This window comes from Mercenaria mercenaria, chromosome 15 (genome assembly GCF_021730395.1).
Source record: "Mercenaria mercenaria strain notata chromosome 15, MADL_Memer_1, whole genome shotgun sequence".
NCBI lineage: Eukaryota > Metazoa > Mollusca > Bivalvia > Venerida > Veneridae > Mercenaria > Mercenaria mercenaria.
This window is the reverse complement of record NC_069375.1, coordinates 23,378,171-23,522,349: the sequence shown is the minus strand read 5'-3', so window position 1 is coordinate 23,522,349 and position 144,179 is coordinate 23,378,171. Positions and strand designations below refer to the sequence as shown.

At 34.1% G+C, this 144,179-nt stretch overlaps 4 protein-coding genes across 6 annotated transcripts in view; 3 read left to right on the top strand and 1 right to left on the bottom strand.

The window, feature by feature from the left end:
• The window catches only part of LOC123560352 (uncharacterized), an 11,347-nt gene extending 9,984 nt beyond the window's left edge, over positions 1–1,363 (bottom strand). Inside the window, exon 1 of the mRNA XM_045352557.2 lies at positions 1,203–1,363. The gene's annotated coding sequence lies outside the window, so the exon portion shown is untranslated. The remainder of the gene's footprint in view (positions 1–1,202) is intronic.
• A 5,112-nt stretch (positions 1,364–6,475) lies between these two features.
• Positions 6,476–10,805, top strand: LOC123548465 (uncharacterized). The gene is made up of 3 exons (XM_045335765.2): positions 6,476–7,610; positions 8,392–8,459; positions 10,438–10,805. The coding sequence occupies exons 1-3, from the start codon at positions 6,584–6,586 to the stop codon at positions 10,570–10,572; spliced, it is 1,230 nt and encodes a 409-aa protein (XP_045191700.2). The 5' UTR covers positions 6,476–6,583; the 3' UTR covers positions 10,573–10,805.
• A 37,314-nt stretch (positions 10,806–48,119) lies between these two features.
• On the top strand, positions 48,120–59,411 carry LOC123548448 (low-density lipoprotein receptor-related protein 1B-like). 3 transcript variants are annotated; one of them, XM_053524776.1, is made up of 7 exons: positions 48,120–48,357; positions 50,405–50,884; positions 51,327–51,422; positions 51,745–51,834; positions 54,849–54,965; positions 55,373–55,489; positions 59,116–59,411. In XM_053524776.1, the coding sequence occupies exons 1-7, from the start codon at positions 48,138–48,140 to the stop codon at positions 59,238–59,240; spliced, it is 1,245 nt and encodes a 414-aa protein (XP_053380751.1). In that variant the 5' UTR covers positions 48,120–48,137; the 3' UTR covers positions 59,241–59,411. The 3 variants fall into 3 exon arrangements, with proteins under 3 accessions (XP_053380751.1, XP_053380750.1, XP_053380753.1); XM_053524775.1 differs by having other exon boundaries at positions 48,121–48,357; positions 51,745–51,843; XM_053524778.1 differs by lacking the exons at positions 54,849–54,965; positions 55,373–55,489; positions 59,116–59,411 and adding an exon at positions 58,710–59,109 and having other exon boundaries at positions 48,121–48,357; positions 51,745–51,843.
• A 16,425-nt stretch (positions 59,412–75,836) lies between these two features.
• On the top strand, positions 75,837–141,207 carry LOC123548437 (uncharacterized). The gene is made up of 12 exons (XM_053524774.1): positions 75,837–79,696; positions 80,922–81,080; positions 81,704–81,768; positions 85,476–85,587; positions 86,201–86,265; positions 86,828–86,990; positions 123,732–123,890; positions 124,799–124,851; positions 126,046–126,111; positions 133,266–133,313; positions 134,414–134,608; positions 139,565–141,207. The coding sequence occupies exons 1-12, from the start codon at positions 79,536–79,538 to the stop codon at positions 139,711–139,713; spliced, it is 1,395 nt and encodes a 464-aa protein (XP_053380749.1). The 5' UTR covers positions 75,837–79,535; the 3' UTR covers positions 139,714–141,207.
• Positions 141,208–144,179: the final 2,972 nt, after the last annotated feature.

Genomic DNA, 144,179 nt, shown 5'->3' with positions numbered 1-144,179 from the left:
TCGGAATGGAATTTCTTAGCCCGATTTCTGAGGATTTTTATGGAGCGGGGTTACGAAGGGCTATTAACATAGTTAAATGGTAAAAAGCGTTATAGGAGCTCATGGAAACTTTGTCAGATTTTGTGCGAGAGTAGCAACCCAGAAAAAATGTATATTTTATATTTTTCACCCAAAACAAATAAGAAATTACGTATGCGAGCGTAGCGAGCTAGAAAAATTGCATATTTTATATTTTTTATCCAGAACAATCCATTACCTATGCGAGTGCATCGAGCGAGAAAAACATGCATTTTTTTCACCCAGAACAAGAGATAAATTACGTGTGCGAGCGTAGCCAGCGAGAATAAAAATGCATATTTTTTAAAACTTTTTTCACCCAGAACAAAAGACAAATTACCTGGGTGCGCCCCCACCCCTGGAACCGCCCTTGATATGTTTTTCATTTTTGTCGTGTTTTACGACCTGTAATGCTTCTACTTTTTCTATTTTAACACTAATCTTGCTGTGCCATTTGAAGCGTGATAAAATGCTGGTAGCCGATACCCGATATTGTCTTAAAGATCTGCTCCAGTCCTGCCTTTTAACCTTAAATTGTCACTGAAAAAGCATGAAAATCCTGACTATGAACAGTGACGACTGTCAAAATAGAATCTATCTTATATAAAATTCTATATAAAATACCTGTGGTTTTGCGTGCTCAAGTGTGACGCGCGGCCGTTAACTGTTACCTATTGTAATCATGGGTTGCATACAATCAATAGAATTTGAATAGCCGCGGAGCAGGGCTTTAATCTAAACTGAAACTGAAACTGAATAATTTGATTAAACGCCTATATACAGTGACACATTCAATGGCGTTGTACATAATAATGATAACAGTAATAAAAACGGCAATATTAATAATAACAATCATACGGCCTAATAAGAACGTCTTCATGTAAAAAAAAATTCTCAGTTTGAAAACAATCAATGCATAATAACAGTTTAGAGACGATTCGACTTCTGCTTCAGTCATGGATTCTGGGTTGTTGTTAAATATTCGTTGTTATAACAAAATTATAATATGACAGTTTTTTTATCTTATATAGTGATACAAAAATTCACAAGTCTTCTGCTATCATTAACGTAATTTCAACCTTAATAAAGTAATAAACATATCTGCGATAGGTGTGGTATATAATTACATTAATCTTTAGTCTTACCTGTGTCCGCGTTCGAATTCGATGGCATTCAATAATTTTATTCCTGATTACTACACACATTTGTTCTATGATCTGATCCTGCAGAAATTCCAGTCACGTGAATTATATATCATATGACTTAGATTTCAAACGGAAATAATGTATTTATTTTTAAATCTCGATCGAATAACGACCATTGACTGAGTTGCCGATAAAATACGGTTTAAGTATACCGCTTTAAAACATATTTAACTTCTGTCTATTAAACGGGTAGCCAATGCGGGTTTTTGTTTTTAAGATTATATTGCAATTTGCCCCTTGTTTTGCAATGTTCAAACTGCCATGAAAAAGGATGCTACCCAGATATTTCGATTTAACGTCTTCGTGAGCATAAGCAAGATTGTTGTACATTGTATTATGTTCATATAGTTTGTTGGTGATGCATTTAATAAATATCATGATGGTGGCACTATATAGTAAAATTTTAATTGAAATAGAAAAAGTGAAAAACCTCCGTTGCATTCTCTATTTGGTTGAGCCTATTCATGGACGGTAAGTGCATACTACCGTCAACGCACTATAGCCCCGGGGCGTGCAGAATTCAACATGCTACAAGTACAATCATAGACTTTAGAGACATCCACATATGTTGTCATACAGCAGTGTACATCGTTAATGATACACATAATGAAATCGTTAATGATACACAGCTTGCAATTCCATGAAAACTGGCGTATGGTCCCAAGCTACTTAAGTACCTGAAAACAGTGGGCAAAACTAAACAAACTGTGATTTAGAGAGTGGATCTGACGCTGTGGATCTTGCATATCGCAGAAACTGCCAACAGCATGCACCATATCCAAAGCAGGGGCATAGTTACCTGCAAGTAAAATACACAGCTGCGTATATATGGTCCTAATTTTGTAAAAATGTTTCCAGACTGCACTACACACGTTCTAGAAACCCTAAAACTTCCAAGGGAGCACCCCTAAAGAAGACAAATTCACGAAATCCTTGCTATGCCCTTCCAAAGGGTAATCAAACAATATCCAGTTCTATTAAAGCGGAAATATTATATCCACCCAAGCCGAAATGTTCAAGCTGAAAATTTAAACACGGTTCATTTACATTGATCACATTCGTATTTCGTCCCTTGAAAGAAATGAGTTTAGTTTAATTGTCTCATTTGATACTTTTCCGTCCCGCAGAATTAAAATATTCAAGTTTTTCTGACTCCACAACATAGATAATAAATGATGGTAATCTCTTTTGAAGTCTTTACAATGACAATATTTAATTTTTCCAATTTGTGAAAATTAAAATGCACTCTTCAATATTCCTAAAATTCTTTTCAAAAAATATTTTTTAACGAAACTTTTGTCTTGATTTGACAAACAAATAAGGGGAAGTAAAATCTTAAATCAATCTCTGATGATATGTTATTAGAATACTTGTGACTGTTTACAATGTCAAAAGTTTAAGCGTTGCCCATTCTCCTTAGGTATGTCATCTTGAACAATTACAATAGATAACGATGTCTTCATTGGATTAAAGTAATAAATATTAAACTTTTATTCATTTTTGTATGTAGTTATATTGCTGTAGTAAACTAAAGTGCTAGTATTGACATAGTGGTGGCAGTACCTGAGATAACTTAAAGAGTTGCTCTAAACGGGATATTAATTGGGGGATCAATAATATAAATAATAAACATATTTTCTGTTTAAAACCAAGATAGAACGTCACTTTATTACCCGGAAAATTTGTGTCTAAAGCAAAAAGAAACATATTTCATTATTTTACATGTTATGTGTGTTTTACGTAAAATACTTTTGGGATGCTGTTAAAAAATGTGGAATAAAATTGTTTTAAAGTCCTGACCATTAACAATGATGTGACACAATGCGACAGAACATTCATGCATACAAGTAGTGACAGTGTTGAATTACGGTTACTGTACGTTGTCCAGGTTTAAATAAGGTAGAAAGTATGGTTTTCATGATTGGCATTTCTAATGTAATAATAAATAACAAATAAATTAAATGTACTCAAAATTGGCCACATGACCACAAAACCACAAGTCATGACAATCTTCTAATACTACAGCCAGCCCGGCAACACCGTTCAAAAGCAGATGTTCACCGACGTTTGGACCAGCAGAATTACCTTTCCATTCATAGACACCTGAAACATGAAAATAGAGAGCCACCTGGCAGAAGAGATTTTAAATAAAGACATGTTAATAAAGATATGTTAAATTTATTTGAAGAATACAAAACATCTGAGAAAAGGAGGGTAATTTATACGGTCAGTATAAAGGGCCATATATCTTGCCGTCCTCAAGCAATCCAATTAAATCTTACAGGGCCGCGTAAAAGCAGTTTAAATTTCTACTATGTTTAATGGAAGTCCTACAAACAGTTCTGAGATATGACACCAAAACGGACAAGAACTTGAATAATGCTTTATATATACTTGCAATCTGACCCAAACTTGGCATTTCCCTATTGCAGTTAACATTTCTGTCGTGTTTCAAAAACTTTTTAAGATATTCAATACCGTGTCATATATATGGTTTCGGACGGATGGACTGACAACGCCAAAACTATATCTTAATTTCCGGCTCCGGCGAAGGATAATAACAGCGGCGGAAATTATTTTGTTTTACACCCACATACACTCAGTTCAGTACAAAAGTATCTTTTCTATTTCATAAATTATGTCTCTCAGTAAACTATTGAGCGGGGTAAAACAAAATAATTTCCGCCCATTTTATTATCCCCCGCAAAATGATGTGTTATTACATCTCTATTCCCTAATAACAATGCATTGACTTTGTTTCATTATTAGCCGCCAGTTTCAGAAACCGAGTGAAAAGACGTTTTAAATAGAGCAAAACCCACCAGCAAAACGTGGTCTCTATGAGATTAATCTGAACCACTTAAAGAAAGTAAGGACAGTCTGTGAAGGGGCTGGACCGTAAGTTGATTTTTAATTACTCCTTATGAAATTGGCTCTCTCAAATGCAATTCTACAGTTATAATAAAGACAGAAGAAAAAGAGAGACGGTATTTTCAAAATATCGTTTGTATGTGAAGAGGAATGGATGGACAATTTTGTACAACTTCGACCTAATATAAAAGTAGTGATAAGAAATATTGTATCCTATGTAATTACATGTATATATGATGTGATAAAGAGGGAGTTCGTTCAATAGAATGTGCGTGTGTAATTCTGCTATATATTGTAAGGTTAAATCAAATATGCTGCAGCAGACAGCCATGATTACTACATGTATTTGTTCAGTACCCTAAGAAACAAATGACACGTTTTTGATTGTTTGTAATGATAAAGGACGATTGCAAATTCTAGTGATAAACAGGTTTATGTATATAAAAGGCAGACAAAAAAGCATTTACTTGAAATCTTGTTACTATCATTAATTTGAAATATTTTTATTATCATATTGAATTTTGCAGCTGTATGAGTTTTTATATTTGAAGGTATTTCATAGAAGGTTTAGTAAATCTGTTCAGTTTTATCGAACGTTTGCTGAGTATGAGAATGGTTTTTGTGAAAAGAAAGGAAACTTCTTGTTAGAAAGGTTGACCACTTATTATTATATCATTATTACATGCTATAGGTATATTTGATATAAATTCTTATATATTTCAGCCATAAAGATATTTACAACTAATTAACATGCATTCAAATTGACTTGTTTCCAAATATAAATAAGAACTAATGCATTGCACAATTCAGATTGAATGAAAGCAACTGGGACAACGAGCTGTAGATTCTTAACTCAAACAGAAATAGTGTAAACCTGTGTAAAGAGTGTGTGTAACCATGTTGCATCGAAGCGGATGTATGTGTAAAATACTCATTAGATTGCTACGTAATTCAAAAGCTTTGGAGATATCAACTCGATACTTGAGTTATTATAATTTGTACACGATTGTTTTTTCCTGCTTATATGTGTGCTTGTGTGTCTAAAGCGGTGACATACAGGGTTGTTGTATCTTACTTGTCTGTTTATCTATGTTAGTTAGTTGATTGTGGTTGTGGGTATTTATCTTTGGTGTACATGAATGTCTGCGCTATTGTGGTTTACGTTGTAGTGTAGCTGTGATTAAGGAACGTAGCATTCCCTTGATATATTCATCCTTGTTCTATTTTCCCCTTTAACCTCCTCCCCAATCCCCCTTTCTACCCCTTACCCCTTCCTCCCCTTGCATAAAATTCAAATGCACTTGTTGGATTTTTGAAGCAACCCGTCAGTAATATTTTTCCGTTACAGCTTCTTTTTGTTGAGGGCCTTAACATTGCAAATGCGTGGCTCTGAGGCTGTGTTTTAGTGCTCTGTGCTTCCGAGAAATCTACCCTTACCTATTATCTTTTGTAAGTGATGGGTGTTTAGTAGAAATAACATTGTATTAGTATAACGTTGTTTCAGCGAGTTGGCTTTGCTATTGCTACATTTAATTCTTTAGATATGCCCTTTTCGAACTGTAAAAGAATAAAAGCGTGTTCAAAAGTCAACCAACAGTACTTCTATCATTTTCATTTCTTGATATTTATTCACGTTATTTATCGTGCTTTATATTTCGATATGATTTAGGATATTATGCTGTTGAATATGCATAATTGTTAGAAATTAGCTAGTCGCTTTTTGCCGTCATCACCTAAAATTAAAACATCGCAAGTCCTTTCGAATATACATTAGGTAAACCAATTAGATAGAAAAGAAAACTGGAGAAATCGTTAGGATTATTATATAGGAAGATCCCAGTATTTCATCATGCATCAGCGTATATTAACATGCTTTATTTCATTTTAACATGATCTGATACAAGTTAACATAAGTGATTAAATCTGGAACGACGGTTTAAGTGCGGACAGGTTACACAGCATTTTAATTCCAACTGCTGATAAATTACTAGTTCTTCATAATTATTATCATAATATTTCGATTAATTTGTAAGAATGAAAATATACAGGGTATTTGTGGTTGATTGTCTGATTTACCGTATTTCGTATTGTAATAAATGTCCCAAATTCTGTTTTACATGCATCTTTTAAAGGTGTACGTTTAAATTCCGAAAAGGATTTAAGTAGAATGAATCGTTATATTCCATTTTTATTGAAGATTTATAGTCATACACTTGCTCAAAACGAAAAATGCATGACATATCTTTTGTCGTCTGCATTGGCTCAGAGTATGCATACAGAGTATAAACACACTGCTTTATCTTTAGCTAAATGTTGCGTTTAAAATACATAACAGCAATGAGTGTATACATGTACTAACGATTAAAAGTGTACTTTATGTTTCTATTTATAACATAATATGATACTATGAATCTAAGCGTTTAAACTAGTCGTTAACATAATCGTCTGAAATGGATGATTTTGGAATTAAGACTGAGCCAGTAGAAAAGGAAAGTGTCTTGAAAATAAAAGCTGAACCAGATGAGAAGGAAATAACTTCAAATGAAAATGATTTATGTGAACCTTGTAGAAGTGAAAATAATGTGGCAAAAGCGGATGGAATATGTAAAGAATGTGATGATTTAATGTGTAACACGTGTTTCCGGCATCACCTTAAGGCAAAACAGTGCAGACATCACGAGTTGATTTATGCAAACATGCAGACCATTTCAACAGAAAAAGAAAAGGTGGAGAAATGCAAATATCATGGCGGTGAGACAATTAAATTTTATTGCAAGAAACATGAAACGGTTGGGTGTGGTGATTGTATGGTTCTTGGTCACAGTACATGCGATCCGGAATATATAAATGCTTTATCAACAGATTTCAAAGAAAACGAAACCTTCAAGTGTTTACTGTCGAAGCTTGCAATACTAGCTGATACAGTCAAAGAAAGTGAAACCTTTCTTCACGATGACAAGGCAAGTAATGAACTATGGCATGAAAAAGCTCTGGAAGAAATAAGAAAATTTAGAAAGGACATTGATGACTATCTTGACACAGCAGAAACAGTCATTATGTCAGAAGTAGATCAGTTACGAAACAACAACTGCAAATATTTGATAAAGCTTGAGGAAAATTGCAAGGCTCTTTTGTCAAAAACTGAACGATTGAAAGAGAAATTAGACACGGATCTGTACGACGGAAATGCACTTTTTATTCACGCAGTTAAATGCAAGCTATATATCCCGTCGTTAGAAAAGGCAGTTTCCAAATTACAGTCCAAAGAAGAAATAAAAAAGTTTGAATTTGTCTCTGACAGACACCTTTCAACTGTAATTGCATCTGCCAAAAAGCTGGGACATTTCAACCTTTCAAAACGCACGACATCTGAACATCAAACGCCCTCTGCGCTGTCTGGTGATATCAGTATACAACCAGAAGACAATTTGGAATGCATGTATGAAGAAATGGAAGGCAGGAAAAGGAGGAAACGAGGTAAAGCATCATAAAATTTACAGTATTTTCCTTTCTTTTTAGCAAACGTAATCCATCACATAAAACGAAAATATATAGGTTATTTTATCTTATTCATTATATATGTAAAATAGGAACATATTTTTCAAGGAATCATAAAAATAATTATAATATATTCGGTTTGATGTGTCTGTTTATGATAATTTGTAAAAAGATTGCTGTTCATTTTGATTATTTATATTTTATAAAATGGCTACTATAAATCCAACAGTCTGACAGTAATAAAATACAAAATAACTTTTAATTGAAATAAATCGTGATTTTGTAGTTTTAATTTTAATATGGATTTCATGGTCACGTTTCACTTGAATACGAAATACATGGACTTGTTTTAGATTCTGTATACTAGGTTAAATAAAATCTGAAAAAAAAGATCCTTTGGAAGCAAACAATGCAACCAAATGCCAACAAATAAACTTTGCACAACAATATATTTATTCTTAAATACAATATACTCACACATTATACTTAACATTTTGTTTTCTCTCAAAATTACGTTGGTTCAGTTGAGGTTTGCAGAGTTTTTTTTTCTGTTATCTCTACACCGACTTAATCGTCTTATAAGCAAGCACGGGCTTAAAGATTTCGGAAATGCTTCATATTTTGGGTCTATGTTTTTGAATACTTGAAAGATTGCAGTTGTGTAGATGAAAGTGGACACATTTTGACCGTAAATATACTGTACTTTCTGTAATATTTTTAAAGCATGTATTGTGTTGCCATTACTGTTATTGTCTTTCAGGTACTGGCGTTGACAGTGCACGAGTTGGTGCTCGTGTTCGCCCAGGACCTTGCTTTACCTACGACTGGGTAAGAGAATAGATGATAATTACACTGTGGCGTGTATATGTACATTATTACGCATCATTACAATTGAAAGCGTCAGATGTACAGTATCTCGGATTAAAAGAGATCGAGCATTTAATTTTGATGTAAAAATGATATTTTAAGACGGGAAAATGTCTTCGAGATAGCCGGAGTTTGAGACAAGTGAGTTCGAAATATCGGTGTTCAAAAAATAAATAAAAACGAAAGGTTAAATCCACAGTAAGTTATTGGCAAATGAACTTTGTTCGAAAGATAATTTTAAAAGTAAAACACTTCTAAATAATAAAGTGTTTCATATAAAGTATCCTGGTAATTGTTGAAGTGTAAGTGTCCGGTCACAGAGAATGCATTTTAGTCTAAGTTTAATTCAATACGCTCGTTTATATTACATATAATTACTTCCTGCTTTTCTGACAAACAGTTTTAGAAATTTAGAAATTGACTAAGGGTTTCAAGTATTACATTTACTGTAATTAATATATCATAATTACTGGTAATTACCTCCACGTAGAGTGAGTACACAAAACACGTCCCTGGGCTTATTCTGATCCGCGATGTTAATAGGTTCTAGGCTCAGCTTATATTAAGTTCTCACACATTTATCTATATGATATGTGCATCATAATTGTTTCCAAACTATCAAGCACTGATTGGGATTCGATTTTATCCGTTGTTGAAACTAGGAATAAGTATGGTGACTCATTTCTGCCAAGTTCTGTTGTCATGTTGGCGCTAATACCAGTATGATAATGAGACAGCGCAGTAAATTTTTTTTGTTGTGTTGGCGTCCCCGTTAGCACGTAGATAAGACAAAACTAGGGCGACGACACGACGCACTTTTATGTCATGGAAGCGCTCTAGTTGATCATGTCCTCACACTCACGGTTCGCCACGCTACAACACGGTGATACGACAAAGTAGCATTCTGACGTGTTATATACTGTCGTGCTAGCGGGAGCCACTTGACAACAAGGCAAATTATGTTTTTCGTTGTTTCAACCTCCGGTAGACATTCGCAAAAGGGCCTATATGACCGTTTCAATGCTGCCTCGATAACAACAGGAAATAACTTTGTTTATCTACCTAACATAGGTACTGAGCGCATGTACTCACTCTTATTAACCTCCATTATTTGGAACTGCATAATTATATGTAATCTGACTCCGCATCTTAACGGAAAGTTAAACAACGTCAAAACAACGGCAAGATAAGTTTGCGTGCCATTGTGTTTTTCTTTTGCGCCTCCGCCAGCACAACAAAACGACAAAATGTGCTTTTGTTATGTATTCGTGTCCTTGTGCTGCACCAACACGATTGTTTCTGTCGTGTCTTTGTCCTATTTTGTGGTGTCTACGTATTTCGTGTCCATGTGCTGCCATCCTGGCGAGGGCACAAATATAACAACACGACAAAAATTATTAATCGTCCTGTCGTGCTCTCGTTCTGGCGGGAGCATAAACACGAGCTACCATAAATATCTCTACCAAACAGTAACTGTTTACTGGATGTAGAGTATGTTCGTTTATATCTGTAACGTTTTGTCGTTGTTGAATAGATTTATATTTATTACATGTTTTCAGTGAATTGTCTAAATATGACAGTGAATATATCTGGTATTTTTCACAGTGAAATATATCAAATTAATCTTTACTTGTAAGAAACTAAACAATGGTTAAATCAAGTAAAAACATGAAATAAAAAGATGTTTTGTTTGTTTTACATGTAAGATCAAAATGCCTTTCACTCATGAACACCATATCTTAATTTTTACTCTTGGTTATGCCCCTCGAGAAAATATTGCATCTGGTGTTCACTCGTGAGAGATTATTTCAATCTTACTCCGAAATAAACAAATATCCCCTATATCTTAATAAATAGTGCAAGCCATTTTATCTTGCACGAATAAATTACATACTATATCATCAATGGACTTACTGTGTCTACATTCATTATATTACAGGATCATCGCAATAAGCCTGGTACTGTGACGTCAGTTGAACCAGATGGCACTGTCACTGTGAAGTGGGATGCTACGGGAAAGTCTTGGTCAGGCTACCGTGTAGGGGCAGTGTGGAATGGAGTCGAACTCATCTAAATTCTTATAGATTGTTGATTACAGGTCTTCTGCTTCTCTTGTAATCGCCATTGGCTACATGGTTGTTAAATACAAAACACCATCAAACAGTTTAATCTTTTTTCTTGACAGTATTGTTTTGTTTTTGCACTTCAAACTGCATTAACTGTTGATGCGAAACATTTGATTGACAGTCAATACATTCTTTTATGACAGTATTTTGAGTTGAAAACACTTTGATAATACAACTATCCATAAATATATGTGTGTTTTTATCAATACATAGCATATGCTTGATAATTCATTTTACTATTATAGACATATATCTATGTCTTGAAGTCTTTCTCACAGAAACAAAATGGCAGTTATCAGAATGTTTCTCTACGTCACCCTCGTGACAGGTGCCAGTTATGGACAGGGTTCGCAAGACTAGACACCGATGAACAGGAATTTCGATGAAATCTTGATAACAAGGAAAAATAGTTAACTTAATAATTAACAGATCAGTCTGTTCGGATTTCCTTCTCCCTTCCTTTTCAGAACATTTGAAATGATAAAGAATTATAAGCTTTATAATATAAAATAACTTCTTTGTTTCTCGACTTGACATTTTTTCAAAAAGTAGAGCTATTGTAATCCAGTCTTGGGCGATACTGCTGGAAAAAGTACAAATCACCCAGAACTGAACACTAGTCGGGATATCAGTAGCTACCGGAAATTGAACCTGCTTTACACTGCGCCACTCACTCTCTGGAAAGTCACTCAGCTTTAAGCTAAATTGAATAACTCCACTGTTAGCTTCTAGCAATGAACGGCTTTCTGTTATATAACAAGACGCTGCTGTGTCCCGAGTACGGCTGGTAACCAACGCCTCCAGAACATTGCTCCCATGTCGTTTAAATAAGTTCATAAATGTATTATAAATATAGATACACTCTTTCTATTTATTATTTCTGATAAATTTTAAAACATACAATGCACCATTTATCTTCCCTCTTTCTATATATAAGATGTTTAATGCGAAGGAGAGACACATTAAATGTTACATAAATAAATGGTGAATAGATCTGTAACAAAGTCCCCATATTATCCAATGCAAGGAGAGTATAAAATAGTTTTGAAAGGAAACATACGTGGTCTATTACGTCGTTTTAATGTAAACTCTCATTAAACATAACAACTTGATGGCTTTCAATATCCAAATCACTGGCATCATAGTCACAGAAACATTTTCAATTTTCAATCTTAGCCAGAAACATTTTCAGTCTTAGCCGAGATTGATAATGAAACTTAATGTGATTTTTATCTAAATTGGATATTTACAATTAAATATTAAGATAATTTATTTTTAAGTGACTATTCATTACTGATGGTCAGTCATAAAAGGATTTCTAGTAAAATTTCCTGGTAAAATTCCAATCTCAAACTCAGCTGAGACCGAAACATATTTTGTAAACACGGGGCCAGAAAATATAAAAAAGTTGCGTTCAGTTACTTGAAAACAAGGTCCGTGTCAAGGACCAGGATCCTAAGATTATGCAAGATCCAAGCACGCAGTCTCAACGAAATAAGGTTTAAATAAGAAAATTAAGTAGTCAGTAGCAAAAATACCACTGGAAGAGAGATTAAAATCGGTTCCTAGTGCCTCATACTTAACACCATCATGTTCCAACCGGCTTTTGCCATCGTAATCATTAATTAAGCGATCGGTATTTTTTACTTTGTTTTCTTATCATACTTATATCAGTCTATTACATCTAGCTATTCAGCCTCCGACATCAGTTGTCGCTTAAAACTTCATCTACACATTTATATATTGAAACTCTATATAGCAGACCCGCTTATCTCAAACTTCCGTCTATCTCAAAGACATTTTCCGATTCCGAAAACACGTGCACAAATATCATTTTCAGTCTAATTTCTGATATCTCGAAGTAAAATGCTTGACCCCTTGACATTCGAGATACCGAGTTTCAGCTGTATATTATTATTTGTATATATAATATGTCATGTCTCAGTAGACCTCTATAAAATCCTTACCATCCATATCTCGCATTCAGCTGTCATCTCTATATACTAATTATTGTCCATTTCTTCATATCAGCTCTCGTATCAGAGTACACCTCTTTATAATTCTTACCACCCAAAACCTCGCCATACATCTACATATTTCCGTTTATCCTCCATCATCAGTCTTCGTATTACGGTTCATATTTACTAATCTACATGTTACCATCTATCCTCTGTCACCAGTTCTATTACGTCTCACCATGTCGAATCTATATCTTACCATCTATCCTCCACAATCACTTGTCATATTACGGTTCCGATTTACAAATCTTCACCTTACCATCTATCCTCTTTCACCAGTTGTCATACTCCAGTTCAACTTTACAGATATTTCCCAGTTTCAGTGGTCATATTACGGTTCAAATCTACATCTTAACATCTATCCTCCTTCATCAGTTGTCATATTACGGTTCAGCTTTACAAATCTACATATTACCATCTATCTTCCATAAAACAGTTGTCATATTACAGTTCACCAAAATAAATCTGCATGTTAACATGTGTAATTTCACAGTAAACGTTTATACTCGTCTTACCGTCCAATCGCCGTCATCAATTGACTGTCATATCACAGTACACATCTATCGTCTTCTTAGACCTCCACTTCGTATACACCATCCCTTGTCTCATTTGCTTGAGGTGTAAGGAACAAGCAGTCAGTTACAGTAACTAATGGCGATGTCAAACAAAAGACAATGAAATAGCAATTTACACAAATACACAAAATACAATATATAATCTATAACTTTTTTCGAAAACAGAGTAAAACCAAAGAAATATTTACATCTGTGTAATGATTTGTTGCAGACTGATTGAAAATGATGAATGATATTTTAATCTGATTTCTTTCAATTCAGATACCATATTAATTGCATGTTTGATCTGTATATGACCTATACGAGTAATAAAACGAATGATAACTCAATATTTATTTCGTGAAACACATTAAAACTTAAAATAATCATAATAATAATGTGATTATTAATAAATGTTTTTGATTTGAAAATTATTTTGAAATATCAAGAAATAATAAAAGATTCTTTAAAGTCACATTTATTAACCCTCAGCATATATTTACAGTGAAAACCCCCAAACATGATATACATTGATTTAAAAGAGTACGAAATATTCGACATACTTTAGTGGCTGATTTTTGCCATCTGGTCCTGGCGTGTTGGCACCAAAAATCTAGCGCGCCAATACGACCAAAACCGTATTGGTCGGTCGTATCGGCGAGCTAATTTGTCATGTTGGCCTGTTGGCACCTTTTAAACGCACCAATACACCAGAACTAAATGGCAGAAAATAGACATCGTAAGAAACCTTATTATAAAATGTTCTTTTTCTTCTGTATAAATTGTATTTCACGCACGTATAAAACCATCATCATATATTTGAACATTGACAATGAACACACGGACTGGAGGAACGCGGATCTGAAACAGAGTACTGAGAGTACTGAGGCAACACTTATGTACAATCCCTATATATTTTTCATGCATATTACAATGGAGTTTGATGCCTTGAAGTTTTAAAGTGTATAAAAACTTGTGACTTAACCATAATGCAATATGATTTTGTAATATAAACAATTGCATTACAACGTTTATATCTTAAAGGTAGTTCTCATTATCGTCGCTGCGCGTTCTTAGCAATAAGATTTTTTGTTCTAGACAAATTGTATACTGCAAAATCTCTCTCTAGTCAGATTGCTCTGTGTCGGCACAGCAGAGGATTAATTTGAGTGTATGTCTTTTCTTCTGTAAAAAGCACGACGTGTTTAGCATGAAATTGGTGCTATAAAAATTTTGTATATACTATACTTGTAATTTTGCCTTTATGTGTATTGTAATAGTCACTTTCAATGCCATAACTCTGTTTTCGTTAGAATATTCAGAATATAAAGATACAGGATAAATATTTTGGAAATTTTGCACTAAACTCTAATATATAATACTTAAGAAATTATATTTGTTACTAAATCACTTATTCTGTTCCGTTATTAACGCAAGCACATATAAATGTTTCTCTGTTAAAAGCATCTAAAATGACATAGCCGCTATGTCTTATAAACTCATTCCACATCTTTATATCTTCTTCAAAATGCGATGTAGTACCGTAGTTAATTTTCCTAGAATAATATGACAAGAGACAAAACCCACAGTAATTATTTTTCCACGGCCAAGAAAACAACACGATCGTTAAGTAGGTATCCTTGACTCTTATCATTATGACTGTTCATGTAATGACCATTTTACGTGACCATCTAAAAGTGCAAATAGTATCAGATGTAGCCGAAGTAAACGACCGCTAAGTCATTTTCTGACTTGTTTGTATTAATAAGAGGATGGACTTTCTTAATGTCGAATTACATGCAAAACAACACCGTGCTTTAGCTAATGTAACGATATGCCATATATGATGTAGAGGTGTGGCTACGCCTGTATATCACGAACTATCTTAGACAAGCTGACTTTGTGGAATACCTTTTGTCAGGGCTTGGGAGTCTTTTAATTTTCAGCAGTGGAATTTTTCTTAGACAACCTTTTATTAATCGATCGTATACTAAGATATATGTTCGTTGTAAAAATGCTCCTTATTGAAGTAGTATAAATGCAATAATAACTCTGAATGCTGTCTTAAGAAAATTATAGCATCTATTATATAAATTTATATTCTTGTACAGCTGAGGAATAAAAAGTGAAATCATTCATTCTAACATGGCTGAATTTGACTGCCAATTAAACAAAAAAGAAAGTCAAACTCTGTATATTCTGCGATAAACAACGGTTGACGCGCGGACCGGTCAGGGAGCATTGTGACGTCAATTATGACGACAAATCGCCCCATGACGTCTGGTACTTTTCTACTCAGATAAATGAAGCCTAGCATAATTTTTATCAAAATATTTCAGCGAACATGTAAAAATGAAAACAATCAAGACCTTTTTGTGGTTTGCCGTCTACTTTACCGCAGTTTATCATTCAGAAGCTTAGATATTATACATTACGGGCTAACGCCCTCGTGGTTCAATTCCTGCGCATCTGAACTCTGAACCGTGATAAATTAGACAACAAACCACTCGAAGGCCTTGATTATTTGTTTAATTAAACATAACAAATACTATAAAATCGATAACGATGCAACCAACCATAATAAAAGCAGACTTTGTTTGACCGAGATTGTTGATGACAGGTAATGAAATGAGCAGCACCCCTCACGATACCTAGCATCGGCATAAGCAAATTTATATTATACATATAAGAGAGGCGTTCTCGGTACGACTTAAATCTAAAAACAGTATTTTCTGTTGATGTTGCAAATTATTTCAATTATTTTTTAACAAAGTTATAAAGCTATAGTATCATACCTTTTCAGAACACGCTCGTGTCATTAACCGAATATATATCAGCACTGAGTCAAAGACAATTTACATATTCCGTTACATATACTCATGTCTGATAATTGTTTCTGCTTGGTTGCGCGCTTTTAATGTGTTTCCTTTAATGCTCTATTTTCTGAAAAGGCATTGTGTTTGTTAGGCGTTCTTAAAGGTTCATAATGCCTTGATTTGAAATATGGCTGCGGCATATTCCGCCATGACAATGTGTATTTCCCTGCTTTTTCACTGATATCCTTATAAATTTGTTAAATTTTTATCACTAAATATTTGATCAAAATGTATAAAGATTGGTTTTCAAGGCATCTAGTAGTTTGAAATGTCACAGATGTAAAAGTGTTTAAATTCTAATGAAATAAATCGTGGCCTCAACGCGAAACTAGTCTATGTGTATATAGAAATAGAAGCAGATAGACTAGTTTCGCATTAAGACCACGAAATGCTGTTTGCAGATACACTTAGCACACTTCAGATAGTATTTAGTTAAGTCCAGTGAAAAGGAGTGGTTTCATGACATTTATAGGAAAAAGTATTACCGCCATGCTCGGTGAAATGGTCTGAATTTTGCATTTTTGAATTATTTTGTTGCTTGCTTTAAATGCCACTTTTTGTAAGGTTATGTCTCAATGTCTCAATGCCAGTGTGTATTGAGCAAAACCCTTCACAATGGGGAAAAAGGAAACAGGGAACACATTTTCTTTTATTTTCATTGCACCTTTAAAAGATACTAGTTTAGGTAAACGACTCGATAATATATCTGAAGACGTTTTGTTATCTTCTCGTTTTGCCTGCAAGGAGCAAAATGTGTTATCGCAGTAACTTTTTAGATTGAAGAATTGTGGTTTGATATCTACCAAAGGTTTCCTCCCTGATTTAAGTCACAAAAGAATGGTTTGTGAAGAAAGGGCAATATTGCAGTAGGTAACAATAAGCCTTTGGATTTGTTTATTCAGTGTTCATAAACTTGATATAAACACTCAATACTGTTTGTTTCTAAATCCTTTTTAAATCATATTTGCATTGTGCCTAGTTATAAATGAAACCAAAAAAAAAGAGAAGATTTTTCATTCCAATGGCAGTGGTTGCATGTTTATATTTTAAAAGTATTGTACATAAAATATAAACGTAAGATCACTTTCACTGGTATAATTTGTTTTCATTTATATGATATTGGCAGATTTTGTTTGTCAATAGAGCCAAATAATCAAAATTTTAACTATTATGCGATGTCACGAGATAACAATTCTTCATTGAAGGGTTTCGTAATCTGGTCGGATAGAAAATATAGTTAAAGTAAATCTTTTAACATTATTGTCCACAAAGTGTCAAAGTTTGCATCAAGCACAGTTTGGTTTGGTTAGTAGGAAAATGTATATACCTACGTTAGTGATCATATCTTTGTAGGGAATATCTTATTTAGTAATAACATTTCCCATGAAACGCAACGGAAAGCTTCAAACCATGTATGCTAAAACCATTCATGATTATAACACTATTTTTAGTAACAACGTTAACCTGATGTGACTTGCAGTAACATAAATAAAAATGATAAATTATATTTGATAGACGCATCGCATATTTAAGCACAGGTGTTATTATTTGTACACCTCCGCACTTTAAAAACGCACCACTTAATAAATATACAAATTACACTTTCTGAGTGGACCAATTTATTCATTCTTGTATTATATAGTAATCTCAATATCTCTTTCATAAGATGTGCAAAAATGAAAAAGATCTATAAATAAAAACTACCTATTTAAGATGTTTATATCTGGTACCCCTCAGTTTCAAAATTCACAAAATAGAATTTTTAGATTTTTTATTACTTATTTCACGCATAAAGTCTTCCAATATTAATTTAAATGATAACAAATGTCTTTTTCCGATACACTAGTCACTTGTCGCTTAATTAAAATTATATTTATTCAAAACCACTCATCCGTGACTTATTATGCACAGGTAAGACGTTTAGCACGTTTTGCATGTGCACTGTACATGTGAGTTGTCAAATAATATAAAATTGATAAATTCGTGATCTCTAATAAAAACGTAACTACAAGATCAACAATTGTTGATCGCCGCGATCATATTGAATAGGTAAAGTATATGCGCGCTGGGGAAAATATTTCATGATGGACCTGTGAATTCTTTACTTATGGGTGAAACAGGTCTCATAAGCGTAAATACGACTACTTCTACTGATTATAAAACATACTGTACGATTTGTTGTGAATTAACTGTTGTTGTACTTTTAGTAGTTCACCCGCCACCCTTGTTTAAGAGCAACATTTAAAAAACACGTTTTTTTTTCATCCTCAAGTAATAAGTAAGTAGACTCGCCCAGTTTAATCAATAACCCACAATTGACCGACCCCTCTGGTACGGTATCTAGACGCATAATCTAACTCTATACATAGAGCGCCTACTTCACCCGATTTACATTCGGAACATTTTCACGCGTTTCGGGCTTTATCGTATGTTTAACATGGGATTTTTGAACGGCCCAAAGATGTTGGAAATGTTTGTCTCATTGTTTATTTTTTTTTAATAAAAATGTTACTGCTTTCATTGTCTATCACTTTTTTTCCACCCTTGCCTGAAAAAACAGTAATGAGTTTGTACACTGTTCAGACAATTGTGCTCTCTTGAAATTTGACCAAACACAAGTTTATCTGCATAAACAGAAAGCATGATATGTCACCATGCGCGGATCCAGAGGGGGGGGGGGGGGGGACCGGGTGTCCGGACCCCCTCTGGATAATCTTTAAAAAAGGAAAGAAGACAAGAAGGAAAGAAAATGTTTTTCGAAAAAGGCAACATTAGGACTGCATGTAAAGTATATGCGGCTGCTGCTACATACGACCCCGACATAATTCATATTATTTATCTAAAAGAAACTAAGAATTTTACCTTCAAGAAAGCTTGATTTTATCATTTTCCCAAATTTAACAGGTTAGTCCATAAAACTGTCCCAGAATGCAAAAAATGAAGTGCTAAATTTCAAAATTTCCAGGATTGGGGGGCAGGGGATCGGACCCCCCTCTGAGAAAATTGGCTGTGTCCGTGCATGGTCACTATACCTGTCCAGTACTGGACATTATGGTAAACGCTTCTTTCCTGCACAAATGACAATTTCGCAACTTCTGTCCGGTTTGTAAAAATTTCTGGCCGCGATAAACCATTTGACTTGTTTCATTTTGTATAAATAACAAGTTCACAATATGTCCCGACTTCCGGATAATACTCGGGAACGCGCCATTGGAATGACGCAGGCTGGTACGAGTGCGCGAAGGATTGCTATTCTTTTACATTGTCATCATACAACCATTACAAGACTGCACGATCGATTTGTTGCTACTGGTCGTCTGTGAATTTTGACTTGGAGGGTGGTGTCGTTTAATAGGACGAAATGAACAGTTTTTGTTAACCGATTTTTGTTAAATTTTCCTTGTTTGTGTACCAGATAATGAATTTATGTAATCACATAAAAATAATGGAATTGTCATATAAAATAAAATTTTATGACCCATTTTCTGAGTGGTGCGTTTTTAAAGTGCGGAGGTGTACGATGAGTATTTGTCCTGTAGAAACAACTGCGATATAATTCATTTTTGTAGTGGTTTGTTTTTATTCTGCTTTAACAAGAGATATTTGAAAATGTAATAAAATACACTGGCTTCTGACAAGAATTGTGTTCTGTCAAATAAAATTTTAGCCGCAGAAATATAAAATAAAAAAACAAGATCACTAATGTGCTTGACGTTGATAATATGGTCGTGAAAAAAACGACCTTGATCAAATGGGGGTAATGACATATTTCTAGACCAATTTTAAACTAAATGTTAAGAGAAGATTAATTACCACATGCAATACAAGGCATCAGCGATAACATAATATTTCATGATAGACAGTATGCAATTTCTCTTTACCATTCTACAGCCAATAAATCATCAGTTTTGATATTTCGGATCCATTAATCACTTTGGCCGTATCGTAACAAACGCAATTGTATTGAGCGAGTTTGTCGGCGTTACTTATTGTTTTTCTCTTCCTTATCTTGCCTTATTATATAAGATGTATTATTCATTCTGATTTAATATCATTACACTGTCTGGATCAAATTATGTATTGACGATTCCGATATTTTTAGACAATTTCATCACGCACTAAATTGGACAACTCCATGGATATCTGCTTGCAATCTTTAATTTATCCTACATATTACTAGATATGTTGTCATGTAAGTAATAATGAGTATCAAAGATATTCCTTTTCCTATCCGGAAAGTTTATAGCGATATTTGATCTAAATATTCATGGAAATCAAAGTAGCCTTATTTCCATCCAAAGACTGGGTGTATTCCATTTGAAAAAAAAAACAACTTTTGTTACCTGGTTAATTATATTTTGTCAATCTAAATGATGTAAACAACTTCGACGACAATAAAATAAAATGAATGGGTTTTGCGTTCTCATATCAATCATATGAATTATTCCATTTTAGCATTTGGCAATAGGATACAAAACAATGATCTTGACCGGAAAACATTTAATTGTTTTAGCTTGAAAGACGATTATTTATTCCCGTCACTTACGCGGTATGACGCAATGTCATACTTTGGAGGTTACACACGGGGCTAAATGACCAGTCGCCGCCTGTCAATCAAACTTATCTATGATCCAATCAGATAACGATGTTTAACACACACGTGTGTAGCACTTATCGCCGCCATTTTCCTTCGACAGCCTGGTTGTCGAGGTTTGTAGATAACACTGTGGGGAATCACATGATCAAAATAATCTCTAAACCAAAGTTATATTTTGAAGAACATGAATAAAATTTCCTGTCATGATAAGATATAAAATATAAACATAGCCTATCATGTGACTAATGAAAATTGTTAAATTATCATGTAGTTGACAATAATGATAGATATCCTGTAATTACAAACACTAAGGAAAATAATAAGTATCAGTTTCTTGAAGTGTTCCAGATAATCAGAAGATGATTGTGATTGAAATCGTTGTAGTTTTAGGATACATGTATATTGGCATATGATAGGCTATATTTTAGATTTTCAGCAAAAGATTCTTCAATATTATCCCATATTATTCATAAATTTATTTTGGTTTAGAGATTTTTTGATCATGTTATTCCCCGCAGTGAGATAAGTTAAGCATCTATTTTTAAAATCTTGTTAAATTTCTGTTTTATTGCTAAATGTGGAAGTGAAGTTCGAGTTGTGCAAGTTATTTCTTTCCTTTACCAAAACGAGTCTCCAGACACATGCAAACCTTGGCCTTTTTACAATAAAAAGCACCTAGTATGTCGGCTGAAGATGAATAAACTCGAGACTTTAAATCTTACATTTTAAAAGTTATTAAAATGTTGCACCACATTCAATTTATTTATACCATATTATATAATAAGAAGTGAACTGTACATTCGAAGTAATGTTTGTCAAAGGTTTCGCATTTTCATACCACGTGACCTAAGAGGCGGAGCGATCGGACGTTTGGTGACTGGTCAATTAATAACCCATGAGCTCATTTGTAAACATTGCACCATGAAATACATCAGTGTGTGAAAACTATTGTTTGATTCAGGTGAAATACAAAATCTTATTAATTCTCATGAAATCAGACACTAAAGGTTCAAAATAGCTGTGTCGCTCTTAATAACAATTACAAAAATATATAGCTGTCAGTCTATCAAATAAATTTTGATCTTTATCTGAAACAAAAAAATAAATTTAAACGTACATCATATCAGGTGTAACAGCTGATAGACAGTTTCAGGCGCGGATCCAGGATTGTAGAGAAACATTCGGCAAATATATCAAGTGTTGTAATCCGATGTGTATTTGACTGAGTTTGAAAATGAACATTTGGCACTATTTTTGTCTTGATAAACATAGCCTTATTGCGATAACGTTTTGCGAGCGATGCCAGCCGAAATTATGACTAAATGACTGATCTCAATTTTATGCCATCAAAAATAAATGTATGCTTACGAAATTGTACGTGGGAGAGGGGGTGGGGAGGGGGGTCGAGTGTTGGGTTCTCACTGTGCCCCAACCCCATCTGAATGTGCACCAAGTTAATGGTTGCCAAGAAGCATTTGACGAGATCCACAAATCATTGAATATGGTTTAAGAAATAATATATCTCATTTAGTGATACGTCTTTGAATAAAGTCATTGTTTGGAGTTCAGATACGAACAAATTGTATCAATAAACAATGATTTTATTCAAGGTCACATCACTTTTTAAAGATATATTGTTTCGATTAAAATACATGTTCAAGGATTATTATCTACATTTAAAGATAATCAACAAATATTTATCTGTTTTGTGTATTTTATTTTTGACTGAGTTTGAAAATGAACATTTGGCACTATTTTTGTCTTGATAAACATAGCCTTATTGCAATCAGACACTAAATATTCAAAAAGCTGTGTCGCTCTTAATAACAATTACAAAAATATATAGCTGTCACTCTATCAAATAAATTTTGATCTTTATCTGAAACAAACAAATAAATTTAAACGTACATCATACCAAGTGTAACATCTGATAGACAGTTTTAAGCGCGGATCCAGGATTGTAGGGAAACATTCGGCAAATATATCAAGTGTTGTAATACGATGTGTATTTGACTGAGTTTGAAAATGAACATTTGGCACTATTTTTGTCTTGATAAACATAGCCCTATTGCGATAACGTTTTGCGAGCGATGCCAGCCGAAATTATGACTAAATGACTGATCTCAATTTTATGCCATCAAAAATACATGTATGCTTACGAACTTGTACGTGGGAGAGGGGGAGGGGGAGGGGGGTCGAGTGTTGGGTTCCCACTGTGCCCCAACACCATCTGAATGTGCACCAAGTTAATGGTTGCCAAGAAGCATTTGACGAGATCCACAAATCATTGAATATGGTTTAAGAAATAATATATCTCATTTAGTGATACGTCTTTGAATAAAGTCATTGTTTGGAGTTCAGATACGAACAAATTATATCAATAAACAATGATTTTATTCAAGGTCACATCACTTTTTAAAGATATATTGTTTCGATTAAAATACGTGTTCAAGGATTATTATCTACATTTAAAGATAATCAACAAATATTTATCTGTTTTGTGTGGTTTTATTTTTGACTGAGTTTGAAAATGAACATTTGGCACTATTTTTGTCTTCATAAACATAGCCTTATTGCAATCAGACACTAAATGTTCAAAAAGCTGTGTCGCTCTTATTAACAATTACAAAAATATATAGCTGTCACTCTATCAAATAAATTTTGATCTTTATCTGAAACAAACAAATAAATTTAAACGTACATCATACCAGGTGTAACAGCTGATAGACAGTTTTAAGCGCGGATCCAGGATTGTAGGGAAACATTCGGCAAATATATCAAGTGTTGTAATCCGATGTGTATTTGACTGAGTTTGAAAATGAACATTTGGCACTATTTTTGTCTTGATAAACATAGCCTTATTGCGATAACGTTTTGCGAGCGATGCCAGCCGAAATTATGGCTAAATGACTGATCTCAATTTTATGCCATCAAAAATAAATGTATGCTTACAAAATTGTACGTGGGAGAGGGGGTGGGGAGGGGGGTCGAGTGTTGGGTTCCCACTGTGCCCCAACACCATCTGAATGTGCACCAAGTTAATGGTTGCCAAGAAGCATTTGACGAGATCCACAAATCATTGAATATGGTTTAAGAAATAATATATCTCATTTAGTGATATGTCTTTGAATAAAGTCATTGTTTGGAGTTCAGATACGAACAAATTATATCAATAAACAATGATTTTATTCAAGGTCACATCACTTTTTAAAGATATATTGTTTCGATTAAAATACGTGTTCAAGGATTATTATCTACATTTAAAGATAATCAACAAATATTTATTTGTTTTGTCTGGTTTTATTTTCCAGCGCGCCGCTATGACGTTTGACGCTTTGGCGTAATAATAGTGGCGTACAAACTGTGTGTGTTGCATAAGTACAAACAGTTTCAATCTTCTTTGTTTAATATAGGTAAATTAATCGGACCGTGTTAGAATATGCTATAAATTATTTGTTATATTTGTTTCTGTTCAAAGTGCATTCTTGTCTGTGCATCTCGGAATTATTTGCGCTCTGAGCAGGTCAGTATCCGAGTTTGAAAGCTGCTATTATACTGATAGGTCAAATAAATATTTTTATCATGGACAAAGTAGGCCTGGTAACTGAAACAGGGTTTCACTTGTATCATTCACAATGGTCACTTTTATTTCAATTTAAGTATGAATACAAAATTTGATTTGATTAATTTAAGGGTGGGGAAATAATGTTCGTTGATTTCGTGCTTGGGTCATTCTATGTAATTTAGTTCCATTAAATTCATACTCCACCGAAATAACTGTTTTGGTCCAAAACAAAAAATGCAAATCAAAACGATATCAAATAGATCTATTATAGTTTTAATCTATTTCAGAAGTTTAGATGTAATCAGAATCCGTTTTAACCTGTATTAACCTTCCTAACAACAGGAAGCATGTGAAATGGCGAAACGTGCTTTTCTCTTAACAAACAAGTCAAAAATAGAAACATAATTATATGAAAGGACCCCACTTTGCGATGTTAATTGAAGAAATTTCTAAAGAAACATGCTAATTGTGTCCTAAACTTTTACAGGCTTCGATGCTGATTAGCTGGTAAATTGGGACGCTCTGTGAAAGGTTTCTCTTAATGGAAAAAAATCTTAAAATAAATCAGGGAAAATGTTCAACGACACGATCCTGCATGCAACAGAAACGATTTAGCTATATGTTTGTCGCTAATAACATTTCTGTGATCACAGCTGTATACATTCAAATATCTAGATACCATACCTTCTTCATATACGTACACATAAGATAATTTCCCGTAAAATTGTTCTGTGTGATTTATTTTTACAGGAGTTTAAGGTAGGAGTGTGCTTATGTCAGGGAAATAATGTAAGTAAATGTTCATCCTTGTTTCACAAAACAATAATACGTATTTTCTCTAATAAATTACACTTACAGACAGAATTTACTATGTATACACTTTTTTGGATATTTTTTCTTGTCTGGCACCATTTGTTTGTATCAAATAAAATCAACTACGCAGAAGCATGATAAAATTACTTCCAGAGTCCATACAATATATTTAAGGAATAAAATAAATAATGCGGAAATATAGTACCAATATTAATTTTGAAACCACCTTTTTGCTTCCACATTTTTAGTTGGGAGCGAGATTTAGTGCATAACAATATCCGGTCTGAGTTCTTCAGATGTTTCAAGCCGGTGCTAGGGGGGCTAAAGGGGTGTTGATTTTTCCATTACCTCTCATGAACAGACTCAATCAAACCGAGTCTGCTGTTTCTTTGCTTGGTTGCATTCTATGGCTCCAAATGATCTCTGTTGTTTGAGTTTCAAGACGTCGCTGTAACAGTATAGAATTATATTTCCCATCACGAGTAATAATTTACTACATAAAATGGTCGCGTAGAAGTGAGCAGTAAACCCCACACTCTGTTTTTTATGAAAATAAGGAAATCCTATTCTACTGGTTGAGATATGGCCAAACATCAACGGAACCTCGTTTTCTGTATTAATCTCAACCTCAAATCGGATTTCTTTATCTGTGGCATAATTACTTTGTTTGTCTGAATTATCTAACCTTGAATGTGATCAACATCTCAACTACCCTACTGCGCTTAAACTCTCTTGTATGATTTCGATTGTTCAGAAGGCTAACGCCCGGTCCACTGTAACCAATGTGTGCCGACCGTAACTAGTAATAAACAACGTCAACACCTGGCCGCCGCATAGTTCAAACCAACCTCCTACACAGTGGTATCCAGTCACAGTAAAGAGACCAATGCCTTCACACAAAATATTATCAAGATTTTTATAATTCGATTTTTCTCTTTTTTATCCAAAACATTAACTACTAACATCTTTGATATATTATCAGATAAAATTAATTTTGTTCGGCAATTCCTTAAAGGAAGCGACATAACTGCCAATTTACCAGTAGGCTATAGCATTAATTATACGTGGGCCATAAAGGAGTCATGTGTGCCGGTCCGTCCATCGAGTCAACTTTTATAGGTTCTTAGCCGATGGAAAGATTTTCAAAAATGACATCGATTTTAATCCTATTCAAGAAGACGTGCATAGCGCAAGCCTTAGTCACTATGCCAAGGTCAATGTCACACTTGGGAGTTCAAATGTCAAAAGCCAAATTAAGACCGCCTTCTCATCTTCTAAACTGGCGGGAAGATGTTTATAAAACTAGCATCCATTATTTACCTCATCACGATAAAGTGCAAAGCGCTCAAAATCGAGTCACTAGGTCCAAAGTCATGGTCAAACTTTAAGGTCAAAGTACAAGTTGGTTAAATTTGTTTCCGCTCCGTATTAATATGATTAAAACCACCTCCTATTAATGCTACACATAGGATCTGCAGCCAACCGATAGAGGGACACGTTTAGACGACCTTTCCTAGCAAATAGTTTAAATTTATGTTCACTCCATATCCTGTAACCACCAGGGTGAATTTCACAAAATTAGCATCAGTCGTTAACTTCGTTTTCACTAGACAATCCTGAAGGTTTAAACTCGTGATCACAACATTTTACTCAATCTATATCAAAGCGGCATGTTGAGGTATTATAGCTCTAGTTATGTAAATAAAATATTGGATAAGGTATGCATATGTAGTTGCTACTTTACAAAAATATACTTGTCTGTAAGTTTTATAAGTATGTTATCAAATAGAAACCTTAGAGCTTCCCAAACCTGATCACAACTCCATAGGGTGTACCTCTTAAATTTACTGTTCGAAAAGGATGCCCATGTTTCTTTACATGCCAGATAATTAACGTTTTCTAGTATAGAGTAGGAAAGTCATAAGTACTTATAGTCGTACATTTGAAGTCTTTGTTTATTAGCTTTTTGATAACATTTCCAGAGTTCTTGATAGATTAAAACAGATTAACCCCTGAGTTCTCATATACCTTAGAGCAAAACTTTTGCACGTGGCGTTTTATTGCAGTAAGACAAGAAGTCAAAAGTAGAGAAATATTTTTGTAGTGCATAAGGTTGAATTTGCAATGAATCGAGCTGTACATGGAGTTTTGTGTAGTTTAGGGCTCCAATAAAGAGTAGGGAGCTTCATCTGATTGTCGTCAAGGGCGACTTTAAAATCTATACATTGGTATACATGATGTTTTATAATATTATTCTCATCTATTCGTATGTTTCAGTACATTTTGTAATATTTCTGTTTAGTAAATGCGTCATATAATAATAATAATATTTGAAGCTTTGTCTGCAGGAGTTAAAGCAAACTTCTTGTGTAACTAAGATAAAGCTTTCTGGTAATTTCGAAGTGAAAACTTGGGAGGAAGGGTTTGATTCATAAAATTTTACTCTGTACACAGTACAAAAGAGAGAAAAATTGTACATTGAATACAATATGATAAAACATTGCAGTTTTCAATATCCAGGAAACCTGTTTCTAAATTTTGGAATTTATATTGATTTATGATTTGTTTAATCAATTACTTACGGGTTAATACACGACGTAGCCGTGCCGGGAGCTGATAATCGGCCCGGAAAGTGAATAAAAGGCTCTGGCGTGTATTAATGTCTTTAATACGTATGTTTGGTTGCACTACTCAAAGAAAGTAATTACAACTCCTGAAGTTAGTTTTCAATTGCTAAATAGTTTGGGGTACTTTTGTCTCAAAATCAGTGTTTAGGCAGTAAGCAATATGTTGTCAATATAGGGAAAATATAAGCGAGTGCACTAAACTTATTCTTGCATATTTAGACAAATTATAGACTTTCTTGACAGTAAGGAGCGAAATAAATTCGTATTTATATATCTATCAAATTATCAAATGGTTCGCTATTCTAAAAATATGGAACAACACATTATTTGCGCCATTCCATGAAATAAGTGCAGTTTTCTTAGCAGTAGATATATGTTTATGAAAAGCAGTCATAAGATTTTTACTGAGAAGAAACCTGCAACCTGTGAATCGTGCTGTTTTACAACGCATATCCGAATAATGTTGAAACTCGGAATTCTAGCTCCAGCGTAAATATGTGTATGTCCTGTTTTATTACTAAAACCAAGCATTCTAATTCTGCGATAAACAACAGTCTAACGTGAAGACCAGTGACAGACCATTATGACATCCAATTTTGCTGCATGACGTCCGGTTCATTTCTAATCTGCAGATGAGGTCACAAGGCCATCATTAAAAAATGTTTGTTTGCAGTGCTCCTACCGACCCACAAAATTTGCCGCGACTCGATTTTTTGGGGAATTCTTGCTGTCAACAAAATTATATGTCTCCTTTTCGGACATGCTTATACCAGCATCCAAGTCTAACAAACGGTTTGCTAACGATTCCAACGTCCGCTCGCCTGCCATGTTGAAAGCGCACTGGTCAAGATGACGTTTTTTGGTTTCACGCGCACGTGTTTATCGGGCGGATTATGATTATGAGTTTTCGGGCGGAAATACATTCATTTTTGTTACTACACTGCTCCCTCTCTACAGCGGCCCTCTGAACAACAATGTCCTCCTTGCAACAACACTTGCTACTGACTCCAAAATATGCTATTTTTTCTTTATTTTATCTCTCTACAAAAAATCCCTCCGAACAACAACCAAATTTTCCGTCTTCCAAAGGGTGTTGTTGTAGAGAGGACGCACTGTATATATAGTAACATATGTATTAAGTAATAATTTATGTATTGAAGTGTCAATATTAGAACATTTTACCAGTTTTTCACGAACATCAGTTTAGTTTGCCTTGGTTTTAGTATTTGAAAACCAATTTCGAACTGTTCATGTGCGTATCCCGTCCATACCTTCGGGACTGGTCACATACTAAATGTCTTTAATGATCGCTGAATTTGACAGCGAATATATCGAAGTAGATATAATTATGTAAAATTCAAAAAGAGATTCTGTCCAAAGAAAAACAATGTAGGAAAAGTCTTTAATAGAAACCCTTTCATCGTTGGTTTGCATGGCAGAGTGGTATTGTTTTGGTATTGCTCACTTAAAATGATAGATCTAGTTTTGTCTTTTATTTTGTTTATTGCAATTTATTAATCTGCGAACTTAGTTAATGTGCTTAAACTAACATGTCATCAGTCTGATACAAAGCACATTGAGAAGGTTGATAGGGTCAATGGTACCAAATTACCAAATAATTGTGTAAACGCAATGTCTGGGAAAATGTGTATTGTGATTTAACTTTGAAAACATATTGTATGTAAATATTCAAAAGCCTCAAGTTCAACGGTAAATGGATGGATATCCTCATTTTTTCTTTTGAGTAGTGCTAAGAGATTTCGGGTATTGTGCTCCCACAAGACACACTCTTGGTACTGCTTTCCTCGACTAGGAACTTTATATCTGTTGGGATTTTAAATGTTTTAAGAATAAGAAGTTCTTGATTTTATATACAAAAGTAGAAAATCGTTAACTAGCTGATGTTGCTTGAAATCATTCACATTTCGATTGGCGTAAAATTATTACTTTTATATTTTAACCTTCAGCTAGTTCGAGGACTTCAATATAGGACAGTAAATACTGGAAAATAAATAGTTACATGATCAGTGTAAACCAAACTTTATTATAACTTTACGTTAAATATAAAACATTAATCAATTTATAATCGAAATGCTTACGGAAAGAGATTTGAACCTTGTAGTAAAATACTGAACACTATTTTCAAAGATGTCCTGATCCATCGGTTGATCAAAATGCTGTACTTTCCATCTAAGAAACATAACAGGAACAAGTTTCTGGAAATAACAAAAACAATTGTAATAACATCAAAATTAGACAAAAGCATAATTATATTTGAAACATTGAAAATAGTTTTACCATATCTTCTTACATTTAAAGAAGGTTTATTTCGTAACAAAGTCAACAAGAATATCTGTTTGAAGTACAGAACGCACGGTATTAAGGTAAAGAATCTACCCTAAGAATTTCTTCGCTGTAGCAGATATATTAAAATGAAAGTCATTCTGTTAACTCAAATTGTTTTGCCATAGTTTTTAAGAAAACAATCTTGCGTAAATATATATATGCGTCTGCGCTTTTAATTCAATGGTTTTTAACGAATTACACAGAGCAACCAGAAACCATGAAACTAACCAAATGTGTTTGTAAATATATCGCTATGAACATATTCAATACTGTCTAGAATGTCCACACAATCCTCGTGCTTGGCATTTTCATGACTTTTGGCAGATGGAACACTGTTGGCTCTTGACTTGTTTGCAGTTGGTATAGGTCATGAATGTTTGATGGAAGCACACATTTTTAGTTTTGAAAGTGGCTTTAAATCACGTAGAATACACCTAAAACAATTGTTTATAATAAAATGTTACATATTTACCTCAAAATATTGTTTTGAATATATACAGTTATTACGTTGTCATAATTTAATAGAGGCACGAAAATGTTAATAGATTTTCGAACTCAGTGCTTAACATCATGTAAAAAATCAGTAGCTTTTTTGCACTGACATTTACCTTAGTAACAGACATTATTCTAAAAGGGTCCGCATTTTGTCAAATAAACAGATGGAAGTTAATCGATATTATATATTCTGCGATAAACAACGTTTGACCCGCATACCCGTGAGAGAAGATGTTAATATCCTAGCATTTGAAAGATGAACAATGGTAATTCAGAATATTCAAACATGCATAAACAAACACGAAAATGAAAAGTATGCAGCACTTCATTCGTCCGAGTAGAAATGAGCTTTATCTTGCGTCTAAATAACATCATGATTCTTTTATGGTTCAATTCCAGCACATATGAACAGTTGAGAATAAGTATTGTGAAACGCAAAGGCCATGAAGGCATTGATTATTAAATAAACATAATTATACCGAAAACATCTGGTAAGTAACAAACTTCTGGTTGTAATATATAGACTTTAGTTAAAAACAAGTTGAATGATCTTCTAGAACATAGACTGAAAACAATACATCTATCATTTTGTAAGACACATGATTTTGTATGTGGCGAAGTGAAAAAGTGTACCATCAAAAAAAACTGTAAACGTTGAGATACTAAGCTGTTTCTTTAAACTTGAACATAGAGAAATGAAATATGTTCCATTCTTACTAAAACGTAAAGGTCTTTTGTCTAAACTAATTTTGACTTATTTGTTTGCAAATGACAGTATATGTGGACACTAAATATACTGAATAGTGGAAGAGCTGTTTCAATTGTATAAGTCAAGATAATCCATTATCATATCGTATAAACATTTCACTAATTCAGGAAACTGCGACTGGCTGTTTGCTAAGGGAATCCTGTGGGAAACAGTTTTATTGCAAAATGATGATCCATAAATAATACCGAAAGGCTGCAAAAGTTTCTGTTTACATCATTCGTCCTTGAATTTAACTACGTATTACTTAGAAAGACATTATACTCAATTATACATCTTTATTCAGCGTTGTTAAACGAATAATCAAGACCTTCGAGAGGTTTATCGTCTAATTTATCACGGTTCAGAGTTCAGCGTAGGAAATGAACCACGAGGGCGTTACCCGAGTGGTTAAATACTGAAGCATTTGAAAGATGAACCGTGGTAAATAAGTCGATAAATCACAATAAGGCCTTGATTGTTTTCATTCTGACATGCTTATTGACATATTTTAATAAATATTATGATGAACTTCATTTACCCAAGAAGTAATGTATCGGACGTCATGCGGCAATATGACGTCATAATTGATGTCATAATGCTCTCTTACCGGTCCGCACATCAACCGTTGTTTATCGCAGAATACACAGAGCTTGATTTCCTTCATTGTTTAACTGGAAATTCAAATCGAGTCATGATAGAATTTATTTTAAACGTATGACAACTTCTTACTAGATTTCTTAAAAAATAAACTGTGTGACAATAGTTCTGAATTATTGTATTTGCTCTAGAAAACTAACGAGTGTCCAGCAAGTAATGATGACAATAATTCTAGATCTGCCACAGCTTGGTCTATAATCATCTGCAAATTAATTCTATAAATAACTCTCCTGTCCATTTTGTCTGGCTAGTGACACTTTTAAATGGAATGTCACGGATAAAGCTGAATCTATGGTCGGTATATAACATCGATTAGAAAACAGCTTTTTCCATCACGATAGTTTATTGTTCCGATTAGACGCATTTAATGTACGTTTTGTCAACGGTGGTAATGATAAAGATAGTGCGGCTGTTTTGACCTAAAACTCGGCTAGTTCAGTAAGTACAAGTCATATGACGATTTTCAAAGTTTTATTGTTAAAGGACGACGTAAGGTGTTCCTCCGCAGCATTAGGTAAAGTTCGGACAGGCACGTTAGAAAAATCACTATCTTTGTAAAGGGGAAAAGAAGAAAAAGAAAATAAAAGTAATTAAGGCTTTTAGTTTGCTTCAGTTTTACCAACACATCATTTGCAGAAAAATCGTTGTTTACTCGGTCTTAAGTAATTATAAGTATTTTGTTGAGGGGCCACTTGGCTTTGGAGGAAAACATAGATGAATTTTGTTTTTCCTAGTAATTTACTGTACGTTTACATAATATGCAGCGCACGAATATCTGCAACGTAACTAGTAACATTAAGATAAGCATAAATTAACTTCTTTCTCAATCTTTCAATAATCCCTTTATTGTAACAAATCATTTAATCATTTATTGTATAGGTTTTTAAATGGCATTGCCTACTACTGTATAGACTGGAACATGTAAAAATGCATTTGAACGTTACTAGCTTGCTATGACTGGGAGCAAGAATCTCTTGTACTAGATCACGAGATATTGTTCATTTTACAAGCTATGGTTGTGGATTTGGAACAGCGCTAGTCCATTAATGGTAGCTAACATTACGCATCGTTGAAACATTTAGGAATTCATTATATTATTAGGAATTTATTGATTAAAGAAATGTAAAATAATCATTTGCATACATGTATGTTGCGTGTCTGTGAAAATACAGAGATATTTTAACATTCTATGTATGTTACTCTCATCATATAAAATATTTTGTAATAAACTTTTACACTTTTAAAGAGATGTTATAATCATTGGTATTTTAGAAATAGTAAAGCATTTTCTTTCGCATCTGGAACATCTGATAGATATGTTCGTAAATGGTAGATGTGAGGTGACCAATTTGAAATTTTGCTCAGTGTATTAACAACATACTCAAGTAGGAGAGAAAGACATCTAAAAAGACACAGAAAATAACAAACAAACATACCAAATCAGAAAGTGTAGCTACTTATCCTATTTGTTTAACTTTATAGTGTCGATGTAGAAATACGCCCGATGGTATCAAAGAGCCTTGTGTTTAGATTTCAATGTAATTTGCATGGTGTCCTTTGTCTTATAATTGTGTTGGTGTGATGTTGCCCAACAACACATTTCTTTCATACTACCTTCGCGTGTGACGTGATCTCATCTGATGACAATATTTGTAGTAAATGGCAATTGTCCAAAACATTTTTTGAACACATCATTTCTAAATCAGAAGTACAAAAGTGTTTACCTAAGTGTATCACTAACGATTCTACGGGGAATTGCAGTCATTATTGAGTCTTCAACATCCATCACATGACACATAAAGTGGCTTTAATTTTGATGAAATTGTAGCATATCTCCAAAAAGTACTTATCACTCTCTGAACCACTTTTATACAAACTGAGAGTACTCGCCGTACTCGTACTTTTAAAGGACTCATCAATCAGATATAATGACAATGGATCATTTTGTCTATTTCAGGAAATATTTATATGTCTACGGCCTTCGAAAGATCTCTTACAATTGCTTAAGTACACCGCCAAGGTTTTGACATCTAGTTGGATACAGTCGCGCAATAGGTACTACTATTTGTGTAAAACATAATAGTAAGCCTTAGGGTAGATTTCCCAGAAGCACAGAGCGCCCAAAGCACAGCCATAAATCCATATATCGCAAGGTTGGTTCCTAACAAAATTAAATTGTAACGGAAAAGTATAACAAATGGGTTGCTTTAAAAATCCAACAGCAAGTACATTTTGATTTTATGCAATAAACAAAAATAGGAAAGGTGTGCATAAAAGGATGAGGTTTGGGGGAAAGTCGAAAGAGGGAAAGCCACGTTCTTAAAATGCAGTCTCCCTACACCGCACACCACAGCAGTGGCACAAGACAAACACTTACAAATACACAGACACACAACAAACAAACCCAGACAAATAAGATGGGCACCTAATGTCACTCATTAACTGCACTCAATGACTGCTGTTGTAAAACTGACTATAAACATGCTAAAAGAAACTAAACTTCGAAATTTTGAATGCATTACTTGTTTGGCTTCGCACATATCAAGGACTTCTAGAGAATATGTGACTATTTACTTAAAGCAGTTTAACCGTAAGTGTAACAGTATCTGTTAAATTTAGTTCCTCCTTGTTTTGAAGATACTTTGATGAAATGATCACACCTTACTTTCGGTTCATTTTGCTATACTTGTTGATTACATTATTGAAAGTCTAGCATACCTTTTCTGTAAGAATACACTTATATTTTAAATAAATGACGTTTATTTGAGCTTACACATTTTTTTATGATTTCATTATTTATAACTTAATATGTTTAACAGTTTCATTACTAGTATAATAAGATATACAGGACATATTTGACTAAATCAAACTTACATTTAATTTAACTCTCTTCATTAGATGGTCTAAACAAAAGTTAAATTATACATAATGGTATTGTTATTTTTTGTATCCTAAATAAATAGGAATGAAATGTTTTCAACTTCTGTTGAACGTGTCACCATGGTAACAAAAAAGACGCCTGAAAATTGTCCCTCATATTTTAATACCAGATTCAAATTTGTTTTGCACTTATTTTGTCAATACCTTCAAAACAGGCATGGTGACATACCCTGATGCTCGCTGAAATTGATCAATTATATATCTGTAAGACAGAGTGTACACTTAAACAAATGTATGCTCAATGCATATTCAAGGTAATTAAAACTTTATTTATTTGACGAACAAATTTTGAGTTCTAGCTAAATTAGAAAAAAAAATCCATTAGTAGACGGCAACGGAAGTATTAAACCCATGTCAAATTCTCTTGATGTTTTTATTGATTGCGTATGCCTCTTGGTAGGTTTTCTTTAGTTTAAAATAAGTTACCCTTACAATGCTTACATTTCAATAACTAAAAAGTCTTCTTAATTCACCTTGTGTTTTGCGTTGTTGACATTCTAACAGTATGATAAAAGCACGTGTCACCATTTGTAAATATCATAATTTCGTCTAAATAGACTTTAACTGCATGTATTCTTAATTCATGCATATAAATTTCACCAGTATGTTTTCTATAATGGCACATAATTTGTGCTTTTATATAATAAGGTTGTTACTGCAGTAACAGGAATTCTATCAATTTACTTTGTTTTCAAATGCGGAATAATATGATAAAACAATGTCATGTATTATGTGTATTGGTTACTAATTTAACGTAACCAATGTCTAAACGTTCTTAAAAACACACGAGATATCAAGACAGTGTCATTTATGTAAAAAGTGTAGACTTAGGAAGAGTCATGTCATTCTTAAAATCTGGCGGCTGGCTGGTAGAGGAATTATTTTACTTATTTTTTATAACGTTCCATGACAGTAAGGTAAATTGAAATTCATGTTTATGACATTAGATATATAATAACTGTGTTTTTGAGTATTTAACCAAACAAAAACAGTGTGGACGGCGCCTTGGAAAGGTCGCTGGCAAAACAACACTGGGGTCTTATAACCAGGTAAATGTCGCACAATAAACCAGCCGTAACCCAAAAAGTAATTTCAATTCCTTATAAAATATTTCCGCAAAAGTTCTTTGATTCTGTAAGTATGACAGCTACACGAAATCTCGAAATGGTTATGGCCTCTAGAATTAAACACAGCATGATTTAGCTTTCTTATTTTATTTCATACAAATCATTGTCGCCAGATGAAAACAATCAATGTGTCATAAATTGTCTTTATTTGTTGTATATTAGAGAAAAATTGAACACCTTATATATCTGGGAACAGACTGTAGAAGAAATGAGGATTTACTGTTTCACTTAATTCTCCTTGAATTTGTCTAAGACACAAGAACATGTCGATATATGCACATATCGCACGAATGAAAAGCTGATTATGATATAATTTGGCAACTGTATCTAAACATTCTTATGCAGGAGTAACACTATACGTTCCTATTTTAATGGCCACGGCATAAGGTCAAGCACTGCGACTGATTCTCCTATATGCTTCCTTTATAAGAAATGCCTGTCACATACCCCAGATTTGAGATATGACAATCTAAATGTGATTTCTGTTAAGATAACATGTAAGACACAAAAAATAGTGATTTTATTAGTCTTAACCTATCCATTTTTTACAATTTCTGTTCAAACACTACTACCCCCCTTTGGTGAATGGCATACAGAGGACAACTCCTAACTGACAACTGCTATTCTAAAGTGAAAATTAAAAAGTCATGCATTCAGTCAGACACTTGTAAAAGATTCAAAATTACACAGAAAACACGGTATTGCTTTGTTTTGACATTTTTTTTATTACTGTAAACGTTACCTTTTTATTCAATCAGCTTATTTCTCATTGGCTCTTTCGGGTTTCCCTACATTTCTTTTAACCAATCCAAAGCCGCGTTTCAATAACAATATCTGACAATATAACAAATTCTAGTACATTTCTTGGTAAGTTTATCAAGGTTGGAATCATTTTTACCGGCGTATACATTTTCTGACAAAATGCCATATTAGATTTGTAAATAAAAGAGGATATATGGCAGCACGTAAAATACTGTTCTGCTTGGTTGGATAAGATCATTTGAAAACTGTTAGTTTTTCGTACAACAAAATATAGCATTTTGTGAAATTTTCAGAAGCCACAACTTTCGAACCGAGCATGGTTTACACGTATTTATATGCACAAGTTCACTTCATAGTGACACATGCATTTTGCAAACTGTCAAAGAACCATAAATCTGAAACCGGGCATGGTTCACATATGTCATGACAATACGCACACATTTTATTTGTAGTGATACAATTTGGTAAGTGTGGACCAGAGTCGTTGAAACTTCTAAGAAGGGTTATCCAAACAAAGCGTGTATCAGTACTGGTGAGTATATAGCTTTCTGTAACATTTTAAATGGCATAACTATTAAATTTATGTTCTCACATTTCTGTAAGTTTAGACCAAATCCATGGAAAACTGTAGGAAGAGTTATCCAGACAAATAATTCGAGAAGGAAGGACAATAAGGCATCTATTATGTCCTACAGAGTTTTTCTGTCAGTATGAAAAGGAGAAAAAATGATGTTATTTTTTTGTCATATTGTATAAGTACATCTTATAGAATTGTCTTGACAGAATATGCATTAGCAGGACTGCAACATTCATTTTGAAAAGTGCTAACCCATTTCCGTAGGATCTGAAATTACTGTTATAATACCACAATTTTCCTTGGAATGTATTGCGTATGACGAGAAAATGACAGTGTTTTTTTCGGACTTCAGCACTAATCATTACGCAAATAATGAGTACTGCGGTGCTTGGGCTAAATTACTAGTTACTATAAAAAATCACATCAGCTATAATGATCGCCTTGAGTGTGAACTTTGAAGGGGAAAGAAATTAAAACAAAACAGCTTTAAAGTTTAGCGTCTAAAATTACTGAAAGAATTACAAAAAAGTATTCCCAAGTTGGAAAAAAGGTTTTAGATAAGGCAGCCATCGTCTTGTGTGTGTTTCAAGACTCGCCTATTAATATAATTGTGTTAACGATTGCTAGTAATTTTTGTATAGGAAGAATAATTATTGCTATTACATATCCCGTATCCCTGTCTAGTGATTCCGTAATGTAAATGTCATGAGCAAAACTTTTATGACTACTTGGAGCTAAAACACTGATTTTATAAAAACAAATAGTGCATGATTAAAAAGATAAACTTAGTAAACGGCAATGGTGGGCCTGGTGAGTTTATTAGCACGACTAACGACTAAACCTATAACCTACGCCAGTATGGGTTTAGGAGTTCTAATAACCACGTTGCCGCTTAAAAAATTGTTTATGATACAAATGTGTACCTAAACACAATAACGATTATATTAAATATCGACATTCATCCCTGGCGGGCAAATAACGGTTATGGTGCTCGCTTCCGGTTATAATGCTCGTTTCCAGTAAATTAATCTTGGTTACAGGATCTTGTTACTATCTACTATCTATAGTAAGGTATGCAATAATAAAAAACAAGAATGCTCTCATTTGAAATACATGTAGCAAGTCTATGACAATTTTGAGCAATTAATGAAACTTGGTGTAAACGTTTTATGCAAAGTTACTGGTAAAATATCCACATTTTAAGCAAGAAATTTACCATATTTCTGTCACGTTCTATAATAAGCACAAATAAGGATCAGCCTATTCTACTTCGATTATGTTTTGAAAACAAAACATAAGTTGCTGTTTAAGTATTGGAGTGGCCTTCCCACATAAATTTAAGTGAAATATCGTTATATCACTTAATATTTAAGTGAAAAATGACATTTCCTACAAAAATATATGTAAGGAAACATTTTAATCATAATATCGTACATTCATTTTAACTTATCCGATAGTAAAACCAAGACTTTGGCCATTGGCAGTCTTCCAGTGAATGGTATTAGCCTTTATTGTTTTCTTTTACATCTCAGTAAAATAATATGGCCATTTGCATTAGCGGAACGAACTTCCTTTACACCCTTTACATGACTTTTTTCAATATTATTCTCATCTTGTGGCGATAATGCATACGTTTTCGTATGTTTCGATTCACTTTGTAATGATTCTGTGTAGTAAATGCGTCTAGTCATGATAATAGTAGTATTTGAAGCTTTGTCTGCAGGAGGAGTTAAAAGAAAATTCTTACAAAACTTACATATAGCTTTTCTAAAAATTCCAAAGTGAGAATTTTGGTTTAGGAGGAGGTACAAAGGAAGGGTTTGATTCATAGAATTATGCGTACTTTTATAGTTTTAAAAATATTCTTTCTTCATTCAGTAAGAGCGTTACGCCTTGACCTGGCTGAAACTGAGCGCTCAGTCCGAAACATGTGGTAACGGAACGCCTTCAGCGTTTACGCCGTTGAATCGACCTTGTCGTGTATCTTGAAAAATATTGATAAACACAGATATTTCAAAGGCGGTTTTAACATACTCGTATTTTTTTAACCAGTTTTTGGCCAGAACCCTGAGCCATTTCTACCTTGTGAGAACGCGTATGTTATTCAAGAATATTATATTGAAAACCTTAAGAATTCCTGTTTAATCCATTTTAAGTCTTTATGATATCATATTTTAATATTAAACAGGAAGTTGACATAAACGTATTACAGTATAGAAGTATCAAAAAGTAACTGCTAGATAAGTGAAATATGATAATTCTCCGCGTCCATAGGCGCGGGGTACTTGTGATGGCTTTTTGTGAATGCATAGTGCAGTGTTTGTCGTCAATGATGATTTTTTCCTTTCGATTTGCAAAATTTCAAATTTTTATTTTTAATGACTGATCTGGCCCATAATAATGGCATCAGATTAAACAACACAAACGAAAAATAGAAACAGGAAAGGAATCAAAGAGCATAAAAGAAAGCAATTTTGTATCGGACATCACTTTGAAAATTCCTTTCGTTTTCAGTTTAATGAATGCGCCAGAAAGAAGGTTACCTTTTTCGTGTGTAATAATTTTATTTTTTATTTTATTTTAAATATTGATTGTTTATATTGTATGCATTGTTATTTGCCAAATTTATTTCATATGATATAGGGTATAGGCCTTTTATTACAAACGAAATTCCAAATACTGCTTTGAAAGTTAATTTATACTAATTTTTAAACCTTTTCATTGTGTAACTGTTATTGGTACAGTATATAAGTAAGTTTTATACAACTATTTCTGTATAAGCATTTGTTAAGGAGTGTTGTGCATTTGTTTAGGATTGTTGTATGTTGTGTATGCCGTTGTTTCTATGTATTAAATTTATAACTCCTTCTGCAACTCTGTAAAGGTATAAAGCTCTGTCATCTTAATGTAGGAATGGCTTTTCCCATTCCTCTTTCGGTCATCAACACTAAACTTACAACACAGTACCAAACATCCATAAACAGTGTCTTTTATTTTTAGTTTTATACTTTATTTATCTTTATTTATGTGTTTAATGTTTGATATGCATAATTACAGTCAAATCTTTTACAAATGTCACCTAACAATATCTTTGAACCAAAGTGACTTGCATTTTAAAGTATCCTTGCTCTAATATCTCATTGTAGGTTTCTTACAGGCTGACCTTTAGCAATATTAGAACAATGGGCTTTCTTGAGAGGTGGCTGATTGCACAACATTGCTCGTTTGTCCTTCGAAAATACCAGTTGATCAGTATGTGACTGTATGTTGTGGTAAAGGTGTTAGAGTAATGAAAAGTTTAGTTAATATTCATGGATGCATATTCATAAACTGTTTTCCTAAGGAGGAGGTGAAGAAAACAACAACAACAATAAATATACCAACGTAATCGTCAACATATAACACTGCGTTATAATTTTCTTGTTCCTTTTAAACTGTGAATTTCACGCCACTAGGCGGGATAAAATGATGTTTGTTTTGTTTCATTCATTGTACATCTTAGTCCTTCCTCAACCTTTAAATTGAAATTATCATTCTTGATTAGACTTTTATCAGAATAATGGTCTTGATAACATCTGAGCTAAGTTTAAAACTCAGCCATTTCGGATGAATAACTGCGTATGTCTGAATTTAAGCACAACCTTGTGTGTACAATACATTTTATTCCAAATACCGAAACTTAGAGGTCAATTTCGCATATGGGTCATTTTTGCAGGTCGCGGGGCATCACCTTCAGGTGTCCTTTATGTCGAGAAGAGTATGTTTTTGAAACATTTGAATGTGTTAGACAAGCAACATGGGGCAGAACTTCTTCTGAGTTTGTTCCACTTCTGGCCCAACCTACTGAAATGGTCGAGCAGGTACCGACACTTATCAAGTTTAAACGCTGCTAAAACTGCGAAACGTAATTTTTAACTGCAAGTTGTTAAAGAAGAAATGATTTAATAGAAACATATCAGGAAAAGGTGATACTATCTTTTTACCCTTTACTGCATTACGTTGTCCGAAGATATCTAGATTGTTCCTACGTGAGTTCTCCGTACCTCAAACTAAAGTTACTGGCACAGCGGAAAAAGGCCCATGTATGAAGAACCAGAGGAGCTTCTGGAATTCGATTCAGTATCGTCTATTATCCTCCAGGTTTAAATATTCATGCAGACCATTTTTATAGATCAAGGTAAATTCTAAAGAAGGACATTTATAAAGTTGTTGCTTCTAAAACTATGAAAATGTTGAAAGACAATATTTACTTAAGGCATGTATTTCATGCAAATGTGGAAATTAGTGTTCTATTTCAGACATAAAGACCACAACGTGTGACGGAAATTGTCACATTTTAGGAAACTCTCAAAAAAGGCCATTTTTCGCAAAAGGTAACTAGAGCTGATTCATATCTTTTCACCCTAAATTCTTCACATATGAGTTGAATACTAAAAAGGGTGCAAGTAATTCAGAGACTATGACCTCTTCTTTACACCCTTTACATGACTTTTTTCAATATTATTCTCATCTTGTGGCGATAATGCATACGTTTTCGTATGTTTCGATTCACTTTGTAATGATTCTGTGTAGTAAATGCGTCTAGTCATGATAATAGTAGTATTTGAAGCTTTGTCTGCAGGAGGAGTTAAAAGAAAATTCTTACAAAACTTACATATAGCTTTTCTAAAAATTCCAAAGTGAGAATTTTGGTTTAGGAGGAGGTACAAAGGAAGGGTTTGATTCATAGAATTATGCGTACTTTTATAGTTTTAAAAATATTCTTTCTTCATTCAGTAAGAGCGTTACGCCTTGACCTGGCTGAAACTGAGCGCTCAGTCCGAAACATGTGGTAACGGAACGCCTTCAGCGTTTACGCCGTTGAATCGACCTTGTCGTGTATCTTGAAAAATATTGATAAACACAGATATTTCAAAGGCGGTTTTAACATACTCGTATTTTTTTAACCAGTTTTTGGCCAGAGCCCTGAGCCATTTCTACCTTGTGAGAACGCGTATGTTATTCAAGAATATTATATTGAAAACCTTAAGAATTCCTGTTTAATCCATTTTAAGTCTTTATGATATCATATTTTAATATTAAACAGGAAGTTGACATAAACGTATTACAGTATAGAAGTATCAAACAGTAACTGCTAGATAAGTGAAATATGATAATTCTCCGCGTCCATAGGCGCGGAGTACTTGTGATGGCTTTTTGTGAATGCATAGTGCAGTGTTTGTCGTCAATGATGATTTTTTCCTTTCGATTTGCAAAATTTCAAATTTTTATTTTTAATGATTGATCTGGCCCATAATAATGGCATCAAATTAAACAACACAAACGAAAAATAGAAACAGGAAAGGAATCAAAGAGCATAAAAGAAAGCAATTTTGGAAATTAGTGCTCTATTTCAGACATAAAGACCACAACGTGTGACGGAAATTGTCACATTTTAGGAAACTCTCAAAAAAGGCCATTTTTCGCAAAAAGGTAACTAGAGCTGATTCATATCTTTTCACCCTAAATTCTTCACATATGAGTTGAATACTAAAAAGGGTGCAAGTAATTCAGAGACTATGACCTCTTCTTTATTTTAATCTATGAGTTTTTAGGAGGAGTACCAGTGGCGACTGCAATAAGCTTACAAAACAAGTTTTAGATTTCAGACCTAGTTGTTTTACTATAGAAAAACCTTACATTGAACAATTCAGATATGCTCATGTTACAATATATAAATCAAAACGTCAAGGAATTCTCATTGACTTTACAGACGACAAAACGCCAAAAGGGGCCGTCAATGCAGGACAGGAGGCATTTTCAAAGTTAAAGGTCACTCATTCATATCCTTATAAAAAGCGACCAGATAAGATCTGATTTAAGTACATTTATAGAACATTCATTTTTCCTACACCTAGTTTCTATCATAATTGGAACAAAATAGAAAGAAAACAAAGGGTTGAGTAAATTCTATTAAAATGCCAGTCAGTGGTGGTCTAACACTCTTAAAACGACACATATTTGTTCTTGTCTGCACAATATACCCTACACCGGGTGCCGATCTGCAAAAACTGACTGTTCAAAACCGTCCAGAAAGCATTCTAGTATTAGAGCACTCGCTCTACATAAAATGCACAAAAAAGGGAAAATTAAGATCAATTTGTGATGGACTTATTTCCACTACAAGCGTGGTTTTGACCGAATTACTGAACCATTCCATCGCTTTGGGGTATTTAAGGGTTTATTGTAATGGATTACCAAATCTGTCTCGTCATCTCTGAATCAAAGAGTGAAAAGCATTGTGACAAACTGTTAAAGGGCTGAACACTAATCATACCTTGTGTCGTAACTGTCGCATTCTCTTCTAGTAAAACGTTTGAAAATAACGGTTGGTAATGGGTAGACACGAAATAAATTGCGAAGTCTGTAAATCATATTTCTATGTGATACACCTTTCAGAAATGTCGTAAGACTACTTGTAAATTTCATTAACTAATTTACAGATACGGTTATAAAGTGTAGCAAAATAAGACGATATACAGCTTGTTAAGATGCAACTGTTTTGATCATGTTTATCACATGTATGATGGTTGATTTTGGACATTTCTTTAAGACGCGATGGCGTGTTTGTGGTTTTGTTGTGTTGTCCTTTAAAATACAAAATCACATTTAAATTTATTGACATGATTAAAGTCGAATGTCAAGTATTTTTGCGACCCAACGTTTTCGTCTTCTCGGACAATTGTAGTTGTGGTGACAATCCTGAAATAAAAACTTATTAAGTGTAAATGAAAGTTTAAAACTTTGAAAAATGTTTGATAATTTCTGCAAGGTCTGTCAAGAATTTTATGTAGGTCTATATCAGGTAAACTATAGTATACTATGTCTACAAATTCATTTCTACAGCCAGTCAGCGGTTGCCTAATGGAATTAAAAGTTTTCCATTCCTAAAAAAAATCTTGAAAAAGCCCTGGTGTATTTATCATTAAAACGATCCTGCAAATACAGGGTGTATGATTGAAAAGATTTAAATGGATTTTGAACCATGCGGCTTAGTCGGTACTAGGACATTTGACTTATAAGCATAGGATGATGGTTTGAGCCAAGCTCAATTTTTAAGGTGGTATAGTTATTTCTCGTCGCATATATATCATATCTCACATTGAACAAACAAAATTTAAGGTTGGTAAATATAAATCAAAATCCCTGTTTACAAACGTGTTTGATCAATACTTGTACATCCAGCAAATTGCTGGTACCTATTTTCAGCTGGATCGACAGGCATATATAAAGAACTGACCGAAAGACACACCAGAATGGCTCCAGCAGGTTTATAATCCTGAACGCAAGCAGCATAAACCACTCTGCCACTACAATTCAAAGTGGCGACACATAATTTTTAAATAACAGTTTAATTCTATATTATGGTAAGTACATCATTACGAGGGAAGGTGAAGTGATGCTGATTTAGGCCATTTGTCTACCATGGTTCCCAAGTTGACTAATCTCTGAGGAATGACAATCATTTAAAAGCAGTCTAGTGGTCAGTTGTACGAGGATTGTTCAAATATGAATGCATCTAAGCATATAAAAATGTATCCTTGATAGATTTCAATGACAATTTTAATTGGTCCACTCAAAGTATTCACCTCCAACAGATATGCAAAGTTTCAGTCTTCTTATCCAATCCTTGAAGGCATTTTCATAGTCTTTTCTAGGTATGAAGACACTGGAATATTGCAGAACCGAGGTGTTTGCGCTGCACACATTTTCGACCAGAAAGGTATATTTTGAGCCTTGGTTACAAAAAGAAGTCACACGGGGCAAGGTCAGGCGAATAAGGAGGGCGAGGGAGCACAACAACCTTTTCCTGCTTCAGAAAGTCTTGTACAATAGACGCCTTGTGCGATGACGCATTGTCATGTAGCAATCTGACATTGGCCAAACCAGTTGCGGGTCTTCGATTTTTGAAATATTTCTTCAGTTTTCGAAGAACTTTAGTTTTGTAAAACTTCGCATTTATGGATTTGCCTTTAGGTACAGCAACCTGAATGGCAGGACCCTGTGTTATGAAGAATTTGGCATACATTTCCTTCTTGAAACTCATGGTCCGCTTTGCAATGCATGGTCTTTTGCCAGATTTGTTGCCCATATTTGTTCTGAATCTTTCGTTTGGGCTCAAAAAAGTGAGCCCATGTCTCGTCACCAGTGACGACATTTGAAAGACCGTGCATTGTAATTTGGAAACTGTTTAAGCAACAATTTTGCGCATTGCACGCGTGCCTATTTCTGCTCATCTGTCAACAGATGGGGATTCCATCTAGCACACATCTTTCTCATTTTCAAATTACGTTTCAGAATGGTATGAGCTGCTCCTAGTGAGATGCCAACCATACTAGTTTTTTGCCTAGCGGTATATCTTGCATCAGTAGCAACTGTTTCTTTCACTCTAGCAACCATCTTGGCAGACGTTGCTGTTTTCGGCCGACGGCCATGTGGTGCATCTTCTGTTGAAACTAATCCACATTTGAACTCCTTAAACCATCGAATAACTGTCGAAAAAGACATTTCATTATGCCCATAAACGGAACATATTTCATCACAATTACACCCTATTCCAAGAATACAACGATTCTTAATATAGGACCGTATTTCAACGGAGTACGCTGACCTTATTCCAACCATTTTTGTATTAGTATACACGAGCAGGCAATGTTTAGCGAGCGATAGACACAGCTGAAGTCAACGGATTTTAATGGATGTGGTATCAATGTAAAGCTAACATGTTTATCTGCCAAATAATCTTAATTTCCTCGTGATTTACGCATTATTGAGCGAGATAACGTTCTAGATGCATTTATATTTGGACAATCCTCGTAGTTTGGCTGGAACAGCATTTAAGTTCAAACTGACCTGACAGCCCAGGATGAGAATTTAACTTTCGGGATAGCAAACTTTCTAATTTTAAATATTAAGTCGGGCTAGTAATATGTCTGTGCAATCTAGATTTAAACTGCAAGGTCAACTTTTTATATTGCTGTATCAGTTTAAATAACAACTTGCGTGAGAAAAAGTCTGTCATAATACAAAAGTGAATATTGTAAAGTACAGAGCAAAGCAGTCATAATGAAATGGACAAACAGGGATATTAAAACTGAACATTTTGTATGTCTCTCTTATTATTTAACATATAGGTTCAAATCTAACCATTTTCGATTATTTCTCTATTTGTCAGTTTATTACATATGCGTTTTCTAGTACAATCTGGTGACAATTCTGTTCCAGGATAGAATTTATGCATTGTTTCAGAATACTCCAATGGGATTTCTTTCACAGGACATATTTCTTTCAATGAATAGGGCTATATGGATAATCACTATCTTTCATATTTTGTTATTCTCGGCTATAACACCTCCCCACCCCCGTACTGATCTTACACCATACTATCATATAAAACAAGGAATGATATGTTCTTTATAAAAAAATCTGTCAAAACTCAAATACACAATACATACGTATAAAACCGTGCTATATTACATTTAATTCATGTAATTATCAACATACAAAAACTGAAATCACTTCCTTTTCCGGCAAGCAAAATAAAAAGATAAGAAAAGAAATAGAGCCTGGCCTACCTACCAATCCTAATTGTTTTGGCAGATACCGGAAACACACATTTTTTGCCTTGCAAAGAACTAGACCCCTTTTCAAAATGTATATTACCGTCTTTTAAAAACAATACCCCTTTTAATGTAGTTCTGCACGTTTGATAAACTTGAAGTAATGGCGTAACGTCATTTATCCGGATAACGTAAAATAAAGCCTGGACTCGGTGTGCCGTTTTATGAATAAATGGTAACCCGTGAGTAAATGTATAAAAACGGCAAGGTTACTATCTTTCTGAAGATAAGATATGATATTAAAACTTTTGAAAATAGTGTCATAAAATAGCGTGTAATATGCGGCTCTCTATAATCATGTGAAAATATCTCAAAAACAAGCACACGGACACATACATTTAATTCTACCATATTATAGACCAAATGCTTATTTATGATTGTGAGAAGTTTCATCAAAATCTACATTGTAGGAAAATTTCTATCCACGAAAATCTTATCAAATTTGTGATTTTCCCATAGCCACCCATTATGAAAACTTGTGTGAGGTTCAAATTTTTCAAATCAGTCTAGCAAAAAGTCAAGCACACGACCCGATCATTTTTATTTACCAGAATTTCTAGGTGTATTCTAAAGTTTCGAGAAATCATAGTTTTATCAAATTCTACATTGTAAAAAAATGATCCAGACGTGCAGAACTTCCCTTAAGGTTAAACTATTTGAAGTGATGTGTAATACTTACATACTTTTCCATTTACATGTACATTTGATATAAGTATACAGGGACATTCCAACAAACTGAATCAAAAGAGTCAGTGTTAACTTCTTTTAAAATCTTCATAGTTTTTCTGTTGCAAAAAAAGCTGCTGCTGAACATTTACTTTTCAATGCAAACATTTGACAAAAGTAATAGAAATGATTTCCCAGTGCAAATTCTGCTTATTAAATTTACACGCATGCTGAAACTTCAAACATGACTCGAAAAAGACAATCTCAAGTGAACGTTGAACATGTATTAGGTGTTCAGCGAAAAGCATCAGATTGGCAAAGACTTAATGAGCCATATCCGGCTGTTTGAGAAACACTATAATTTGGTTTGCTTTTTATAACTTACATTAAGCATGCACGTCCGGTTCACATGATTGTATTGCAAGTGTTTGCAACATAGATCCGGTTTGTTAACATTAACTGTTTTCATTAACCTCCTTTGAGAAAATGGCGAGCACATTGGTTGTTGTAAGTTTTCTGGCAATTTTACTTTTAGATATAAAATGTGTTTTCGGAAATACTTGTGATTGTGAGACAGTTAAGGATATACTGACCGATGAAATATTTGATCTTAAGGCTGAAAACAAACAACTCGAGTCTAGAATTAAAAAGATGGAATTGATGATGCAGACAAAGACTTCAGTATCGTACCAAGCAGCCGAGATAGGTAAGTATATTTTATTTTAACCTTTAGAAAATACATGAAATGTAGATAATTCTGATAGACAATATGTTTAAGCCAGCCTCGAAAAACATAATTATATAAGGAAAACGATTGCAGAGTTAGAAAATGAAAGTTATAATGAAATTATCACATTTCAAAGGCAAAAATATATATGGAAATAAAAATGAAGACGCCTTAAATGCAGATTTGAAAACTAATTATGATAAACTTAATGCGATTCCCTCTTCTGTAAAAGTTACATTTCCTTCGATAGATTTTGCGTCTATGCTAGATATTAAGAACAGTTTATAATAAACATAAACGAAAAGGAGCAAACACGGCATCATACATCAAGTCACCCATGCATTGTAGCGGTAGATGTAACAGATAAATGCTGTTAATACCATCAACACAATGCCCGTTATATATCTATTTTGTTGGGTTAAGAGTCACACCGAAACAATTTAGATCATTGGGCGTTTTTGACGGAGGCAGACCCAGTGCCTTTCCGGGTATTATTTCATCAAGGGCGGGTACCTGGATAGAACCAACGACCTTCCGTAAGCCAGCTAGATGGCTTTCTTACATGAAGACTTGTATATCCCAAGCAAGGTTTCCAACAAACATCCATTATGGGCAAGTCATTCGAAGTAAGCGACCCCAACCACTAGGCTGTGGAATAATAAAACAATATAGAGAGGTAACAGCGGGATGATGGATTAGCGGCTTGGTGAGACATTTTTGGAAAAGAGCTTGTGATATACATAACTTAAAATTTCGATCCGATATCAGTTAACTGTATGATTAGGGTGTAGGATTTAGAAACTTGTAAAAATTATACTATTTGCATATTTAACTGTTTGTGGTTAGGTGTTTTACCAGTAACCTTCCGAAGGATGTGCCCCATGTACGTCAGAGACAGTATGATTAGTATGTGCTGGTTCACACATAAGGTCACTTGATGACACGTTATCATGACGTAACTATCCAATTTCTTTAAATCTGGTCAGATTGTAACCACACACGCACGTACGCATTTTTACATATTGATATTATATGGCGTCTGGCTTCCGAATAAGGCTATGGCCTGGATAACATTCACATTTTAGTAACAAAATTGTAAAACTAGTACAATCTGCGTCTAAGTGTCGCTATTATGTTATAACAGTTTTGTGAGTTTCGAATTCCATAGAGATCTTGCTTTCGCGATTTGCTTATTAAAGATTGATATGAGATAGGTAGGATAATTAGATAAATTGAATGGTATTGCATGATTCTAAAATCCGTTTTATGGACTTTATTTTCATACGAAAGAATAAATGAAAGACATTTTTAAAACTGTAAAATTCGGTACTTGTGCTCCTCTTGTTTCGTGTCTTCGTTGTCTTAATCTTTTCTGTGTCTGTACGCTTTCGTTTATACATGTCATGAACGAAGCCATGTAAATAATATAATAAGGTTACAATTGGATGGACTAAGTCACTTGCCTTCTATGCAGCGGCATTTCCTAAACATTTGAGTCGCCGCTAGCTTAGCATAGTAACAAATAAATATCAATATCTGATATCACAGTGAAATACGTCTATTTGCTTTTAAACTTTTCCCTGCTAAATTTCGAAAATGGACTGGTCTCTCATTCATTTTGGAAAAATCCAGTTATTATTCGAAGTGGCATTCACTGAAAACTTACTGACAGAATAAAGAACAGTGCAGACTTCGAGAACAATGCGGACCATAAACCGGTTTAAGCTCCCCAGTGGTGGTTTTGCCACTGACCGTTCCAAGGCGGTGCCCCACTGTGTTCTTTTATTTGTTTGTTGTGTTCTATGTGTGGTATGCGTGTGTTGATCGTGTGCGCGTTTGGAGAGGCTGCGTTTTCTTCCTTGTTTTTTTTTATCAGCTTGCACGGATCTTGGTCTTCACTGATGGCATAAACAGAATCATTGCCGGCAGCAAGCTATCGGTTAAACTATTATAAAACATGCTTTCATAAAGTATTTTCTTTATTTTGGTATAATTATATTTTTCTGTAACATGTGGTATATTTCAGACAAGGATTGGATTCAGAGAATGGAAACGAGAATCAATGATATCGAATCTAAGATTCCAGAAAGCACAAAAGTTTCGAGGAACCCGTTTAAACCGCAAAGTCTCATAGCTAAAGCGCTGCGTTCAGAGAAAAAAGAACGACTAAAATCTAAATTGAAAATAGCTGCAGGTCTGAAGAAAATTAATAACAGCCTGAAGGCGTTCAACGTTCAATCAGATGCCGTTTTCGCATCACATATTAGTAATATCTCAGATCGCATACAGGACATTAAAACGGAGTTGTCACAGAACATGTCTCACGTCAGAAATGAAGTGATGGATGTTAGTAATCGCACAGCAAAGCTGGCAAATCAGACAAGTTCATTAATTGAGAATAAAATAACAACAATTGAGATGTCAATTGATGCCATGAACCACGACGTTTCACAGATTGATGCTGACTTAAACACCATTATAGATATTGTACTTCTAGATCAAAAAGGTTATTGTTTATCATACTATGGCTTTTTAGGCATACTGAATATTTGAATTATTATTAATTTTTATTAATTTGCAAACTTACAACAATTAATTTACGACTTGTACAAAGACACGAACGTACATATGTATACGTAATATTTTTTAAAATAAAATTCCTACATTCGATGTATGGTTTTGTCGGGATCCCTGTAAATCTCTGCTTGACTTTACCTAAAAAGGTTTCACGATCCCGGCTATTCCTAGTCTACATTAACTTTGACCCAACTGAGAAAATCCGAGATCCGGAGTGACTTTTGTAGAAACAGGGATCTCAGCAGAAAACTGATCCAGAACTCTATATACCACTATGAGATTTTCATCAGATCCAACCAAGGAAAAAAACGGAATATGTCGATAAATGTTAAAGCGTTTCTTAATATTTATAGATTGCCTATTTTTTTCAGCGGAATGCGAACCAAACTGCACTAACGGAGGCGTGTGCTTCAAAGACAACACATGTAGGTGTAAGCCTTTCACAGAAGGACCAAACTGCGAAAAAAGTAGGTTACATTGTCGAATTTAAACCGTGTGCATACTAAATACTGCGTATAATCTTTTACATTTGTGATTAATTTTGATATATGCTATTCAATTTAAGATTTTTACCAGATAAAAAACTACATATGTATGATATTTTATACATAAATAAATTTTTCGTTATAATAAGAAAACTCCAATACCGACACAAAATCTGGGCGTGTCTTCAAGTGAGTACAGCGGAACTCCAAAAATTAAACCTATGGTCTCAGTAAATCAGCAACAGCCATTTCTATTCCAAAGCTCGTGAAATATTAAAGTTGATCTTTCTCTCGAAATTTTCAGTAATTTGTGAAGACAAATGCTACGAGAACGGCGGAAAATGCGTTGGGTCTGGAAAATGTGAATGTCAAGAAAATAGATACGGACATAACTGTGAGCAATGTAAGTTTTTATTTTTATTAAAAACAAAAGAAACATGCTGTCAGCCTTAGTATTTGAGAGCCACAAGTTTCCTAAGACCCTAAACATGTTTGGCTACGGTAACGTCTCCAGTGTTTATTTTGCTGAACTGGTAGGTTTTTGTTCAGGTAAATGATGCTTAAAAGACCAGAAACTAGTAAATAAAAAGCATAAGCTTTTGTTATAACAAGTTTTTAGTGTTCTTTTAAATTTAATTCCTTTAAATCTCCCGTTTGAGGAGTTAAATTATTTTCTTGTAAAGTTGTTAAAACTGATACTTATTTATTTAACATACTTTGTGGACAATTGATACTTCTCTTATGTCCAGCATACTTTGCAAGAAACTGGTATTTCTCTAATAATTTGTAAAACAATTGGTATTACTCTAATGCTTAACATACTTTGTAACAAACTGGTACTTCTCCAATGCATAACATACTTTGTACAAAACTGTTATTTCTCAAACACTTTGTAACAACTGGTATTTCTCTATGTAAAGAACTGGTACGTGCCTAAAATATCTCACTAACATAATTTTTATCTATATAATGTTAATGCTTAATTGGTGTAAAAACATTTTACTCCCAATATTTAACTGCATCATAAGTGAAAACTATCACTGATCGTATGGGACATACAACATCAATTACAAATAAACCCGTTTACAATTATAAAGTACATTTATTACTTCGGTTAAAGTTTTGATAAGCCGTTACAGGCAGAGTGAGAGGAGATTATTATTTTGCTTTGTTAACTTTATGCTTCCAAATGATCTTATTACAGACTTAATTAGAAATGGAAAAAGAAAACATGGTGTGTAAAATATAAAACTGCCCGTGCAATTTTGTTTAAATCAGCCGTCTAACAAATCATATGCGGACGTATTCAATGCTTTTACAAAAGGTAGAATCAAGAGAAACAAACCGGGGTCCGGAGCAGGCCAGAGGACATGCATTACAGCAGTTTAATCTATCAAATCATTAATAATAAAAAGATGCAACAATATCCGAATTAATAATTACATTCAGATAAGTAGTAACATAGCTTAAACTCTTAAGTTTATTAAACAGGTGAGGTTAGGTGCGTTTAGACCAGTTTATGCTTTTGACACTGACCACTCTAAGGCGATGCCCCACTGTGTTCCTGTATTTGTGTAACTTGTCCTCGTAGGTTTGCTTTGTCTCTGTGTGTATGTGTGACCACCCGCACATGTATATGTTAGTCCTTAGCACGTGCTATGAGTTGTTATTTGGGAGACTGTGTTGTAGAACGTGACTTTACCTGTTTGATATTCTTCCTTGCTTTTTTGTTTTCACTTGTTTTAGAAAATGCATTTATAAGAAGTAGCTGTCAAGATTTTTAAACTGAATTTTCTAGCAACCTCTGAATTGGGACATTGACCAGTCAAACTTTTAAACTGCTTTTTCTCGCTACCACTTAATTAGAAAACTGAACAGTCAGTCTCTTAAATTGCCTTTTCTCGCTTTCACTGAATTGGGACATTGAACAGTCAAACTGTTAAACTTCCTTTTCTCGCTATCACTGAATTAGGACATTGAACAGTCAATCTCTTAGATCGCCTTTTATTGTTATCACTGGATTGGGACTTTGAACAGTCAATGTCTTAAACTGTCTTTTCTCGCTATCACTGAATTAGAAATTTGAACAGTCAATCTCTGAAATTGTTTTTCTCGCTATCACTGGATTGGAACACTGAAAACTAAACCCTTAAACTGTCTTTTCTCGCTACTACTTAATTAGGAAATTGGACTGTCAATCTCTTAAAATGCCTTTACTAGCTATCACTGGATGTGGACACTGAACAGTCAAAGTCTCAAACTACATTTTCTCGCTATCACTGAATTTGGACATTGAAGAGACAAACTCTAAAACTGCCTTTGTTCGCTACAACTGAATTAGGAAATTAAACAGCCAATCTCTTAAATTGCCTTTCTTCACGATCACTTGATTGGGACACTGCACAGTCAAACTTATAAACTTGATCATAATAAGACACAGAGAACTGTATCATTTTGCAATTCTTTTATACATTTCTTAATCATGTCATAGAGCAGTTTAACTGCAAATCTATCGATGATATACATGTACATTTTCAAATACTAGTACTAATCAAACGACACCTATACGTACATGTGACACTATTTTAAAGCAACACATCATGTACTTTACTCTAAGCATTGTTAAGTAATATACTGGGGTCAGTAGGTTAGAGACCTAGAAACTTAAAATGGTTTCCGCACAATAACTAGAATACCCGTAGGCATACTGTTTTGAAACTTTACAAACTACGTTCTGGTTGTCAGTCAATGAAATCAATTGTTTTGAGGGGTAGCAGGTCAAAGGTCAAAGTGAAAATAGTTTTGAACATGAAAACCGTTTCTGCTCTGTAATATACAGAAATACAGAGTTCTTTGGCTGATAGTTGTCAGACTTTATAAGATAATAACCTATGGTCAGTTGATGACCCTATCAGTTTGGAAGTTAGTAGGTCATTGGGCAAGGTCACATTGACTTCGAGACTGACAATTATTTCTGATTATTATCTGGAAAACGCTTAACATGTCGCTTTAAAACTTTATTCGATGATTGCCTACAGGCAGCAGATGACCCCAGCTGTTACTGAGGTCAGTAAGTCAAAGGTCATGGTCACAGCATTCATACTTACCTTACATACACAGTTGTCTCCAACCGGCCATCATGCGGGGATTGACGTATGTGTTTTACAAACAGCTCTTGTTTCAAATTACACGGCTATCAGGGATGGGTCTAGTTTTCCTTATATCACGCCTGGGAAACAACAGAACTACCTCTATCAGAGGTTTAGAATAATTCGCTCTTTATGAACTCTTTATGATGATTTCAGGTACATATGCACAAAAACAACTGAACATTGAATACCACCAAGGCACTGATTCTAGTTGTTAATATGAAATAAGAATGCACTTGTTGATAGTTTTTGATTGCAGTGTTGCTCTGTGAAGCTGACGAGTTGAAATGCGTTGTTGATAAGAAGTGTCTGACTGCGGACAAGATCTGTAACAGACTACTCGACTGTTCTGACGGTAGAGATGAGAAAAGTTGTGGTAAATTATTTCTCAGTGTTTTTCGTATGAAACCCTGGACTTATTTATTTTATCCATGAGGGGTGGGGGAAGAGTCAAAGATACAATATTTGCCAGTATTGCATACGGAGGATATTTAATCTAATTGATGTAGTCTAATTAAAAGGAGAAAAACATGACATAATATGATAAAATATGGTCATGTATGAAAGTGTTTCTAAGCAACAATGACATGTTATATAGGAATGAAATCCATACAGAACTGGCCACACATGCATGATGATAATTTGCTAAAATCATTTTTCCTTTGAGAGAAAAAAACATTTCTTTTTAATCTGGGGCTATTACATACACACAAGATGATAATATAGTATTTGCTCTTAAAATGCTTAAATGAGAATGAGTCAATGGTGGTGTTATTGTTTCAGATTTGAGCATGTGTAGACGTGATCAATTCCAGTGTTCTTCCGGCATGTGTATACATAACTCCTGGAGATGTGACGGTGATTCCGATTGTGGAGACGGTTCTGACGAAACCAACTGCCGTTAGATTTGTCATTTATATTGTTAATTCAGATTGTTCTTCTCGGTCAAAACTATATATTTTTCATCATCGTAAAAATTCATTCAGGAGGTTTAAGTTCGCTGGTCATGAAAACAGCAATATCACTTATTTTGTGGTCAGCTGATGCATGGTGCTCATACAATTACAAAAGTACAATACTAGGCATGTTAAGATCAAATTATACGCAATTTTATATATGTTGCTGCAAAACGATTAATATCTGGAAAACGCTTGACATGCCGCTTTAAAACTTTATTTGATGATTGTCTACAGGCAGCAGATGACCCCAGCTGTTACTGAGGTCAGTAAGTCAAAGGTCATGATCACAACATTCAAACGTACATACGCAATTGCCTCCAACCGGCCATCATGTGGGGACTGGCGTATGTGTTTTACAAACAGCTCTTGTTTCAAATAAAACGGCTATCAGGGATGAGTCTAGTTCTTCCTTATATAACGCCTGGGAAACAAGAGAACTAACTTTTTCAGAGGTTTAGAATAAATCGCTCTGTCGCAACTTACGAGCTAGAACATGTCGCGAGAAATAGCAGAACGCAATCTTAAGACGGATTTTTTGTCGTCTTTTCTGAAGTTAGTATTAAAAACTAAATTCCATTTAATAAAGTCGCATTTTTTTGTATTCATTGATTTTGTTTGGTTGAAACTATAATTACTTACATGTTTAATTTTACATGAATCAATAATGCTGCGATTTCAATTTTGTTGTAAGTGTAACTCTGAGTTTGCTATGTCAATGTTTATGTTGTACACACGATAGAAACGTAAAAATAGGCCTCTGTAAAATTGTCCGATATTTTACCAAGTCGATTGCTAAAGACAAATCTTCATGTTTAAAACTTTAGATATATCAAGTTAATTTGAACGTTCACGTACAATGATAAAATCGTATTGTGTCTGTTAAGAGTACAAAGTATATGTACATGTATATACACGAAATGTAATTATTATCCGGATTTCATTTTACAAGTAAAATTCGCAATGTAAATAAATTCCAGAGCCACTTCTACGGAACTTTGAGTCCTAGGTCGATGGAGTTAAACATTTTTTTTGCTGAAAACCTAACGTGTGGCTCTCAGGAAAATAAATTGTATATCAGGTTTAACAGAACTAACAAACACTCTGTATATCCGTCTACTGTTTGCAACAAGCTAAGTTCGTGTAATACATTTCCTCTAACTGACTGCAATCATTTAAGAGGAATAGTAGCACATGTAAACTGTAAGAAACTATAGCCCACCCGCTGAGCTCAATAGGGAGAGTGAAAATATGTGGATCGTGTTGATGTGAATTCGATCCCCGTGCGAGGCGTATGTTCTCCATGACAATTTTACGTTGTGTCTTAAATCATTTGCACCCCCCCCCCCCCACACACACACATCTGATACAGTGATTCATGTTGAGAAGTTGGCAGTTAATGGCGGACTACAAGTTAGTGGTGGTTCGGAATCCAGGAACACTGGTTATTTTATACAACAGAAATACTGTTGTTAAATGGCTCTAAATCCAAAATAAATAAATAAATCTCAGAAAATATATTGCAAGATGTATCATACAAATAAATAAAGTATATTATAAGGATATTACTGAATTGTATCTCGTATTCGGACATAACTACTATCCTGATACGAGAAGGAAGAATGTTGACTTTTAATCAGTAGCATTAACTTTTAAAACAGGGGTATCTCCTTGGCGACATGATTATCTCGTTGACAGCAGAGCTGTCTCTCGCAATAAAATGTAAATATTTCTACTCCAAAACGATTTTCGGTTCCAAATGTAATGTATACCTTAGGGCTATCTTACGCCTACTCGGTTTGCTTCTTGATACCAGTTAAAAGGCAAACAGTTGACATTGAAAGTGCTTTCATGACGAAATGGCCCAATTTACGGCTAAACAAGCTTACTGGTAAACATTGCCACGTTCACAAATGGACAATAAATAAACTTTGAGTTGTCTAGAACTTTAAAAAAAATCTACTTTGCCTACCATTCCCCGATTTTTCAATATATGATAAAATGCTTGTAAAAATGCAAAAAAAAATATGATGACAGACACCTGTGTTAGCAATAAATGATGACAGAAACCATTTCTTACGTTTTTTTTCTCGCGACATGTACTAGTTCGGAAGTTGCGACAGAGCGATTTACCGTATACCTCGGAAAGTGGTAGCTCTGTAGTTTCCCAGGCTTTTTACGGCTCTGTGGAAATTTTAAAACATTCTTCTCTGAATCTGCATAGTTTTTCTATCACAAGTGTTTCTTGTTAGTAGCTGTTTGAGTCGTGAAACTCTGATAAGCGATAAAGGAACATCATGGCTCTCTTGTTTAAAAAAGTCATATTTTCAAAATTAAAATTGGTGGAGTCCCTGATATTATGGAGAACATTTTATTGATCAGGATTCCATTCATTCCTATGCACCAAATTAGTGAAAAGTGATCTTTCGTGATCCCTAAATTTAAAGGTTTTGGTATAAAGTCATTTGGTTTCCTTGGCTGTAGTCTGTGGAATAAATTTTCTCTAAAACATCAACGAAAACATGATTCCTAGGTTAATGTTTTAAAATGATTTTGTCTTCAAGACTTGTATACAACCAGCAGTATTGCATTTTTTCAGCGAAGTTATTTTTCTTATAATTTTACTGGTCTTTCAAGTTTAGCTATGATATCATCATATTGTACATAGATGCATGTGTTTGTTGGCTGCGGCATGTCTGTCACGGCATAGTGGACAAGAACCAGCCAAGTAGTAATAAAAAGAATACCTTGAAATACTTCTCGCCTCAACATTGAGCAATATATGTCGTATGTACCCATTTCCCTTATCCTGGATAACTGAAGCATTTTATCACCCTCGCGTGACCTCGATCGAGCAGTGTGAAACGTAAATGTATGACATACTTGCCAGTTGAAATTTAGTAAAATAGTTTTTTTTTCTGTTTAAATATATTTATATGTTTTGCTTTTATATACGTTTTTCATTTCAAAATGATAAGAATAAGAAAAAAATTATTTTCTCCCGGCACACTTTTCAACATAAATATTATATATTTTGTGATAATTTCAGGTACATACATGTACATGTATACACAAAAACAAATGAACATTGAATACCACCAAGGCACTTTTTCTAGTTGTTAATATGAAATAAGAATGCACTTGTTGATAGTTTCTGTTTGCAGTGTTGCGCTGTGAAGCTGACGAGTTGAAATGCGTTGTTGAAAAGAAATGTCTGACTGCGGACCACATCTGTAATAGACTACTCGGCTGTTCTGCCAATATTGCACATGGATAATACTTAATCTAACTGATCTAATCTAATTAAAAGGAGAACAGCTTGACAAAATATGATAAAATGTGGCCATGGATGGAAGTGTTTCTAAGCAATAATGACATGCTATAAGAATAAAATCCATACAGAATTGGCCATAAATGCATGATGATAATTTATTTAAATCTTTTTTCCTTGAATGAGAGAAAAATCATTTCTTTTAAATCTAGGGCTATTACATGCTTAGGATGATAACATAGTTTTTGCTGTTAAAGTGCTTAAATGAGAATGAGTCAATGGTGGTTTTATTGTTTCAGATTTGAGCGTGTGTAGACATGATCAATTCCAGTGTTCTTCCGGCATGATGTGTATATATAACTCCTGGAGATGTGACGGTTATTCCGATTGTGACGACGGCTCTGACGAAACCAACTGCCGTTAGATTTGTCATTTATATTGTTAATTCAGATTGTTCTTCTCGGTCAAAACTATATATTTTTCATTATCGTAAACATTCATTCAGGAGCTTTTAGTTCGCTTGTCATGAAAACAGCAATATCACTTATTTTGTGGTCGGCTGATTCATGGGGCTCATACAATTACAAAAGTACAATACTGGGCATGTTAAGATTAAATTGTACCCAATTTTATATATGGAGTTGCAAAATGATCTGTTACAGCATGTTTACATGAGTTCTTGATAAAATTTCATTAATTTAAGGTTGGACTACAAGAATCAATATCACAATAGAGTTTGCACACTTTAAAATAGCAAATATTAAACTGTCTGATTTAACAGTTTTCATATTTTCTAAGTTGAAAGACGCGCCACGGAATAACTGTATTTGTTTTATGTCTGTGGTGGTAATTATACATGTATATGATTTTTTGCATGAAAAAAAGAGAAATACCCGAATCTAAATATAAACTGACAGTAACATATATTTGCCCATTACAATGTGTTTCATGTCTGTTATTCAAATATAATAGCAGTATACACAATATTTGATGTATCGAGTTTAGACCACACTACAATATTGCTATTTATATATAAAACTGAAATACTGCTGAAAATGAACAAAAGTTAATACTTATGGTAATTTGATATTACTACTTCCAAAGCTGATAAAAAAAACCTTCAAAATTATCTCTTCCCACTCCAGTTTGTGTTTTTATCTTTGCGCTATGCAGTAAAAATATTAAAGATTTTTTTTCCACTAAAAGCCTACATGATGTAAGAAAATGGTAAAATTGGAATTCTAACACAACCCGATTCGTTTTCTTATGAAACAAAGAAGGCTGAAAAATGAGTGTTATTATACATTCTAAAACTTTTAAGATTTTCTTTTATATAAACATAGAAGGATTTTACCGTGTAATGTCTTGTCGATTAAAACACGTTTCGCAAAATGACCTACTTTTGGCTATTCCGGTTTACTGCAACCGTTTACGCCTAGGATTCCAGACTAGTATCCCTTCCTGGTGTAATTCGAATATGTTAGAATGTAAATAGATTTTAGTTTTGCGTGATTTGGTGGCAATTAAAACACGATCTTTCGTTCAGATGCGTCGTAATTTGCACGCAAACTAAACTCTATTTCCCAAACAATTTTTTTTCTGATGTCACAATTATTACGTGATAGCATCAAACGGCATAGCGGTGCGATGGAAACATTTAACATTGTGGATTTAAAAACTTTGAAGAGAAAATTTGCATAATTTGGACATTCTAAATTCAGTTTGGGATTTGTGATAACTTAGAATTAATACTGAGTGATTGGATTTAAATTTGATTCGGACTTTACAGCTAGTTAATATTTTTAAGGTATTGGACCCGTAATAGAGTACCTCCTTTTTGAAGAGTATTCAATTCCTACCATAAACTTACTTTGACTGCAATTTTCAGGGGGGCGTAGGTTCAAGCCCCACTGGGACCAAATTTTTTTTTCCACATTTTTCTTTTTGACTAGCAAGTTTTTACTTCTTTCAAGACTTATTATGGATGTATTGTACAAAAGTGGAAAATTTTCATTTTATAAGTGGATTTCTTGCTGTTCAAAGTGAACTTTAACCTCTGAATAAGAAGGGGTAGAGTTAGACATCTTTAAAAAATACTGAGTTACATGCGGTAAAAGTTCTCTATTTTGCCTTCATTCGTTAGATTACATATTGTGGAAGAAATGCAGGTAGGCTTTACTTCTACCCTAAGGTTATTTTTGAATGACGTGAGCAAAATTTAAAACAGACCCACATGATTCGACCTTAATTTTTCAGTGTTGGAGTTAGAATTCTGTCGGATTAAATTTGTTTATTTGAAGCACCCTAGAAAAAATGATATTACAGTTTTATTTTGTGTTTTATAACTGTTTAACAATATTTTGATGTTTCTTTTGTCAAAATTAATGCCGTAATGAATTTCTCTGTGAACGTTTTAGATAGTGGCCATCACATTGAAATTTGTCTGTACGCGAGCTTGAGAAAATACCATAAATTATACAAAATTTACAAAAAACGGCACGGTAAAATTTGTTTAAAATTTGCAACACAGTGCGAAACATGGTCAACTTTAAGAATATACCAAGCAAATGCCATTTTTTAAACATTACTATTAGGGGTCCAATACCTTAAGATATTTGAATTGTTACTTTTCTTAATAACCTTTTTAGTGTTAATAGTTGCTGGTTTGTTTATCTGTTACCTTTAATATTTTAAGTAACAAGCAATTTTACCCTGACTTGTAACCTGGTAAACGTCGTGCAACAAACCACTCGTAACCCCAAAAGTAATTTCAATTACGCCTCTTTTCGAAAAACAAGTGCACTCTTCAAACAATTTCAACCGCATTTTACGGTTTAAAAAAGCTTTTAAGTCATCGGATGGTTCGTTTGATGAGTGTCGTGGTAAACGAGAACGCTACTTAGACGCACTTAATATCTTCAACGTTAAAAAATCTAATGAAAATAGATGCCGGTTTTTAACAATGAAGCGTCAATATAAACAATTTATACGCAAGAAGAAAATACCTTTAAACTTCGAAAATCGAGGGGAATTGAAACTTACGAAGCAAAAAAACCACTTTGACTTTGGAAATATTTCTCCAAAAAGAAAGGCTACGTGGAAATACTTTAAATGTAACCGTTTTTTTTTGATATTTCAAAACCTTAAGCAATGATATAAATATCACATCTGAAAGAGAGCGAAAACTTTGCAGGCAGGACAATTGAACCCGGGCGATTCGATCTTCACAGAGCTTGACGACCCGATATCTACATCTGAAGTACTTGTTGGCTAAAAACTTTGAACGTGGTAAAGCCGGTTTACGGACAATTTGATAAATGAGATACTGATAAAATCAGGCGATATTTTATAAAAGCCATTTGGGACTGATATTTTCAATTTTTGTATTCGAGTCAGGGAACTTCCCTGACTTATGGACTGAAGGAATTATCATTCCACTTTTTAAAAAGGTGACGAATCAGATGCGAACAATTATAGGGGAATACTCTTATAAGTGTTTTACCCAAAACTTTTCACATCATTTTGAACAAACGCTTGACAGATTGGTGTAACAATAACAACATTATTTCAGACGCACAGTTTGGGTTTAGGAAAGGTTTTTCGACGGTTGATGCTATTACTGTTTAAATGGCTTAATTGAAAATTTGGTTTAATAATGGTAAACGTTTATACGCAGCCTTTGTGGACATGAGAAAATGTTTTGACAGTGTTATAGAAATGCTCTGTGGTATAAAATGTTTAAAATTGGGTATCTCCGGGAAAAATTTTACGCATTATCAGATCAATTTTATGAACATGTAATAAGTAAAGTGCCCCATTGTAATGAAGTATCTGATTTTATAAAAAATTGCAGTCGGTTTAAATACAGGGTGAAATATGCTCGCCTTTGTTGTGGTCGATATTTATTGAAGACTTAGAACTGTATTTAACGGAAAACCCAGACGCGGTATACATATAGGTGAAATAACGCTTATTTTGCTGTTGTAGCAGTGATATTGGTGTTATTGGCCGAAACACCAGCAGACTTACAGGCACTTTTTAAATAATGTTAAACTGTATTGTGACGGGGGGGGACTGAAGGTGAATGAAGATAAAACAAAAATCGTAGTGTTCGGGGCGCTCGGGACGTATAAGAAACAACGAAGATGGGAGTAAAATGGAAAAGTTCTAGAGATTGTTGACTCTTTTAAATATTGGGAACTTTTTTTTGGTTTCCAATGGCAATTTAATTAAAACCAGCAATTGTTAATTGGTAAGGCTGTAAAAGCTTTAAATGTACTTATATAAAAACTTAAAGGATTTTGTTTTTACACCAAGGTACAATGTCAACTATTTGATTCTTTTGTGTGCTCAATTTTAGGATACGCAGCGGAAATTATGGGGCTTTTGTAAATCAAAGATATTGAGAGAGTGCAGTTAATGTAATTGTAAAAGACTCCTTAATGTTAAAATGTCAACTAGTAATGTTTGGGGTCTATGGAGAACTCGGGCGTTATCCGTTGTATGTGAATCGTTTTGTGAAAATTATCAAGCAATGGTTTAAAAGTATTGACTACAGAAAATTGTATTTTTAAGTTGTGTACTTGCAAGCTTGAAAGATGTTGCTTTAGGTAAAAAGAACGGGGCTTATAAGGTAAAATGTTTACTTGAGAAAATATGGTTTTGGATACATGTGGGAAATGCAAGACAGTATCATAGACGGTAAAATGTTTATACCGTACTTTAAACAAAGATTTGGATGACTGTTTTATACAAAAATGGAGAAGTGATATAGATAGTAACGATAAACTGACATTGTATAAACAGTGAAAGAAAATCTTGTATATGAAAACTATCTAAATATTTTATGTCGGTCAAAAAGAGTATATGTAACACGTATGGGGTATCTTCTCATTGCTTCGCTAGAGACTGCACGTTATGGCAACAACAGACTAGAAAGATCTGAACGATTATGTCAGATTTGTGGAAATGGTGAAGTGGAAGACGAATACCATTCTTTTTTTAAATATGTGACAAATATAAGGCTGTTCGCAAACGTTACATTCCTGAGTTTTTTATACGTCGTTCGAACATGTTTAAACTGGTGACTTTATTTAAAACTTAGCGACCAGGTTATGGTTTCAAAAATAATGTTGTTTATAAGTTGGGGCTTTGAAAATACGAGAAATATTTACGACAATCTGGATGAAGTTGTATTTGTTCCGCATCTAATATTTGCAATTTGTATTATGGTAGTTGTACATCTACCCTCATTAAATTTTAATTGTTTTTTCCTTTTAATATTCAAATTATATTGATGTCAGTATTTGATATGATAAAATTGTTGACATGATATATGTATATATGTACTCTGTGACAGGAAAGGCCGTACCGGCGACAGTAACCATCAGAACAAATCAACACCCTTTACAATATTTACAAATTTATTTACATAAGATGATTATTAACAATGAATAGATATGAAAAGAAAAAAAAAACTGATGTATCAGAAAGAAAAAAAAAAAGTTCAGTATCTCTAGATACAAAAGTTCTTATAGTCCATTCTAATCTGACGTGACACAGGTCTTTAATGTAATTGTGAACTTTAAGTAGCACAAACAAAACAGCTTCTAAATTCAAAATACAGTCCCTTTAAACCGTGAATACGTTGATTCCGTATTGGCTCCCTATGGTGGTAGGTGATTGCATCCCTGAGCTGACTTCAGAGGATAACAAAAATCATCGTCTTTGCGGTTTACGGCACAACCATGGGACGAAAGCTCTGCGCTGGGAATATCACATCCAGGCGAGTGAAGACAAGTGAACCTGGGGGCATTGTATTTCCCGGGTTATGACATCACCAGGAAAAATCGTTTGGCGGAAAAATAGCTAAATATATAACATATGGTAAGCACCATAGCAAAACAAATAAGTCAGGGCATATAAAATGCTCCTTTGGGTACACCATACCTCGTAGGTCCCATAAATAATACGTGCTTCTTATCAAAAATATGTGCTACTAAGTTCATACGTCACATGATTAAAATACGTCACTTATTACTTCCATTATTACAAAGATTACTTATTTAAAAAGACTAAAGTTAAAGTATGAAAAAGATATGAAAAGTATATGATGAAACATTATAGATACGGACATGATAAACTGCAGCTATTATTTACAACTACAAATTAACAAAATTCAATGTAAATCAAACGTTATATGAGAGTTGGCATCCATTAAATATCTAATGCCATAAAACTAAAAACGGACATTAATTAGATGTGGCTATAGACTGGCACACAATTACAAATTACATTAATATATTAAAACATGGCACTAGACTTCCCTTTATAGATTTATACATAACAATACAATGCAGTAATGGCGTTCCATAATTAACAAAATGTTTGACATAATTTTTTGAAACAGTGCTTTACAATTATCACGATACAAATTTCAGTATAAATGTTACATTTATATAAACGAAACATTTAGACTCCTCTTTCTAAAAAATTTTTACAAAGTCTGAAAAATTTAATAAATTACCCGGGACCATACGAAACTAGCAAAATCATGTGCCAAAAAGGAAAAATGTTACAAAATTTTCTGTAGAATGAACAAAAATTTCCCAAAATTTAAAAATCGTAATGCAAAAATCATACAAAAATCTAACAAATAAATTTCTTACCTCGATCGAGCATAAATTTCTAGCAAGAAAATAAATCAGACATAGATTCGTCTATAAAGTCGTAAGGTGGTGTGCGAAAGGCTTTATCTAGCCCAGTCTATTTAAAGGATAATGTCCGCCCAAATACTAAATTTCAGGGGGATTCACGGCTAAGCCGTGAGCTATGACTATTGTCATTTTCACGGGATTCCCCGTTATAGCCGGGGAATCTAACTACTTTGGCGCGAATTTAAATTGACAATTTGAGGCCCATTATAGTGGTTTTGGGGATAAAAACATGAATTTCTGGAGTTTGTAAATATCAACTTTTTTTTACTGAACGAATTCAATAAAATTTAAATGGAAATTTAAGTTATGAAATACAGAAAAACATGAGAGGTATTTCATGCGTAAAATCTGACATTTACCTCAATAACTCAAAAATTTACAAAAAGATGATGCAATACCTGCATTTACAATACAAAATAAATAAGGCCCGTATGTCAATTTGTGACACACGTCCCCCTTAAAAAGAAAATTTATAATTTTTTTAAATTGAAAGCAAAATGACATACTAAAAATAGAAAAACACAAAAAAAACTCACACTGTCACTATCTGTACACCATATAATATACCCACCTGTCTACACTCTACTTAAATAATCTGCGCCTACATTTTCTCTACCAGGAATTGCTCTGATACTGATCCTATATGGCTGAAATGCCAATGCCCATCTCATCAGCCTGGAATTGCTAAGTTTCGCTTTATTCAAAAAAGTGAGCGGTGATGATCTGTCTCTAATACAAAGTCTTTACCGAACAATACCGGTGAAACTTAGCTACTGCCCTACTATCCCCTAAACACTCCTTCTCTATCACTGAGTCTTTTGCTCCTAGGTAGCAATTTTCTACTAGCATACGCTACAGGTAATTTCTCTCCATCACTTTCCCGAAGCAATACTGAGCCTAAACCTAAATTTTGAAGCATCTACTCTCAATATAAAAGTTGATCTAATCTGGCAACTTCAAAATAGGCGGACCATTAAGCTAGCCCTTTTCTGGAAAGCCTTTTCTTGACTTTCACCCCACTCTACAAGATTTGGCTGACCCTTTTCGTCAGATCTGTGAGCGGAACTGCAATGGCGGCAAAATTGGGGATAAACTTTCTGTAAAAATCCCACTACACCTAAGAACGAACGTATTGCCTTCTTTGGGTTTTTGGTCTCTCGGCATCTTGTATAGCCTGTACTTTATTTGGAACTGGTTCAAGGGTCTGAACATTCTCCCATCATGTGCCCTAAAAATTTAACTTCTGAAAACCCATAAAACACTTGGGCGGTTTTGCTGTTAACTTAGCCTCTCTTAGTTGGTTAACAACTCAGTAAGGGCTTTCTACATGTTCTGGCCATGTGATTGTATTTCACCAGGATATCATCTATGAAGCTATCTGAGTGCCCTAGGGGCCTTCAAAAACCTTTCCCCATCAGTCTACAAAAACGTTGCTGGTGCGTTAACTAATCCAAAGGGCATCTTACGGAACGGAACAAACCTTTCGGGGTTTCAAAAGCAGTCATGGGTTTTGCCTTTTTCAGACAAAGGAACCTGCCGTAACCTTTTTCTCAAGTCTAGTTTAGAAAAATATCTATTTCTTAGATAACTTTGAAAACATTTCCTCCATGTTTGGCATAGGTTCAGCATCGAAAACCGTCAGTTTGTTGACCTGACGGGAAAAACTATACAGAACCCTTTACTGTTATCTTTTTTCCCTTTTGAGGACGTTTGGGGGGGAAAATGGAGCATTGGATGGTTCGATTACTCCCCAAATCCAAAAATTTTATCTACTTCCCCTTTCATACTGGCTGCGAATGAAAGGAATAGGATAACCCTTTACTCTTATCGGATCTGTAGTTGACAACTGAATATCATGTTCAAATAAGTTAGTATTTCCAGGAATATCTGTCAGTACATCTGAGAATTTTCTAACAATTACTACTTCCTGCTTACATTCTACTGGTAACTTTAGGATTTACCTCTACATCTTTGTACGTTTCTGTACCCTGCTTTATAGGACACAAAACTATATCCCTTTTTTACTCTACTCGAAAACTCATCACTTCTTTCATTCGGATCTAATCTGTCATAATCTCTCTGATCTCCTCTACAATAGCTGCTCCAACCTTACTTAAAATACCCTTATCTGGTATAGACTTACTATCATCCTTCCTTTCAAGTTTCTGTTTCAGCATGTTTGCATGAACGTTTTCAATTTTTCCCTTCTACATCTATCCTGTAATTTTAGTCTATTTACTACCTCTACTACTACGTAAGGACCCTTCCAATGTAACAACAACTTATTATGTTTCGTAGGTAAACAATTTCAAGTACCTTACTACCTGCCTTAAATCCCCCTATCTCTAGCCTTTCCTATTGTAATACTTTTTGTATCTAGCACTACTTTTTGCTAACTGTTGCTGAGCTATCTTACACGTATCCCCCAACTTTTCTTCCAAATCCATAACATACTGGTAAGTGGTTTTAACCTCATCATTCTCCGTCTTACCCGCCCATAACTCTCTTAGCACAGTTATCGGTCCCGGATTGTTCTACCATAAAGTAACTCAAAGGTGAGAAAATCCCAAACTTTCTGCGGAACTTCACGGTAAGCAAACAATAGCATTCAAATACCTATCCCAATCTCTAGGGCTCTCACTACGCATACGCTTCAACATCTGCTTTAAAACTACCCTTAAAAATTCTCTACTAAACCGTTACACATAGGGTGATACGGTGTTTTAGTTAACTGCCTTAAAGAAATAACCTACTAACTTCTGCCATAAGGTCTGAGTAAACTGCGATCCACAATCGGTAAGCATTTCCTCTGGCACTCCTAATCTACTGTACATATCTACTAATGCCTCTGCTACTCTCTCAGTTTCATACTAGGTAGTGCTATAGCTTCTGGGTTTTCTAGTAGCATTTAATTACCATAGTCAAATTGTACCCGTTTTTTTCCCATCAGTCATAGGTTCGATCGGACCAAAGATATCGCAGCAACTCTCTTTAAAAGGAGTATCAATCAAAGGATTTTTCCTAACGGAACTTTACTTACTCTACCCTTAGCTATAGTACGTTGACAAATACTACTGATGACAGTACCTCCTAACCTCTGCCATTACTCCTGGCCCGTAAAATTCGCTAATACCTATCACTAGTTTTTCCTTATACCTAATGGCCTGACAGTAACGAATCATGTGCAACTTTCATCACAGTTTCTCTAAGACATTTAGGTACAATCAACTGTCTACTTTTGTCTAAATTCTGGGCGGTATACTCTCTATATAACAATTATTCCTTATCTCAAACCTAACTGGGAAACCCTTTACCTTACACTGCTTAATCGTACCTTCCTCAGCCTTCTTTCTACACAAATCTAACGTGCTATCTTTCTGTTGCTTTTTCTAAGAAAATTTCCCCTCTAGATATTTAAAATCTGAGACGGAACTTTAAGCTTTACTTGCTTCTTAACTTTGGCTTGCGCCCCTAGTTTTTCTTTTGTCGCTAAACTACTAAACTGAGGTTCTACAGCTCCCTCTACATTACCAATTATAACATCATTGGTGGATTTTTCTACTCAACGCCCCTACTGTACCTGTAATTGGACAATCAAAATCTTTTAGCACATCTAGCCTATGTTCACTCCCCTCTATGTACTTACATCTACGAGTTTTCTCTAAAAAAAATGACTTGCTTTACTAAGTTCCGTTTCACTTCACACATGTACAGCCTGTATCTTTGCATAGCGATTACATCCCTACCATTACAAGTACCGGGTTTTTTAGGACATGTACTTACATAAGCTTTCCTAATCCTCACATCACTTTGTTCTATTAATGCTATTTCCACTCTCTGACCTACTTGACTTACTCCCATCTCTATCTCTATTTCTTCCTCTACCTTACTCCTAGATCGGTCAGGCCTCTTCCCCTATTTCTACTTTCCTTACTATTTCTATTCTCCCTTTACTACTTTCCGGGTCTACCCCTAATCTGCTGCTGCATTGGCACTATTACCGCCGTACTTTCCCCTCCCACAGTAATTGAGCTTGCCTATTCGACCACACTTTTTTACATTCAGTACACCAAAGGGTTGAAACTTCTTTCCTCTATTAGCAAAATTGCTACTACTCTATTATAGTGCCTACATTACGACTAATAGGATACTGTCTTGAGGTGTTTTCATATGGTTTATTGCTCCGGTCCTTATTGGTTCGATTCACGACATACTTGGGACCTCCACGAGTCTTGCAACAAATCTGCATCTTCTGCTACATTTCCCCAGCTTTAACTAACTTCTTACTACTCAAATTCTGGTATAGTTCTCTATTACATACATCTAAAAATTGGTCCCTAAGAATAAAATCTAATAATCCTTCATACGTTTTCTCTACCTTTTCTCAGTCTAAGCCAACCCTCTAATATCTACTTATTCTGGCTGAAAACATCACAAAAGGGCTCATTATCACGAGGCCTCTCAGTTCTAAACTTTTTCTTATAGCCATCGTCAGTGAGTTCGAACTGACGTAGCAAAGCGGCTTTCAGTTTATCATAATCCTTCCTTTTCTTCCAACGGAAGCCTATCAAAAACCTCTCTTGCCGTACCCTTTAGAAGGAACGGTAAGTTTAAATGACCATATCTCTTTATCCCAATCCCGCGCAACAGCGTACGTTTGTACACTTCAAATACGCATCCATGGAATCAATTTTTTTCATCAAAGGGGAGTCATCTTAACCTTTACCTTTTTCTTACTCAAACTTTTCTAAGTCTGTCTTAAACTTATGCTCTGTTTCTAATTTTCTACTTTCTGCTTCCTCCCTTTTCTGTTTCTAACTTCCTAGCTAACATTAACTTTCTCCTTTTCCATTTCTAACTTATCCCGTTCTAACTTACGTTCATATTTTTATTCTTTTCCTTCTGCAACCTAGCCTCTAACTCTAACCTTACTCTCTCTGCTTCTAATCTTTCCTTCTCTGCTTCTAAACTACTTTGTCGTTCATATTCTATCTTTTCTTTCTGTAATCTGCTTCTAACTCTAATCTTTCCCCATTTTCTTTCTCTCTCTGCTTCTAACCTATCTTTCTCTGCTTCTAATTACTATGTCTTTCCTCACGTTCCCCGCCTGCTCTTCCTTAACAAAGTTACGTAACTCCTCTCCTTCATAACCTAATCCTTTCCTACTTCGTTAACTCTACTACACTAGTCATGTTTGATTACACTACGTTAACACTATATAACACTACGCACTACAAACTACTATAACAAACCCGAGACACTAGTTAAACAAACGTGGGGGAATACTAGACTACACTAGTTTACACTAAGGCTATACAGTTACCACTGAAGCCAAAACAAAGTACTATACACTACGTATATACTACACAAAACGTTCCTCACTAAATAATACACTAAGTTGCGCAACAGTTTCTATGTGTCAATCAAGGTTGCATAGGCAACAATCAACAAAGTACAGTGACAGTGGGTGTAACAATACCTTACCTTATCAAATATCAATCAACTGTAACTGGTGTTAACACTTTAGTGTAACAAAACAAATAAACCAAAGTGCTTTATCCTAGATAAAGTATAGGTTAAACACAACGTGTAGCACTAAAACATAAGAGTAGGTTAAAAGTATATGCAAGTAAACAAGCTTGCTAAAACACACAAATTAAAAAAAAATACTGTATTGGTATGTATACAGTACACTAATACAAAATAAGATCACTGGGAGAAGTAGGGCGACGCACAATTATGAGTGAGTAGGATAATCTCCTTGTCAAGGGCGATCACTCTCGCACAGATATTTTGGTGGCTTAATCATTGAGTGACACAAAATAACCCAAAAGAAAAATAAAAAGGGAAAGAAACTCACCAGGGAAACCCAAATGTCGTATACAAAATGTTAATAGTCTGTGACCCCTAAGCTGGTTAGCTGAAGCAAAGGTCGTCTTGTCTTGTCTGAGGTAAGAGTCACTCTGAAAAATGAATAAAAAATATTTTATGTGTACCAATAGAACAAACAAGAAGTTTTACAAATTATTGCTGCAGTTAATGGGTGTTAATAATGTTCGAATAGCTACTGTGTCTGGTCGACCAATCCACTTCTGACACCATTGTGACAGGAAAGGCCGTACCGGCGACAGTAACCATCAGAACAATTTAAACCCTTTACAATATTTACAAAAATTTTTTTCATAGATGTATTAACAATGAATAGTATGAAAAGAAAAAAAAACTGATGATAAGAAAAAAAAAAAAAAAAGTTCAGTATCTTAGATACAAAAGTTCTTATAGTCCATTCTAATCTGACGTGACACAGGTCCCTTTTAAAGTAATTGTGAACTTTAAGTAGCACAACAAAACAGCTTCTAAATTCAAAATACAGTCCCTTTTAAACCGTGAATACGTTGATTCCCTATTGGTCCCTATGGTGGTAGGTGATTGCATCCCTGAGCTGACTTCAGAGGATAACAAAATTTATCGTCTTTGCGGTTTACGGACAACCCTGGGACGAAAGCTCTGCCTGGGAATATCACATCCAGGCGAGTGAAGACAAGTGAACCTCGGGCATTGTACTTCCGGGTTATGACATCACCAGGAAAATCGTCTGGCGGAAAAAGCTAAAAAAAAATATATAACATTGGTAAGCACCATAGCCCAAAACAAATAAGTCAGGGGATAAAACTGCTCCTTTGGGTACACCATACCTCCGTAGGCTCCATAAATAATACGTGCTACTTATACAAAACATTATGTGCTACTAAATTATACGTCACATGATTAAAATACGTCACTTATTACTTCCATTATTACAAAGATTACTTACTTAAAAGACTAAAGTTAAAGTATGAAAAAGATATGAAAAGTATATGATGAAACATTATGATACGGACATTTATAAACTGCAGCTATTATTTACAACTACAAATTAACCAAAATTCAATGTAAATCAAACGTTATATGAGAGTTTTGGGATCCATATAATATTTTAATGCCATACACTACAACGGACATTAATTAGATGTGCTATAGACTGGCACACAATTACAAATTACAATAATATATTACAAACATGGCACTAGGGCTTGCCATATAGATTTATACATAACAATACAATGCAGTAATGGCGTTCCATAATTAACAAAAAAGTTTGACATAAGTTTTTGAAACAGTGCTTTACAATTATCACGATACAAATTTCGTATAAATGTTACATCTTATATAAACGAAACATTTAGGGCTCCTCTTTCTAAATAATTTACAAAAGTCTGAAAAATTTAATAAATTATCCTGACATACCGAAACTAGCCAAAATCATGTGCCAAAAAGTAAATGTTACAGAATTCTGTAGAATGAAACAAAATTTACCAAATAAAAAATCGTAATGCAAAAAAACATACAAAAATCTAACAAATAAATTTCTTACCTCGATCGAGCATAAATTTCTAGCAAGAAAATCAATCAGACATAGATTCGTCTATAAAGTCGTTATGGTGGTGTGCGCAAGGCATATCTAGCCCAGTCTATTTAAAGGATAATGTCCCGCCAAATACTAAATTTCATGGGATTCACGGCTAAGCCGTGAGCTATGACTATTGTCATTTTCACGGGATTCACGATATAGCCGGGGAATCTAACTACTTTGGCGCGAATTTAAATTGACAATTTGAGGCCCATTATAGTGGTTTTGGGGATAAAAACATGAATTACTGAAGTTTGTAAAATATCAACTTTCTTATTACTGAACAGAATTCAATGAAATTTACATGGAAATTTAAGTTATGAAATACAGAAAAACATGAGAGGTATTTCATGCGTGAAATCTGACATTTACCTCAATAACTCAAAAATTTACAAAAAGATGATGCAATACCTGCATTTACAATACAGATAAAATAAGGCCCGTATGTCAATTTGTGACATACTCTGTGTATGGATGATGAACTATGTTTAAATCCAAAATGATAATAAACTTTCTGTTCTGTTCTGTTCTGATAACAGTAGTAAATAATTTTGACAAACAACTAACAAGTGTGATACCTCTATAATTATTAACATCATTTTCGCTGCCTTTTTTTATGTTAAGGAATTATAATACCTTCTGACCACTTATCGGGAAAGTATCCCGAATTCAAAATACAATTAAATGAATCACTTAAATGAGAGGATAAAATATCTACACTTTCAATCAAATATTCGTTCAAAAGCCAGTCACTCCGCTTCAATGATTTCACAGCGAATAAAATTTCACAAATTGTAATTGGCTGATCTAACTCTGGGAATGATTCATTTGAGTTCATAAAGTCATTGTTCTCACAAAAGTCTTCAGCTTCCTCATTGTAGCAATCAAACTATTAAATTTATCATGTACAATAAAATCATTTTTATTTCCTACTCTGCTGTTAAAATCGCCAAGCATATACACAGCGCCTAAACTATCATAAATAAAAACGTCATTTTCTAATGTATCAAACAAATCAATGTTCAAGATATCATATGCAGGTGAATCTTCGTCCCAAATATATGCACCGCACAAATAAATATCTTCCTCAGTACCAAAGAAAGTATGATCTAATTTTGTCCAGATAATTGTATCGTGGTGATTTTTTTATAATTTGAATACCCTCTTTTAAATGTTCTTTATAGCATAAAACAATACCGCCACTACATGTGCGTGCATTTTTATTTTGAAATTTTCTATAGAAATTGTGGGTGATATAACCATTAAGTGAAATATTACTTGTAGAACTGGTCCATGATTCATATAAGAAACAAATATCATGACTAGCTATAGTATTTACAAAGTCGTTATTGACCTTTTTGTCATTAGTAAGTCCATGGACATTCCAAGACAGGATGGACAGCTCATCTCCAGCGCATCCCTACTCCTTCACAGGCTTACCATCTATGTATAGCGTGTAATTGAAATTTTTTGCTTACTATTATTTACGTTATACCCAGATATTAAAATCCTACAAAAAAACGGGATAATATTAAGATAGAATTATTTTTCTAACACATTTGTAGCAATCAAACAATTCATTACTTATATTAGAAAAATATTCTCTAAACTGTTCTAATATTATTTTATTTCCAAGCTTGCCTGTACCCTTCTTGAAAAATTTCCAGAAATCTTTAGGTTTACTTTTCTTTAAACTTTCTATTTCAAGCATTTTCTTTTTATAATGCATATTTTTCTTGTAACAGGTATATGTCGTTTTTTTAGTATATTTAAAAATCGCCAATCGGTTTCGCTTTTCTCTTAACTACCCGCATACATTAAGAGAAGATATTTTTCAACTAGTCACAGATTAAAACTGTTAGACTAGCAACAATGAAAATGGCTTAAACATTTGATAGATTGAGAGAAAACCATGGTCTGATGGACGTGTATTTGAGTGAAGTGTATATTATATATTTGACTAATGTGTAATAGGGATCGAGTTATTTCAAAAGTGTAAAAAACAATAAAACTCATTTACCAGTATGTGTTATAACATGCAAAAATACAAACATCATTTCTGACTTATATGAGAAGCACAATAAGAAATTAAAAACTTTTAAACAATGAACAGGTCAATACAACATCGATCTAAAAGAATAGCTGTACTACCATGAAATAACCGTATCTCAAAAAAAAAACAATAATGAGTTAAATACTTTTAAAGTATTAAGATTTAAAGTATTTAGAACTACAAATTCAAACAGTATAAGTAATAAGTAAAACATGAAAATCGAAAAAGAGAAATATCAAAATAAGTAGGAATTATGTTTGCATCTAAACTGGAAAAGATTAACATAGTACCATTCATTTGTTGTAAGGACGCAGAACTTCAAAACTTTCAATTTCCTTCTATACATAGAAATCTAGCAATGCATTCTTTCTTATACAAATGTAAGCTATCGGAGTCAAACTTATGATTATTTTGTCCTTGCATAATAGAAAATATAGATCGCTTATTTTAAGAACCAAGTGTTCTGTTTTATCAATTATCATTATAGTAAATATGTTGATGTTCTACAGCCTTTATGTGTTTGACGGATGACAGAAAAATATCATTTATTCTTATGCTTGCAAAATGTCAAATCTATAAATGTAAATTCAAGGAATTAACACCAAATTTCGAACTTTTCAAATTGAAATTTAACAACCGAATTAAGCTAGGGCAATAAATGATTGATTTAAAAACGACAAGCTAGAGATATTTAATCAAACTTTGCACACCTTTTTTGGATTAAATAGACGAGGGAAAATGGCGCAACTCGTTCTTTTTCAGTTTTTTTTTCTCTAATTTTTCTTCTTTGCTTTACACGAGTTCAATCTTTTTGGTTTATATCATTTTTTAAATTAGAAAATAGGGTCCTGAAACATAAGTATTCGTTTGTATACAGAATATTCAAACTATATATATTGTAAGGTCATTATGGGATGGTTTTCCGACCAATACTGACCGTATGACGGGAAAGCAATGTTTGAATGGGAAAATAGCAGATTATATTTTTTCCTGGCCATAAAAAGAAAGTAGTTGAAAACATAGCTTTTGCAGGGTAAAAACCCTTGTCTTGGGAGTAGTTATATTAGTATGAAGTTTTTCATAATTATGGCTCTAGGACTCAAATAAAAACCAGTCAAATCAACGTAGCAAAGATGTTGCATATTCAAATCCTGGAAAAAGTAGAACATTACCAAACAACATATTTAATGTTATTTCTTTTGCATAATGTTTGAGATTCATTTGTAAAGGAACGCAGAATAATACAGTTTTCACTCGAATTTCTTTTTCAGGCTTTCAACGTACTTTAATATGTTCTAGTTTGGCCACATCTAGGTCTGATTCGTCATTGCTTGAACTCTACTAGTCAAAATGGTCTTGGTTATCTGTACATGCAAAACACTGATGAATTTTAATGAATGTGGAGAAACAAAGTGTGACATGTAGGCATTTTTTCGCAAGAAAACTACTAAAACTTAATAAATGTAGTGGTTGTAGGTATATAAGGCCACTTCCAACAGCCTTGTTGTTGGGTTAACCATTTAGCGACGTGGTTAGAGTGTCCGCCTTCATATCACGAGGTCCGGGGTTTGATCCTCGGAAGAGTCTCTGGTATTTTACTACAATGGCGACGAAGATGTTTGACGGATTCACCGATTTGGATTAGGCTAGAAACTGGTAGTAGGTTCAGTTGATGACTTTGGCTAGAAACTGATAAGAGGATCAGTTGATGCCTCGGGCTAGAAATTGATAAGAGGTTCAGTTGATGCCTGGTCCTTCAATGTTAGAGAGAAGAGGTGTGTAGTGGCTGTAGATATATAAGACCACTTTTAACAGCCTTGCTTTTGGGTTAACCCTTTAGCGTCGTAATTAGAGTGTCCGCCTTCAGATTACGAGGCCCGGGGTTTGATCCTCGGTAGAGTCTGTTGTATTTTACTACATATATGTAATCTTTTTGTTTGCTATGTATGTGTGTGTAACGTCTTTTTTAACAAGTTTTCAGTCATATAAACGACGGTGTCTACTTGTAGCAGTGAGCACAATGCCCAACTTTAAAGTGCTGCCTCACTGGAATATCACGCCGTAGACACGTGACATGATACCCCACACAGTCACATTATACTGACACTGACCAGTTCTAGCACTGCCCTCTTAATGCTGAGCGCCAAGCGAGGAAGCTACTAGTACCATTATTTACGTCTTTGGTATGACGCGACCGGGGATCGAACCCATTTTTGTTTGTTAAGACGTACAGAACGACTATTACCACCAATATACTTGATTGAATCTGTATAGAAATTTAGATATAATAGTTCACAGTTTGACATTCCAGAAACAACCGACCTTACACTATGACCTAAAAGAAGCTGGTTTCTCAATCCGAAACATTTCGTAAATGAACGTCTTTACACCGTTGAGACGACCTTATCATGTATCTTTAAAAAAATAACCACAAACATTGCAAAACTAGTTTCGACTTATTGGTATTTTTCCCAAATTTTGAACAAAACGCTGAGCTGACCACATCACTTTGTTTTGTTGACAGTTTTGCCTTTGTTCGGGCACATTACCAGAACGTACGCCCACTAATATTTCCGCCAATGTATGTTTTTATGATGTTAAAATCTTGCTTTACACACAACTATGTTTTGAAAACCTTTAAGGATTCTGTTTAAACCTTTCCAGTTTTTGAGAATATCATAAAATCGTAAGTCGACATAAACAGATTTTACAGTATAAAAGTACCAGACAATAATTACTAGATAATAAGTGAAAAATTTTAAAGATAAAAAGCCTTTGATAATTGTTACAGCAGTGAAACAGAAAAGGTGAGTAAATGTTTTCATTTATTTGTTAGTTAAACTAAATTTGTTAATTGTAAATGACTGTCTAATATACTATTGGTATTAAATTAAAATGTACCGTTACATAATCAAAATGAAAAAAAGAACAACGAAAACGTAGATGCGAGTTGTACGCGTTCGGGTATAATTTCATTCTTTATTGAGCGCATGAAGTGACAAAATTCTGGTGATAAAATTCATACAGTTCAACATAACATTTGTAAACTCAAACAAGGAGTTTTGTACATAGACATGTAAAGAGCATTTCGATCAGATTTATTGGACAGCAAATGCTTATGAGAATGAATAAGGCAACACCGTAGGCATTTGTACAGACAATTATATAAGGGCAGTGTATAGTTTGATTTACTGCATTGCAGCATACGTAATAACAAGACTTGCCATCGGACGAATTTGACCTGTTTACTCTTTTTAATTTGTCTGTATTCAGACCTTGTATTTTGTTAGATAAGTCAAATTTTGTGTATATATTTTTTTTTTCGGAGAATAGCATCCCTTATTACAATAAAATGACGTCATTTCCAAGTGACGTTACTAACGTCAACAGTACAGTATTAATCCTGAAGATCCCGTAAACGGGTGAAACCGATTAAGTTACATTATTTTATATTACTTAATTGGATTAGAATTATTAAATATGTAAAAAATTAAAGGCATCTTGATTCACTTTTTCCGCTGTTTAATATCCGTATTGCCAATCCATACATTTTTAAACTTGGTTATTTATAGGATCTAATTTAAATATGAAACTCAGCAGTTGGGCCCGCAGTCGTAATTTAAATATGAAACTCAGCAGTTGGGCCCGCAATCGATTGTCGGACCGCGAAGTGGAAAAGTGGGTCTTTTGGCACCCAACTGTTTTTTACCACTTCTACAATGGTCCCCACCAATCAATTATTATCAAAGAGACCCACTTATCAGTTTTTAACACACCAGGCTAGTTTCCTCCGGGTAACTCCCCCGCACCCCCCCCCCCCCCACCTACCACCCCCACCCCGCCCACCTCTGGAGAAACGGTAAATAGCTGAGTGCAAAAGACCCACTTTTTCACTTCCGACAATCGACTTCAGACCCAACTTTTGACTTTCAAAATTAAATTAGACACTATAATTAACCAAATTTAAAACTATATAATATATATAAAACTCTCTCTCTCTCCCTATATATAAATATATATAGGGAGAGAGAGAGACAGAAAGAGAGAGAGAGAGAGTATAGATTCTCTGGTCCCAAATCAGTTAAAAAGACAAAAATGTTACTACTGATTAGTGAGACAGGAAAACAAAGATTTGAGTAAATATGTGCAAATGTTGAACAAGTGCGAGTGTGTAGTACAATTCGGGCTCGTATATAAAGCAGCATCGAAGATAATCCTGTTGGGTTAGTGGACTTGCTGTGGCATGTCTGGTATATTGTGGTGGTGACTTAGTTCGTATCAGTTTAGTTCGTAAGGTGTCCATGTAGTATGATATCAGTAATTCGTATAAGCTGACATGAAGTATCTCGACTTTGTCCACCAGCGGTGTCGAACTGATAACTTATCAAACACTTCAAAACTTTTTGTTATTGCATAGTGAACATTATATTGTTTGGTATACATAATTTGGTAACAAGTATTGATTTATATCACAGGGGTATAAAACTGTTGAAAACAGATATGACTTTAGAGAGAGACGACAACGAAACAGGCGTTGATTTAGCAAGTTCCTATGGCAAGAATGAATGTGCTATCTGCTTGGAAATTTGTAGAAAACCAAAATTCTTGCCATGTATGCACAGGTTCTGTGACGAGCCATGTCTACAGGATCTTCTTCACAGGTACATCAATGTAAGAAACATTAATGGTTCACGAATAAGTTGTACAATAAATATACTTAATGAAATGAAAATAGGTATAAAATATTTGTACAAACCCATCAATATTTTCAAAGAAAAATCCGGGTTCGGTATATATGCAGAATATCATAAAAATATCAAAATGCTTGCCCGCAATACATTGTAAGATATAGGTTATGTCCAATATCCTTTGTGATTATTAATGAACCTATTTTAAAAAAAGAAATCAATATTGTAATATGTCTTCAATTCAAGCAAGGTTATCGTGTTTTCTGAAAGCAAACCATTTCCTCACTCCTTTCGCAGCAATTAGTTTGTAAAGAGTTCTATATAGTTTCTATAAACATTTTAATGATATTTTTCTCTCTTAAACTAGTAAAAACACAATTTCGAATAAATTTCAATCTATTTATTATCACAAAGCTGTTACACATGTAGAATAAAATAATGCATGTGTTTTAGTACAACACAATTTACTAAAGAAAGACTAAGTCTATGGCTGTGTTTCGGGTGCTCTGTGCTTCCGGAAAATATACCCTTACCTTTTGTCTTTTTTCAAATGTATCCTTATACAGTTACCAATGAAGTGGGGAGGAGTCAAATGAGTATTTTTATGTCCAGATGCAGCCGTGTGATGCACAGTTACTTTTCCAACACCTATTTAAGAAATTTCTACTTCTGTTTCAATTAAAAACTTTTTACTCTCTGCCAATCATTCTACACTGTTGTAACTTCTTTAACATTTAAAGAAAACATACTGGTAGGTGTTTTGTATACTTTTCCTACATATTTACATATAATGTGCTTATGTACATATTATACAATTTAAGCTGAGTAAGTAAATGCTAATGGTTTATTTAATGAATGAATTATTATGCCTTTTGTCAGTGAATAGTCTGGTTTCCAATTTCAAATGCCCGATTATCATCTGAACAATGTTTGATGAAAGATTTCATTTCGATTTTTCGAAATAAAGTTTAAAAACAATTTGATTTACAAATATTTAAGTACATAAATATACCAGAAAATTATTTCAAAACTTTAAGTTTTGACATTACTTTTTATAACATTTTAGTTATGTAGTTGCACAAAAAATGAACATGTGTGATGAGTAGACTTGTTGCGCAATGAAGTAAAAACAGTGACATATGTGTAAATTATTGATAATTACTCCATGCAAGACAATCAAAACATTTTTTTTTTTCAGATCGTCAAGCAAGACATTCAACTGTCCTTTATGTCGAGAAGAATATGTTGTTGAACCATTTAAACGTGTAAAACGAGAAACAAGGGACAGGCGTTCTTCCAAGTCAGATCCATTTCTTGCCCAACCTACTGAAATGACCAGGTCTATAACGTCAATCAGGTACCTCAACTTACCAAGTTTAAGCGCTGTTGAAACTATAAAGGCAATTTTCAATTGTTACTGAAGAAGTCAAAAAGACACAAAAAGAATAAATATTATAATAGCATTTTGTTACATTACCTTTATGTTTATATATTCACACCAGCGTTTCCATCTTCTTCCACCCGCAAACACATACATACTCATCCCATAAATAAATATCAATGTGAATTCAAAATGTGAAGAGACTCAATCAAACCGAGTCTTCACTGTTTGCCTTGTCTCGGTGCTTCCGAGGGATCGACGTTATTCAAACGTCGCTTAGTAAGAATTTAATTTCTAAACCCTGATGGATGTTAAAAATGGAAAGATTGCTGAAGTTTGATCTAAAATAAAAAAAAACCAAATATTGGCTTTTTTCTTCTTTTCTGTGCTACTGTTTCAAAGATATCTCCTTACTTACGCGTTCATGTTGCCAAAATATTTGTACTACATAAATACTTTGACATTCTTTAAATTTTCTTTCAAAATGTTTAAATGAATCGGTTTCCGATCAGTGACAGAAAATTTAAAATAAAACATTGTGCTTTCGTCATAAATATAATATATCTGCCTGGATGAACTTGAATTTTCTTTTATTTTAGGTCCAGTTATCGTGGATCTGAGTCTCGTACAGAAGAATCAAATTTAGATAGTTCGCACATAATGGGTAAGTGTATTCTCTTCATTTCGCTTCTTTTATACACCGAAGTGTATGAATGTATTTTCTTGCAGCTGTTGTTCTTTCCCTCAAAACACAGCGGTAGAAAATCAATTGCAGGCTAAAATCTAATCAGTTAAGAGTTGTTTTCATTGCATAGTCCTTAACATTGCATGCCTTTAGTATAGTATTGCACAACCGTTAGATAGTTGTTATGTTTGGAAAACAACATTTTATGGACATTTTACCGGAGCATTTCGATAGGCAGCAATACATCTAAAGAAAAGCTTGAATTTTTTAATTGAGACTCTTATCAGTTATGAGATATCATTCATTGCATAAATCCTAAAATTACATGCCTTTGTTACAATACTGCAGCGCCTTTAGAAATAAATAGAAACAAAAATGTAAGAACATTTCTAGGACATTTTACTGGAGCATAACGGGTAAAATTCGCAAATTACCTAGTTTATATATGAAATAGATTTCATTTTAATTGATGCACAACAAAACCTGACTGTAAATTGAATGTTGTTTTTTTTAGCAAATATTATTCTGTACTAAAGGTTATATATGAATAGAATGCTGTGATATTAAAGGAAATACTTTAGCACATTTGCAGTCTTAACACCATAGGACATAAGTTAGAGCATTTTGGGCGTTGAATTAAAAAACTGAAATTAATAATTACTGAAGATAGCTTGTTACAGAGCAATAATAATATTATAAAAGAACAATCCAAGACAGTTGTATGATTACATTATTTTTACTGTTTATAAAGAACTACGGTAATTAATATCTTATTTCGTTTAGATTAATGTTTGGCAGAAATTGGTCTCAACTTCATTTAAATATCAATATACAAATACATATGATATAAAGTATATGGTTAAAAATGCAGATGTCGAGGCCCTGGGGACAGAGGCCTAATGTAGATGAACTTCCCTCTAGAATCACTAAGTTGGTGAATCTCTCATTACAACAAGGTGTTTTCCCTGTGAAATACAAACAAGCATTTGTTAGACCTTCGCTAAAAAAACAGGTCTTAAACTAGCGCTTTCCAATTATTGTCCAGTGGGTAATTTATCATTTCTATCAAAACTTATTGAGAAAGCTGTTCTTTACAGATTAAACAAACATGTAAATCAAAACAGTCTTTTGCCTAAGAACCAGTCTGCGTATAGGAAATACCACTTCTGTGAATCTCCGCTACTTCGGTTGGTCAATGATCTTCTAAGTGCTATGGAGAAAAAGAAAGTCACGGCCCTTTTTGCGATTGACTTAAGTGCGGCATTTGACTCTGTCGACCGCCACATTCTTCTAGATGTCCTAAAAGCACAGTATGGTGTCTGTGATACAGCTCTTCAATGGATAGGCTCCTACCTAAGGCCTCGTACTTGTAAGATTAATATCAACAATGTATATTCATCAGACCGCCATCTTGAATGCAGTGTGCCCCATGGCAGTTGCATTGGTCTGTGGCTGTATCTCACCTATGCTGGAACTCTTTTCGAAGTCATTCCAAAATCCATATCAGTCTACAGTTTTGCCGATGATCATATAGCAAATAAAAACTTTCGTTCTACCTCTGTTCCCGTAGAATCACCAGCGATAGGAGACCTTGAAAGGTGCGCATGTATAATCAATGACTGGATGAATAGAAACAAACTGAAAATGAACTGTTCCAAAACTGAATTTATTATGTTAGTAAGCAGACCTCAATTGAACAAATGTTTTACCAATTCCATTAATATTTCTGGTGATGATGTCAAACGTGAAAGCACAATAAGATATCTTGGTGCATTTCTTAAAGAAAACTTGAACTTTAAAGATCATGTAAATCGTAAATGTCGTACAGCCATGTTGATTACCTACGAATTAAGAACATCTGAAAGTATTTAACAAATGCAGGCACTGAAATTTTAGTTTTTTCTCTAGTTATTTTACACTTGGATTATTGCAATGTCAAACTGTATGGTGTAGATAACTGTGAGGTCCGTAAAGTGCAACATATTCAAAACATGTGCGCAAAACTTGACACATTCAAAAAATCTGTATTTTAGAGATTTCCTGGCATTTTTTACATTTTAGATAACTGATTATTATGCGTTAACAGCAGCTGATAGTTTTTAAATTTTTGTAAAAGGTTTTACATTTCAACATTTAAACAAACCTTGGAATGTGTAGAAAAATAATGATAAATATTAGGGATGGGAACGAATACTGAAATCAATATTCGAATATTCGGTTTGCCATATTCGAACATATTCAAATATTCGGTTAGTTTTAATGGAAGCTTTAAATTCTTATTAAGTGATTGGCATATACACAACGTATTCATTTGCTTAAAGCGTGGATCATCGTAAATAAGGCCAAAAAAATGTTTGTTTCGGGTAACCCGATCCTACATAGCGAAACCCGCCGATCCTAGCGTTTCATTTCACGATTCTGTCAGTATGATCATGAACATATTTAACTAATTCAGTGTTTTAGCTTCAAAATGATACAAAAAATCAAAACGACTATAATTTAGACCGTCGCAATTTTATCTAAAAATAGCAGGTCGTCCCATTTAAACACGTGACGCGCTGTTGTTTTACCGCCGCCATTTTGAAAAATTTCAATCGGCGTGTAAAAATCGTCGTGTAAAATGCAAGTAAGGCAGACTTAAACCTCCTTCAACATGAACTTGTGCATCAGTCATACGTTTTTTTTTTGATTTTATTATTAACTACTTCAAAATTTAATTCGAATACGGCCGATTGCGGATGAAAACCGATTCTGCGGATGGTCTGAAACGTCGTACAAAATATTGTGAAAAGATCGACAATATCTACAAGTTTGGTATTGTTTTCGAAAAAAAAAATCTACAACTTGTTACATAAAACAGGCGCCAATAAAAATGAACAAAAGATAAAAAGATATCACATTTACGCCTAATGCAATCTGTTAATCCGTAGCGATGACCCCAGGTAATTATGCATTGCAATTTTCTTGTTAATTGGACATCTTTTGACATGCATCTGACACATTGACGCCTGTTGCAAACTGTTAATAAGTAACGATGGCCCCTGTCAGTTATGCATTGCTATTTTCTTGTTAATTGGACATCTTTTGATACGTGATAAACTAACATGACATGGTTTTATTCTGTATGTCTGGTTCATATTGCCCAAAATCAATGAAACTTATTTTGAAAAAAAGAATATACAATAATTTACGAATATTCGAATTTGATTTTCATATTCGAATATTCGACCGATTTTCGAATATTCGAATATTCGAACATTCGTTCCCATCCCTAATAAATATCCAACAGGGAAAGCTATGTTCCAAAACTGCAGCCTCCCCAAACGTTTACCCAACAGGCGGACGTGCACACGACAAAAACACGCACGCTCACACAAAGCAAATATACTTGGAAAATAGGAAAAATAATGGGCAAATAAAAAAAACACAGTGGGATACCCACTTGGTCAGCGGCAAAATCACGACTTGGGAGCTTAAACTGGTTTATGGTGCATCTTACCTCACACTTACCCCCAAAGTCACAGGTCAGTATGATAAAAAGTTATTCCCACAAGGTGAAGCCCTAACATACGCAAAAGCAACAGAAGGCATTTTATGTAAAACACAAAAAAAAATGCTCTTATTTATTTTCATAAAATGTAATCGACGTTAAGAACATAGAACGTATTTACTCAATGCCTTTGCAGAAGAAAGCGCAACAAGGGAAACACGAGCAACAGGGAACAGAACTTCTTCAGAGGCTGATCATACATTTCTGACAATACCTTCTGAAATGATCAGGTCTATAACGTCAAGCAGGTACGGACAATACCAAATTTAGCTGCCAAAATTATCTGTTGTAACCGGAAGTAGTTTAAAAAGACGAGAAAAGACATATTGGTTCTAGAATAAATAATTCACAACATTCTATCAAAGAGAGGTAAAATTATATGTTGTTACTTTCTACTGCATTACCTATATGTTTAAATATGCACCCCAGCGCTCCCTACCCTCTATCACCACCAACAAGACACACATACATGCTCATCCCATAAAATAAACATCAACTTGAACTCCAGATGTGTTATATTCAAAAAAATAAAATTTCCAAAACCTGTTCAAGATTGAAAGAGTGCTGGATTTTGATTCTAAATGAAATACACATAGTATTCTGTTTCTTGTAATTATCGTGATATCGGTGATATCTTCCTATTTACCCGCTCCTGGCGCCAACATTTTTGTACTAGAAATAAAGCTCTTTCTTTCATAATATTTAACTAATCGGTTTGTTTTTCTTTGTCTTGTAAAAATTAGTTTTGGTCGATGACAGAATATTTAGATCAAACGTTGTAACTGTTTTGTTTTTTGCACGTTACATGAAATAAAACGTGCGTTCGACAGAAAGTGATGAATTTGAACATTTTTATTTTAGATCAAGTAATGGCGAGGCTGTCTCACGTACAGTAGAACCAAATTTAGATAGTTCTTACTCATTGGGTAAGCCTGTTTTCTCCATTTCGCTTGCTTTGTACACTGATATGTATGAATGTATTTTCTTTCAACTCCTGTTCTTTCCCTAAAGCCGCAGCGATACCTTTAAAAAAAGTATTAAATTGTTTTATTTAGATTAAGAGATCGTCAATGCCAGGCTTAAATTTTATCATTATGAGCTATCTTACATTGCATAGTCCTTTAAATTGCATACCTTTGGTAAAATACTGCAGGATCTTTAGAAATAAATAGAAAATCTAAAAACATATAGTTAATTAAAACATTACTAGAACAATTTACTGGAGCATTTCGAAAGGAAAATTGTTCAATTATACTTGTTTTTACATGAAATAGAATTAATTTCAATTTATGCACAAAAGAACCTGTCTGTAAATTGAATGTTGTTTTTATCAACCATTATTCACTACTAAGCACTATACAAATAATATGCTGCAATACTAAAGGAAATGCTGTCTTAACCGTCGGACATTATTAGTTATAGTATTGTATTTTGGACGTTGAATTTTAATATCAAATTGATGAATATCTTATCAACTGTTGAAAACAGATATGATTTTAGAGAGAGACGACAACGAAACATACACTGATTTATCAAGATCCTATGGCGATGATAAATGTGCTATCTGCTTGGGAAGTTGTAGAAACCCAACATTCTTGCTATGTATGCACAGGTTCTGTGAAGAGCCATGTCTACAGAATCTTCTTCATAGGTATGTCAATGTAAGAAATATTACTATTTAAAAAGTAATTCTTACAATAAAAATACTAATGAAGAAGTGAAAACAGGTAATCAATATTTTTAGAATCCCATGAATAATTTTCAAAACAAATTCCGGGTTCTGTATCTGCAAGATATCATAAAAATATCAAAAATGTTCGCCTACAATACATTTAAAGAGATTGGTCACGTTCAATATCTTATTGACTGTTAATGAACCTCATTTTGAAAAAAGATCTTGAAAGCAAGGATATCGTGTTTTCTGATATTTCCTTGCTTCACACTCAGCAATTAGTTTGTAAAGTGTTAATATAGTTAGGCTTCGAACACTTTCAATGATATTTCCCTCTGTTACATGTGGGATAGAGAAAAGTGGAAACTTCACAGGGAACCACGGAAAACGCAAATCTGATTAGGTAAAATTTCAAGCTTATTTATTATTATAAAGGCGATTGTTTTGAAAAAATAATTCATGTGTTTTAGTTCAAAACAACTTAATATAAAAAAGACTAAAATACTACACTATTGTAGCTTCTTAAACCTTTAAAGAAAACTGGTAGGTGTTTTGAATATCTTTTCTACACATTTGATATTTTAACATTTCATCATGATTTCAGTCGGGATATACATGTTCGTTTTGATACGATATATTTCAACAAATATTTAAATAATTTTAATTAGATCATTATTGCATAATTATGTACTATTCGCGAGAATATTTTAGAGTGCTCAGCTGACAGCATAGACTTAATTTAAGTTTCAAGTTTATTATTAAATTCTCAGTATGTACATAATGTAACATAAACATGAGATTCACATTTCAATAATAATAATAATAATAAAAACACGTGATCAGTAGAGGACAACTTTTATTTAAAAAGGTGAAGGAATCGGCGTTTAAGTTTCATCTTGTTCAGAATCTATTCATCGTAACCTAGTCTATAATTAGAAAATTTTATAACCTCACTCAGTATCTAAGTTTTTGATTGGTTAGGATATTTTCACGCGCTTCTGTGTAGAATTATAATGACCGTAAATATGTTACTAGGTCAGACATATAAGTTAATGTGTCATAATCATTGACCGTGTGATTTTTGAGAAAAAGCATGCTTAATTCACTTTTAATGTCCCTCACACGTGGTCTACCAGTAAAACAGTGTTCCGCGATTAAGAGGGGGCAAATTCAGTGTCACAAAATGGTGTTAATGTGGATAGAGATATTAATAAATAGAAATCTCAGCAATTGTGTCATTTTGTGGAGTTTAAATTTAAAATCTTGAAAAGGACAGCAATCTCAATTTCGTAGTTGGAATTTTGCCGTCAGCTTGCGATTTAACTATCAAGAAGGGGTAAGTGACGTACTTTATCTAAGTTGACAGTTGCATGCTAGTAAAAAAAATATAGAAAATCTATCTATTCTGATGTCAAGTACAGATGATCTTCCCTTGACCGAAAACGAAACCACAAGGGCAAATCTGACTTGATTTGTCGGTAGAATTACCAGATGTTATGAAAATTCTTCTGTTCTAAGAAGAATTCAAATAAATATTTATAGTTGTAAACTAACAATCAGTATCAGTAGTAGCAATACATAGTAGTCAATAGATAAATAGGGAAAGAGGTCTTTTTGGGAAATAACTTTTAGCTAAATAGTAAAATTTAGAGTTGGAATCTACTGTACTTCCTTCAGATTTCTAAATAACTGTTGTCCTGTTTAAAATAAGTACAGTATACATATATGACATAGGAGTAGACACTGTTGTGTTAACAAACTATTCATGTTAACTTAAAAATAAATGTGTAACGTTAAAGTAACATGTTATTATTGTAACAAGTATTTTTAAATAGACAAATAAATTTTTCATTTTGGTAAGGTACCTTTTTGAGATAAATTCTATGGAGTACATATATACCATATTCACAAATTGTTCAGGAATATGAGAAAAGAAAAAAAACACAATTAGTCGTTTCATTATTAGGGGTGTATGGTTACTAAAGCTGTGACTAATTGAACTATGCATACCAAAAGCATATCAAAATTATAAACATTTATATTGTATAAAACATGTACCTATTATTGTGTAAACATACATATAATTGTTCAAACATATACATAGATCTACATGTTTTAAATAACCATTTTATAATTGTACACAGTTTAAAAACCAAGAATTAAATTCTCTCTGTCATATCTTTCAGTCAAAATAGTAATATGATCCAGTAGCATTACTGTAGGTAATTCTTACCAAATTTACATAGGTGACTGTCAGATTATAGGCTTTTCATACAAACTGGAGTCTTTAGATGACTAACTTTTAGATTTTAGAAATTTCTTATTTCAAATAATAGAAGTCCGATAATAGATAAGTTACACAAAAAGCATAAAATAAAGTTTCTTTCTCCATAAGAATGACTATCTATTAAGTATGGAATGATATTTAGGTAAATATTACACAATGCCTGCTGACTGTTACAATTTACTCACTGACACTCCCATTGTGCTTACTGGTATAGTAATCATGCATGCTGGCACCTTTAACACGCTTGTTGACAATGATACCACGCTTGTTGACAATGTTACCATGCTTGCTGACAATGATACCATGCGTGCTGGAAGTTACAACTACTTTGCTGCTTAGACCCTGATGTCTATATCATAATTTCATTTGGCAAAAAATGACAGTGCCATGTACCGTATTGGAATATTTCAACATGCCGGGACTGTATATAAGCAACATTGCACAGTTACAATGCTCACAGAAGAAAATATACACGATGTGACCACACTATATGAAAGATGCAATCAGCCACTAAGCAAGTTGAAAGTAAACATAATGCAAAGTGCAACATTGCACGTCACATTTTGATACCAGGGGGCGCAAGTTCGTAGTTTTCACGAAAGGTAACGGGAATATCCGGCCTATAACGGATTTTTATTAGCTCTTGGCTAAGTGTCAAAACAGTCATCACTGACTCAAGTTTATATTCTACATGTACAAAATGACAGTTTGACACATTATTAGCAATCTGCAAAATTCTGTCTTTAACAGCCAGTTTAATTTGTGAAATCTCAGGAATTTCAAACTGTGAGTCTTCCATTTATATAACACGTCACTTGTAAATATACGCAACATTAAAAATAAATAAAGTTAAGACAAATGGCGATTTGCAAAAAGGGGAAATAACTATTGTTAGATCTCTATACATATTCGGATATCCTCGATAATCTTTCCGGCAAATAATTATTCAAAGTACGGACAAGGCAGTCTAAAAGACAGCTAAATCCCCCGCTACTGCTATGGATAGTGAAAGGGTAAACCTTTGACCTTTAGCTGTGACCTTGACCTTGAACTGACATAGCTGACTCATGAATTCTGCACAACGTCTTGGTGAGGTGATTATTTGACCCAAGTTTCATAAAAATTGTTCAAGGGGTTTAGGAGATACAGAGCTCAAACCTTTGACCTTGAGTTGTGACCTTGACCTTGAGTTGACATGGCTGACTATTGAGTTCTTGATGGGGTGATCATTTGACCCAAGTTTGATGAAAATCCTTCAAGGGGTTTAGGATATATAGAGCGGACACAAAATGGAAGGCTCAAACATTTGACTTTGAGTTGTGACCTTGACCTTGGGAGGACAAGGCTGACTCATGGGTTCTGCACATCGTCTTGATGAGATGATCATTTGACCCAAGTTTCATGAAAATCCTTCAAGGGGTTTAGGAGATATGGAGCGGACAGGAAAGTGTTACGGACAGACGGACAGAAGGACGGACGGAGACCATTCCTATAATCCCCACCACTTGTGGCGGGGGATTAAAAAACACGACCACTTGAACATAGCGCCCCCTGTTATCAAAATGTGACATATATTTTGAAATGACATGCTTACTCCTATTTTGCCTAGTGCCTGATTACATTTTACTTACTGGTTGATCACTTCGTGAATTTTTGTTCTTGGATGCATTACAGATTAACCAGTATAACCAAATAGCATGTTGAAATATTCCAATACGGTACACGGCACTGTCATTTTGCCAAATGAAATTATGATATAGACATCAGGGTCTAAGCAGCAAAGAAGTTGTAACTTCCAGCACGCATGGTATCATTGTCAGCAAGCATGGTATCATTGTCAACAAGCGTGGTACCATTGTCAACAAGCGTGTTAAAGGTGCCAGCATGCATGATTACTATACCAGTAAGCACAATGGGAGTGTCAGTGAGTAAATTGTAACAGTCAGCAGGCATTGTGTAATATTTACCTAAATATCATTCCATAATTAAGCTTTGACTAATTAATAATATTATACATACTAACTTGTATTTTTTAAAACATCTAAATTATTCAAAATCTGTTCATTCTGTTTTGTAAACATATATAAAATTGTATAAACATAAACATACACATTTAGAGTTTCCTTTCTCCATCTGTACATTTGTATGACTATCTTTTTAACTATGACTAATTAAAATGTACATGCTAAGTTGTAGACATTTGTATATTTTCCAAAACTATACATCTACTGATTTCTAAACATACATATTTTTGTTTCAACATATATGTACATACACATTTTAATCAAACATTTTGTAATTATACATTAAATATTATTTTTTACCAAGTATTTCTTTCTCTGTCATAACTTTTAGTCAAAAACATTATATAGTGTTATACATAATTCTTGCAAAATTTAGATGACTGACTTTCAGGTTATTAAGATATTTAAGTAGGAAAAAACTAAAAGAAATAGAACAGATACACAAACACATTACAGATATCTTTGTCCCTTAATATTACTGATGCAAACCCAAGATAACTCCCATTATTAAATTTGGCTAGCCTGCCTGACAGTTTTTATGATCAAGTCTATAAAATTACACAATTTTAACAATTCATTTTTATTTTCAGTGTTAAATAGTGCCTTGAACTTTAGTACATTTGGATGACTAAAGTAATACTGTTTAAGCTTTTTCTGTCTTTCTGCATGAAAATAACTACACTGTAAGATATAATGATATTCATCTCCTACTTCATTTCTGTAACATAAAGTACAAAGTCTTTCAGTCACTGGAGTACCCGTCCATCTCCCTACTTCAATTGGTAATCTATGATTTCTTGTTCTGAAGGCAATGAGAATTCTACTTAGTTTGTTTGGCAAAGTTTTGAGAAATGGGTTCATTTTCAATTCTGTTTTAAATATTCGTTAGTTAATGCTACTAGAAGATTTTTGTATAATGTCATTCCAAATTTGTAGGTACTGGTCATTTATCTTTTGCTTAAAAATTACACGGGAGATCTAAAGAAAAAGACCATACCATCGATCAACGGAATAATAAATACATACACATACCACTGCTAAAAGCGAACCTTTTCGTCTTTTTATTTTCTAAACTAGAAGTCTGATTCAAAGATATTATTTCTATATAACAAAAAGGTTTAAACGTATAATAAGATAATCAACCCGCGCTTACGAAGAAAGAAATCCGCAGTCGCGTTATGACGCCAGCTGCACGTCGTATTTTTGTTGTGTGTGTTTTGTATGTTATCTGCTTCCGGAATAAAAGAGGATCTTCCGGTCTGTCCCTCTTTTTTGCCGCTATACGGAGTTTTTACTGGTGAAAATCACAGCAAAAATTGAAGAAAGCGCAGACCACAGCAACAGAAAATCAAAATTTGTTCGTACGTACGAACAAAATTCCAAATAAAATTTACAAATTCTTGTTCATTTCTCACATTTTAAAATGCAATTTGGAATTTTGTTCGTACGTACGAACAAATCCTGGCTGTTCGTACGTACGAACAATAATCCATATTCCGTATTATTTTTCAGTTCTGACATGCTGTTCAAACAGCTCAGATTTGTTCGTACGTCCGAACAAAATTCCAAAATAGCTTTAAAATTTCTTTTTCATTTCTCACTATCATTTGTTCATACGTATGAACAGCCTGGATTTGTTCGTACGTACGAACAAATGAGAGAACTGAAAAAGAATTTATTCTGAAAAAAATGCAATTTGGAATTTTGTTCGTACGTACGAACAAATCCTGTCCATATTATTTTTCAATTCTGATATTCTGTTCAAACAGCCCAGATTTGTTCGGACGTCCGAACAAAATTCCAAATAGCTTTAAAATTTCTTTTTCATTTCTCACTATCATTTGTTCATACGTATGAACAGCCTGGATTTGTTCGTACGTACGAACAAATGAGAGAACCGAAAAAGAATTTATTCTTAAAAAAATGCAATTTGGAATTTTGTTCGTACGTACGAACAAATCCTGTCCATATTATTTTTTAATTCTGATATTTTGTTCGACAAGAATTTTTTCTTAAAAAAATGCAATTTGGAATTTTGTTCATACGTACGAACAAATCCTGTCCATATTATTTTTCAATTCTGATATTCTGTTCGAACAGCCCAGATTTGTTCGGACGTACGAACAAAATTCCAAACTGCTTTAAAAATTCTTTTTCATTTCTCACTATCATTTGTTCGTACGTACGAACAAATGAGAGAACTGAAAAAGAATTTATTCTTAAAAAAATGCAATTTGGAATTTTGTTCGTACGTACGAACAAATCCTGTCCATATTATTTTTCAATTCTGATATTCTGTTCAAACAGCCCAGATTTGTTCGGACGTCCGAACAAAATTCCAAAATAGCTTTAAAATTTCTTTTTCATTTCTCACTATCATTTGTTCATACGTATGAACAGCCTGGATTTGTTCGTACGTACGAACAAATGAGAGAACCGAAAAAGAATTTATTCTTAAAAAAATGCAATTTGGAATTTTGTTCGTACGTACGAACAAATCCTGTCCATATTATTTTTTAATTCTGATATTTTGTTCGACAAGAATTTTTTCTTAAAAAAATGCAATTTGGAATTTTGTTCATACGTACGAACAAATCCTGTCCATATTATTTTTCAATTCTGATATTCTGTTCGAACAGCCCAGATTTGTTCGGACGTACGAACAAAATTCCAAACTGCTTTAAAAATTCTTTTTCATTTCTCACTATCATTTGTTCGTACGTACGAACAAATGAGAGAACTGAAAAAGAATTTATTCTTAAAAAAATGCAATTTGGAATTTTGTTCGTACGTACGAACAAATCCTGTCCATATTATTTTTCAATTCTGATATTCTGTTCGAACAGCCCAGATTTGTTCGTACGTACGAACAAAATTCGAAACTGCTTTAAAAATTCTTTTTCATTCACAATCGTTTGTTCGTAATGAGCAGCCTGCATTTGTTCGTACGTACCAACAAATGAGAGAACTGAAAAAGAATTAACTTTAAAAAAAAAAATCAATTTGGAATTTTGTTCATACGTACGAACAAATTTCCAAATTGTAATAAATTCTTTTTCATTTCTCATAATCATTTGTTCGTATGTACGAACAAATGAGAGAAAAGAAAAAGAAATTTAATTTTTAAAAAAAATACAATTTGGAATTTTTCTGTTTGTCTGGATTTGTTTGTACGCATTTGAAAAATATCCAAATATAAACAAATGTGAGAACTGAATAAGAATCTGTATACATTTGGAATATTGTTCGTATTTATGGACAAATGCCACTTAATATCATTTTGCAAAAAATACAAATATCACTGAAAATTTCAACACATATTTTAATCTATTTATTTTAAAAAAATACCAAAACAAATACTTATGAACATAATAAATATAACACAAAAATCTAACATAAATAAACAAGAGTGCCAGAATGTCACAATATACGCCCGTCACAGCAAATTTCTTTACACTAGCACCTGTATTTTCAAATGGAATTTTAATTTTGTGGTAGTGATTATTGTAATTCTTTTGTTTTTCTTAATCAATATAAAAACTCCTTACCAGGTAGAGATACCTTAAAATACACCTAAAATTTGAAAGTAGCATCTATGTTGTACCACAGAAAAGTGGTCTTGGTTTTTCCCTACGGTCAATTATAAAAAAGTTACAATATAAGTTATTTATAGTAACAACTAAGGGAAGTTAATCTTTAAAAAAAAAAAAAAAAAAAAAAAAAATTGTAAGTCCACACAAAAATTTTTACCAGGTAGAGATTGGTCAAAATACACCTCAAAATTGGATGTAGCATGCATGTTGTACTACAGAAAAGTGGTCTCGATTTTTCGCTACGACTAGTAATGAAGAAGTTACAATATAAGCTATTTATAGTAACAACAAAGGGAAGTAATTCTAAAAAAAGGAACTGCGCATGACACTTCCTCTCATGATGGTGTATAATTGTGCCAAGTGCCATCAAAATCCCTCCTTGCATGAAGAAGAAATGCTTCGGACAAAGTCATTCTTGTATCTGACCTTTGGCCTCTAAGTGTGACCTTGACCTTAGACCTAGGGACCTGGTTCTTGCACATGACACTCCGGCTCATGGTGGTGAACATTTGTGACAAGTTATATCAAAATCCCTCTATGCATGAAGAAGAAATGCTCCGGACAAAGTTTTCATTCTTATATCTTTTGACCTCTAAGTGTGACCTTGACCTTAGACCTAGGGACCTGGTTCTTGCACATGACACTCCGCCTCATGGTGGTGAACATTTTTGACAAGTTATATCAAAATCCCTCTATGCATAAAGAAGAAATGCTCCGGACAAAGTTTTCATTCTTGTATCCTTTGACCTCTAAGTGTGACCTTGACCTTAGACCCAGGGACCTGGTTCTTGCGCATGACACTCCGTGTCATGATGATGAACAATTGTTCCAACTTTCATCAAAATCCCTCCATGAATGAAGAAGATATGCTCCGGACAAAGTCATTCTTGAATTTGACCTTTGACCTCTAAGTGTGACCTTGACCTTAGACCTAGGGATCTGGTTCTTGTGCATGACACTCCGTCTCGTGATGGTGAACAACTGTGCCAAGTTTCATCAAAATCCCTCCATGCATGTAGAAGATCTATGCTCCGGACAAAGTCTGTGGACGCCGCCCGCCCACCAGGGGCGTTCCCATAATACGTCTCGTTTTTCAAACGGGCGTAGAAAAAGGATTTGCCAAAGAAAAACAAGAGCACCACAATGCAGGGCAATATACACAGAAAACAAAGTCACATGACCATTGACCCCTAAGTGTGACCTTGACCTTAAAGAAAGCCATCCAAAACATGTGCTCTGTAACATCGTCTCAATGTGGTGAACATTTGTGCCAAGTTTCTTTAAAATCCTTCAAGCAGTTCAGGAGTTACAGAGCGGACACGAAACAAAGTCATATGACCTCTGACCCCTAAGTGTGACCTTGACCTTGAAGGGAGCCATCTGAAACATGTGCTCTGCATGTCGTCTCGATGTGGTGAACATTTGGGCTAAGTATGGTTTGAGTCAAATTATTTTCAAATCCCTTGAAAACTGACAGACAAGCAACACCTTTGACTTTTAAGTGTGATCTTGAACTTGTAGCTAGGGGTATGTGTCTTGTGTATGAAACCTCATGACATTATGGGATGCCAAGAATTTTCAAAATACCTTTAACAACGGCAGAGTAATGGACAAGATAAGAAACACAGCATGTTAACATTAACCTCTAATTGTAACTAGGAGTCTGGATCTTACGCATGACATATCGTCTCATTATGAGGAACATTTTTGCCAAGAATTTGGGGGGAGGGTGGGGGGCAGGATAATGAAACGGGGCACATCTGAGGAAACTGGAGCTGTCACTGGATTGTTTAATGATTCCAAGTGTGGAGGAAGATATTGCACAATAGCTTTAGACTGTGTCAAAAATATTAAGAAATACTTGATATATAGGGAACACATTTTGTTGTGACAATATTATGAAATTTACACATGAAATAAGTAAAAGGTTAGAAAATTACATGAAACCACTACATACAAACAGAATTGTTTAAAACCTGTAAAAACCCATCGTTAGTTAATTAATCAATTAGTCCCATAACGGGATCTGGCCAGTTCAAGAAAGGAACCGAGATCTTATGGTGATACAAGTTGTGTGCAAGTTTGGTTAAAATAAAATCATAAATGAAACCACTATCGTGCAGACAAGAAATTGTTGACGGACAGACGCATGCACGCACGGACTGACGACGGACGAAGGGTGATCACAAAAGCTCACCTTGTCACTATGTGACAGGTGAGCTAAAAAAAGGATCTGCCAAAGATAAACAAGAGCACCGCAATGCAGGGCAATATACACAAGAAACACAGTCATATGACCTTTGACCCCTAAGTGTGACCTTGACCTTAAAGCGAGCCATCTGAAGAGAAAAGTCGTTTCAAGGTATTTCCATTTTCAGCCCCTAAAAGGGGCCAAGTGCCCCCATTTGAACAAACTTGAGAAAGACCTTATAGTGATTCTACAGATCAGGTTTGATGAAAATCCATCGAACAGTTGATGAGAAGTTGTTTAAAGGTACTTCTATGTTTAGCTCTCGCAGCCCCTAAAAGGGGCCAAATGCCCTCATTTGAAAAAAAATTGGCAAGGACCATATAATGATGATGCTACTGATCAAGTTTGATGAAAATCAATCAAGCAGTTTGTGATAAGAAGTCATTTAAACATATTTCTATTTTTAGCTCTAGCAGCCCCTAAAAGGGGCCAAGTGCCCCCATTCGAACAAACTTGATAGAGGACCATATAATGATGCTAAAGACTAAGTTTGATGAAGATCTATCCAGCAGTTCATGTTAAGAAGTCATTTAAATGTATTTTTCTTTTGATGAAGATCCATTTGGCAGTTCATGAGTTGTTTAAAGATACACTCGAAACCCGTTATAACGCTACTCGATATACCGCGGTCCTCGGTATAACGCTGTATGGCCTTGGCGCCCAAATTTTACAGGGTAAAAAATTAAAAAAAAAAAAAAAAAAAAAAAAAAAAAATCCGCGGATGTTACTTAATTTGATCATAACTAGCGTTAAAACTACAAGTACCTGGGTACTTTAACACCTTTCCATGACAACTGTCACAAAAATCAACATATATATTCTTTAACTTACAAATAAATTTCAAAGATAAACATTTCATCAAACAAACATACATTATATGCAAAAATCACATTAAAATAATATTGTTTTCATATTTTCAAAAGTAAAAGCATTAACTCTAAGAAAGAACTAAAATGTCAAGTTGCAAAACCACAAAAGAAATGAATGTCCAACTAAAACAGATTTATCTATAAAGATCAAAGGACAGTCTGAATAAGGGAAAGGAATCCAGTCACTAATGTCCCTTCATTTATAAAGCAGGTTTGCTGCAGACTCCTGTTCTTGGTGTGTTTGTCTATATGAATATGAATGTTTATGAGGCGAGATCTGCCATAACACATTCTTATCATACAGTACTTGGTTGTACTAGAGTCAGTTTATAGGAAAGTTTTAACACTAGATGCCCACGGTCAACATGTCAAGCCCGCCAGCTGGCAAAAGGACTAGGAGTTGCACATGACACCCTGTCTCATTAAGGCAAACATTTATGCCAAATAAAAAATGATTGCAAAAAGTTACAAAATACGTTACCTGTATTCATAGTAACAACAAAGGGAAGTAAATCTTTAAAAAAATCTAAGTCCACACAAAAATCCATACCAGTAGAGATAGGTCTAAATACACCTCAAAATTGGATGTAACATGCATATTGTACTACAGAAAAGTGGTCTTGATTTTTCCCTACGACCAGTAATAAAAAAGTTCAATATAAGCTATTTATAGTAACAACAAAGGGAAGTAATTCTAGGTTCTTGCACATGACACTCCATCTCATGATGGTGAACAATTGTGCCAAGTTACATCAAAATTCCTCTATGCATGAAAAAGAAATGCTCAGGAACTTTGATCTCTAAGTTTGACCTTGACCTTATAGTTAGACCTAGGGTCCTGGTTCTTGTGCATGACACTCTGTCACATGGTTGTGAACATTTGTGCCAAGTTACATCAAAATCCCTCCATGCATGAAGAAGAAAATTAATGCTCCGGACAGTCATTATTGAATTTAACCTTTGACCTCCAAGTGTGACCTTGACCTTTGAGATAGGAATCTGCAGTTTGCGCATGACACTCCGTCTCACTGAGGTTAACATTCATGCCAAATATAAACAAGATTGCTCCACGCATATCAAAGTTATGGTCCGGACAAACAAATCCTGACGGACGGACGGACGCACACACGCACATACACAGAACAGCCATTTGGACATCTATCTTTGCTTCCGCAAGCGGGCTCGACAAAAATGAAGATATAACATGTTTGCCAGTACATCTGACACAGGTACTGTCGATACATATTTGAGAACAGAAGTATCTGCAGCTGAATTAACATCACTGGAGCCAGCATATGAAATGAGTGTTTTGTTGTCTTGTTGATGTGTTAAAGCCAGCATACGTCTTTGCTTACAATTTTAACAACTGGAACAGTTGCAATATTTTGGACTTTCCTCAGATTCACCTAAACACCGAGACCTGAAAGAAATAAAGCATAAAGTAAACATAAAAAGCTAAAAACACAAAGATTTTTACTTAGGATTTTTGTTTTCATTGCGATCTTCACGGCGATCCTCAAAAAGAGTGAGTGGGTGAGTGAGTGAGTTGGGTTTTACGGCGAATCGACACAAAATGGTCATATATCGAAGATTCTATTCTAAAATTTCTCGTTTATTTTCAGAATGTTTCTGATTAATTTCAAATTATCATGAACTGTCATGTTATATGATATTTAAATCACTGCTAACCTTAGGCTCTTGTGGCCTCTAGAGTGTTAACAAGCTTTTCATTTGATTTGACTGGGTGACCTAGTTTTTGACCAAACATGAAATTGGCTGAGATCAGATAACTTGACAAGTTTACAAGATAGGGTATCCGAATTGGCCTTAGAGGTCTAGGGTGAAATAAACATTCTGACCAAGTTTCACAAAGATAGGTCATAAATGTGGCCTCTAGAGACTGTAGATGTTAACAAATTTTTCTTTCATTTGACTGTGACCCAGTTTTTACCCAGAGACCATTTGACTTGTCAAGTTTTTTTCGGGTAACATTCTGACCAAGTTTCATTAAGATTGGACCAAAACTGTGACCTCCAGAGTGTCACGGACGACGGACGACAGACACAGGGCGATCACAAAAGCTCACCTTGAGCACTTCGTGCTCTGGTAAGCTAAAAATCTGGAGGTGTTCAGCTACAATATCTGCCATTTATAAGTCTCTGTGGTCAATTTATTTTCGAGAAGATTACTGCAAAAAGTGAATCAAACAATGCACAGTGCCTTGAACATTTATAGGCCTCTCCTCTAACTGAAGTTGAAGACTACCTGTCTACCAAGTACTTTTTCCTGTACTTTGCTAAATTGAGCCTATTTACTGTTTAAAGATAAATCTGCAATCTTAAGAGTAGCAGTCAACATTCAATTCTGTAGTTAAGGCCAAAGTTAAAAATATGTTTGTTTGCTGTCTCCCTACCTACCCACTTAAAATGCTGCGCCCCAAAAGTTTTTATTGGACAATGCTGGTCAAAATGTTTTCTTTAAGTTGCGATATGACAAGTGCCGCATATTTTTCAAGTACATGTAAGCAAAACAACATTAAAGTAAGAAAGTTTAAATTGTACTATTTGATTTCATCCTTTTATACTACATATAAAGATTTGTCTTATTTTTTCAGAAGAAATATTCTGTAAGAAACGATCATATATATATTAGTGTTTTTCCTAGGCATTTTCAGCGTGGCGCCGCGCCATGCCCCATTTCCCGTGCGCCACGCTGCCCTCCAAGAGATCCACATGCGCCAAGTGCCTTTTGAATTGCCCACTTACAACTAATTATCATAAAATTGTCACTGTGTTAATAATTTCTTACCCGTAATTAATGAATGACACACGACACAGGAAGCCGGCTCGTGTATTTCACGATTCGCATAGCGGGTGACATGAATCGAGTGACATAATCATGACAGCGTGTGCTCGCTTTTCGGTCACTTTATCTTTGATCAGTATTGATAACAATTATTTAAATGATTCGAAGTTGAAATTTAATGATTCAAGCATTATTTTTTCACACTTCGCTATTTGGAAGTTTAATGCGATATTGCAATATAATTGTAATAATCAGTTCTGTTAAGATTCAAACATTATTTGTATTGTCTTTCGTAAAATTCTGGAAAACTGTTATTGATACATGATATCTACAGAGACGCACATACACAGTTTTTTCTTTTCTTTTAGAAAACGTATTATTAAAAATTTATGAATATTAAATTAAGCAAACATGTCAACAATAAAAAGAAAATGAACGCCGTAAAATATAAATGTCGGCATCAAAAAACCGCAAATGATTGTTAGCTTTTCTTTCGTAAAATATAGGAAAACTATCATCCCTACAAGATATTTAAAAGGGAAACGCACATGCATACGAATTTTTATTCTTTTAGTAAAAACGAATCTACATAAATTAAGAATATTAAACTAAGCAAATAGGTGAAAATAGTAGAAAGATATAAAAACTATAAAATGAACGCCGTGAAATGTAAAATTTCGGCAATGAAAACCCCCAAATGATCACTCTTACGGAACGTGTGCCCGTATGTGCATAGTTGTATTTTTGTTGTTGTTTTTGTTTTTTAAGTTTTTTCTCATGTGGTTGTTTTTAATATTGAGAAAAAATGCAAAAGATGATTAATTAAAGTGGAATAAACGTTGTGCGTAAGGAAAAAAACGGGAACATTTCAAGGCCTTTTTTATGATTTTTGTATACTTCTTAGAATTATAAAATCTATTATCCGTCTATGCAATTAATGTTGTTGTTTTTTGTTTTTTTTTTTGGCTACAGTGTGTTAAAGAGATGAGCCCAGATGGGCTTTAAATTTGAGGGCAATGTTCTGTTAATGATTAACTTTGATATAATTATGATCTTTGTAAAATTGAAAATGAAAATTGTGTGTTTAAGGGAATTAAAGTAGGCCTAAGTTAAGAAAAGTCAAAAAAATAGTATTAACTGAAATGCTTTATTTGATTGTCTTATGTGTACTATATGAAATAATGTTCTTTTTGTAAAGAGTGAATTAAATTGTGTGTTTAAGACTTTGTTGTTACTTTTTGTTCATTCAAAGTTCAGTGATCTAAAATGACTGATAAAATGCCCTTTTTGCCATAGCGAACCACGGAAAAGTGCCCCTTATGCCCTAGCAGCACCACGCCCCATTCTGGTCCTGGGGAAAAAAACTATATATATGGTAAACGTATAAATCCCAACACCAAAAAAAATATTTAAAAAAAATTGCCTACTACATGTACCTACCCAACTTTAAAAAGTAGGGTCGGGTGACGGACAGGCAAAACAATTCTTAAATGTGGCTAAGTATCTGAGTGACTTAAGGACCACTAATGCGGTTTTTGTCAGCTGACGGCGTGTCAGGAGTTTCAAAATGTCTATATTTAAAATAAAACTTTCACATGACAGTCATTTTTTTAATGTTATTTTGAAGGTGTCAGTGACAATGTACCTTTATTCTAAGATGATGACTCCATGGCGTGGGATTACTGCAACTGCTAGGTAAGTATAATTTGCTTAAGTGTCTGCAGTATCTATTATCTGTTAATTCAAACAGAATGCTTTTGACACATGTTCATACCCTGAAATAATTAAAACAAAAAATCCATGGCAATTATAGGAAAACCAGTTTTTCAATTAAATCGGTGCAAAAGGTTATTTATAACAAGCATTGGCCAAGATGACCCTAGGTCGCTCACCAGAGAAACACACCATAACAGTGTAAACATGTTTACCTAGTGATTTCATAGGAAACAAATATTTGGCCAATATTCTTTAGGATTGGACCAAAAATGTGCTCTCCTGAGTTTAAAACAAGTATTTTCTTTGATCTGACCTAGTGACTATTTTTGACCCAAGAAAACCCATATTCAAACTTGGACCTAGATGTGAATCCAAGGCAATCTTTCTCGACCAAATCATTAACATCCAATTTAAAAAATGACAGCCTCTAAAGCATACACAAAGTTTTTCTTTGATCTGACCTACAGATGACCCATTTTTTCGAACTCGATCTAGATTTTTCATTCAAGGCAATCATTCTGACCAAAGTTCATGAAGACAAAATAGAAACTGAAAAATACTCCTCCTTCGCATACACAGGTTTTTCTTGATTTGATCAAGTGACCTACTTTTTGACCACAGATGACCCTTATTCAAAACTCAACCTAGATTTCATCAAGGTATCATTATGACCATATTTTAAGCGAGATCAATTGAAAAAATACAGCCTCTAATGCATACACAAAGTTCTTCTTGATTTGACCTAGTGACCTACCTTTTCTCACCCCAGATGACCCATTTTCGAACTTTATCTAGATTTCATCAAGGCAATATTTTGACCAAATTTCTTTGACGATAAAATAAATTGGAAAAAATGTTGCCTACTTGAATACACAGGTTTTTCTTTGATTTGATCAAGTGACCTACTTTTTGGGACCCCAGATGACCCCATATTCAAACTCGAATCTAGGTCCTCTAGGAATCATTCTGACATATTTCATCGAGATCAATTGAAAATTACAGCCAGTATCGCTTTCTAATTGTGTTCAGTCATTTATTGCTGCCTTAGTTCAGTCCAGGGATGTATTCATTTATCGCAGTTCATAACCCATTTGAGTTATTGCTTATAATTCTATAACTTGTTTCAGTTATTTTAGATCATTACAAAGCTCTCCTGTGCCAATTCCTAATTTGAATGAGGACTTAATTTAATAAATGCATTATTCCTGAATCATTGAACTTTTATCTTTCCAACTATGCAGTAAATTTTTTTATGGCAAGGCTGAATAAGTTTTACGCAAAAGTTTTAAAGCTATAAAACTCTTACCCAACATTCCCCCCCATAGTTATGCTTATTCAGGTCTGATCATGACTAAAAGAGAATTGGATTAACCCACAGTTTGCTACTATTTTTACTTTAAAGGTACACTTTGTGCGAACAGCAAAAGGCCTTTTTGAATAACTTACCTGTGTTAAACTATATATATACCTATTTATAAACTATACCGGTTATAAAATTGCTTGAATTTGTTGAAAAAGTATCTGAATAGGTTACAGTTACACCCCCATTGTAGTTCATCGGATATTAAGAGAACTACACTAGAAAACATTATATCAAAAAAAGGTCTATGGCGGATATAAAAGAAATAGTAATTGTCCTTTTAAAATCCACCAGCTAGTTTATGTTGATCATTGATCACCTGTCCCATATACTTTTGCGGTTCTCGTATCGGGTGGCCTCGGTAGCTCAATTAATACTATAGAGCGTTGGCACGGTAAGCGAAGGTCCGAGGTTTCGGGGAATCCCAGTCGAGGCCTGCACATTTTTCCTGACTGTTAGATCTGGGGCTCGTCCGGGATTCTCACCCTTCGAGCCATGCGGGGCAAACAGTTTGGACAGGGGTGTGCATTCTGAATTCGGTTAACAGTCTGCGGCAGACAACTGGCCGGGAGTGTCAATGTCTTAATAAGAGGGAAAGTGTGTAGCGGCTTCTTGTATCGGGTTCGCCTCGAATTTTAGTCAAACTTAATAGAGCGTTGGCACGGTAAGACGAAGGTCCGTAGTTCGAATCCGGTCGAGGTGCACATTTTTCATTGTGAATGTTTCACTAGTAACCTTAATTTTCCTCATTCCCCAGTCTCAATCACAGCACCCATCTCAAACTCTTTATTCCATACTTCTTGCTATCCGCTTCTGGAATACTCTCCCCAAGGTCACATCCAAGTAGTCCCAGCCTAAATATCTTTATCCTGTTTTCTCATATTCTCGGGGGCCAAAGGGGTTGTTTTTATTCCAGTAACAGATTAACCATTTCATAAACAGCATTTGGGTGCTGTTTTGTAGAAAATGTACTTGGTCTTTCTGATGGAGCTCATAAAATGTTAAAGAAATTATCCATTTAATTATTTTGTTTCTGTATTTGGATATTCACCCGCAGAAATGGACCAAGAGTTCTTGTATTCCCGTGGACCAAATAATTAAGGTGTAGAAATTAAAACAGTAAAAATTACCATTGTGTTATATATAAAAGATATATTCTGTAGTAAATACATCAAGAAATATTACAATTAATTGCATAACAATCTAATTTATGGCAAATTTGCTAACACCACCTGAAAAAAATAGGGATGATTTGAAAATTGAGTAAGCTGATCGTGTCGTCAATATGCATTCAAATCACTTGAAAATTTTCAGTTTGTCAGTTTGGTTTTACCATTCTGTCTAGAACACAGGCACGGGTCCAGCGTATATTTTTTCTGTTTATTAAAAAAAAAATCTGGTTTTTTCACACAAATATACTTTATATAGATCTATGTTAGTCAATGAAAAAATATCGATGACAAAAATCCGGGTCCACAGTATCATAGAGATTAAATAAAATATATGATTACTGTGATCGAGATTTCTTTCATTTGACTAAACTATAAAAGGTTAATTGTGTGAAAAAAGGGATTTTTTATTAAATAAAATCTATATCAATGGACCGTGATAAATAACAAAACATTTTAAATTATTTGACAAACCTGAAGGCAAAAAACGAGATTATGAGAAACCCTGAGAATACGAGAAACTGCGGATACACTGTGATTTAATATATTTTTTGATAAATGCTTTTTCTTACCAAGCTGCCTCTAGGTAAAACAATCCTTTCCATTCAACACAGAGGGACTCCTGTATATTCTGCAGCAGCTAGTTGGTTATACACACTACACACAACCCTCGCGTTTTGAATTGGATGCTTTCATTATTTGTACACGGGTGGCGGGGGATCAGTCGCTACATTCTTATATATTGTTGTTCTACCGTCTATTTATAATGATGGATTAATAAAACTTGTTAACATTTGTATAAAGCTTACGAAATGTTTGTTATTATAAACGCTACAACCGCTGATTAGATCTTATAATAAGATATGATGCATTAACCAAGCTGACACCCTATCTTAGCGTGTTATGAAAATGGACGCGTCGATAAATTTACACATGGCTGGTTTCCCGACTTCTGAGACTTGCGTTTATGATTGAAGAGTGGAAAACGGATACAGTAACTACATACACACGCGTTTGTTTATTCCTTTGTGTGTTGGAATTTATTGTTGGTCTTCCGTCACTGTCCGTTAAGTTAGCGGTTAAAGTTTATTTATATATATGTAATAATAGTAGCATCAACTAAATCTTCTTTTATATAGAAATATTGTTATTGACTTTAAGACCTTTCGACTAATAGAATTTGGGACATCGGTTTTTTGAAAATTCTTCTATCGATCTTTTGATGTGTGGATAATTTGTCTCCTTGAACAATGGCAGTTTACAGATTCAGTTTGTGGATTTCGCTAATGGACTAAATGAGGCATCATTCTGATATTTCTCCACCTCTGGGATACATATTCATCGGGATCCGGGGTGGGGTCCGGGGGGTCCAGACCCCACCTGGGATTTTGGATTTAATGTAAATAACAATTAATTTTAATGTTATTTTGTATAAAAGTGTACTAGGACCCCTCTGGCAGAAAGCATAGAATTTGGACCCCCTGACAGAAATGTGGATCCGCATATGATATTGGAGCCTGTAAATTTATATACTGGGTATACCAATTAACGGGAGTCTTATATTCATTGGACTCTTAATTATAACAAAAGCATTGTATGATAGGCTAAATGCTATTCTGTTTAATTAATTTATATTTTAGCTTAGATTTTGGCAAACAAATCTTCAAAACACCAAGTAAACGTTCCACTACTGTCATTCAAAGAAAGAGGTGGGGAATTTTTAGCATTTCTGCATATACAATTACGTGAATTTCAACTATCAATCTAAAGAAGTTGTTTTAAATTGATCTAAGACAAAGAAAGCATTTTATTTTACATTGGGCCAAACAAAAATATGATAAAGTATGGCAGAAAATAAGCAACTTCACTGAAAATTGCGGTGAAAAATTGCGAAGTTTAATCATATGATATTACACTTCGCTAATTCCTTAATTTCTGGGTTCAGGGTGAAAGAAAAAGAAAGACACTCCAATTTTCAAAAATATGCTAAAAAATCTAAGCACATTGAGCATGAATAATGAGAGAAAAATTGTATAAGCAAATTTTCATGTTAAGTGTCAAAACAGGACATTCACGGTATTATGTATTCCGGTAATTGGTATACCCAGTATATATCGTCTTCAGCTGTTCAGGAGGTTGATAAATATTTTTCTTCTTTAAATTTTTGCCGTGGTTAGGGTTATGTATAACCTTTGATGGTCACTGTTTGACTTAGCATACATACTGGTCTGATCATGCTAAACCCGGACAGAATAGGTTATTTTATCTGTCACTTTTTTTATTTCTGCAAATTGTTAATCAATGGCGGTATATCTAAAAAAAGCCTAACATTTTCTGAAAACTTTATTTATTCAAAATTTATACTTAGTTTAAAAAAGCAAACTACACAGAGTGAAGACCGTGAAAGGGGTTTGTAAACGGGGACCTGTACGAACGTTGGGGACTGGGGGATGATACATTCGACACTTTCTCCATTTATAATTTTCATCGTAAGAATTATATTGAACTTTTCCCCAAAAAAGCTGCAACAGTCATTACTGATCAGATAATGAAAAGTGACCCGATGTCAGGCCTTCATGTGTCGGCAAGTTGAGCATCATCAAAAAAAGCCTCTTCCCCATATGCAGTAATTTTCGATATAAATATTTTTTATAGCAAAATGTAAAGTCATTTATTTATACAGAATATTTACCAATTTTGTTTTTGTTTACACTAGTTGGTGTTGTAAGTGGAACTATTCAGTCGGTGTGTTCATTTTATAAATAAACTGTTTGCAATAAAATATTTCCCAGGTGGTCAACTTTAGCACAGTCCGAGATTTATAATCAAGTACCAGTGTATAGAATCTATACAAAATCCAGTTGATGGGCATTTTGGTCTAGATCTCATTAGCAACTTCCGAATCGATGAAAATTTGCACGCCTGCCGATGCTTTACAATGTATAGATTTAAAATCAGATGATATATATAAAAACTTGGAATATAGCTGAAAGATATGTCACTCGTACGAAACTTGGTCACATAATTAGGGAAGAATTATGTGTTTAGCAGACGGTAAGCTCAGTTGGTAGTGCACTTCGCCATGTAAGCGTGGGGTCCTGGGTTCGGAAAAGCCCCCGGGCTGGCTGAACATTTCTTCTCACCCTGTGGCATTTTCACCCAATGTGGGATGTTTGCTTTGTCAAGTCTTACCAACCCTTGCAATATTATGTACATGGTCTCCGGAATATCGAGGACAAACTTTCAAGTGTAGGGGGGTGGGTATCACATAAGGAAGAATATTGTTGTCAGGCGCCGATTAGCCAAGTTGGTACAGCAAACGCCCTGTAAGCAAGGGATGTTCTGGTTTGAGCACCGGACTGGACTGCACATTTTTCTCACCCTGTTGACAATAAATAGAAAACGATAAATTTTATTCTTGAGTCGGCAAAAGACAAGTAACAATTTCTTATCTTTTAAAAGACATCATCGTACATTAGGGTTTCGAATGACCGATCAGAGATCAGAGCTGCATTTTCGAAGTAACTTGCCAGAGTTTCCACTTTGGTATAACAAGTCTACTATTACATGAAAATATTTATTACTAGTGACTTTAGAAATAAATATCTCACTATTTAATAAATCAATTAGATCTATGATTTTTTCACTGAATATATGCCCAGATGATGCTACAAACATACAAAACTCTGTAGTTTCATTGAATTATTATATTGGATTTTAATGTATAACTTTATTTTAGTTAATGTTTGAGATTTTGCACAGGGAGTCTATATAAAGTCGAGTAAAAAGTAATAAAACCAAGTGAAATTAGCAGGGTTGGCAAAAACTGGGTTTTAAGCATATTTGCCTGTCCATTGGTTAATACTGGGAAAACCGGGTTCTGTTACTGGGCAATATAATATTTTCAGTTGACAATTACTTCAATATACATATTTCAAAAACTTTAGTTGACATAACAACCATATAGTGATTTTTTGCAGTGACACCTGCATGCTATGCTATAAAAATCTATTGAATAGACTTTATTATGATGATAATTGTGCATTATTGAACAAAGATTTGGGGATTAAAGTCTGAACCACTTAAATCTGCCCCATTTTATCTTGAAAATCAACTTTCCAAAGATCACATTGTCATTTCTATCCTATTACCTCGAAACCTGAGAAATGATTTAAAAAAGATTTGCAAAATGTGAAGCTGTGCAGTGTGGTTTGTACCCAAAATTGAGGACTGGAAAGCTCATAGACTTTTTGCAGGGTGTTGGTTTTAGATCAGCCTTAGACCACTCTGTAGGGTACTGTAGCCACAACAAATCCTTCAAGATATGCTGCATCAGCTGTGTCAGCAGAAGAAGGGGGTTTACAAAAATTTGGTAGTATTCACACAAACTCAGAAACACTGACATGGAATAAAAAGACTACAAAACTTGTGTTCATTTACAGTAATGTTTTGTGAAAAGAAGAACTAGATACCATTTGTTACGCCAAAATTTAAATCTATAGTTGTGGACCTGAGAGAATTGTTAATTTGTGTCTGGTGGCGTGTGTAGATTTAAATAGTCAATTTCAAAGTAAATACCGTACTGTGTCCTTTATAATTTCATTTGATCTGTAACTATAAATGTTGAAGAGGTGTTTACTTTCACATGGAAAAATATTTTGTTGGGTAAAAATTACTAAATAAATGATGATTTTGTTAATGAACTGATTGTTTGTTTTACCTATCACTTCACCAAAGGTTTTCAAAGTAAGTAAAACTTAATGTAAGAATTAGCTCACATTTTATAACAAATAGGAAACTCAACTTTTGGTTAAAAAAAATAAGAAAAAACTTTTTATTTGCCCTGTATTGCCAACTTTCTTCTTTTGTAGGAGTACAATTTGCCCAACCCGGATTTTCCCAGGCGGGTTTACCCACCCTGGGCAGGTAGTCAACAACCCTGGAAATTAGTATCATCGCAAATCATGGCAATGTTTTGGAGTTGTTTAAATATGAATAAACACTTAAGCATTCCAGGAAATGAGGGAAGCGTACCCTACCGTAATTTGAAATAAAATAGAGAAAAAAAATTTGGCACCAGAGGGCCACCATTTCATGTATGATTATGAAACAGTATAATTTATCAATAACTTTCAGGGAGGAGGGAGACTTCACTCTTACCCCAAATATAGACAGTGGCCCCTCCTCCCATACCCAGGGATCTCTTGGTTGCTATGCACCTGATAGGTGACAATCAAATATTCTAGATCGGACCTCCACAGGTTAAATGCTGTTCACCTATTCTACTAGTATTATTCAGGAGGTTTTTTAATTAAGTATTGCCACCATTTGGTATATTTATTTTATTAATATAGCACATCAAACATTTTTCTATTCATTTTAAATTCTATTTATTTCCAGATCTTGCCAAGCAAGCAGAGCAGATGGAGTATAGAGCAGACCTCTTTTCTGACTGCAAGTGGCTTGCATTGGATGCCCTAATAAGAAGATTGACTTGACTTTTTAATGCGATCCGTGTATCACACAATAACAACGACGAATATGTTTCATTATATATCTATGATTCCTATTTAGTATACATGTTAATGACCATTGGAAGATTGTGTGGAACATACAAGACTTGGGCCACTTGGCATCATGGTCAAGTTCAGATATCAGTATTCAGGCTGCATACAGTCTACCACTAGCTAATATAACCCTATGAAAGGAGCTGTAGGTATTTCCATGGTGCAGCTATCACCAGTTTCAAAATGGAAACAGGTGGTAAATTTATATTTTACATTATATTTTCATAGATAAAATCCACAGCCCTGATTTGTGACAATTTCGTATGAAAACTTGGTTGAATGTTGATCTTGATGATCTATAGATCAGTTGTTAAATCTGGGTCATGTGGGGTCAAAAATGGTCATTGGCGTAATAAGACTTGTTAAACTCTAGAGACAGCATTTATGACATATCTTAATGAAACTTAGTAGGAATTTTAATCTTGTGTTCTTATAGGTTAAGTTCAAATCTGTTGTCAGTAGGGGTCTAAGAATAGTCACCAGGTCAAATCAGAGGAAAGGCTTACTAGTTAAACACTCTAGAGGCCACATTTATGACCAAAGCTTAATTGAAACTTTGTCAGAATTGTTAATCTTGATCGATCTTTTAGGCCAAGTTCATATTGGGTCAAGTGGGTTCTAAAACAGATCAACAGGTCAAAAAATCAAAGGAAACGTTAGTTAACACTCTTAACGAGGCCACATTTATGACAGTTCTTCATGAAACGTGGTAGAATATTAACTTGTGATCTTTGGTCAAAAATTCAACTCTCGGTTCAGGGGAATGTAAAAAACTAGGTCAGCAGGGTTAAATTCAAAAGTTAAAATTTTTAAGTTTGTAAAACTCATGAGGAAATTAGTCAGAATGTTTGTCTTGATGCTTGATGACCTCTTAGGTCAGTTTGAATTTGGGGTCGCATGGGATCATAAAACTAGGTAACCTGGTCAAAATCAAGGAAAAGCTTGTTAGCATCTAGAAGGTCGCATTTATGACTGCTTCTTCTTGTAACTTGGTCGATTTTACTATTGATGATCTTAAATCAAGTTGGAATCTGGGTCTTGTGGGTTCACAATCTAGGTAATGGACACCAGTCAGATCAAAGGAGAAGCTATATAACACTGTAGAGCCCACATTAATGACATATCTTAATGAAACTTGACCAGAATGTTTATCTTTAAGCACTGCTCCGCGGCCCCTGTTCATGTCTGTTAACCCACGATTACAATAGGTATACAGTAAAAGGCCACACACAAACTTAGCATGCAAATCCACAGGTTGTTTTATAAAGAATTTTATATAAAATATAGACCTATTATGACATGCATGAACTGTTAATAGTAGGACTTTCATTATTTTCAGTGACACGTTTAGGTTAAAGGGTTGGACTGGAGGCAGGTCTTTAATGATCAAAGGTCAAGATCATCTGGGTCAGGTGGGGTCACAAAAAAACAAGGTCCACCAGGTCCAAATCAGTGTAAAGCTTGTAACAATATAGAGGCCACATTGTGACCACATCTTGAATTATCTTCATAAACTTGGTCAGGAATGTTAATCTTTATCTCTTTTAGGTTCGAATCTGGGTCACTGAATAAATTAAAGGAAAAAGGCTAGTTAACACTCTAGAGGCCATATTTATGACCATAATATTTAAGAATTAACTTGGTCAGAATGTTAATCTTTATAATTTTTAGACCTGTCTATTTTCAATCTTGGTCAGGTGTGGTCAGAAACTAGGGTCATCTGGTCAAAATCAAAGTTAAATCTGTTAACTTCTAGAGGCACATTAATGACTGTATCTTCATGAAACTTGGTCAGAATGTAAATTCTTTAATGATCATTAGGTCAGCTTCGAATCTGGGTCTGTGGGGTCACAAACTAGGTCACATTCAAATGCAAACTGAAATGCTTGTTAACACTCTAGAGGTCACATTTTATGACCAAATCTTATCGTAATATGGTTCAAATGTTATACTTGGTGTTTTGGGTGTCTTGGTAAAAGGTCCTAGGCACATGGATTTGAACATTGAAAATGGTTTCCGCTCAGTCAATTTAATGGAGAAGGGTTTCACAGGTACATTGTTATTGATGAGTAGATAGCCCTATGATTTTGGAGTTCACTGGGGTAAAAGGTCGAATGCCACAGGGACATGAACTTTAAAAAATGATTTTCTCTCATTAAATAGAGATGCGTTTCACTATTACTTGGAAACATCACAGGTTTATGGTCATGATGTGTAGATGATCTATTGATTTTGTGGTCAACTGGGTCAAAGTCAGTCACAGGGACATGAACATTAAAAATGGTTTCTGCTCAACTAATGGTGAGGGTTTACCTAGGACCTTGAAACTTAATAGGTTGATTGGTCTGATGTGTACATGACCCTATTTGATTTTGACGGTCACTTGATCAAAGGTCAAGATCACAGGGACCCTGTAACCTAAACTGTTGTTGCTTCATTATACTTCTTGAATTCAAGAATATGCAGACACTTGTTTATCTATTGCAGATGGAGAGTCTCAAGCGAGAAAAAGAAAAGGGGACCTCCTCCTAACAACTTAAAAGGAGGAGATACATTATCTTGCATAGCATTTTTCTCCGAGGGATTGATTCAAACAAGCACATGTGACAAGTTATCCCACTGAACCCCTAAGTTCTACAACAAGGAGACGGACCTCACTGGTGGTCATATATCGACGTTCAAAAAAGGGATTTAAATTTGCCCTTTACCGATTCAAAAACTATGCCATAAGACATGAATCACCCTCCAATTAAAACAAAAACATGGAGTCGAAGGTCAGTCACTTTCAAATCAAGTAACAATTTAAGATATGAGACGATTCTATGCGACAATGAATATGGAGAAGTATAATTGTACTTGAAAATGTTTTAATGGAAATAGAGGAATGTGGAAACTTCTTTGTATTTATTTGGTTCTCATGAAAGGCCTTTGTCATTGATAAGGCATGGCAGATAAGTTGAGTTATTCTTTGTTTTCATCAAAAAGAAAAGTTGAAAAGTCTTAATGTTAAGCTTTTAGGAGTACTAAAAGATGTTTAGAAATATTTGAGATAGAATGTAAAAAACTGGCCCTTCTTAGGGTCTGCTAATTTAGGGCCTTTAAAATAAAATAAAAACATATATGGACTTCTTTTGTAATTGGATTGATGGATTTGTTTCAGTAGCCTTATTATAAGGTCCTCGCATTAAACACGGTTGGGGTTTTAGGAATGTCTCCTTTGACTTATATGAGCCATATAATCAAATAGACTGAAAGATTTTTAGCTAACCTTTGCAAAAGTGCTCAAAGGTGAGCTTTTGTTGTTCGCCTGTGTCTGTAGTCGTTCAACAATTGACTGTAACACTCTAGAAGTCACAATTTTTGGTCTAATGTTAAAGAAACTTGGTCAGAAATGTTACCCTCAATAAAATCTTTGACGTAGTTTCGATAATGGGTCATCTAGGGTCACAAAAACTAGGTCACCAGCCAAATCAAATGAAATGCTGGTTAACACTTAGAGGTCACAATTTTGGCTCAATCTTAATGAACTTGGGTTAGAAATGTTTACCCAAATAAAAAGTTGGAACGAGTTCGATTTTGTGTAATTGGTTTCAAAAACCATAGGTCACAAGGTCTCAAATATTAAAAAGCAAGGAGTGGACGGTAGAGGGAGGAAAAAAGCCGCCAATTATAGGCAGGCTCCAGATAAGATGCGTATTTGCGTAAATTCGTTTGAAATATTGCATTTACGCAGTCATGATCATTTTTAAGGTATACGAATAAAAAAAAAAAAACGTATAAGAAAATTACAGAAACTCATGCAATGACTTTTTACTAGAGTTAAAAACAAACTATGAATCATCTAAGTCTTTACGTAACAAAGCACGGTTCAGCTTAATTCTCCCACACAAAACGTTACATACGCATGATTGGTACTTTATAGTTAAACTATATTATATACCATTGCATTCGTTAAGGTCAATAGTTGGGAAACAATATGATGGTACGATGTAGTGTATTCTAAAGCGGTATGTTGATCTGATATTGTAAAAAGTGAACAAACACTACGCTTCTTTAAACCAAAAAGAACGATCATTAAGAATATTTAATGCTATATTGAGTATTCTATTGGATTCGTAGTAGCGGTTTTGTAAGCCAGAGTAAACCAAGGGAGAACAAAAAGCAAAAACTTGAATGCCAGAATTGGAAACTAAACTGCCAAACAAATTCATGGGTGTTACACCAAAGTAAATAAATATGTTATAAAACCCGTTTTCTTTTTTTTTTCATTTACAAATTTTCAGGGTAAACCATTACTCTAGTAATTTCAGAGTTTACCAATATTACTCATTCACAAAAATTTGCTGAGGTAAATACTTTCATCAGGCCAACAAAATTATCTGGAGCTTGTATTGGTCAATGAAAAAAAGTGCAGTTGTAGTCAGGGAAAGTCAGGTAAGGAATAGTTTGGGGATTTCATTTTCTCAACTAAGGTGGCAACCGGAGAAGAAATGTCTATTATATGTTTGTTACTAAGCTTAATTATACAATACTTATCACATATTGTGTTTTTTAATGTGTAGACTAGAGAAGTTTCCAATGAAAAGAACAGCATATTGCATTTGTATTTATTAATTGAAAATATTTTAACTGTATGCAAGTTTCTTGTGTGAATTTATTTTTTATTCCGTTCATCATGTTCATGTACTGAAAACCTAGGTTGTCATTTCGTTTCGAACACATAGGGAAGCAAGGGATTTAATTAAATTGTGACTTTATGATTCCGAGTAATAGATCGTTTTCAAACTGTAACTATGATCACTCTACTGTACTGAAAAAATATTTTACGGTTCTGATATTTTATTGGTGTTCAAAAATGTTACCATTAGTTTGATTGTTTAGCCATATCTTTCATCCATTAGTAAACATTACATAAAAGAGTAATGGGTTGATTGATTGAAGTGCTGTTTGTAGGAAAAAAAAGTGTACTTTATTTAGCAGGGCCTCAACTGGGCCTCAAAAGTTGATAGCCACTTTTTTTAGCTCAGCGGTGAGCTATTCTGATCACTCACTGTCCGGCGTCGGCGTCGTCCTGTTAAACTTTTACTTTAACGACATCTCCTATAACTGCTGGGCCAATTGCATCCATCCAACTTCACAGGAAAGTTCCTTGGGTGAAGTGTACAAAAAAAAGTCGTTCAAAGAATTGAATTCCATGCAGAACCGAAAGGAAAAAAAAAAAAAAAAAGAAAAAAAAAAACTTTAAAATCTGCTTCTCACAAAACATGGAAATCCCTAGAGGCTTAGATATTTGGTGTTGAAGCATTGATAGTGGACTCTACAAATTGTTCAAATCATGACCCGGGGTCACAATTGACCCCGCCCCAGGGGTCACTTGATTTTACATAGGAAAATTTAAAAATCTTCTTCTCAAAAACCAGAAGCCCTAGAACTTAGATATGGACCTGTAGCATTGCTAGTGGACCTCTACTAAAGTTGTTCAAAATCATGTCCAGGATCAAATTGACCCCGCCACAAGGGACACTTGATTTTACATAGATTTCTTATAGGAAAATATTCAAAATTTTTTTTAAAAATAAACCACCCCGTAATCTTTTCAGCAAGGGCCTAGAGCCTTAGATATTTGACATGTCGCATTGCCTAGTGGACTCTACAAACTATGTTAAATCACTGACCCCTGGGGTCCAAAATTGACCCCGCCCCAGGGGTCACTTAATTTATATAGGAAACTACCTTCAAAAATTTTCTTAAAATAAACCAGAAGGCCTAGATATTAGATATCTTGACAAGAAGCATTGACTAGTAGTTTTCTACAAAATTTGTTCAAATCATGACCCCGGGTCCAGTTGAGCTCGCCCCATGGGGTTGCTTGATTGTACATAGAAAATCTTCAAAATTGGCATAAAAAATAAACCAGAAGGCCTAGATCTTAGATATTTGATATGATAACGTTGCAAATTGACCCCGCCCCATGGGGGTTACTTGATTGTACATAGAAAAAACCTTCAATATTTTCTTAAAATAAACCAGAAGGCCTAGTGCCTAGATTATTGGACATGTAGCATTGCTAGTGAACCTCTACAAAATTTGTTTCAAAATCAAGGACCCCCGGGTCCAAAATTGACACCGCCCCCTGGGGTCACTTAATTTTATATAGAGAGAATCTAAAATTTTTTTTAAAAATAACCAGAAGGCTACTAGTAGCTTCTACAAACCTTTGTTCAAACATAATGACCCCCGGAGGTTCCAATTGAGAACCCATGGGGTTACTTGATTGTACATAGAATAAAAATCTTCAATATTTGCTAAAAATTAACAAGAAGGCTAGATCTTAGACCATATTTGATATGTATCTTGCCTAGATAGACTTCTACAGACTTTGTTCAATTCATGTCCCTGGGGTAAAAAATGGCACCGCACAGGGCGTGGTGTTACTTGATGATACATCGGAAAAATCTTCAAATTTTTCCTAAAATATGTTTGACCATTTGAAACATGTAGCTCTAATACTCAGGTGAGCGATCCAGGTCTCATGACCTCTTGTTAGAGAAACTGCCAAATTGAAGCTGAATTGCTGAAATTTTGCAACCTTTTAATAAATTCTTGTACCACTCATGGTGAGCTTTTGTAACTGATCATATTTCCTCTCTGGGTTATCCATCTGTCAACAATTTGTAAAAAATTTACTTCAAAATCACAGGGCAAATTTACACCAAAATTAACAGGAATTATCTTAGGTGACCCCCTACCAAAATTGTTTAAAGATTCATTTTCATTTTTGGAATTGTATAATGTCCATTGTTTGATATTACATGTCTACAAAACAGAATATGTTTTTCCTGTATCATTTACATGATGGGCATATATATGTATTAATTTTTAGCTCAACTATACGAAGAATACAGGAGGGCTATCCTATGACCTGGCATTGGCGTCTTTCCGGTCCCCACCTTAGTTGAAAGTTGTTTACACTTTTTTTAGCACCTGTACATGTGACAAGGTGAGGCTTTTTGTGATCACCCTTCGTACGTCGACCGTCTGTAAACGTCAGTAGCGGACGTGCGTGAACAATTTCTTGTCTGACGATAGTGGTTTCATATATGATTTATTTAACCAAACTCCTGCTCACAACTGGTATCACCATTAAGATCACGGTTCCTTTTTGAACTGGCCATTATGGGATCCAGAGTTATGGCCCTGGAAAGGGGCCAAAATTAGCTATTTTTGACCATGTCTGACAATAGCAGCTTTATTATGTCTCCCCCAGGGAGACATATTGTTTTTGCCCTGTCATCCGTTCCTCCGTACGTCACACTTCATTTCGAGAAATAACTGGGAGAACCATTTGACCTAGAACTTCAAACTTATAGTGTTGTAGGGCTGCTGGGTAGACGACCCTATTGTTTTTGGTGGGTCACTCCGTCAAAAGGTCAAGGTCACAGGGGCCTGAACATTTGAAAACCATTTCCGATCAATAAACTTGAGAACACTCGACCCAAGAATGTTGAAATTCCATAGGATGATTGGTCATGAAGAAGGTAGATTGGCCCCTATTGTTTTTGGGGTCGCTCCTATGGAAAGGTCATGGTCACAGGGGGCCATGACATTGAAAACCATGTCCGATCCAATAACTAGAGAACCACTTGACCGAATGTTGAAACTTCATAGGATGCATTTGTCATGAAGAGTAGATGACCCCTATTGCATTTTGGGGTCACTCCGTATTCAAGGTCAAGGTCTCAAGGGCTGAACATTGAAAACATTTCCGGTCAGTAACTTGAGAACCACTTGACCCAGAATTGTTGAAACTTAATAGGATGATTGGTATGCAGAAGTAGTGACCCCTAACGATTTTGGGTTCACTCTGTGAAAGGTCAAGTCACAGGGGGCCCGAAACCCGAACATTGAAACCATTTCCGGTCAGAAACTTGAGAATCCACTTGACCAGAATGGATGAAACTTCATAGGATGATGGTTCATGCAGAGTAGATGACCTAACGAGTTAAGGGTCACTCTTGTTTTAAAGGTCAAGGCCAGGGCCAGAACATGGAAAACATTTCCATCAATAACTTGAGAACTTCTCGACCAGAATGTTGAAACTTCATTGGATGATTGTTCATGCAGAAGTAAAAATGACCCCTATTGTTTTTGGGGTCACTCGTTAAATGTCAAGTCACAGGGGCATGACTGAACATTGATATAACAGTTCCGATGATAATTTGAGAACAACCTTTTGACCAGAATGTTGATACTTCATTGGGTGATTGAACATGCAGAGTAGTTGACCCCTATTGATTTTGGGTCAGTCTATTAAAGGTCAAGGGTCACAGGAGCCTGTTTATAAAATCATTTTTTTGGAAAATAACTTGAGAAGCACTTGATCTACATTGTTGTGAAACTTAAATAAGCTGATTGGACATGCAGGGTAGATGGACCCCTATTTAGTTTTGAGGTCACTTGATCAATGGTCAAGGTCACAGGGCCTGAACAGTGACTTGAGAAACACTAGGCCATGAGTGTTGAAATTTAGTGGGATGACTGGACATTGCCAAGTAGATGATTCCTTATTGCAGCCAACCATCGTGTCTCTTTGACTTACGCCTCCCCTGACCCCTATGACTTCTTGCCTATAGGACTTTTGCATTTGGGAGACATGCGCTTTTTACAAAAGCATTTTCTAGTTATGATTTGATATTAAACCAACTTGCACAAATTGTATCACCATAAGATTTGGTTCCTTTCTCTGAACTGGCGAGTTCCGTTATGGGTTCCAGAGTGAGGCCCCTGAAAGGGCCAGAATTAGCTATTTTGGACCTTGTCTGCACAATAGCAGCTTATATTTTGTTTTGTATTTAATCAGGATTGCTCAAAACTAGTGTTCACATCAGATCTCGGTTTCTTTCTTGAATCGGCCAGTCCATAATGTGTTCCAGAGTTATGCGCGCACTCCTGAAAGGGTCAAAATTAGCTATTTTGACCTTGTCTGCACAAAAAGCAGTTCACTTTTTGATTTGATTTTACCCAAACTTGCACACAACTTGTACCACCACAGATCTTTGCTTCCTTTCTTCATCTGGCAGATTCTTCATGGGTTCAGAGTTATGGCCCCTTAAAGTCCAAAAATGGCTATTTTGGCTTTGCAGCCATTATTGAGTCTTCATTTATGGTTTTATTTGATACAACTTCGACAAATATTCTTTAACAAACAATAAATTTGGATTCATGACAATCAGATCAAATTGTAGGTTCAGAGATATTTTATATCTGATTACCTCCCTGATTGTAATCAAAAGGGATTTATATCAGTAACGTACTTACAGGACTTATCTGATATTTCATTATTGTTATTAGTTTGGACTGAGACAATCGGGGTAGATAACTATGGACTTATTTTTTGTCAAAATTTACCTCCTTTTTTCAAATTTAAATGGATATATCTCCGTAACTAATGAAGTTATGATCTGAAATTTCATTTATGTCAACAGATTTATTGGCAGATCCTTTCTTTTTGTTTCACTTACAATATTTTTTTTTCGTAATTATTCCCTTTACGTTTACTATAAATAGCTTATTTTTAGTAACTTTTTTATTACTGGCCGCTGGGGAAAAACCGGAGACCACTTTTCTGTGTGGTACACCATGGATTGGTCCTCCAATTATTAGGTGTATTTTGAATATCTGTACCATGTAAGAATTTTTTTTATTTTTGGTTAAATTTCTTCATTTTGATGATCCTGTCCTTTGGACTTAGATATTTTTTCTGGGACCTTCTTGTCCTCAAGTTGCAATGATACAGGTAGTGAGAGATATAGGGCCATCATGGCCCTCTTGTTTTCTTTTTTTGTCATACGCTATATCATACTTGTGGGGGGAGGGTGTGCATTTGTCACAACAGCTCTTGAATGACGCTTTGTTTTACTTATGTTAGACTTTTGTGTTATTTTTATTATGTTCATAAGTATTTGTTTTGGTATTTTTTTAAATAAATAAGAACTCATTTAATATATGTGTTGAAATTTTCAGTAATTGGTTGGTATTTTTTTCAAAATGGTATTAAGTGGCATTTGTATGAACAAATGATTTGACAAAATGAAAAGAATTTTTAAATGCAATTTGGAAATTTGTTTGCAGTTACTAACAATTCTGGACTGTTCAAAATCAAAAATGTCAGAACTGAAGTATTCTTTTGCATGGGACCTGGATTTGTTTGTTATGTACGAACAAAATTCCAAATTGACTGTTTTGGGCATTTTAAGTTAATTCTTTTTCAGTCTCTCATTTGTTCGTTCATATGAACAAATGCAGGCTGGCTCATACGAACAAATGATTGTGAATGAAAAAGAATTTTTTAAAGCATTTCGGAATTTTGTTTCATTTACAAACAAATTGGGCCTGTTCGAACTGAATATCAGGATTGAAAAATAATCTGGAAGGATTTGTTCGTACGTACGAACAAAAATTCCAAATTGCACTTTTTTAAGAATAAATTCTTTCAGTTCTCTCATTTGTTCGTACGTATAAAAAAATGATAGTGAGAAATAAATGAATAAGATTTTTAAAAGCGGTTTGGAATTTTGTTCGTACGACCGAACAAAATCTGGGCTGTTTGAACAGAATATCAGAATTGAGAAAAAAAAATATGGACAGGATATGTTCGTACGTACAATACAAAAATTCCAAAGTGCATTTTTTTAAGAATAAATTCTTTTTCAGTTCTTCATTTTGTTGTACGTACGAAACAAATGATATGGAGAATGGAGTTTTTAAAGCGGTTCGGAATTTTTGTTCGTTTCGCCCGAACAAATCTGGGCTTGTTTGAACAGAATAATCAGAATTGAAAAAAAAATATGGACAGGGATTGTGTAGTACGATCAAAATTCCAAATTGCGCATTTTTTTAAAGAATATAAAATTCTTTTTCAGTTCTCTCCACCTTGTTCGTAGTACGAACAAATCGGAATGTTCGTACGTCGAACAAATGATAGTGAAAAGAAATGAAAAATGGAACTTTTTAAAGCAGTTTGGAATATTGTTTCATACGTCCCGAACAAAATCTGGGCTGTTTGAACAGAAATCAGAATTGGAAAAAAAATATGGACAGGATTTGTTCGTAGTACGAACAAAATTCCAAATTTGCATTTTTTTAAAGAAATAAATTCTTTTTCAGTTCTCTCATTTCTTTCGTATGTACGAACAGATTCCAGATGTTCGTACGTACGAACAAAAGATAGTGAGAAATGAAAAAAGACTTTTTTTAAGCAGTTTGGAAGTTTGTTCGTCCGTCCGAACATATCTGGGTGTTTGAACAGAATTTCGAATTGAAAAAAATATGGACAGGATTTGTTAGATACGTACGAACAAATTCCAAATTGCATTTTTTTTAAAGAATAAATGCTTTGTGCAGTTCTTCTCTTTATGTTCGTACGTCACGAAAAATGATAGTGAGAATTGAAAATAATGAAAAAGATTTTTTATGCAGTTGGGAATTTTGTTCGTACGTCCGAACAAATCTGGGCTGTTGAACAGAATATCAGATTGTAAAATAATATGGACAGGACTTTTGTTCGTTCGTAACGAACAAAATTCTAAAATTGCATTTTTTTTAGAATTAAATTCTTTTTCGGTTCTCTCATTTGTTCGTACGTACGAACAATTCAGGCTGTTCATACGTTATGAACAAATGATAGTGAGAAATGAAAAAGAAATTTTAAAGCCTATTTTGGAATTTTGTTCGGACGTCGAACAAATCGGGCTTGTTTGAACCGAATATCAGAATTGAAAAATAATATGGACAGGATTTGTTCGTAGTACAAACAAAATTCCCAATTGCATTTTTTTCAGAAATAATTCTTTTTCAGTTCTCTCATTTGTTCGTACGTACGAACAAATCCAGGACTGTTACATACGTATGAACCAAATGATGTGAGAAATGAAAAAGAAATTTTATAGCTATTTTGGAATTTTGTTCGGACGTTCGAACAAATCTGAGCTATTTTGAACAGAGTCAGAACTGAAAAATTACACGGAATATGATTATTGTTCGTACGTACGAACAGCCAGGATTTGTTCGTACGTACGAACAAAAATTCCAAATTGAATTTAAAAATGTGAGAAATGAAAAGAATTTGTGAATTTTATTCGGATTTGGTTCGTACGTTACGAACAAATTTTGATTTTCTGTTGCTGTGGTCTGCGCTTTCTTCAATTTTTGCTGTGATTTTCACCAGTAAAAACTCCGTATAGCGGCAATAAACAGGGACAGACCGGGATGATCTCTTTTATTCCGGAAGCAGATTGTTGTTTTTTTTTTTATGAGGATTGTAAAAGGTTCTTTTACGAAAAACTTCACCTAGTGAATACATACCCTTTTTGTTTCATTAATTCAAAGAACATACGTTATAGAATGAGATATAACAGAACGAAAACTTTTCACCGTCGGGAAAAAAAAGATATGTTATGAGATATGAAAACTAACAGGTAATTTTGAGGTCTCATTTCGCCGCCCCCAAGTGGGCGAGTTTTTAAATAGTTGTTTAAATACTTTTTTTTAAACCAATTCGTGAATATTTAGAACTTCCAAAATGAACTTCGTTTACGTATGTGTAGAAAAAAAAAACAAATGCGGACCATTTTCACGGTTATAGCGGAATAACTAGCTTTTCCGTGAGAAATGCAGGTACCGCAAGTTGGCGCTCTTCGATACAATAAATGACGGGAATTAGGTAAAAAATATCTCTGTGTATTTTTGCTTTTTTTTTGAAAAAAAGAAAACAGTCTTCAGTCTTTATTCAGATAAATTTTCATTTGTGCGCGTTAATTCTTGATATATTTCGTCTAAGGTATGGAGCCACCTTAAAGAAATACAAGTTGATTTTCAAATATCTAAGTATATACGTTTGCCAGAAATTACTTCTAAACTGTTATGATAATTATTTGTACAACATATTAGTAATTTGTACTATAAAATAAAGAAGTGTGATCATATTACTGTTGTTTCGCAATTAAATACTTAACAGTGACAAACGTGTAAATTGTTGGTACATCTTTTTATATCAGACATTCGGAACATGTTTTATACAGTTCACAGAGCAACACATTCAAGTGCCCTATATGTCGACAGGAATATGATGTTGAAATGTTTGAATGTGTAAGACGAGTAACAGGCGGCAGAACTTCTTCCGAGTCTGATCAATTTCCGGTTCAACCTACTGAAATGACAAGGGCTTTAACGTCAAGCAGGTATGGACACTTACTAGGTTTAAACGCTGCTAAAGCGGTAAAATGTAATTTATCTATTGTAACTGGAAGTAGTTAAAAAGACAGGACAAGACAGATATGTTTAAGAAAAAAATTTTAATAGCATTCACTCAAAAAAGGTGATATTATTTTTGTTTAGTTTCTTCGGCATTACCTTTATGTTTTAATGTTCACACCAGCGCTCCTTACCCCCACCCAACAAGATACGCATACATGCTTTATTTATAAGGACCCCATTGGAAATAACTAGAAATACTTTATGGGTTATCCTGTGATATATATGTCACAAAATTTATTTATCTTTATATAAAAGAGCTAGTCCATTTTTCTTTAATATCAATCTGAGATATAAGATATAGCTATTTCTGTGATATAACTGAATGTATACTTGTAATGATGTTGGTTTTTATAATGTGATATTTGTAATATTTGTATACACGACATATATATTCACGAATAAATCTATCTATCTATGCTCATCCCATACAATAAATATCAACGTTAGCTCCAGATGTGTCAAATTCAAAGGTGGCTCAGTAAGAATTAAATTTCTAAACCATAATGTTCAAGATAGAAAGATTGCTGAACCTTGATCTTAAATGAAAAACAAATAATGCTATGCTTCTTTTCAATTCGTTGTGTCTGTGATTTTTGAAAGATGCAAAGATATATTCTTAATTACCCGTTCATGGTGTGAAAATAGTTTTACCAGAAACAAAGCTTTGACTTTCTTGATTTTTCTTTCTGAGTCGGTTAGTTTTTCTTTGTCTTGTGAAAAATACATTTTGGTAAATGATTAATATACTATTCAAAATAAAACATTTTAACGGTTTATGAGCGTTCGACAGAATATAAATAGAAATTGATGAATTTGAACTTTTTTATTTTAGGTCCAGTAATCGCGAGACTGTCGAATCAAATTTAGAGTGTTTTTACTCAATGGGTAAGCGTGTTCTCTTCATTTCGCTTGCTTTGTACACTGCAATTGTAGGTTAAAATCTAATCAGTTTTGAATTATCTTTCATTGCATAGTCCTTAACATTGCATGCCTTTGGTATAGTACTGCACAATTGTTAGATAGTTGTTATGTTTGGAAAACAACATTTTATGGACATTTTACCGGAGCATTTCGACAGGTAAAATTTTCAAATTACCTTCCTTTTATAAGAAATAGATTTTATTTCAGTTGATATACAACAAAACCTTTTCGTAAAATGAATGTATTTTTCTATCAACAATAATTCTGTGCTAAAATCACTTTACTAACAAATTGTTGTGATATTAAAGGAAATGCTTTTTCCAGATTTGCAGTCTTAACACCATAGGACATGAGTAGGAGTATTTTGGACGTTGAATTAAAAAAAAATGAAATTTAATATTAATATCTTAGTTCATTCATTTATATGGGATATGCCTACGAGTGAAAAAAAAATGTTAATAATAAAAACCTTACTTTTTTATATGTTCTGTGTTTTCTGTTTATTTTCGGAATGGTTCATATATGAAGTTTGTGATTTTATAATTGTTACTTATCGTGTATCAGCTGTGGGTTTACTATCACCATCAGTAAGTTTCAAAGATAATTGACCTTTTTGGTACTTTAAAAGGTTTATGAAATACGAAATGTGAGGCATCCGAGAGTTAAATGATTAGATGTTCAACACCAGGCCAGTGTTACTAAGGCTTAGCTGATTATAAAGATGAGCTGCTAAATAAGATTTGAAGCAGATCTTAATTTCGTTCTCTTACGTGGCCGAAGTAGAAGTAAACTATCTTAAAGTCATAAAGGTCGCCACGTACCTGAACGCAGCAATGTTGTTACAATTTGTTTGGTTTAGTTCTTTTGTGTCAAAGATGTCATTCATTGTAATTTCATAGAATTGTATAGAAAGATCCACTGAACCGTTGCAAGTGTCTTGAAAGATGTCGCATACATCATTATCTCGCATCAACAGCCTCAAACCAGCCGAGTCTATTGATTATGGGTTTTATTTCATTTTCTGTTGTTTTTTTTTATTTATTTGTTGTTTTTTTTTTCTAAATTACTTTTTGTGATATTCTATAGATCAAATTGATATAAATCCAATGCCATATTGAAATATTCATCATCCATTGGCAACAAATACTTTCTTTTTAGCTTGCAGTTGTGGAAACAGATGTGGAAACAGTTGTGGGAAAAAGCTATACGTTCTGGGGATTATAGGTAAAATCATATTTACTAGTATCTCTAATAAGTATCTGATTTAAGGAACGCCCTGAGACCTTTCTCAGCGGGGAATTATTCTATTCACACTGTCTTGTCTCGCTTGTCGAAATTTGGGTAAGGTTGAGGTTGGCATGCCCTTAACGCGTTTAAACCCTCCTTTATATAAGTTACTGACCGTTCCATGGCGGTTCCCTATTTTCACCTTGGCTTTCCCTGTTGAATATTCATTCTTGTTTTTTTTTCCATATCCCCCTGTCACCTCCTCTCTTGTATTTACCCCTAGCGCCCCATTCTTGTATTTTGCATGTAATTAAAGTGTACTTGTTGTTGGATTTCCCCCTGACACCTCCTCTCTTGTATTTACCCCTAGCGCCCCATTCTTGTATTTTGCATGTAATTAAAATATACTTGTTGTTGGATTTTTGAAGCAACCGTCTTCTATATTTTTCCATTGCACTTTATTTTTGTTACGGGCCTACTTTGCAATTCATGACTCATCCATCTCAGTCATTAATCCCTGTGTTTCTTTCAATCCGCCAAGTACAACTACTCAAACAATCATGCAGATTAAATTAGCTGGACTCGTGGGCTGCTCATCTAAAATAGTACGAGTGTATGAGTTAGGATTGATCAGTACACAGTCATAAATGTCCTACTCCTATCAGACAGAATTATATAATTCGGCAGATTGATTTTTTATTTGAAACTAAAAATGACACTAACGTTTTTTCCTGTGTTTCTATTTATTTATAGTTCCATGCCTAAGAATCTAAACGGTTTAGATATTTATAATTAAGACGCAAAAGACGCAAAAGAGGCATTTTGTTTCTATTACAAAGGTGTATACATATTAAATATTAAAATAGGCATGAACCTGCTATTATATAAACAAATATTGTAATACCAGCAGACGCTATATTTAAAACGTTCGTTTTAACAGTGTAAAAAACAAAAGAAACATTTAATCATTTGGCATCATTTAACAATGCTTAAAAATATAAAGGTTACCTTTATTGAACCACAAAACCTAAAATAATACTTTCTATTTACACTTCCTGGTATGCAAGAAAAAACGATGATGTATAAAATCCGTATATGAAGCCAGAAGTATTCGTTTTGATACAATTAATGTCATTTCTAGTTGTATTAATAGCTACATTTTCTTCATGCAATACTGAATCATATACATGTACCCTGTAATATCTACCTGTTTTGTTATGTTTCTTTAAGTTTACAGTTAACTGTTTAAATCATCATTTTTAGTCTAATGATAAGAGAAATTGAAGAATATTATGCCAGAAGGGTGTTTCGAATTTGTTTCTGTCAAGCAAAGCCCAGCTATCTACATCATTTTGTTTATAAGTAAAATTTATTAATTTTTATAAATTTTAGAAAGACTTCTGTACTCAGTTTCTAAAATGCACCATTTCCAACTTGTAATCTCGTGCTTACTGTTTGAGTTAATTTTAAATGCATCCAGCAGTTGGGGTGTAGTTTGCGAATTAATTTATCGGCCCTTTGCAAATGAATTATTACATGTTTGAAGTTTGTAGTTTATCTGTGTTTGAATATTGTTGTGACAATAGTCGTAAGTAACTTTTGTAGTTTCACATAAGGTTTAGTTACGAAACCCAACCCTTCTGAATCATACAAAACCCTCAAAATCATTTTTGTTAAAATAACAGGCCCATAGGCAGTTCCAAAAATATTCATTATCATTTACATTTAAGGTACAGAAAGTGTAATGGGCGGGAATTTTAAAACAAGTTGCACCCCTGATAATATGTTTAAATAATAGCAATCATATATCGTGTAATATTGATTCGCTGAGCAAACCCAGGAGATGTTCTAGTTAGCTATTAAATCTGATTAACTGCTACTTGCCAAGCAGTAATATTTTCGAAGTAAAGTCATCCATGCTCAAATAAGAAATTAAGAATATTTTTGTTATTTTATGGATGGATACAATTTTTGTTCATTTGCTTAGTCACTTATTGTTGCAACCCAGTCTGATCTAAGATTAAAGAAATTGCAATTTAAGTTTGAATATCAAGAAAGAGGAGAAAATTATGTTGTTAGAGGAGAAAAAGTTAGAAATGCGAAGAGGAGAGAGCAATTTGATTTAGTAATGACTAAATAGAAGTGGCAAGTAAGAGAACGGAGCAGTCTCCAAGTTCTTCTAACTTTTATTTCACCAAACATATTAGGTTAGTTTCCTTTCGAACAAAACGAAGCTGATAAATATTTCATGCATTTTGAAAGGAGCGGATAATCCCAAGGAAACATCTTTCATAATATTGTTCTCACTGTTAAAGTCTGTGAAATTTATACACAACTGCAAAGCTCAAACGTCAAAGAATTGATTTTATTTGATATTTGGTGTACACCAAAGAAGACAGGAATTATTAATGATAAGCTTGGACAGCTAATGTTAACTAAAAAACTATGTGCATTGGCATAAAAGCTGATAATTTTACACGTATTCATAAACGTTTAACCAATTGTTTAAAACAAGAAACCTTTTTTTTTCTGAAAATACTCATAGGTTCTTATCTGTTTACAGACCTTTCCAAAAATCTAAATTTTACAGGCAATAAACCTACTGAAATACCCATTACTCTAAAGGAAAAAAGACGAGATCTTAATCCCAGTCTTGCCTAATATAAATACTATTATTGACTCTATCATGGAGATTTATGAGCCATTTACTAGCGTTTATGTATCACTTATTAGTGATTCTGCCAACCTATTTAAACCTTAAGGAATAGAGCTTCTCAATCGTTTTTGTTTTCGTGCAGATGTCCTGCCTTTGTCTAAGAAGACTTCTTGTATAATAATTGAACTTGTTCAAAGGTTGGAGTGTTGCTTTTTTCAGTACCCGTCCATAATATATATTAAACCTCAGGTTTAGTTCCTTGTTCTGTAACTTTGGATGTTAGACCTGATTTACCATTTACTGTTAGGAAATGACTTACCTGAAGATAAGGTTGTAGTTAATTTACTTGTACTGGCAGACCTTGTTTGCGTCATAAAGCTGATCCAAATCAGCAGCAAATTCATGATTATTACCATTCGTGTTCAGTTACCCGTCCCGTGTCTAAGAAAGCCATTGAGAGTGACCTTGTGTCAGGCATTGATTTGTCTGATACCATTATAAATGAAACATTTAGTTCTGAGACAGATAAAATTGTTTCTTCAGATCTGTCTGTTCAAATAATAGACTCACAGAACTTTGATCATTTCATTTTCAGTGACAGATATTTAAATTCGCTGTTAAGGTTACTGCTTATTATCAGGACAATGTGATGTAAATAAAATATACCACAAAATCTTACATCTGAAAATCATTTCTGTTTGCCAATTTTAGAATCTGATGTGTCCAAATTTTGTAGGTTTTGTCATGATACATGTCAAATGGTATACTATAAGAAAAAGCCAAACGCACACCTTCAGCCAATACGTGCATTTGTTGAACCTGTCAGCAGAATTATAGCAGTCAATATCTATTCCTTCCCTAAAACTAACCAGGAAACCAGTATCTTTTGACAATTTTGTGTGCATCAACTTCAAGAGTTCTTAAAGCTATTCTTTACGAAACATTAAGGTTAAATCCATTTTAAAGTCTTAATCAAATTTGTCACATTTGTTGGTCTATAAAAATCTGTTTATGGATAACCTGTTTCAACAAGTATGAAAAAAAAAACTTAGGCATAAAACAACACAAATCTTCAACTCTTCAGCATATCATATAGAAAGTCAGTGTGCCTTATACAGATTTCACCAAATATGGAACAGTATTATAAGGACATATTATTTTGATACAGAGAGGGACTTGGGTGAAGGTATTTATTTACTGATATTTACGCCCAGAGATGTACAAGAAGCATTTTAAGTCCATTTTAAAAAAAAATGTTTGGTCATACTGTCCTTAGACACTTAAAACTACCTAAAAAACAATTTCCTTCAGAATATGACACTTCTTTAAATTTGTTACAGTATGTTTCTAACTTCTAACAAAAGCGTGTGAACTGATGAGTTCTGTTTGCTATCTGCTCAAAATAAAACAATATCAAGATATGACCAATGTGCCGAAGAAAGAAGCTTTAAGCAAGGTGATAAAGTTTTGGCACATTTAAATATCATTGGTAAACCAATCTAAGCCTTATGCTGTTGAACAGAAATCAGATGTGACCAATTTGATTAAGGCCTTAAAATAGATTTAACCATTATGTTTCTTAAGGAATAGTTTCAGGAAATCTTAAAGCTGAAGCATTCAAAATTGTGTGGAGACAATTGAATACGTGCATACGGCTGCGAATACACTTTGATACAATCGGTTGGTATTCATTGAAACAGTAATTATGCATGTTTTACCTTATTTTATATCGTTTGGCTAATTGCATAGGTCGGACGACTTGTGATACATGATAATGAAAAGGAATAGATGAAATGCGTTCCATGCTTTTTATGAGGTAACGCCGAGATATGTGCATGAAGTATCAGCATAAGTCCAAAAATGTGATTCGGCGCCGATTTATGTAATTCTTTATTTTAATTATGCGCAATCTAGAGTTATATTTTGCTCAAATGATCTGTTATGATCTGGTGTTACTTGATATACGCGTTGTAGGATGTGATAGAGACATAAGTGATAATGTCATGATATACCATGACTCTTGGCAAAGTCATTTGCAGGCGATTAACGATTTCTTCAAAAGAGTCAGTCAGTCGATTTTGACAATTAATTTATCAAAAATTCTTTTTATAAAGCTTGTGTTATTTTATTAGGTCAATGTTGATTTAAAGCCATTGATGTTAAGGTTGAATCTATCTCTGATTTTTCAAGTTACGCGTTGTTTTGGCTGGATTTTACACACAAAAAAATGTCAAATTTGTATTCAACTTCTGAGCCCTGAACAAATTTAAGTAAAAACTCTAAATTCATCTGGAATGATAAATGTCAAAAATCATATTAGAAATTGAAGGCCATGTCCCAGAGTGAACTACTTCATTTGGCATCAAAGTTGGAAAAATAATTCATGTAAGTAGTTGATGCTAATGATATTGGTGCTGGTGGGGTATTGCTACAAGAAGACAATTCTGGAATTTATTATCCTGTCAGTTATTTTTCAAAGACGTTCAATAAACATTATAGAAATTAATCTACTATTGAAATAAAGTCTAGTTTTTATTCTGGGAATTTAACACTTTGAAGTATATTTAAGTGAAGCCATTTTCTCTGTTGTTGTCTTCAGTGACTGTAATTCTGTCACTTTCATAAACCAAATAAAAATCGAAGATTGCTGAGATGGAAGCTTTTACTTCAAGAGTTAACTGCAATGTTATACAAGATTTTCTATCCAGGATTTGACTATACACTTTATATAACTCAATGTTATATGATAAAGGTCATAAGTGAAAATGTGATGTATTGAAGCATCCATTTCTTTTCCATGTATTATGTCTATTTCATTTATATTATGTAGTAAAATTAAAAGAAAGTTTTATCACACAAATGTTTCTTTTCCTTCAGATGGGGAGGTGTTATGTACATTTCGTTTTGCGAGCTCATGTATGTCAATATTTTTTTTGTATTCTATGGTTTTCTAGAAGGTTCCATCACAAATACTGATGAACAGAGTGTTAGTATTGTTTTAATAAAATCTGTAAAATGATCCTTTGGAAGCCAAGAATGCAACCAAGAACGGTTTGATTATGTTCATGAGAGGTAATGAAATACGCAACAACTCTCACGCCCCCTAGCACCGGCTTAAAAGGAACTTTATTACACATATGTTGAATGGACTCCGTGATCCCAAAGGACCAGAATATTTCAGTAACGCTGTCTATTAAGAGAGGATCTTTATTCTTTGGATGAAATGATTGGATTTAAATTTGAATAGGACAGAGGAGATTGCGGTAATTACTATTTTCAAAGTATTTGAATGTTACTTTTCAAACAAATTAGTTATTGCTATTAGTTTCTGGTTCGTTTTTCTGTTACCGTTAGTTCTTTAAGTAACAAGCATTTTTTTCTTTCATTTAAAAGTGACAATGGCCATGAGTGATAAATCTAAACGTTTTCAGAAACAGGTTCAAATTTGAAATGAATTGGATGTTGGTGCATTATCAGGTCTAGCCAGCACTAGGGTCAACAAACAGTTAGGGTAGAGAATGGTACCCTTACAAAACGCTATAAACAACTTTTAACACTATATTTAAAGCCAAGTCAGTAGAAAACAATCATTATTAAAATCTGGTGGAAAAATATCTAATGTAAAACTGACAAAAAATGGCGCTTTTGTTGGGGTGGGTTGCTTTTAGTTGGCCGTATAGAAATTGATTCTAAGCAGGGCCATACGGATAAATGTCTTTTATTCCAGTAGGAATAAATTAAAGAAAATTAAAAGCTATGGTTTTTAAATAAACTTTCAGGTGTTTGTTTAGGGAAGAAAATGAATGTTGAATAACAAGTTAAGATGACTTTGTTGGGCCTGGAATCCATTGGGCGTGTTATGTTAATAGTATGTATTTTGATGATTTACTTTACGGTCATCTCCTACAAACTCCAAAAGAAGTTAGAAAATATATTCCGCTGATCGACAGCAGTAAAATATAACAACATACAGTAATACAATAACAACTTTCATTGATTGTTTTTCATACAGTGCTACAGAATGATGTAAAGTTGTATGGTTTATGGCATAAAATGTTTAAGTCGATAATCCAGGGAAGAATGAACAAACTTTTACTTCCTATTTCATTTTTCATTAACATATTCGCTTTCTGTTTTATTTGCTTTTTTTTAAATGCTGCATTAAATTTGTAAGCGACCTTTAATAAACATAAGTTTATAGTGAGGCGAGTCAAGGGGTTCAAGGTTATTGTGTCTATAAGGCTTTTTTCTTTATTACTTTAAAACATTATTTATAATTTCTTATCATTTATATCAATCCCCCAAAAAAGTCAGCTATTTCATGCATGATTACCAACTATGCTTGCTTATAACTGCCTTATAGGTTTGATTAAAAACATCATATACGAACAAAAAATAAAGATAATTGATAAGAAGTTAAATCTCTTTAACACATACTGAAATACGTATAGGGCAGAGTATCAGTTTTGTTTGATTCACTTTCCTTTATTTGCAGTTGGTGTGTTACATTTCGTGTGTGCTAGTATAGCAAGAGTGATAACAGGTACTGTATAGTTTGTATAAACAAGAGTAATGACAGAAAAGTATAGTTTCTCAATGGAAAATAAAAATGTTGGGCTATAAATCATATATCGATGTCAATAATATTATGCCACATTTTCATATTTATCTCTTAAATAAATGGCGTATCATTCGTTCCGTTAAAAAAGTATTATAAATGTAGAGATGGTATCTAAGGCTACGTTTTCAACGACAACAACAAGTCAAGTGCAAAACTAAAGCGCGCTTGCAATATTTTAACATAGCACCGTGCAGTAAATATGGGAACTTTTGACAGTGACACCGGCTTCGTTATTTTGTTGGGTTAGTTAAAAAAGGTGATTGCCATTTCTTTTTAACTATCACAACCATTTTATTTATACTAAAGAATGTCTGCATAATGTATATTAACAGAAGTTCCTGTTACGGCAGATTCCGCAAGGTAAATGCGATTCTGCACACCTCGGTCAATATGCAAACTTATAGGTAATTCAAGAAATCACTAATGTCTCCTGAAATTTGAAACTTTTAGGGCATAGTTTTAGTATACCAAATCCTCCATGGAGGTGAAAAAATGTGTTACAAATCCAATTGCCCAATATTTATTTGAAAGTGGCCGTAATGAGTGAACTTTCACCCAACAATATTCCCAATTACATCAGTTCCCATCATTACTACAAAAAAGCCGCAAAATATTGATCATTATTCAGAATGAAAGTCGATGACGTCATTTTAAAATAACAATGTTTTTAGCGTTTCTGTGGTAATTTCTCAATTATTTCCGCATCATTCAACCATTAAGCATCAGATCAGATACAGGTTAAAGTTTTGTCAGAAGTTTAGATATACAAACACATTAATTTTTTCGTAAACATTGTAAATCGTCAAGTCAACTTCCGGTTGGGCATGAGCACATACAAATGTTAAGGTAAACTACCTTCTTAAAACAATCGGACAGTAAATATTCATTCGCATTTTACGTCACCATTTACAAACAACAATAAGTTTACACACAAAACGGAAATGGTAACTGCAAGAATGATTTTAATATATAAAAATTGTAATATATATATCTGAACATATCATTTGTATTGTTTTTTACAGGATCCATCATTCTGAAGGACCATAAAGGCAACACAGAAGTTCAGAACAACGTTGCTGCCTTTCACCTTTGGGCTGGAATCTGTAATTTTGTTGCAGCATTGACAATATGCTGCATATGCTGCAAACAGTGTTGTGATAGATTTAAAAAGTGCACGTATTTTATAACAGCGCTGGCTGCTTGTTTACTTATAGCTGGTAAGTTGTTTGCATCTTCGGTGTTTATTATAGTTTGAAAGTTAAACAGTACCTTAAATGTTATAATAACTTTGCAGCGAAATAACGGCGAAAGTTTTTGTAGATCTAAAATCGAACAGAATTGAAGCGAGGGAAAACTGTTAAATAAACTAAGCACTCTTATCCGTCCTAAGTTAGTGGACGTCAGTCAAGGAAAAAGATTATAATATTACGGTGGGATCAAGCAAAGCCTTTATTTCTTTTGTGTCCTGATTTCAGAGAGACAGTTAAACTACTATTTCAGTGCCTGTTCATGGAGTGATTGCAAATGACCAAAGCTGCAATTTCAACATTTTCTATAGACACATCATCATTTTATCTCATTCTTTTATCAAATATTTTTCATATGGGAAAATTAGACCCATCGATTTTCCGCACGAGTGAAAATATCTTATATAGCGCAAAGAAGGAGCCCTTTACTTTATTCAAATTTATGGGAAATATTATAAGGTATTTCTTATGAATATTTTATTTTCAAAATCGATTAAATAGAAAATGGTCTTTTTTGCGTATACTTTATGTCTGTCTATCAACAATTAGATATATAGTAAAATATAGATAATTTGCTGACATTTCTTCTGTTTAACAAAGTGAATATTTTCCTTTAACAAGCTAAACTTAAAACAAACAGGTCTGGCATTTAATTCCAGTCAGTAAGAATTCAAAATTCCTCGCAAAATTAAAACTAAATTTAGTAATATTAATCCTCTCTTTAAATATTATTTTTCAATCCACAAGTTTAATGAAAATACATCAAAATGTTAAATGTCCAAACTAGTAACATTAGGTTATATAACCATACATTCAATATAAAAAACTTATTGATACACATTATTTCTCAAGACTAGGACAGGCTTTACAGTAAACAATGAGTCATCAATATGAAAAAATAATAAAGTAAAACATAAGGGGGTATGACATGCACATAACATTTTATTAAAACTATTGAAAAATCAACATATATTTTGTCCGTCGTGAAAACAACTTCATTTCGAAAATAAGCAATTCCATAGACTTGCTTATATACCTTAAAATGTTGTTTTCTAATCGTAACCAATTATAACTTAGTGTAATAAATACACAAACACAAAGTTCTGGGCAAAAACTTAGTTTTGCTTCGATTTAGAACTTGCATAAATTGCCAAATTAAAAAGATGAAATGATACAATGAATCTGTCAAGAGCAGTAGATATAGCGAAGTGTTAATGAATCTCATTTCTATTTCTCAATGTGCGTATGTATACGCTCCTGTCAATCTTTGAGATGAGCAACATGCAAGACACTTACTTTTCCACCTGCTAAAACAACGCGATCTTGAATATAAATGAAATTCCTTAGGTGTGGCAATACCTCTGTGAGGACTGTTTGCACCAAATACGAAGTGACGTCGTAGTGTTGCATATGAAATAGTCAAAAATGTAGCTCCACGTTGTTGTTGAAATATGGTTTAATGAGGCACTTAGGATTTATGGCAGTTTTATTTTTGACTTTTTTTTATTGCTTATTATATTGAGAAAAGTTCTAGACCACTTCCATTGTGAATATCCAGGTAAAATTACTCATTGAGAAGATGTTGTCTACATACGCGTAATTGTTAAACAAAAAAAATCATGGAAGCATTTTCAGAAAGTGTTGTTTTTCAAAACAGTTATAATTATTTTTCTTGTAACATAACATCTCAATATCTTTTCAGTTTATATAAGAAGGTCTGTTATTCTAACTTTTCATATCCTTAAAATACTCTAATATACTGAAAATGAGGTCTCAAGATTAAATTGTTTATATGAAATAAAGAAGAAACTGAATTAGAAAAATGTAACCTAAAATGTAGAAAAAAAACTTTGTATACGTGTAACATGTGTTCGAACAACTGAATTTGGATTATTGTTTTATCGAGAACATTTGGAACAAGAGTGCCATAATGTCACATTATACGCGCGTCATGTAAAACATGTTCTGTATAAGTAAGCCCAAACAATGACAATCCAATTCTAACAAGTAGGTTAAAATGTTTCAAGAATAAGCTATTCATAGTAGCATCAAAGGGAAGTAAGTCCACAAGAAATCTATAGTTTGTTTTTATATAGTCCACAAAAATCCTTACAAGGTAAGAGATACCTTAGAATATACCTAAGATTTAAAGTAACATCTATGTTGTATCACAGAAAAGTGGTCTTGGATTTCCCTACAGTCAGTTATAAAAAAAAGTTACAATATAAATTATTTATAGTAACAAAAAAAGGGAAGTTAATATTAAATCTCACTCCATGCAAGAAGAAAAAATGCTCTGGACAAAGCCTTTCTTTTATCTGACCTTTGGCCTCTAAATGTGACCTTGACCTTAGACCTAGAGGCTTGGTTTTTTGCGCATGACTCTCCGACTTATGGTGATGAACATTTGTGCCAAGTTACATCAAAATCCTTCTTTGCATGAAGAAGAAATGCTCCGGACAAAGTATCAACATTTGACCTCTAAGTGTGACCTTGACCTTAGACCTAGGGACCTGGTTCTTGTGCATGATACTCCGTCTCTTCATAATGGACAATTGTGCCAAGGCACATCAAAATCCCTTTATGCAAGAAGAAGATATGATCCGGACAAAGTATGTGGACGCCGCCCATCCTTTCGACGGGCGTATAAAAACGAATCGCTATGGCTGGAAATATGTCTACACATCGGTTATTACAGCAAAAGAAAGTATAGAACTCGTTTATCGCTTTGGGTGTGGGGCGTATATGTAATGAATTCATACAATTCCAATAAAACAAAAATTGTAATCTTTAGCAAAGGAAGACAACCAAGAAATCTTCAATTTAAAATTGGAAATGATACTGTAGAAGGCAAACCGTATATTTGTTATATATTGCTAAAATAGTATCCTATTGTTTGATACGTTTATGCTGAAATAGATTATTTTATTGTTTTGTTAGTACACTGTATGTACAAATACGATGGTAAATATGTTAGGTGCTGATAACTATTTGTATAGATGTATGTTCTTGGTTACATGAATCATAACCTTAAAATCAATTAAACAGTTCTAAAATCATCTGGTGTTTCCCTAATACTATCTAATTTTCATTAATAATCAGTTTGAAGGAAACCTGCGAAGCTTTTGGAAAACTGCAATATTAAACATATAAATTTTGATTTTATATCCCGATGGTAAATAATCTAAATTGTCATCAAAACCATACATACATTTATGATCCATGTAACAAATAATTATATAGTGTATAATAAATTAAGCTGCCGTTTCCTAATATATCGCTGCACTAAACATACATATGTTACCGCCATTGATATTGTTTGAAATGTTTTCTGTACTGTGGTGCTTTGCTGTTCATTCTATATGAGCCTAAGTATTGAAATAAAAGTTAAAAATATATATATACATATATAAAAAATGCAGAAGTTTGTACCAGATCAAGTATATTATAAAGAAAAAATAAACAACATTACATGAGTAACATTATATTTGGCAAATATAATGTTACTCATGTAATGTTGTTTATTTTTTTATTTTTTTTTATAATATACTTGATGTGGTACAAACTTTTGCATTTTTTATATATTTATAAATATTGTATTATTTGCCCTGGCAAATATAATGTTACTCATGTAATGTTGTTTATTTTTTCTATATATATATATATATATATATATATATATATATATATATATATATATATATATATATATATATATATATATATATATAGAGAGAGAGATTGAATACATACTGAATTATTTTAAAATTACGGTGCAAATGTGTCTCACAAGATGACGTTATAAACTATATAACAGATGGTGCTAATCAATTTCCATCAATAATTTGAACCAAAATAGGGAGTTATCTGTAGTCATAAATTTCCATAATTGACGATCATCACTTCCTTTTAAAACAAACATTGCATTTTACAAGAAGTCTTCAGTGAAACGCGTACGTAGTGATGTGACATCACAATGTTTGCTATTCCAACAGTCACCGTTTGTTGACGAGTTTTTATTAATTTGATTTTGGATTTGGTATCGGTTTATAGTGCAAATTATAAACGAATCATGTTGTGATTTTACTGACCGACATTTTTTATTATTTCATTGATTTTAACAATATCAGTATTGACCACCATATTTATTCATACGTGCATGTATTGCACTACACTACACTACACTACAATACACTACATCCACATATTTTTTCTATATTTCACTTGTTTACTACTAAAACTCTGAATGACATGCAAATATATATTTTTTCACTTTTAAACAAAAAATAGATGTTGCATATTTCACTGCAATCTTTGTCAGGGCTCAATTTTCTACTTGCATCACGTTATGCATTTGAGCCGCGCCATGGGAAAACCAACATAGTGGGTTGGCGACCAGCATGGATCCAGACCAGCCTGCGCATCCGCGCAATCTGGTCAGGATCCATGCTGTTCGCTTTCAAAGCCTATTGCAATTACAGAAACTGTTAGCGAACAGCATGGATCCTGACCAGACTGCGCGGATGTGCTGGTCGCAAACCCACTATGTTGGTTTTCCCATGGCGCGGCTCGAATGCATAACGTGATGCAAGTAGAAAATTGAGCCCTGACAAAGACTGCAGTGAAATGTGCAACATCTATTTTTTGTTTAAAGTGAAAAAATATATATTTGCATGTTGGTTTTCTCATGGCGCGGCTCATTTAATAAGATTCGTATCCTCCCTGATTAAACGTACATTTGGTTGCTTAAACAGTTCAATGGATTCAATATTCAGATGAACTAAATAACCGCACTGTACTCCTCATAATAAAAGTTTTACAGTCTTTCTCTCACATTGATCTAATGCTGCAGCTGATAAACAACATAATATATTTCGGTCTTGTTGAAATTTAGTATTTCTAAAATTTAAATGTTTTTTTTTTCAGATATAATATATTTTTGGTGCAGTAAATGTAACCGAAATGATGACTGTGGCGGAACGTTCTTACTTTCCAAGTGTTATTCAATAGTGGACGGGATAATGATTGTATGTCTTATTGTATTTGGATGTGTCAAAGCAAGTAGGAACATCTGATACTAACAGATGCATGGAATTCTTTAAAGCAGATACAAAAAAATGCATTTTAATTCCGAAGGATGGTGTGATCACCAATCAAGCGAAACAGAGCTAGATCTAGAAAACATTTTATTAACTCCACTGTGACGTTTATTCAAGTAGATATGAATAGATATACTGATTCTCTTTGTTGAATGACTTGTGTGTACTTGTGTTCTCAGTTATTTGAAGGAAAATGAAAGCAGTATTTTCATAGAAAATTACATCTGTTAGTTGGTAGTAATTCATCAAGTTTGGTTCTACATCTAAAATGTTTCATTATAGATAATAGTAATTATCCGATAAAAAATCAAACTCTTCTACAAAGTGCATAATTCGAGCCTTTCTTCTGTCTTATAAATTCCACTATGCGTAAAGCCTTTGGTACACTGCCGGTAAGCGAACTCCTGACTTCTGGCACCCAAAAACCTGATGCTTACTGATTACTGGATAATGTCACATCACATTCGAATTGGTGAATCTTTTAATTCATTTCTGTAGTAAAGTGTAGTTGTTTAATAAAAAGGTTTGTTTTTTCTTTGTCGGATGATTGTTTGTATTTGCAAACATTCTGCTGTAATACCTAAAAGGTGCTGAACCCTTGTGCATTTTTTCATGGACGCTTAAACATTTTTGCAAGATGTATGTTCGATCACAGATACTGCTCGTTATGATTCTGCAATAAAAAAGACAACAATTTAGCAAACGTATTATAAAGTATTTCCAGATTTGTTTGAGTCTTTAAAATGCAAACAGTATTTTCATAGCAAAGCATACGCTTATAAGAGGACACGTTTATTTTATGGCACTAAATATTTATCTGCCAACAACAGAAACGGGTCACATTGTTAAAGAAATCTCCAATATAATCCTTCAACGATAGTCGGATGTGTTGAAATGTTCAGCAACCTTCATGTCATTTTATACTGTGAATGTAATGCTGATTAGAAACTGTATGAAATTTAGCAGACACTGGAATGTTTGTAAATTTGTAGCCATACATAATAAATGAATGTATTGTTTTGTTTTAGTATACTACCACCATTACAATAACCAAAGATAATAATGCCTTTCTTTTTTCGTCCGTAGAGTCGTTTTATAATGTAATATACGCAGTATGTGTCGGAATCTGACTGAGGTTCATCTATTAAGGTTTCTTTAACACTTGATCAAAATGAACTCTCTTGTGTTCCAGTTTATCATCATGTCAAACATTCGCCAGGTCCTCCCTCACAAAAATAAAATGCCAAGAGCAGTTTTCTGATCCATTCTGTTTTCCCACTACCACTGGGTCCGACCATAGAAAATAAATTTTGAAACGTCATCCCTCTCGAACTGTCCACTATTATTAATGATGGTAAATAACTCCCAGTGGCTCCGTTTTTCCCACGTACATAAAGTTGATGTCTTAGCATAGTGTCGCGCCTAGAAAATGACTGGTGGCAAACAGGACACTGACTTATTTGTGGGCTGGAATAAATTATTTTTATACAAAAAAAGACTCCACTTTGTGTTCTTACGAGTTTTGCTTACCATTCTTTCGTTTTAAGACAGATTATGCTGTCGGAAGTAACTGCAGTTGACGTGCTACAGGAGGTTGAGGTGGTCATGGTGGTTGTGATGGAGGTGATGGTTGGGGTGAAGGAGGTGATGGAGGTGGTGGTTGTGATGGAAGTGATGGTTGGGGTGGAGGAGGTGGTGGTTGTGATGGAGGTGATGGTTGGGGTGGAGGGGGTGGTGGAGGTTGTGGTTGTGATGGAGTAAATGGTTGGGGTTGAGGAGGTGGTGGTTGTGATGGAAGTAATGGTTGGGGTGGAGGATATGGTGGAGGTGGTGGTTGTGATGGAGGTGATGGTTGGTGGAGGAGGCGATGGAGGGTGTGGCGGAGGTGGTGGTTGTGATTGAGGTAATGGTTGGGTTGGAGGAGGTGGTGATGGTGGTGGTTGTTATGAAGGTAATGGATAGGATGGAGGAGGTGGTGGTTGTAATTGAGGTAATGGTTGGGTTGGAGGAGGTGGTGATGGTGGTGGTTGTTATGAAGGTAATGGATGGGATGGAGGAGGTGGTGGTTGTAATTGAAGTAATGGCTGGGTTGGAGGAGGTGGTGATGGTGGTGGTTGTTATGAAGGTAATGGATAGGATGGAGGAGGTGGTGGTTGTAATTGAGGTAATGGTTGGGTTGGAGGAGGTGGTAATGGTGGTGGTTGTTATGAAGGTAATGGATGGGATGGAGGAGGTGGTGGTTGTAATTGAGGTAATGGTTGGGTTGGAGGAGGTGGTGATGGTGGTGGTTGTTATGAAGGTAATGGATAGGATGGAGGAGGTGGTGGTTGTAATTGAGGTAATGGTTGGGTTGGAGGAGGTGGTGATGGTGGTGGTTGTTACGAAGGTAATGGATGGGTTGGAGGAGGTGGTGGTTGTAATTGAGGTAATGGTTGGGTTGGAGGAGGTGGTGATGGTGGTGGTTGTTATGAAGGTAATGGATAGGATGGAGGAGGTGGTGGTTGTAATTGAGGTAATGGTTGGGTTGGAGGAGGTGGTGGTTGTAATTGAGGTAATGGTTGGGTTGGACGAGGTGGTGGTTGTTATGAAGGTAATGGATGGGATGGAGGAGGTGGTGGTTGTAATTGAGGTAATGGTTGGGTTGGAGGAGGTGGTGATGGTGGTGGTTGTTATGAAGGTAATGGATGGGATGGAGGAGGTGGTGGTTGTGATGGAGGTAGTGGTTTGGGTTTAGGAAGTGCTGGATGTGGTGGTGCTGGTGGTGGCTCTATACATTATAATTAAACCTTGAAACTCATTCATTGTCAGTTTTGATGGCAAAGTCTGGTAAACGTTTATTTTATGCATATTACGCATGAGTGACCAAACTGTCAAGTCAATAGTACTCGTCAAAACCTTTCATTTGATACAAAACACGAGTGCATAGTCTCTTATCTGATGGAGATTCTGTGTGCATGAGAGGTCCCAGAATAATTTTTGAATAATTATGTAATTAGTTATCTGAGGTGCAAATAAATTTAGAATGAAAGTCGTCTCAAATCATGGTGCCCTCCGAGAAATCCAAGATGGCTTGTAGTTGCACAAAACTCGATGTATTTCCCAATGCCTTATACATATATCTCAAACACTAGCACAAGGACTTATACAGTTTATTTCTTATATCAAAGAGCTATGAAAAATAAAATTGCATTTCATACTTCCACTACTTTGATGATATCATAGATTATAAGTTTATTTATGACTGAGAAGTTCCATCAAAATCTACATTTTAGAAAATCTCTATTTAAGAAAATGTTCTGAACAATCAGATCTACCATTAGCCCAATCTTAATGTATGCACTTAGAAGCAAGTGGGTATGGTCAATAAATATATAAAAAAAATGAAAAACTGACATTTTCATTTTGTAAAATCACAGAATGTGCCTTTCTGTTTTAATTGTCAAGTTAAGAAGGGGACAAAACTATCTTAAAATATTTCTTTTCCTAGTGCATGATGTATCTTTGTTTCCCTTATCCCAACTAAATCAAAAGTTGGTAAAATTTGTGATTCTGGAATTGCTAGTCAGTGTTTCACTGTATTAATATGAATGTTGTTACTTTTTGTACTTCATTTTTTGTACGTTAAAGACGATTCTCATGAAGAGGAGAGAATTTGATGTATGCTATTTGAAGCAGATTTTAGGCAACCACCATTTCTTAAACTATGGTATGAATCCCTCTTCTAAACAGCTTAAAGTTTGTTTTTAACCTAAGTATTAATCGAAACAATACGGTGTACTGAGCACACTCTGCGATGTAAAGGTAATGAGAAAAGGGTCTTTTTATTAAACTTTCTTGTCTAAATCACCCTATTGTTGCCAATAAAGCGATTTCAATTTGTCTAGGCAGACAAATGTGTCACACCAAGGCAGTGTATTTCTAAGTTTCCGAATTCCTGCCCCAAAGTTGAACTCAAGAAAGCCAAAATGTTCATATTTACAGTCCAAATGAGTTTCCTCCAGCGGATGATTACCAATCTTCAATAAGGAAATAATGTATAGAATACCTGTTTTAACGTTAATATTGCACGGAAAGAGGTTGTACGTCCGCGGAATAACTCATGAGTGATTGTGGCGACGTATAACCGATTTTGAGCGTATTAATTTGGGTAAAACACGATTTTGCTATACATATTTTCGATCCTAATATGCCTATAATTGTTAACATATGTAACACCGTACTGAGAAAAAATACGAACATTTATGTCTGATGTCATTTGTCTTCTTTGTCTCTCTTACCAAATTTAGGATGTTGTCAGTCGAAAACACAAAAAATCTTTTGGAATAAACACTGCAGACATTCTTTAATATGGCATATGTACATTAAATACAGCCGCATCGTGCATTGATAAATCGTTATTCATTTGAAATGCAAAATTATGGAATCATGATAGAAAAGTTATA

Bases quoted from the DNA above. Each gene is read 5' to 3' on its own strand.
- LOC123548437 (XM_053524774.1), top strand. From the start codon at position 79,536: ATGACTTTAGAGAGAGACGACAACGAAACAGGCGTTGATTTAGCAAGT. The intron at 81,081-81,703 runs GTACCTCAACTT...CTTTTATTTTAG, and splicing joins AGGTCTATAACGTCAATCAG to GTCCAGTTATCGTGGATCTG. The intron at 133,314-134,413 runs GTACTGTATAGT...TGTTTTTTACAG, and splicing joins TATAGCAAGAGTGATAACAG to GATCCATCATTCTGAAGGAC.
- LOC123548448 (XM_053524775.1), top strand. From the start codon at position 48,138: ATGGCGAGCACATTGGTTGTTGTAAGTTTTCTGGCAATTTTACTTTTA. The intron at 51,423-51,744 runs GTAGGTTACATT...CGAAATTTTCAG, and splicing joins AGGACCAAACTGCGAAAAAA to TAATTTGTGAAGACAAATGC. The intron at 51,844-54,848 runs GTAAGTTTTTAT...TTTTGATTGCAG, and splicing joins CGGACATAACTGTGAGCAAT to TGTTGCTCTGTGAAGCTGAC.
- LOC123548465 (XM_045335765.2), top strand. From the start codon at position 6,584: ATGGATGATTTTGGAATTAAGACTGAGCCAGTAGAAAAGGAAAGTGTC. The intron at 7,611-8,391 runs GTAAAGCATCAT...ATTGTCTTTCAG, and splicing joins CAGGAAAAGGAGGAAACGAG to GTACTGGCGTTGACAGTGCA. The intron at 8,460-10,437 runs GTAAGAGAATAG...ATTATATTACAG, and splicing joins CTTGCTTTACCTACGACTGG to GATCATCGCAATAAGCCTGG.